Genomic DNA, 144,179 nt, shown 5'->3' with positions numbered 1-144,179 from the left:
CTGTATATTTGAAAAATGGTAAGCTTTTCGTACTAATTCATTAAAAAAGTATTTAGAGTCAGGGGATGCATGGTTAAAATTTACAAATCATTGATAGTGCTACAATTATAACAATATGGGGAGCAAGGATGCCTAGTTCTTTTAGTTCTGAAAGTTTTGATAGTTTTAACTATCATTTTCATGTTTATATTGTTGGAGAAAATGAAGATGAGGTGGATTACCTTGAACACAACGAAGCACATTGCAACATAATAAAATGTTTAAGTAAGGAATAGCGGTATATAAATATATAAATCATATGCTGCATGTACGTGTTAATTCTACACAAACATTGTATTTATATGTTTATGTCATTGTACGTTTTATATCTGAATATATGCTATTGTATTATATACCATCTAAACTGTCTTCCAATAAAAAAAACTCATGTTGAAAAAATGAAAAAAAAAAAAAAGGGAGGGACCCTTTAAACTATATAACATGTTTATGGGAAATCTCAATTGTCCCATTAAAGGGGTTGTCAAGTTTTTGGAAAGCATTCCCCCTATACCACTAACTGTGCTAAAATAACAAAAGCAGCAGTACTTACCTGTTCTCTGCCATTGTGATCCAGCAGTGTAGCCCCTCTGTCCTCATGGTGTTTGTTGTTTAAGATAATGTCACTGGATATCACATGACTGCTTCAACCATTGAGAAGCCACAGCATCATCCTTCTGAACACCTAGCATTATGTTGCCCAGTATGTGAGTGCTGTTACCATAAGAATGGACGGTGATGCTGCAGCCTCTGATTGGCTGCAGTAGTCACATGATATCCGGTGACATCATCTACAATACCAAACACCAAGAGGATGGCAGGGCTACAACACTGGATCAAGGCAGCAGAGGACAGGTAAGTACTACTGATTTTGTTATCTTAGCACAGTTCGTGTTATATGGAGAATGTTTTCCAGTAATGGAACAACTCCTTTAACTATCATATTAATCAACAGTGATCCTAAATAGTTAGCTAGTAAGATATGAGACATAGCCGTAAAAAATGCATACTTATTACTTCACCCCCCATAAATTATTAGTGTATACAATTATAATACAGCTGGTAGCATAATTTTTAAAGAAAGAATCCTCTTTTTTCACTTAGCAGACACATCTTTTCCGTATACTTTGAGGCCTTAGTCACACGGGCGTTTTTTCCCGCGATTTGCGGATCGCATGACGGATGCGCATCCGCAAATCGCGTGACCAGGGCCCAAAAATCGCCCGAAAATCTGCTCCTAGCCGCGTTTCATTAGAAATACAGCCGGCTCCATTGAAAGCAATGCGCTGCGGGCGAGCGCGGGATGAATTGTCGGAAAGGGCTTAAATATATAAGCCATTCCCTGCAATTCATCCAGAAATGTGTAAAAAAAAAATATATATATATATATATACTCACCTTGTCCCGGCAGACGGAGTTCAGCGCGGCCGGCCTGCAGTGGGTGTGAAGGGGGTGTGAGTCAGACCTGCCCCTGATTGGCTCAGCCTGAGCCAATCAGAGGCAGGTCTCACTCACACCCATTCATGAATGAATGGGTGTGAGTGAGACCTGCCTCTGATTGGCTGAACTCCGGCTGCCGGGACAAGGCGAGTATATATATATTTTTTATTTTAACACATTTCTGGATGAATTGCAGGGAAGGGCTTATATATTTAAGCCCTTCCCGACAATTCATCCCGCGCACGCCAGCAGCCCATTGCTTTTAATGGAGCTGGCTGTATTGCCGGCTCCATTGAATTCAATGGGAAAACATCGTTCTTCTCTGCCACAGCTGTTACAGCTGTGGCAGAGAAGAATGATTCGTCTTCTATATGTTCTCAATGGGGTCGGCGCTGCTGCCGCCGGCCCCATTGAGCGCATATAGAGAAGAGAACAGGAATCGCAGATCGCAGATAGGTACGATCTGCGATTTCTGTTCTATAATTTATCGGACGAGCGCATAAAAAGCGCTCATGTGTCCGATACCATTGCAAAGCAATGGTTTTAAAAAATCGCCGGACGCATGCGCAAATCGCGCGAAAAAACGTCCGTCTGACTGAGGCCTGATAATGAACTGTCTGTCTCTGTCTATATTGTAACCACTTAGAAACTGACACAAACTCTATATGCACTAGGCTAGCAATAGTTCTCTTCCACTACCTTACATGGCTATTTAGAAAGTCAAACCATTTATATGAACTAACATAGCATATGTCCCAAATTACACATTATAAAATAATATACATATGTCTTAATTAGTTTTTTTCTGGACTGTGGCAGAAATTATTTCAGTAGGAATCATAAAACCTTGTAAATGCTCCTGTTACAAATTGTTTCCAAAAAATTAAAAACCTAAATACATTGGGGCTTATTTATTATGCCATTGATGTCAGTAATCTGATGTCCAAAATTCAGAAATGTGGTGCACCAAAGTGCCACCAGATGAGATAAATGTATCAGGAGTCTTGTGCTTCTTAATACATTTTTCGTCCTTAGCTTGGTGCAGGGTTTACTTAGACTGGTGTGTCAAACAGTGTTCTAAGGGCCCATTTAGACTGAATGAATGTCGGGCAAATGATGCGACACTCGTCCCTGCACATACTCGCTTTAGTGCTGCTGCATGGGAGCTAGTATCGCTGGCTCACAGCAGGGTGGCTGGAGGAGATTTCTCTCCTCGCTCTCCCCCGCCCCTCTCCATTGACTTAACATAGTGGCCGTTCAGTACTGAACAGCTGCTATTTACTCTGAGCGATAAGTGATCAGCTCATCGTCCATCGTTTACACTGTATAAACGATTTACTCTGAGCTGATCAATCAGTGTAAATAGCAGCCATTCAGTACTGAACAGCCACTATGTTAAGTCAATGGAGAGCTGTGGGGGAGCACAAGGATAGAAATCTCCTGCAGCCTCCCCACCCCCCTGCTGGCCACTCATTGAGTGAGCCAGCATTACTAGCTTCCGTGCAACAGCGCATGAGTGAGGACACACATGGATGAGTGTCGGAAATCGTAAGAAAAAAAAGTGTAAATAGGTTAAAGATTGTGGCATGCTATCTGTTGTTTACCTAGACTGTAATTTGGATTGGGACATTGCTGAATAGAATGTTAAGAAGATTTACTGTGAATACTTATCTGCACAACACTGAAAGCAGTGTAATTCTGCAAAGGTGCTGACTGTCTTGTAATGTTGTATATGTGAACACAGTAAAAAAAAGTTCTACATATTAATAATTATAATACTTACATAAAAGCATTTTATAATCATTTACATGAAGTTCTTCATCTTAAAAAAAAAATCTTTATTGAAGTTATTTTAAAATAATTAACATAACAAAACAAACTTGAGAGTAAACAGCCAGAGTCTAAAAAAACAGATTCGGTAAACATATCACAATATGGAAACAGCAGGTATTAAACAGAGTGTGTACATAAAAATAATTGCATGAGGGTACAAAAAGATAATGAGTCAAGATTAAAAATAATAACAATAAGAGGGGTAGGAATAAAGTGTCCTCCATCACTGAGTACCATAGAAAAGAAAAAGAAACTGGAAGAAGTAGGGGATGAACAGATCAAAACATAACAGACTGTATTGTCTCCCATGGCATATAAGCCCGACACAAGCAATAAATCCCTAATAATAGAACAGTGTAGGTAGTGATATGTTATGAGGGATTTTTAGCCAATATCCTGCACAGGGTGCTCAGGAAGAAAATGAGGATGTTTTAGTAATATATCTATAAGAATATAACTCCTCCAAAAGATCAGTTTGTCATAAAAGATATACAGTAACAATACACTAACATGGAAGGGGTTCTTTACTGTAAGAGCAGTGAGACGATGGAATTCTGTGCCCGAGGATGTGGTGATGGCAAATTCAATAAAAGAGTTCAAGATGGGCCACCTGGACACCTTTCTTGAGCAATACAATATTATAATCATTAATAACTTCAAAAGAGTCGGTGATCCAGGGATTATTCCAATTGCCAAATTGAAGTCAGGAAATAATTTTTTCCCTTAAATGGGGAAAATTGGCTTGTACTTCATTCGTTTTTTTTTTTTTGCCCTCATCTAGGTCAACAAGCTAGTTAATAAGCTGAACTGGATGGTCATATGTCTTTTTTCAGCCTTGCCTACTATGTTAATTTGATTAGTCCACCCTGAGAAGATATATATGAATATACATCATAAAGAAAAACATCAAAGATATAAAATAAACATTTTATCCACAGCAAAACAAATCGTGTTTTATCTTGTACCAAAAATAATGCAGCTCTGAATTTTTGGCAAATCCAAATTAAAATTTCTGCCTTGAGTTTACAAGGAAAATCTTTCCTATGAATCTGTCCAGCAATAAAAGGTTCTTCTAGAAACATGTGGAAATGGTTCCTAGGTAGAGATGAGTCAGCATACTTGCTAAGGGCAATTGCTCGATTGAGCATTGCCCTTAGCGAGTACCTGCCCGCTCAGGAGCAAAGATTCGGCTGCCGGCCGCGGGCATGGAGCGGCGGGGGAGAGCGGGGAGGAACGGAGGGGAGATCTCTCTCTCCTTCTCTCCCCCCCCCCCCCCCCGCTCATGGTCGCAACTCACCTGTCACCCGCACCGGCAGCCGAACCTTTTCCTCCGAGCAGGGAGATACTTGCTAAGGACAATGCTCGATCGAGTAATTGTCCTTAGCGAGTATGCTCGCTCATCTCTATTCCTAGGCAATACACACTCAAGTGATCTTTAAATCTCCTAGTGTTTCCCTTAATCCTTCAGTCAGTATGTTATATCTGAGAGATAGAAATAATGAGCTATGAATAATTATTACTTCCTAGGATTTTTTATCAGTGTCTTTGTATGTTTTAAAGCGTACCCGAGTTTTCAAGTTTTTAAAAATATAACTGTTTCTCCTTATGCACTCATTTGCTGCTTTTTGTATTCTGTTTCATGTTTTGAAGTTCTGATTTTCAGATGGTCTTCCTATTTTCTGCTGTGTGCAATTCACTTTCTGGCAAGGGGCATGTATCAAGCCTACCATCCTGCCGGTAGTTCAGTGCCCTGCACTATCTCTCCCATACTTCCCATGCTGCATTGCTCTGTTTCTGGTTCAATCAGCAGGAAGCCAGTATCTGAATGCCCACCCCTCTGCTGTCCCAGGGCAGTTGTAGAAGTCAGGCATTCAAATACATTCTGTCCAAATGCTTAGTAAATGCAAAATGTGCACACACACAAACACTGTAACAGCAGGAGAGGCAGAGATTGTGGAGAATGCAGACACTGTGTCTGCATATTTGTCAGTTTGAGATCTTGCCACTCAGTGCAGGGAGGCAGCCTGTGAATATAGCCCTTTCCTTACAGCCTAACAAATTTCTTAGCATCCCTGTCACTACAGAAGCTCAATAACTAATGACAGGCAGTGGATTACAGAGGGGCTAGAAGACCTTTACAGGCAGCCATATTAAACTTGATTTATGGTGGTAGAACAGCAACATTTTTTATAGAAGTATATAACAAGATTGATGAGACAAACAGGCTATTATATAAACATAAGTTGTTTGAAAAGTTAATGCCCTTTTAAACTTCTATTCCCTCTAAGTAGAAAAGGGAATTAAGTTGTTAAACTGTGAGACAATCAATAAGTAAGAATTATTATTGTATGCACCATAGCAGGAAGGTGTGAAACTGTGTTGCTTTCTTCTATGGCCTGCTGCCTCAAGTAAAGCAAAACTTTCATTGGATCCAAAATTCCTCCAAAACAGACATAGTTGATTTAATAGGGTTGACACTTGTCAATATTGTTGCAATAATGGGCAAAATCATAAAACATAAATTAGGTCTGACCTTACCTCATCACATCTTGGGCAAGATATATTACTGTCTTGTTTATAGGCTGTAGGAAGGAGTGCGGGTGCATAAACGGCATGGTATAGGATTTTAAAGTAAATTTCCTTCTATTTTTCATTGGTAATGTCTTAGTGAACAAAAGGTCAATTAATCAGTTTATTACATGTTTGATAATCTAAGAGTTTCACAGAAACTTCTATCAGTATTTGGCAGTTCACTTTAGAAACATGATGATGAATTTGGAATTGAGAGTAGCTTACTGTATAAAAAAGAAATGGATCTCCTGTGCCCTCCCATAAAGATAAGATCAATGGGGCTGTCCATTATCATTTCTAATACTTTCCGAGAACAAACAGCAAAAAAGTTTTTTAATTTGGTAGTGATGTAAACCTTAGTGGGTCCTTATTCCAAAATTGTCCTGAATATTCTTTAAAGATAGCTGTATAGCTTTTTGAATGTCCAGTAGGTTATTTAATACTTTAAATTCTTTTTTTAGACAATTTATTAGACTGGCCTGCCCTAAACATCAGATTATCCGATTGTGATATGTACAGATTTAGCAATCATTATCTTTGAGATGGCATGCTATGCTACATAGATTACCATGGTGCTGCTATGCTAATAATGCAAAACATTTACTATTAGAATAGCATGCTAGATTAATAGCATAGCCACTCTGTGTTGCACAATGTTAATAGCCCAGAGCAGTGTTAGCAACTTCTGTTCTTTGAACATCGAAAGGTCACGATGTGACAATGAAGCTTCATAGAAGTGTAAAGCATTTAAAAAAGTGAAACATTCTTGTGGAGTCTACTGCTGTAAGAGCAGTAAGACTGTGGAACTCTCTGTCTGATGATGTTATATGGGAGGGAGATGAGGAAATAGGGGGTGGAATAAAAAAAAATGGAAAAGGGGGTGGAAAAATTATCAGTTAGAAAAGAGAGATGTTGCTGCGAGAGCAATGATTGACGTGTATCGCCTAAGAAGTTGTAAGAAGTTTAAGGTTAACAGAAAAGAAGAAACATTGGGGGGGAAGGGGTTTAATCTGCATCCTAGAACAAAGGACACAATATCCCTAATGGATGGCAGGCTTTCTACAGAAGAGACCTCCCCCCACACCGGGATGCCAGCCATAACTTACCATATACTTTTAGGGCAATAAGTTCAAAATTGAGGTTAACGTCCACAGAATTAAAACATTTTTTTAAACTTGAGGTGTCCCACATCCTATCTCTGTTGTACCTCCAGAGATGCAGACCCACTTTAACTAAGCATTTTCTGTGTTTTTTTCTTATTAACCCCAGCAACCCTCATTGGTGTCTGAAAAGACTTCTGTGGTTGAACTCACATGTTTGGAGCATGCCCCTAGATTACAAGAAGATCTGCTTTCTGTCCCCTGCATACTGCAGGCTCAATGGAACGCCAACTGTCCAAGCACATAAGCGTATTCCTCTCCCTATGCTGGAAAAGATACAAAAGGCCATGGGCTATTTTACTGCTAGGAAGTCTGCTGAATACAAAAAGAAAAGTGAGATCTTCATATGATCCTAAAAAGGAGTCTCTGCATGTGAATGTTTAGCGTGCTGATATAGCTGAGGGGTTGCTTGATGTGGGTGCCTAAAAATGCAGAATTTGTATGTTCAAGGGTCCCACGGGTACCCCAGCAGACAGCTTTATGCTGAGTGCCGAATACTGGACCTGTTTCCCCTGCGATGTCCTTCCAATCTCTGGAGTTGTGGGGTTCGCTCCCAAATGGAGCCATAAGCATAGACAGCCAATTGTGTATTGTTGTATTTGGAAGGCCTAATGCTGAGGTGAAAGTGGAGATGTCTCTGGGAGTCTGGAGCATGTGTAAGCAACCCTCGTGATGAACTTGTACGCGGCAAAGAAATCCCCATGTGTATGGCACAGAGATTCCAAGAGGGGTCGCAGGGCCCTTTTTTTTTGCAGCATAACCCTGGATAGATCTGGAAGCATTTGTATGTTCTGGGTTGACAGACCTAGGGCCTAGGAATCTGTGCGCAAGATCCAGCTCAAGGGGGAAATCCTGAGGGACCCCTAAGATGGAATTGAAGATGTGACGTAGAGCGTCCTCTAGATTTAGTTTTTCCACCTCTTCAGGAATACTGCGTATTCAAATATTATTTCTCCTTCTTCTGTTTTCTGCATCATTAATAGAATCTGCTAGATATTGGATTTGATATGCATGGGTTGATATTAGTGCCTCCTGTGCATTAATTTGGAATGAATGATAGATCAGCCAGAGAAGTGTCTACAGTAGTGACCCCTGTGTCAATTTGGCTAATCTCCGTATGAACAGAGGCCAGTTCTCTAATCTGGCTATATATGCCTCCATGTCTTCTTTAGTCGGTATGACTTTAATATGGGAACTGATAGCTCTGATTTCTGCTAATGATGCAATTACCTGCCTAGGTTCACACACTGTGGACGCTGTCATGTCTGCCCCTGTGTATGGGAGATCAATGCAGCTTACTATGTTGGGGGGATGATCCCTGTCTGTGGAGGGTAATGAGGTGTACATGTGGCCAGGAGCTGATTGTGTTAAGGGAGAGCAGGGAGATATGGTGCAGCCAGGTACCTGACATCTGGTATCTGTGTCCAGGAGTTGCTGTTGAGGACCTTCTCCCTGTAGCAGGCTTTCATTCTCCTCTGATGCTGCTCCATGTGAGATTAATGAACTCTTTCCTCCTCCATCTGCTTTGTCTCCCATTGCGAGAAGCACTGTGTGTGCTGGCGGCAGTGAGCAATGCCGTCACTCCGTGAGCTCCTCTCCCCACTGTGCCTGTGGTATAGAAGCTGTCACAGTAGTTCCTGCAGGCTGTGATCGCTCTAACAAGCATGCTGCTGTGGCTGCCATGTTGGCTGGAGCCTGCTCTGCCTCCGCTCTCCGGGATCCAACTAGGAAGCATTGGATGCTCTGACCTCCCATTGCACCCACTGGAGAAGGGGCGGAAAGAGATATCTTCCATCTCTTACTCCCCATGTGTGCCTTTTTAGTTTATATTGCTGTCAATTAGACCGGTGTAGAACAGGAGGAGAGGGTATGCACGTCCTCATTGTCCCATAGCCAAGCCACGCACCTAACTTTTGTGAATTATAAAAATTATCCCTATTTTTTGGCAGAGGAACCAAATATCTATAATTTGCTCATATGGCGATGTTTATTTCCCTCTAGATGCATATCATGTAGGAGATTAACCTCTGTGCGCAGTTTTGTAAGGTGATGAAGGACCATCTTCCATTCATTAAGGGGATGGAGCCCCTTTTACATTCCAAGTGGTTAACTTCATCGCAATACAATACTTAAGTCAATATGGTGACAAGTGGTGTATGAACATTATATATACACCACTTGTATGTATAATATAATATATATATGTTTTTCCTGATTGGCTGGAATCGGCACATGTGACGGAGGCGGAGCTACGTGATGACGCGTAGAAGGGGGCGGAGCCAGAACGCCGCTGCTGCCGAACCGAGCCGAAGGCAGAAGACCCTTCTGTGCAAGCGCGTCTAATCGGGCGATTAGACGCTGAAGTTAGACGGAGCCATGGAGACGGGGACGCCAGCGCAGGGAAGGTAAGTGAATAACTTCTGTATGGCTCATATTTAATGCACGATGTATATTACAAAGTGCATTAATATGGCCATACAGAAGTGCTTAACCCCACTTGCTTTCGCGAGACAACCCCTTTAAGTTCTCATGTGAGAGTCAATAAGATAACAGCAAAGACAATATGAGCTGAAGGTTTTTTGGTGGCTGAGAGTGGGCAACTTTGGATAATATGGTGTGATATAATGAGGTTTTCTGGTTGCTTGTCCCTGATTGTCCTATTTCTTTTTCTTCTAGCCTGATAGGAAATGTTAACCTCCTTGGTGAAGTTTCAATGGAAGAAGTATCAAGAGCATCTATTTCATTGGGACTGTGCTCAGCTAGAAATTATTTCTATCAGAAAGTATTGACCATGCTGAATTGATGAGTATTCCATAAAACCTCAGGCTACTGCATTTGAAATTTTACTTTCCTCTATAACAGGGAGGTAATGTCAAACTAATGGCTCATCTCTCACATATGAAGTTGTTGAATATTCAGCAAAAATGAGTATTCTGGATCCATAAATTTGCAATGGCAAGTTCCAGGCTTTAAAAATGTACAGTACCTCCTCCTTATTGTTGTAATCTAGATAAGACATGATGACTTGTCTATGTCTGGTTTGTTTAGCCTCTTGTCCCTGTTCTTTAATGGTAGGTGAATTGACCCGATGTGCCCTTTCTAACAAATATAGATAAGTCTAGAGCCTTCTGGAGCTCCACTTTACAAACTGCAATTGATTATTTTGTAGACCTTAGACATTGTCCCACACGAACACCTTGGAGGGAGTTGCTGTTGCTGAGTTTACATTGCTGGGTCATGTGGCGGATCTGCTACTATTATGGAGGAGGTAGCAATGCATACAATTGACCATTTGGGACAAAACAAGAATGAATACAAGTGGACAGAGCTTTCTTCTTTACGTCTACATTCCCAGAGCTGGAACCAGGCATCATCATTGTTTTTGTTCTATTGTAAGTTTTATGTTGTTTGTTCTATTTATTTAAAATATTATTTTGTTAAAAAAATTGTCTTGACTTAATAATAGTACGAATGGAAGGCTGCTTACACTTGCTTCATACCACTGGCATTCTATAGGTTGAATGTATCCACTTGAAATGTTTGATGTTGATTAGCAGCACATGGTGGAGGAAGCCTAGAGACTCCTCTCCTGCTCACACAGCTCTATCCTGGCACATATTTGCTGCAGTCACCGACTATTCAGAGTCTATTTCTCACTGCCTGCACTCCTCGTAGTGTCAACATGTGATTGCTTGCAGCCCTTTTTCTTTTCAGTAACATCCTTTTATCTGCAAGTCCCTCACATTTTGCAACTCATTACCAAGTTTTCTATTTGTGTAGTGCCCAGTGTTTTTGGTTATTCGGTGGCATCAGCTCGGGGCACGCCTTCTCTGCTCCTTGCTCTGGAGGCAAAGAAGGCATTTGACAGTGTTCACTGGGGCTACCTTAGGGAAGTTCTTCTGAAATGTGGCTTTAGGGGGTTCTTGTTGTCATCGATTATGGTCCTATATTCTTCCCCATCAGCTCAGGCTCAATCTCCATCCCATTTGCCATTTCTAACAAAACACGGCAGGTATGCTCATTATCGCCAATAATATTTGCCTTGCTAGTGGAACCCCTTGCTCAAATGATTCGCTCTTCCATTGGTATCTTTGGCATCACTGTGGGGTCCACTGAACACCATATTGGACTCTTTGCGGATGATGTGATTCTATGTCTAGAGTCCCCAGAATCCTCACTACAATTTCCCAGTACAATTCCCAATATCATTGAGAAATTTGGCTTGTTGAGCTATTATAAAGTAAACTCTTCCAAATCCCTAATTCTGAATATGGGAATCTCTGAGCCTACCCAAAATAAACTACAAACCCTCTCTCCATATAAATGGTCAGAGGGACAAATTCCCTAGCTGGGCATCACATTAACCTACTCTATACATCATTTAGAGCCAGCCAGCTTCAAATCCTTAATCTCAGTAATAAAAAAAGATGTTACGTCCCTTAGCAATCTAAAGATATCATGGCTAGGTCGTATCTCTATTACAAAAATAATACTGCACCCTAAAATTCTATACCTATTCTGCAGCCTCCCTATAGCCACGCCAATCACTACAATAAATAAAATACAAAACTTAGTACCGCAGTTTATTTGACGTAACCAAAAGGCAAGAATCTCAGTGGGGATTCTATACCTTCTCTTGAGTTCTCTATCTCACAACAGCAATCTTGGTTAAGCAATGCCCACTTCGTACTCCTCTTTTTCTGTGCTCTCTACTACAGGTTAAACAAACAGCCAATAACTATGACAGAAATATTGTTTTCTTATTACTGAACCACATTTTTTACTACATTTTTTGTCCCAACAACCAAACAATGTATATGGGAAATAATCACATTTTGGAACTCATAAAAATGTTTCACAAAAAGTTTTATTTATTTTTCTCTTATTTTTAAATTTTCATTCAGCATAAATATCTGTATATCCAGCACTTAAAAGAGACAGCATTTTGTCTTTCAGATCTCCTAATCTTTTATCATTACATATAATGTTTCATTGTAATTATCTAACTATTTCTGTCTTGTGCTCATGTGCTGAATAATAACATTTCATTTCAAGGAATTAAAGAGTCTTGAGGTGTGAGAGAAAAGAAAATTAACATAACTTCTTTAGCATGTATCTGCACGTTACATGGAGCTTCTTCCCAAAAGAAAAGCATAATTATTGCTAGGAGGAATGATCACTGCACAGTGCATAACTAGAACTATTTAACACTGCAAGGTGATTCTAATATCTTGTTTTTCTAAACAACAGTTATAGCTTCTCTCAAGCTGTTCTTCATTGTTTTAGCTAACATCCCCAACTGACATTGTTCTGAAATCCCAAATGTAGAGCCTATTGTTTTGAAGCTGATTGTTCTATAAGCTGATATATATGCCTTTCGTAGACCTGTCAAAAGTTGGCATTCTTATTACATAAAATAAACGAATATGAACACTTACTATATTTATCAACATTTAGTGATTACATCTCTATATCCTTTCCAGGTTCAGACTGGGCTATCGGAGAGCTGGTCTATTGCCTAATGGGCCCTGAGACACACTTGTATCTTTGCAACATTTTGGGCAATATTGTTGCATTTTTATGCGCTTTTGCACAAATCTAGGCTAAATGACAACTAGTGAAGATGCTTCAGACATAAGAGTTATGTGTTAGAAGTTCCTGATCATCAGACCAAAGAAAAGTAGGAGAAAAATTATAGAAAAGGAAAAAAGGAAAAAAGAAAGCAGTAGTTATATCCTCAAATAATGCAATATTGCATAATATCCAGGAGAAAAGATATAACTTAATTCTGAGGGGAAGTAGTGGAACAAAGTTCCCTACTATCCCCTTGCTCTAAATTGACTCTTAAGACATATCAGAAAATTTGGCAGGTGCCAACAGGAGCAGTCAAACCTTTTATTGTCAAGGTAATGCAAGTACATACATCAGGAGTCCAGTTTTTATATATACCTACACCTGACCAGATGCCATCAGGCACATCACTGGTGCCCTCCAAGTAGATGTCCTGAACTGGACAAGGATTTCTTCTGTTGCATGGTTCATTTAAAAGGCTTTGCTAAAGGTTGATGCGGCTTACAATTGTGATGCTTGCCTTCTGACCAGGGCAATACCACTATGCCAGGTGAGCTTATAGTATTCAGTTGTATGCACTTCCACTGAGAAATTTCTTTTGTGCGCTGTCCTGCTATTTTTTTTAACTTCCTTTGTAGGAGAAATAGGAGGGGCTGCAGTAAACTGCATACTGAAGCTTCTATGATGTCTAAGAGGGATCCTGCTTAAATATATTATACAAATATATTCAGGTGTATTTTAATTTAAAAGTGCTACTGTTGGTGGTCCTGGGAACCCATAAGCGCAACTTGTGAAGGTGCCATGTTGATTATGAAGTTGGGCTCTACAAGTGGTGAAGGCAGCTCATTGTGTGTAAAAGAGGGCTTCTGAACTGGTCTGTAGTTGAGTCCAGTACATCTCAATTGAAAGAGTATGTAGAAAAGAGTACCCAATTCACACTTTCGATTGTCACCACTGGGCCACCCGCCTTTTCCCAGTTGAATGGACTATTACATCCAGTTAATAAAAAGATTCTTGGCTGAAAGATGTGGAGGTTGAGTGAGAGTTCTTTGGTTTTCTGAGTTGTGCAGCTCTGTCTTTGCAGAGTGTGCATTTTCAGTACCATATACCTATGATATGAGCCCTGATTCTGGTAAGGAATGCAACTGCCTTATCTCAGGCAACCAAAAAGGAGGGGGGTCCAGATAATTCTACTGCAGGATGACACGGGTTGCCAAAGCTAACCAGGACAATTTTAGATTACAAGCCATTAGGATTTTGCACAATTCAGACATGGATATAGCGGACTGCAGTTCTATTAAAGATAAAAGGTAATGAGGAGAATCCTGGGGAGTAATATCTGAGAGAGGCCCTGGGAGCTTGAATCTCATGCTGTAGATATGTAACAAATTTGGTTCTGCTACTGCAGATATGTAACAAACATGGTTCTGGTGCTGCAGATATATAATTATCTTGCTATTTGAGCTATAACTTTGTAACAAGATTGGTTCTGGTTCCATGGGTATGTTATAAAGCTTGGTTCTGGTGCTATAGATATATAATGAACTTTGATCTGGTGATGTAGATATGAAATAAACTTATTTCTGGTGCTTATATTGGTTCTGGTGCTATTTTTATGTAATGAGCTTGGTTTTGGTACATTAAAGGCTTATTCTATTCTCAGACAATTATGGTTGAGATGGGAATACCCACCGGAGCCACCATGACTGTTTCCATACCTCTGGCCATGGCTTACAGTTTGTTATTCCCATCTTAGCATCAACTGTCTGAGATAGGAATAATGGTACTGGTAGGCCCAGGCACTCTAGTCTGACACTAATCCTTGCTATTAGGGCCTTAGTATAAGAAGCATGCACATCCGAGCACTGGGACTGAGTAGCCCAAGGTGGCTTTGTCACATAAGAAGACACCAACAGAATCAATTTCACATAATCAATGGGCCATTTGTAGAAGATTCGCAGTGAGGGTTAGGAGCTACAAATAAAGGCCCATTTACACTGGACAAATGTTGGGCAAACGATGTCCAACATTCGTCCCTGTGTGTACTTGCTCCTGTGCTGCTGGCTCGCTCAGAAGGGAGGCAGGGCAGCTAGAGGAGATTTCTCTCCTTGCTCTCCTCCTCCCCTCTCTATTCACTTTAGCAGCAGCCGTTTAGTACTGAACAGCTGCTGTTTACACTGAACGACCATTGTTCAGGATTTTAAACTGCATAAAATCCTGAACGTTGATCATTCAGTGTAAACAGCAGCCGTTCAGTACTGAACAGCCGCTGCTAAAGTGAATGGAGAGGGGCGGGGGAGAGCAAGGAGAGAAATCTCTTCCAGCTGCCCTGGTCCCCTGCTGGCCACTCTGTAAGCGAGCCAGCAATACTCGCTCATGTGCAGCGGCACGGGAGTGAGTACACACAGGGATGAGTGTCGGGTAGCGTTTGCTCGACATTCGTCCAGTGTAAATGGGCCTTTACATGTATTGAAAGTGTTACTGTATTTAAAGTGTTATCTTGCCCCCTGCTTATATTAAATTCCTTATCTACTGTAGATGGTACACAGTATGCAGACTTCTTCCTCATATTCCATAGATTACAAGTGGGTAGTCAACACAAAAGGTTTTATTGGTTGTACTTACCAGACCTGCTATCAGCCTTAATACATCTTAACTTAGTTTAATATTAGTGATAAGCAATTAGTGGAATAATTGGTTAGTCTCGGGATTGGGCTGATTTCACAAAAAACATCATGCATCGGGATGCTCAATTTTTACTCCCATTGGGTTTAAAAATTGGGTTCACTAATTTGCCTCCATAAGGCCCTCACTGCAGCTGCAAAGCCCCCCTAAATTGCATGGGAATACAGACACACATCAATATGTTTTTCTCAAAAATTGGTAAAAATAGTGTACAGTGGTGTGGGTAACATAGGAACTCCTAGATAAAAAACTATGCTAAGGAAGACAATATGTATTGTCATAAATGTTCAAAGGATTAATTCTACCAGGTAAACAGAACACCCAAGCACAAACCTTCTCGGTGGAACAGCTGTAGAGTGCCACCCAATAACGATACGATGTTTTGATGTAGGCCATGCAAGGGTTCTTTTGCAAGCACTGCAGGAAAAAGCACTCATATGCCTCAAAGTGCCTTAGGGTAATTGCCCAAATTCCTTGGGGTCAGGCCTAAGAGTCTCCTGGCTGGTCCCACCATCCAAGTAAAATAGCTGGGGTTAGTAATGGATGGAAGAAATGTTGCATAGGTGCTCCCCTGCCTCTGGACCTATTTATCCCCCTGCTGTTCACCTTTTCTTCCTCCTCCTGCTCTTCCTCCTTTATACTTCTCCTATGTTTGGAGAACTATGTTTGAGGTGACAAATCTCTTTCTTGCACAAAGCTACCCTCCCTGCAGTGTTGCATAATGGTGGATAGGCCAGACAATTGGGAGATTGGTATCCCTTCCTCCTCCTGTGACAACAACATGTTATTGTCCCTGAGGCCCTGTAGGGTCTGTTCCAACAAGCAGACAACAAGGATGGTCATACTAATTAGTGCATCATCACGGCTCACCATTTGGTCGCTGCTTCAAAGCAGGATCTTTGATCTACAGCTACTCCACAAGCATCATGTAACCAACCTCCATACCGTGCCTGCTAACAGCATGCACCATGTGGCACCCTGTGATTTCTCTCTGCTGCTGACTTAGCCTCTGTAACACATGCAATGTGGAATTCCACCATGTAGGCATATCCCAGATGAGGCAGTTGGGTAGGAGCCCAAACTGTAGCTGCACTTCTGTCAGACAAGAGGTAGCTGGATGTGAATGCCAAGAGTGTGAGCACAGTTTCCTGGCTTTTTTTTCCAGCAGGGAATGTAAATCCGGATAATGGTTTAGGAAGCACTGCACTACCAGATTCATCACATAGGCCAGGCAAGGTATGTATTTGAGAGTTCCAAAACAAAGGGCTACCCACAGGGTGGCCCAATTGTTACACATGAGTTTGCCTTGTTTCAGATTGTGTGGAGTCAGGCATGTGTCAGCCTGGACCTGCAGAGCCATCAACAGCTCTTCATATGAGTTTTAGGACAGCATGCTGTCATTTACTACATGCAGTGCTGAATGGAGGCCTGGTTTTGTCACATACCGATATCTGTGCTGATGTCAAGGGTCTTGAAAGGTGGTATGAAGAAGAAGAGAAGGAGGAGGGGACAGATATGGATGAATGTTCTGCAAATCTTGGGGGTACTATGAAACATGGACTACCACTTTTGATTTCATATCTCACATGCAGGGCAGTGACCCAGTGTGCTGCTAAGGATATGTAGTGATACTGGTTATTCTTACTGGACCTCTTGTCCGTGGTCAGGTGCACTCTGCCCCTTATAGGGTTCTGCAACGTTAGGGACATTTTATCACTCACATGGTGGTTCGTGGTAGGGATGGCTTTTAGGGAAAAGGAATGGCATCTGGACGGCTGGTACTGTGGGTTAGCATGAAGCATCATGTTGTGGAAGTCTTGTGTGTCCACAAGCCTGAAAGGCTTTGCAATGCTTGCGTTTGGGCTCTGTGCTCATGGATACTTGGAATCATATTTTTTTTATGTTTTCATAGCTGGGGGGTGGAGGGCTGACTGCTCACCTGGACATGCCTGAATATGGAGTAGATGTCGATGAATTTGGTGGTGATGATGACGGCCCAACTTCTGCTCTTTGTTTCCCATTCCTGGCTCTGAGGCCTGCAGCCCTATCATTATTTGCTGTGGAGAGCCCTAAAGTAGGTATGCTACTGCCCATACACAAAACTGCTTCTCTATGCTTAGAGGTGACTGCATGAACAGGGAGGGACATGAAAAAAGAGGCAGCTGCAGTAGTAGAAGAGTTAGCAGGATGAGGCTGACTCTTTGTCCTGTGGGATCTCCAAGGCAATGGGTGGTGAGAGTTCATGTGACTGTTCATGCATGTTGTATTGAGGTAGTTTAAAATTTTGCCACATTTTAAATGCTTACTACAGATCTTACAGATGACTGCTCTCCAGTCAACACCTGTTGTTTCAAAGAATGCTCAAGCTGCAGAAGGCCTGTGAACAGATGTGGATGTGGGCCTGATGTTAGAGCTGTTGTGACTAGTAGTAGCTGATGGTGATGGTTCAGCCATTATGTTTTTCTGTGACACCGTACTCCCTGTTTTTGCAGGGTGTTGCCCCGCAAAGTCCACTTCCTCCCCCTGCTGCTATGATGTCTTTCTGCCTGTCCATGTTGGGTCAAGTAGCTCATCATCTTCAACCTCCTCTCCCTCTTCATTGCCCTACTCCTGAGTGGACTCTATGTTACAATGAGCACAGGGAGTTGGCATCTCTGTTTCCACATCCCCTGAGTGCCTGTGGAGGACTGACCACATGCACTGACCCACCCTCATCTTCTTTGAAGGAGGAAAAAATGGTTGTGCATCAGTGCATTCAATGTCTTGGTCTTCTCTCACTGGTTATTTGGACTGCCCTGTTGAAATCCATGATACTAAATGATCAAACAGCTCCTCAGACCTTCATGTGGACTGCTTTGGATTATGTGGACGAATTTGAAACAGGGTGAAGAAGAGGGAGTATATGTTGGTGGCCAACTGGTGCAGAATGACTGCTGTTTGGTTTTGACTGGCAGAAAGAGGAAGTGGTGTTAGTTGATGCATTTTGTGTCATCCACTCTATGACCTTTTTTGGTTGCCACCTCACATCCGCTAAAAGAAAAACTTAAAGAATTAAAGTTTATAAAGCAGAAAAAAAAAAATAGGAGTTTATAGATGGGGAAAGAGTTGGTGCAAGTGTTGTCATCACATTACACATGGTAGAACAGCAGTTAAGATTAATGAAATGGAAGCTGCACCACTTAAACAATTCTTATCTTGTTATACAGACCACCTTATATACCTCATTGAATGTCCATGTGGGCTACTTTATGTAGGCAGAACACAGAATGCCCTGAGAGCGCGGATCAACAAACATAGGAGTAACATTAATAGGAACTTCTTACAACATAGTGTATCACGTCATGCCGGACAGTCGGCTCTAATGAAAGTCACTCCCCTCGAACATGTTCCAAATAGATCCTTAAACAGTCTCCATTCCAAGGAAATGTTTTGGATCTTCAAATGAAATACATTGGTCCCCAATGGGTTGAACGAAGTTCTAGAAAAAATATAGTATTCATTCAGGTATAGGTGTTTTCCTTTTTTTTATGGTATTTTTTAGAAATATGATATTGGTAGGAGAAAAAGCCCACTTTTACATGCATTAATAGGATTGTCCATAACCAGTGAGCGTCTTCATCATTAATTTATTATTTTTTATCATTGATTTTTTTGGGAGATGTATTATCATGGTTTTTGATATATATGTGTTTTATTTAGATTTTAAGAGGTTTTAGAATGTAAAAAAAGATTCATGTTAGTGAATTCATTTCATTATGGAATATCGTATTATTGTTTCGTGTATGCATATGCTTTTATACATTTGTTCATCGTTCCCCTTCCCAAGAGTTTTCAAAGAGAATTACACATGGACATATAAGTACAAGCTAGTGCATATATCCATATATACACATCTATTTAGTTATATAGATTGGGTCAAAAAGAAGATACATTGGAGAAGGAAGAAAATGAAGCTAAAATTAATATTATTTTAATTCTTTAGATAATAACTATCAGTATATCTCAGCCATACCTAATTGTAAGTGGTTTAAAAATTTTAGGTTTTTGTATTCAATGAAAGTTGTACTAATTGAATAGACAGAGGAGGAGATGAGGAACGTCTCCTCGGCAGGTGGAGCGCATAAGATACTATGCGCTCCATATTACATAATCGGGGTGTGCCCACCTTGTGGTCATGTGATGAGAAGGCCCTAAGGGCAGGAATATAACGTCTCTGCTTTTCTAGCTAGGATGCTCAGAGAATTTATCAGGGCTTCCATAGTTTCCACATGTGAGGACAGTTGATCCGCCCCCACTAGTCACATAAAGTTGGAAGGGGGAGGTGGGATTAATAAATGTAAGTGTATATATCAAGGCAGTGTGATTTTATATGTTTAAAGCTTGACAAAGACGCTATTTAGGGCTTTTAACCACTAGCGTTATTTTAACGCTGCGAAATCGCTGTTTTTTTTTTACTGCAAATGTCAATGGGACTTTCTAATGAAGCGCAAACTTGCAATTTTTATGCTATGCGATTTTAACATTAGAAAGACCCATTGACATTTGCAGTAAAAAAACGCAGCAATATTACAGCCTTAGGCCTCGGTCACACGGGTGTTTTTTGCCGCGATTTGCGGATCGCATGACGGATGCGCATCCTCAAATCGCGTGACCGGGGCCAAAAAATCACCCGCAAAATCTGCTCCTAGCCGTGTTTCATTAGAAACGGGCCGGAGCAATGCAGCGCTGTCCAGCGCATTGAATTCAATGGAGCCGGCAATACAGCCGGCTCCATTGAAAGCAATGGGCTGCCGGCGATCTCAGGATGAATTTTCGGGAAGGGCTTAAAAATATAAGCCCTTCCCTGAAAATCATCCAAAACTGTGTAAAAAGTAAAAAAAAATATATACTCACCTTGTCCCGGCAGACGGAGTTCAGCCATGGCCGGCCGGCAGTTCTCCTGAACTGCTGTGAGTAGTATTCAGCAGCCGGGGATTTAAAATCCCCGCCTGCTGAATGAGCTGCCTCTGATTGGTCACAGCCTCACCAATCAGAGGCAGCTCTCACTCACCCATTCATGAATTCATGAATGGGTGAGTGAGTGCTGCCTCTGATTGGCTCAGCGCAGGGACCAATCATGAGAGCTGCCCCTGATTGGTCCCTGCGCTGAGCCAATGCTGCCGCCGGCCCCATTGAACGATATAGAGAAGAACAGGAATCGCAGATCGCAGATAGGTGCGATCTGCAATTTCTGTTCTATAATTAATCGGATGAGCGCATAAAAAGCGCTCATGTGTCCGATACCATTGCAAAGCAATGGTTCTATAAAATCGCCGGACGCATGCGCATGCGCAAATCGCGCGAAAAAACGCCAGTCTGACCGAGGCCTCAAAAAAAAAGCTAATGGGTAAAAGCCCTTAAAGTGTTGAAACTCGTTGCATATGGTCTTATGACCTAATAAAAAAATTACATCCAGTCTTGTGAGTGGACATCTGAGCGTGGTCTGCTAGGAGCGCGGGGTCCCTTTTCTTCATCTATACATTTTAATGACATTTTTTGATACCTCTTTTACGCACAGGCAGAACCACCTCTAAGGGATTGTCAGCAGGCTTGCCTCACCTCCTGCAGAATGTGGATCTGTTGCTTCTGTAGGCATTGCTTGGAGTACCAACTTGGCCCATCCTCAACCATCTCCACCACCACTACTACCAACAAGTCCCCTACACCTTGCTTTCTTCATGTTTTTTTATTAAGTCTTGTTTTATGCAGCTTAGCTTTAGTGCTGTCTGAGGCTGCTAACACGCACTATATATTTTGCTATTTCCCTGTTTTTGTTTCTTCTTGTTTCATATTTATCACCAACTAACTATGCCACAATCCCAGGCCGGCAGAATATGTGAGAACAGAAGACCACACAGTATATATTGTAGATTCTGTACTGACCCTGTTTTGCGCAGCATAATTGAGTTTCCCTCACCCCACAAACAGCTGCAAATGGCCTGCAAATAATTTGCAGTAGCTAGACTTGTGACTTTGAACAACATATGAGGCCACAAGTAGATAACTGCAATATTTTCCACGTCAAAGCATAGTTTGTCTGTCTGCTTTGCTGCTATATATGGTGGCAGCAGCAGAAATATACGCTCTGTAGAATATATCTCCCAATGTACAGACCACGTTTTGTATAGGCATGTAAACATGATGCAGCTTCTTTCTCTGGTCTCTCCAATGCAAGCAACCCTGTTTAACTTCTCTGCTGGTATACAGGCTTTCACACCAGCAGCAATATATCTCCTGCAGAACATATGCCCCTAACAACATACCACATTTTATATATACATACAAATGTGATGTGGCTTTTTTGTTCCGTGAACAGCTGTAAAATCTCTGCTGGTTGAACTGTGACTATGTTATATATGGCTAGCTCATGTGATATGGGCGTCCAAATAAACTGTTGTCCAAATGCATGATGGAGGACATATTTGGAGAGATCATGAAGGAGCCCTGGCTGCTGATTGGCTGCACTCTGACATCTGTAGCAGGCATTTTGAAAAACCTGACTTTCCCACAATTTTTACCAAATTAGATTTGGCAAAAATTGGGCAATTTTACCACTAGCAACACTAATTAATATGACTAAAGTCAGTCAACTGACACAATCATAGCTGAGTTGAGTGGAAAGGATAAGAAAGTGGTAAGAGATTATTTTTGACAAAATTGGCCCAATTTGTCAATCTTACAAAACAAACAATGTTACCTTCTAGAGATTGAAACAAGTATACTTTAAATGGGTGAAAGGGTGACCCGTGTAGGAATTAATAGTTCTCACTATACTAATCCTCAAACCAATGTTTTTTTTTAAACATTAACTTTTTATTGTACTGCAAGGTTCAAATTGACAGTTTACAAGTCTTAGATCATTGTTAAATCTTTCAAGTTGTACAATCTCATTGAATTTTGCAAATTGTTCTCTTGTCAGAGCGCAGTATTTCATCAAACATAAAGAGAAACCCGATTTATTCAGCATTTTTCATAATAAGAAGTAGACATGAATTCTTAGATAATTCCTTATCATTCAAGGGACAGAAGCTGTCATTTATAGGGTTAGAAATGGTTCTCAGGGTTACCACCTATCGGATGTTGTTTCAGCAAGGGGTTCCACCTTTTTAAATATTTATACATGCTATTGTTGCGTATAGCAATAATTTTTTCAAAGACACTATGTTCAGATACCAGGTTAACTAACTCTTTGAGTGTGGGTGAATTGGACAATTGCCAGTGTCAGGCTATAATAAGTTTTGCCAAGAGAAGAATGTGGCCCACCAGGTTTCTATATAGCAATAGGATCCTTTCTATATCCATCAAGAGCAAACCCAGTCCCGTGTCTCTGGGAATGGAAACCTCAACATTAAAAACACTGCATTCCAGTATGGCATCAATTTTGGGCAGGACTAGAATGTATGTTTCAATGTTCCAGGGTGTCCACACATTCTCCAGCATATCTCATCTCGATTTGGATGCCTCCTCGTAAGCGCAGTAGTAAGAGTAAGATACCACCTCGTGATAAGTTTCAAATGAGATTTTCAAACCAATGTTTGAATTCATGTGTTGATCAATAAAATAAAGTACAGTATAATTTGCTGTATTCATAGGTTGGTCACATTTTAAACAAGCAATAGAAAGCCTTTAAACTGTAAAGGTGGTAATATAAATATATTATAGAATATACTATAATAACTACATTCTGTACAATTTATTATCATCATGGTTGGGTTAATGATGAATACTAGTTAAAGGTAATTTGCTTACATTTTAGGCACTTAAAATGTATTTATCTACTTGTTCTTCTGACATTGCAGATGGAATTACAGTATTCTTGCCAAAGCACATAATCAAGGGTGCAAAATCAATAATATTCTTTAACTTTGCATTCATTAGAATGTGCCTAAATTAAATAAATGAGTCTTTATTTGTCTGTAAATTGGAACACAGATGTTCTATTGCAACAAGCGACAGGGAATTGATCCCATCTCTTGTATATAGGGGCATTGTACCGCATTGTGTGTTTTTATGTCCTTAGCTAGTACATAATCTACATTAACTTTCCAAGTGTTATAGTTGGCTTTAGAAAGTGCATCAGGCTTACATTGCTATATTTGTTCTCTTGTGGATCTTATACATAAGCATTAGCTTTGTTCTGCATGCATGTTCATAATTAAAACAGTGAAATATAATGGTTGAACAATTTTTGCTCACAGCTTGTATAATTATGTAAAATATAATTTTGTTAAAGGAGGTAAAAGCAGTTTAGACTTAAGATTTTCACAAGTAACAACTCTGTATTGCTTCCAAAGCAGGATGACCTCTATTTTTAAAGATATATATTTATTATATACCCTTAAATATATACCTAGAGGAAGATCATTTGAATATTCCCTGTGCATTCTGGGAAAAGCAAAGAATCATTGTAAGTGAGAAGATTGCCAGGATTAGCTGCTCGCAGGACATCGCCAGACCCGAAATTGGAGCTGCAGGAAGATCATTTGCACTTAGTAGTATCATATAGGTTATGTATCTTCACTACAATTCTTGACTTTTAAAAGTTTGGAAGTAGACATCAACTGATAACATGGAAAAGGAGAGGAGCCATATGGTGAGCTGCAACGTATGCTATATGTTTACAGACCTACCAGAGGAAAAGCCAAACTTCACCTGTCAGAAATGCAAGCTTGTGTCTCTACTGCAGGAAAAGGTGCATAGTCTTCAGGAGAAAACAGCCACATTGAAACTTATTAAGGAAGGTAATGATTTCCTTAACAGAGTAGAAGAAAGTCTTCGAGATGTTGAAAAAAAAGAAATGTCCAGTATACTTGCAGAAGTAAAGGAAAGAAAGCAAGGGACCCAAAGAAGGAGAAGCATCAGGAGTCAGCCAGCACCCATACCGCTTTGGAACCAGTACCAGGTTCTCACACCGGGGGCCTGGTACTGGTTCCTGAGCAGAAGGAGAAAGAGGTACAGCAAGAAATGACTTTACCCACAAAGAACTGTTTAGTAAGCACACAGAGTCCTCTTGAATGGAGAAAAAGAAGTGCTGTTGTGAAGAAGAAAAGGAGAGTGGTGGTTGTGGGGATTCCCTATTGAGAAGAACAGAGGCCGCTGTCTTCAGACCTTCATATGCCTGAGAAAGATCACAGCGGATGATCGAAACGTCGCATTTTTTTGTATGTGGATCATGAATAAAAACCTCTTTATGGACATCTACTGGTAAGAGGATCTATTCCAGCGTGCTGCCTTTCTTATACTTATTGCATGCATTCATTTATGGACACTTGGAGTCCAGTGTCCGGATAGGCGTGCACTCATTGCGGTTTTTTTTCCCCGATTTTCCCTCAGCTGTTTTTTCAGCTGTTTTGGTAGTGCTGCAGTCCCTCCTCTACTATTGTGGCTGTCTTCAGACCTGACACCTCAGGAGAGGTGTGCTGTCTTCCCGGTGCACAAATCAGAGATGTGTCTGATAGGCTGTCAGGACTCTTTAGTCCTACGGAACACAACCCATTCCTACTAATACATGTAAGGAAAATGATACTGCAAAAAAGGACCTTGCAATTATCTGCAGAGACTTTGAAGACCTCGGAAAGAAGGTGAAGGAACTAGGAGCACAGATAGTATTCTCATCCATCCTCTCAGTGGATGGCCATGGAATAAGAAGATGAAACAGGATTTTAGAAGTGAATAACTGGCTACGTTGATGGTGCCGCCAGCAAAGATTTTGATTTTTATACCATGGAGTAATGGATGGACTGCTTGCTAAAGATGCGTTACACATTACAAAAACAGGTAAGCATATATTAGGTGGGCACCTTGTTTCACTCATTAGGAGAGCTTTAAACTAGAACAATATGGCAAGTGAAGTAAAAGGCCACGTAAAAAAAATACAGCTAATTAATGCATTTTACAACCTTCTTGCTATTAGCAAGAGACACTGATCACAACCTAAAATGTTTTTACGCAAATGTACAGAGCATGGGAAATAAACAAGAAGAATTGGAGCTCCTAACACAGGAAGAGAAATATGATGTCATAGGCATCGCGCAAACTTGGTGGAATGATACACATGATTGGAATACAAGGCTTGAAGGATACAACTTACTTATAAGAAACACCTAAAAAAGGGGGAGGAAGTATTGTGTTGTATGTTAGAAAAACATTCATCTCTACAGAGGTCAAGCTCCAGAGCATGGCAGTTCTGTAGAAATTGTTTGGGTAAGAATACAAGAAGAGAACAGAAAGGACACTATTGTAGGCATTTACTATAGGCCACCTGGACAAGTAGAAGATATTGATGAACTCTTTCTACATCAAATGGCCAAGCTTTCAAAAAAGCATGACATAGTGATTAGTGGAGATTTTAACCATCCAGACATTCGTTGGGAAACTCTCTCAGTAAAAGTAATGGATCCAACAAATTCTTATGCGCTCTTGCTGACAATTTTATCTTCCAAAAGGTAGAAGAGAAAACAAGGGGATCTGCTAGCTTGGACCTTATTATTACCAATAGGGACGAAATGCTTGAAGAAGTAAGGGTGGCTGGGACCTTAGGAGGCAGTGATCGTGCTATCCTTGAATTTTGGATAAAAAGGGGAGGAAGACCTGAGAAGACTCAGACCTCAAGGTTGGATTTCAGAAAGGCAGATTTTAATGAACTCAGAAAGAGGATAGGAAGCATCCACTGGCTGGATGTTCTTAAAGGGGTTGTCCCGCGAAAGCAAGTGGGTCTATACACTTCTGTATGGCCATATTAATGCACTTTGTAATGTACATTGTGCATTAATTATGAGCCATACAGAAGTTATAAGAAATTTTTCACTTACCTGTTCCGTTGCTGGCGTCCTCGTTTCCATGGAGCCGTCTAATTTTCACCGTCTAATCGCCAGATTAGACGCGCTTGCGCAGTCTGGGTCTTCTTCTTTTATGAATGGGATCGCTCGTGCCGGAGAGCGGCTCCGTGTAGCTCCGCCCCGTCACGTGCCGATTCCAGCCAATCAGGAGGCTGGAATCGGCAATGGACCGCACAGAAGCCCTGCGGTCCACCGAGAGAGAAGATCCCGGCGGCCATCTTCAGCAGGTAAGTAAGAAGTCACCGGAGCGCGGGGATTCAGGTAAGCACTCTCCGGTGTTCTTTTTTAACCCCTGCATCGGGGTTGTCTCGCGCCGAACGGGGGGGTGAAAAAAAAAAACCCGTTTCGGCGCGGGACAACCCCTTTAAGGACAGAAATGTCCAAGAAGATTGGGAAATATTGCAAAATAAGATTCTCAAAGCACAATAATAAACAAACCATAGAAGAAGAAAGAATGGGAAGCATTTAAAGAGACCAGAATGGATGAGCACAAAACTTGAAACATGTTAAAAATGTGTTTATCAAATTGAAACGGGGGGAATATCTAAAGAATAATATAACGCGGTCTGCAGAAACTATAGGGCAAGTGTTAGAAAAGCCAAAGCTAATAATGAATTGAGGCTTGCAACAGAGGCCAAAAGCAATAAAAAAGGATTTTGGGGGTATTTCAAAAGCAAAAGAAAAGTCAAAGATGCTATTGGATGCTTACAAGATGAAAATGGTGAATTGGTTAAGAATGATGTTGAGAAGGCCGAACTTTTAAATTCCTATTTTATATCTGTTTTCTCTCAGAAAGTAGATGGAACATCAACAAACTGCCCTGTGCTATTGGAGGAATAAATGAATGCAGGCTATATGAAGCAAAATAGGGGGAATTGGGTTAAGCAGCAGCACATGTGAAGAAGACTTGGGTATACTAATAGATCATAGACTGAACATGAGTCAACAATGTGATGCAGCAGCCAAAAAGGCAAACACAATTCTGGGATGTATTAAGAGAAGCAGAGAGTCTAGATCACGTGAGGTAGTTATCCCCCTCTACTCTTCCTTAGTCTAGACCTCATCTGGAATACTGTGTCCAGTTCTGGGCACCCCACTTTAAAAAAGACATAGACAAACTTGAACTAGTTCAGAGAAGAGTTACCAAGATGGTGAGCGGTCTGCTAGTCATGTCCTATGAGGAACGGTTAAAGAATTTTGGAATGTTTAGCTTGCAAAAAAGAAGGCTGAGAGGAGACTTGATATCTGTATACAAATATCTGAAGGGCAGTCACAATGCAGAGGGATCAGCCCTATTCTTATTTGCACCAGGAAAGACTAGAAGCAATGGGATGAGACTGAAAGGTAGGAGACACAAATTAAATATTAGAAAAAACTTTCTGACAGTGAGGTTGATCAATAAGTGAAACAGGTTGCCACAGTAGGTGGTGAGTTCTCTTGGACAAATATCTCTCTGGGATGATTTAGTGAATCCTGCACTGAGGAGGGGGTTGGACCAGATGACCCTGGAGGTCCCCTCCAACTCTACCATTATAGGATTCTATGATTCTATTTCATCCAAATGTAATGGGGAAAAATAGGTATATTACTATTTTTTTTTTTGATCCGTTGCCAGTCTTGGTTGTTGGCAGCCTCCCATTAATATGCATTTTCTTTTGGATGCAAGGCCATTTAAAAGACTTCATTAATTTGCCACTAATAGGGCTATCAACTATGCTGAGATTTTATCTCTTAAAACTAAGTGTTTCAGTGATATATGTAGCCTTTTGTTCCTGCAATAATCTGAACAGTCCATTTTTGAGTCTGATTAATGCACTCTTACTATCTGGCACTCCAGGTTCCAGTTTGCTACTTACTTTTGGTAATGATTTCATTTGCTGGCTATTATGTAAATGTTTTTATTAAATTCTTAACCACTTTACATAGGGTAAACTGGTTACATATTTATTGTTTTACAGAGACAGTAAAAAATATCAGATATTCCTGAGAATTGTTCAGTATAACTAATCTAATCTGAAATAGAGTCATTCAAAACATCTTTCCACATAGTTTTTATTAGGGTGGTATAGGGAAGGGGATAGGAGAAAAAGGTGGGAGAGATGCTTCTTTCTTTTTTTGAGGGGGTGAGTGGGGGATGAGGAGGGGGGAGGGGTAGTTGGGGGGTAATAACAAAGGCTTTTAACTAGGCCTCTGGTAACCAATAACAATTTACCTGTCTGATGCCAAAATGAACCTTAGTTATATTTAGAGTTTTGTCTTTTTACTATTATCTCCATTATGATGTACGGGAGGTCAAAGAACCGACCTCCACCCCATGATGCACGGGTCTCCCGTCCCACCCTTTAGAATGCTCCTGCGTGGTGGTGATTAACGGCTCCCCTCCTATCACTCTCTCCATGTACCAGCAAGTCAGTTTAAAGGACTCCTTAATAGCTTCTTTTACCCGTCAAGGCAATATCTCAATAAAACTTTCCCATATTTTAAAGAAATTTTTAACATATGATTCTTTTGCTAAGGTTGCTTCTACCCATTCCATTCTCATGAGAAAGGATATTTTTTCCATAAAAAGCCAAAAGTGAGGGCAGGATGTGTCAACCCACGTCTGCAGGATTGTTTTAACCCCAGCCATAGCGACCATGTGTAATAGCTTTTGGCTACCTGGTGTGCATCTGCTCTCATCTTGGTTAATGTGTCCAAATATTGCCCATATCTTGTTAAAAGGATAGGTTGATGTTAGGTATGTGGTAGTGAATCTATGTACTCTGGTCCAAAAGATCTAAACTATGGGGCAATCCCATAGACAATGGCATAGACCCACCCCTGCTTCCTGGCAGCAAAAGCAATTATCAGTTGTGAATACTACCACCCTGAATCCCCTGAGGAGAGTAATGAATGCCCTGTGATAAATCTGTAAGGTCATCTCTACGTATTGGCTTGAGGGGAAAGCATACAACCTATATTTCAAGGCCTTCAGTAACTGTGGTATTGTTAAATCTGGGACATCTATGGCCCATTTATTAATTGCCGTTGGAGAGGTAGTGTGATCTATGGGCGTATGAAGGAAATTGTATATTTTTGTTGAATGTAACCTCATGTTTGGGGGATTGGTCAAGTAAATGTTATCAGGCAATTATCCCTCCCATCACCAAATGTTAGCGAGCACTTTGTCAATAAAGCTTTTGGCTTGTAGGTATGGAAAGAAAGTTATATGGATTTTTGGATATTTTTCTTGTAGTTCTAGAAGGGTTAACATCTTTTGTTTTTTTGTAGTAAGCAGGAATGCTCCCCGAGATGCATTACTTTGAAAGTTTGGGTTATTTAGAAATGTTGGTGGAATAGTTTGGGTGTGACAAAGTCAGTTTTCGTACTTTTTGCCATGCCTTCCATGTTGATATCAATAAGGGATTATCTCTGCAATCTGTTGGGTTATTCTTATATGTGAGATGTAAAAAATAAGGGAGCGCAATCCCATAAAGGAATTTCTGCTTTGTGTCTGTGTCCATAAATAGGGAGGTATGTTGTACCCAATTAGAGATGAGCAAACGTACTCGTCCGAGCTTGATGCTCGCTCGAGTATTAGGTTACTCGAGATGCTTGTTACTCAAGACGAGCACCACGCGGTACTCAAGTCAATTCCATTTACTTTCCTGCATGTTTTGCGCCATTTTCTGGCCAATAGACATGCAGGGAAGGCATTACAACTTCCTCCTATGACGTTCCAGCCCTATCTCACCCCCCTGCAGTGAGTGGCTGGTGAGATCAAGTGACCGCCGAGTATTTAAAGCGGTCCCGCCTGCGGCTCGCCTCAGACACACGTTGGCAGAGATTAGGGAGAGTGCTGTTCCTGCTATAGGAAGAGTGTTAGGCTACTGTTAGTGTCTTCAAGAAACCCAACGGTCCTTCTTAGGGCCACATGTGACCGTGTGCATTACTGTTGTGGCTGCTGGGAGCAGTTTTGCACAATTCTTTTTTTTTCTCATCTTGGGCTATGCAGACTATTGCATTCTCAGTCTGCAGCCAATTATACAGAGTATAGGGGCAGTACTGGTCAGGCAGGGACAGTGGTAGTGTAGAATCCTGTCAACAAGTACCCCAACTAGCCAGCTAGGCCTTTCTGCAGCCCAGTGTATATTTTTTTCGGCCTACAGTGTGCGTTACATAACCGCTGTGACCCTCCAAGTGCAGTCCAATAATTGCATAATTATTTACACCGCTCTGTGCGTCCCGTCAACTTCACGCACAGCGCACGGCCACAGCCGCTAATAGAGGGAAAGACATATAGACGCTATCTAGGCTGATGTTTTTTTAAAAAAAATCTGAATAAAAACTCCTCCTTAGGGCTACCTGTGAGCGTGTGCATTACTGTTGTAGTGGCTCACTATTAGCCAGCTAGGCCTTTCTGCAGCCCAGCGTATAATTTTTTCAGCCTACAGTGCGCGTTACATAACCGCTGTGACCCTCCAAGCGCAGGCCAATAATTGTCTAATTTTTTACACCGCTCTGTGCGTCCCGTCAACTTCACGCACAGCGTACGCCCACAGCAGCTGATAGAGGAAAAAACATATACACGCTATCTAGGCTGCTGTTTTTTCCAAAAAAATCTGCAAAAAAGCTCCTCCTTAGGGCTACCTGTGAGCGTGTGCATTACTGTTGTAGTGGCTCACTATTAGCCAGCTAGGTCTTTCTGCAGCCCAGCGTATACTTTTTTCGGCCTACAGTGCGCGTTACATAACTGCTGTGACCCTCCAAGTGCAGGCCAATATTTGTCTAATTTTTTACACCGCTCTGTGCGTCCCGTCAACTTCACGCACAGCGTTCGCCCACAGCCGCTGATAGAGGGAAAGACATATGCACGCTATCTAGGCTGTTTGCTTTTTCAAAAAAATGTCTCCTTCTTAGGGCTACCTGTGACCGTATGCATTTTACTGCGTGGCCGCTGGGAGTTGTAGTGGCTCACTATTACCCAGCTAGGCCTTTTTGCAGCCTAGCATATAATTTTTTGCGGACTACAGTGTGCGTAACATAACCGCTGTCAGCCTCCAACTGCACGCCACTAATTGCATAATTATTCAGACCGCTCTGTCTATTCTATTGGTAATACACCATGCTGAGGGGTAGGGGTAGGCCTAGAGGACGTGGCCGTGGGCGCGGGCGAGGACACGGAGGTCCAAGTGAGAATGTGGGCACAGGCCGAGTTCCTGGTCCAGGTGAATCGTTGCAGGCTTATGCGGGATTTGGAGAGAGGCAAGTTTCTGGGGTCCCCAGCTTCATATCACAATTTTTGGGTCCACGTGGTAGACCTTTATTACAAAATGAGTAGTGTGAGCAGGTCCTGTCGTGGATGGCAGAAAATGCATCCAGCAATGTATCAACCACCCAGTCTTCTACGCTGTCCACTGCTGCAACTCTGAATCCTCTCGCTGCTGCTCCTCCTTCCTCCCAGCCTCCTCACTCCATGAAAATGACACATTCTGATGAGCAGACAGACTCCCATGAACTGTTCTTGGGCCCCTGCCTTGATTGGGAAAAAATGGTTCCTCTCTCAGCTGAGGAGTTTGTCGTGACCGATGCCCAACCTTTGGAAAGTTCCCGGGGTCCGGGTGATGATGCTGGGGACTTACGGCAACTGTCTCAAGAGCTTTCAGTGGGTGAGGAGGTCGATGATGATGAGACACAGTTGTCTATCAGTGAGGTAGTAGTAAGGATAGTAAGTCCAAGGGAGGAGCGCACAGAGGATTCGGAGGAAGAGCCGCTGGACGATGAGGTGACTGACCCCACCTGGTTCGCTAAGCCAACTAAGGAGAGGTCTTCAGAGGGGGAGGCAAGTGCAGCAGCAGGACAGGTTGGAAGAGGCAGTGGGGTGGCCAGGGGTAGAGGCAGGGCCAGAGCGAAGACTCCCCCAACTGTTTCCCAAAGCACCCCCTCATGCCAAGCCACCCTGTAGAGGCCTAGGTCTTCAAAGGTGTGGATGTTTTTCAGTGTGAGAGTGGATGACCGACGAACAGTGGTGTGCAACCTGTGTCACGCCAAGATCAGCCAGGGAGCCACCACTACCAGCCTCACCACCACAAGCATGCGCAGGCATATGATGGTCAAGCACCCCACAAGGTGGGACGAAGGCCGTTCACCACCTCCGGGTCGCACCACTGCCTCTTCCCCTGTTACCCAACCTGCCACTGAGATCCAACCCCCCTCTCAGGACACAGGCACGAGCGCCTCCCGGCCTGCACCCACACCCTCACCTCCGCTGTCCTCCGCCCCATCCAGCAATATCTCTCAGCGCAGCATCCAGCTGTCGCTAGCACAAGCCTTGGAGCGCAAGCGCAAATATGCCGCCACGCACCCGCACGCTCAAGCTTTAAACGTGCACATTGCCAAATTGATCAGCCTGGAGATCCTGCCATACAGGCTTGTAGAAACGGAGGCTTTCAAAAACATGATGGCGGCGGCTGTCCCACGCTACTCGGTCCCCAGTCGCCACTATTTTTCCCTGTGTGCCGTCCCAGCCCTACACCAGCACGTCTCCCGCAACATCAATCGTGCCCTCACCAACGCGGTTACTGGGAAGGTCCACTTAACCACGGACACGTGGACAAGTACTGGCGGGCAGGGCCACTATATCTCCCTGACGGCACATTGGGTGAATTTGGTGGAGGCTGGGACCAAGTCAGAGCCTGGGACCGCATACGTCCTACCCACAGCTGTGGCAGAGGATAGCGGGCAGTGCGGGGCGGTTTCACTGAAAACGCTGCTAGGTGCAGCTTTTTCAGCGAATCGTCGGCCCCAGTCACGCGATTTGTGGATGCGCATCTGTTATGCAATCCGCAAATCGCGGGAAAAAACGCCCGTGTGACCGAGGCCTTAAGCAACAGTGAGCTGCATTTAAAAAAAAAATGTTTATGGGTTTCACCTGCCCTCTCGGTTGATAAATTTTTCAGAGGTACACTTGTACTCTTGGTACACTAATTTTTGGGGCCAACGCCTACACTTTTATCCAACTAATTTTTTCGGCCTTCGCCGACGCTCATGGTATCCAAATGTTTCTGAGGTTGGCCAATACTATTGCTAAAGCAATTTTACTGGGGTCTGCCTGCCTGCCTATATTTCTGCTATGAGAAAGTTACAGGGGTCTGCCTGTACTGCTGCCATTTACATGTTACAGGGGTCTGCATATACTGCTGCCACTTGAATGTTACAGGGGTCTGCCTATACTTCTGGTACAGAAATGTTACAGGGGTCTGCCTATACTGCTGCTACAGAAATGATACTGGGGTCTGCCTATACTTCTGCAACGTAAATGTTACAGGGGTTTCCCTATACTTCTGCTACAAAAATTGTACTGGGTTCTGCTTATACTGCTGCTACAGAAATGCTACAGGGGTCTGCCTATACTGCTGCTACATAACTGTTACAGGGGTCTGCCTATACTTCTGCCACATAAATGTTACTGGGGTCTGCCTATACTACTGCCACTTAAATGTTACAGGAGTCTGCCTATACTTCTGCTACAATTATGTTACTGGGGTCTGCCTATACTTCTGCCACATAAATGTTACAGGGATTTTGCGTATACTTCTGCTACAAAAATGGTACAGGGGTCTGCCTATTCTTCTGCTACAGAAATGTTACAGGGGTCTGCTTATACTGCGGCGACAGACATGTTACTGGGGTATGCCTTTAGTTTTACAGAAATGGTACTGGGGTCTGCCTATACTGCTGCTACAAAATGTTACAGGGGTCTGCCTATGCTTCTGCTACATAAATGTTTCAGGGGTCTGCATATACTGCTGCTACTGAAATGTTACAGGGATCTGCCAATACTGCTGCTACATAAATGTTACAGGGGTCTGCCTCTACTGCTGCTACAGAAACGTTACTGGGGTCTGCCTATACTGTTACTACAGAAATGTTACTGGGGTCTGTCTATACTGTTACAACAGAAATGTTACTGGGGTCTGTCTATAACTGTTACTACTGAAATGTCACAAATACTGGGCTCTGCCTGTACTGCTGCTACTGAAATGTTACAGGGGTCTGCATATACTGCTGCTACTGAAATGTTACATGGGTCTGCCAATACTGCTGCTACATAAATGTTACAGGGGTCTGCCTATGCTGCTACTACAGAAACGGGTCTGCCTATACTGTTACTACAGAAATGTTACTCGGCTCTGTCTATACTGTTACAACAGAAATATTACTGAGGTCTGTCTATACTGTTACTACTGAAATGTTACAAATACTGGGCTCTGCCTGTACTGCTGCTACATAAATGTTACAGGGGTCTGCATATACTGCTGCTACTGAAATGTTACAGGGGTCTGGCAATACTGCTGCTACATAAATGTTACAGGGGTCTGCCTATACTGCTGCTACAGAAACATTACTGGAGTCTGCCTATACTGTTACTACAGAATTGTTACTCGGCTCTGTCTATACTGTTACAACAGAAATGTTACTTGGGTCTGCCTATACTTCTGCTAATGAAATGTTACTGGAGTCTGTCTATACTGTTACTACAGAAATGTTACTGGGGTTTCCCTAGACTTCTGCAACATAACTGTTACTGGGGTCAGCTTATACCTTTGCTACAGGAATATTACAGGGGTCTGTGTATACTATGGGTGCACTAAGTCTTCCCATCGCGGTGTTCTACCTACCTGGCCCAAAACAAAAAAACAGAATGTCTAGGGCATGGCGTGTGGGCCGCAGCCAACATGTATTTCCTCTCACGTAACCTCTGCTATCCGGAGCACTGCAATGGGATTTCTTTCTGTACCGTCTGTGTGTTCCTGCTAGCCACCCATGCTGCGGGTACACACAGACTTGCCATAGCGGAGTTGTACCTGCTTGGCACTTTTAAAAATAACCCAGAATGTCTAGGGCATGGCTTGTGGGCTGCAGCCAACATGTATTTCCTCTCACGTAACCTCAGCTATTCGGGGCACTGCAATGGGATTTCTTTCTGTACTGTCTGTGTGTTCCTGCTAGCCACCCATGCTGCAGGTGCACACAGACTTGCCATAGTGGAGTTGTACCTGTCTGTCCCCAAAACACTGACAGACTTGGATAGGGTGCAGAGTGCAGATGGTTTTACCCCTTGCATTGTCAACGAGGTATCCGACACCGAAACAGAATGAGTAGTGTGTGGACACATGGAGTCCACATTGCTATGTCACTCACAGCACCTTGGGCCACACAAGGTGTTTGCTGGGACAGAGGCTGTCACATACTTCCCACACCGAGTATTGCTGCATTGTGGAGATGTGTAGAAGTGCTGGGCTGGCAGTGGACTCCCCTTTATGCCCACGTTTGCAGATCCTGACGGAGGTGGCAAAGGATTGGAATGAAGATGGAACGTCAATCTATTATCAGTTCTCAACAGCATTGTGGGCTATCGCCCACACTTTCAAAGAGGGTCGCTGCCTGGCCCTGCCAACCCTCTGCAGTGTGTGCCTCCAGTTCCTCCTCATCGCAGACGCACTTATAAATAGACATGAGGGTGGTGTGGCTATGAGGCCAGTGTGTGGCATGAGGGCAGCTGAGGGCTGCGCAGGGGCACTTTTGTGTGCGCTGCGGACGCAGGGTCGTGTTGGGCAGCATGTAACCCAGGAGAAGAGGCAGCGGTGTGTCCCGCAGGCAGTGATTGTGCTTGGTTGGAGGTAGTGGGGTGCTTAGCTAAGGTGTGCCTTGCTAATGAGGGTTTGTCCGAAGTAAAAATTGTTAGTGGGGGGGGGGGCACTATGGCCTCTATTGTGGCTTAATAGTGAGACCTGGGAACCTTAGATGCAGCCCTGCATGTTGCCCCTCACCTGCCCTATCCGTTTGTGTCGTTTCCATCACTTTCATAGGTTTTGCAGATTTTCACAAATGAAAACCTTAGCAAGCATCAGTCATATACAAAAATGCTCGAGTCGCCCATTGAGTTCAATGGGGTTCGTTACTCGAAACGAACTCTTGAGCATCGCGGAAAGCTCGACTCCAGCAACGAGCACCTGAGCATTTTGGTGTTCGCTCATCTTTATACCCAATCAATGATTATGCGCGTTAGTGCAGCTACGTTGTATAACCTTATATTGAAAACGTTAAGCCTGCCGCTAAGTTTTGGCTGTCTCAGGATGTCAAACGGTATTCTATTTCTGCCCCCTTTCTAGATGATTGTGAGCATCATCTGGAAAGGGGGCAGAAATAGATTACTTAAGCATGGAGTAGGTATAGGAGGCAGGGGAATTCTACCATTTTTATTAGGTGAGCTCTACCTATATATGATAGTGGGAGCTTGGGTCACTTTAATAAAGTCTGTTGTAGGGCTGTGATATATGGTTTGATATTGAGCGCGCATATTTTGGGATAATATTTGGGTATATGAACACCCAGGTATGAGATGGAACTCTCTCGCCATTGAAAGGGGTATCTGTGAGTCCATCTCGGTCACGATGGGCCATTCAGCAACAAAGCCTCTGTTTTCTCTAGGTTAGGCGAGTATCCCAAAAGTTAGCCAAGTCCCTGAAGGATTGGTGGGAGAGATTCAGATGGGTTGTTGATGATTAGGAGTACGTCGTCCACGAACGTCGTGACGAAAACTTCGGGGTGTCTCGCTTGAGTTGTCTGTATTGGGGGCAGTAGTTGGAAATAATGCAGTAGGGAATCCAGTGAGAAATTACACAGTAGGAGTAAAAGGGGGCAGCCCTGTCTAGTTCCCCTAAATATATCTATAGGTTAGGTTATATGGCCATTTACCATGATGCTGGTGGTTACATCTGATTGGATATATTGTTTAAAATTGCAAAAGTTTGGGCCAAATTTCCTATGTTGTGGAGTAGAGTTTGGAAAAGGCCAAAACGCTTTGTCAAACAACTTTTCTGCATCTAGGGCCAGTAGTAACATCTGAGGGGCATGCGGCTTGTCAGCATCAGTTGTATACTTTTGGTGAATTGCCTGTGTGTTATGAATCGTCGTTGGGAAGGATGTATAAGAGTGGAAAGTAGGTTTTGGAGGCAGTTGACCAGTGCCTTTGTTAGGAATGTATTTTTGCAATTTAATAGGGAAATTGGGTGATAGGACAGGATTAGTGTGGGATCTTTATTGAGTTTGAGAATGAGAATGGTCCTGGAGTCTAGGAGCGTATCAACCCATGCATTTTGTATATATATGTCATTAAATAGTTTAATGGGGGTATCATCTCTATTAGTAGGATCTTGTAGTACTTTTTACTGAAACCGTCAGGGCCTGGGGTTTTGTTATTTGGTGCGGCCATGATCACTCCCCGTATTTCCTGTTCTAAAAACGGTGATTCCAGAAAGGCTGCCTAGTCCGGTGTGAGTGTGGGTACTGTAAGAGACTGTTGCCAGAAGTCTATCTTCTCCATGTCTGTGGGGGTCGCCCTGTGTCGGTCTTTTAATAATCACATATAGCCCCTTCCAAGTCTTTTTGCTGGAAGTGTTTAACCTCTGTCTGTGGCTTCGTGATTTATGTGATTGGTTTACGTTTTAATTGTGAGTTTGCTATACGAGCTAGCAATCTGCTAGGTTTTTTAGCTTGGTTGTAAAATTTATTCCGTTCGGGTTTCGTGAGCCAGACTGCGGGGAAGGACCAGATTCTAGTCTTTGTTGCTACGTTTCTACCGCAGAAGGACATTGTGATTGGAGCGTGATCCGCGACCGCTATGGGAAGTATTTCTGCAGCGGAGAGCCTTTCGAACCGGGAGAGTGGAATAAGAAAAAAGTCTTTCCTAAAGAAGCTCTGGTGGGCTGAGGAATAAAGGGTGTATTCTCTAAAAATGGTATTAATCATGTGCCAGGGGTCGTAAAGCAAGCCTAGCTCCATGAGGTATAATAGATCCTTAGAAGGCTGCGTGTGGGTTGCGTTTTTGAGGATTTGTCTACTGCTGGGCAAATAGTGGTGTTAAAGTCACTGCCTATAACCAGATGCATGTCCTGTCTCTAGAGTAGTAACTAGGTGATTTTGGTGAAAAAAATTTGTTTGGATGCTTTGGAGCATATAGGTTGAGGAAAGTATAGTGTTTGTTGAAAATATTTACTGTTATAGCAGTTTTGGATGCGCGATTGACTGTATAGCAGGAGTCTAAGCAGGAGGCTCTCAAGGAGGCTCCCAATCCAGACTTCCAATGCGTCTCTTGTACAAAAAAATTACATCTGGTCTAAGGCGCCTTAGGTGGGTGAGGACCTTTTTACGCTTGATCGGTGTGTTGAGGTCTGCCACATTCAAGAAAACCAATTTAATTTTAGTGGAGCTCGTATATTCTTGTTCTGGTGTATATCTGGTGCTAGTCATAGCGACAAGAGCAGATTGATGTGTGTCATGTTAGTATCTACTACTGTATTTCCCCTTGTTGTCCTAGCGAGTAGTGAGGGGTCAAATAAAATAAGGTCAGGAACCCACGCGCCAACCAGCTCAACCTGGGAGGAAATGGAGGGAAAAAACATCTTGGCATCAAGACAGTGCAACCATCAAAATTAAACATTAACCTACTTAGTTGAATAGTTTCTGGATCAATGTGAGTACTGGGCCTCATAACTTTAAATGTGAAAAAATAAGAAAAAAGAATATGTACTGCAACCCTGAAGAGTCGATGTGAACTCAGTTTCCAAGCCTCCCGCCTAATTAAGAATGCCAATTTTTTCCTGGTTCTTGTTTTACTGTGGGTGTCCATCCTTGTTGAGGTTGAAGTGTTGGTGTGCTGCCTTAGGGTCGTCAAGTATCAACTGTTGACCATTGTGTTGCGTTTTAAGCCTGGCCAGGAACAAGAGTTGGAACTTTATATTTTTCTTGTGAAGGTGGCGACAAATCGAGGTGAAGGCACTGTGTTTCTTGGGGACAAGCGTAAAGAAGCCCTGGAAAAATCAGCACCTTGAAATATCTGATCTTTAAGGTTGTTTGACAGCGGCAATCTTTCAGGATCCTTTCCTTAATCGCAATTACCTGTCTGGGGCATTGGTTTCCCCTATCTGAAGGTCTGGGGGGGCTATTTCTAGGGACTCTTTTTATGCAGGTATTATCAATGGGTATGTCTGGAAATAGAGTTTTAAGGAGGTCCTCCGTCAGAAGAGTAAGCAATTCGTGGCCTATGATGTTTTCTGGGATGCCTATGAAGCAAAAGTTGTTTCTGCGGTCCTTATTCTCCAAATCCTCGAGTTTCTCCATAAGTTCTTGCTCTGTTTCATGACATCTGGTGACAGATTGTTCTAAATTGGAGCTTTTGATCTCATGGGAGCTCACTCTTTTTTCTAGTTCTGTAATTTGTGGTAATGAGTGAAAGGGCAGAGTTGATTGAAGTGTGAAGCACTTCTAATCGTTTGTCAAATATCAGCATGAGGAATCTGAACACTTCTTGTGCCACCGTGGTGCCTTGTAATGTCTCAGGATGTTGATGAGTGAGATGGGCTGTGACTTGAAAAGAATCATATGGCGATGCCTATTCCGTATCTTGAATAAGATCTTATGAGAGATCATATTTTAGGGTTGGTTGTGTGAGATCTGAAGTGGATTTGACGGGCATTTTATCCTGTTTACCTTTAAAGGGGTTGTCCCGCGAAAGCAAGTGGGGGTATACACTTCTGTATGGCCATATTAATGCACTTTGTAATATACATCGTGCATTAAATATTAGCCATACAGAAGTTATTCACTTACCTGCTCCGTTGCTGGCGTCCCCGTCTCCATGGTGCTGTCTAATTTCAGCGTCTAATCTCCCGATTAGACGCGCTTGCGCAGTCCGGTCTTCTCCCTTCTGAATGGGGCCGCTCGTGCCGGAGAGCTGCTCCTCGTAGCTCCGCCCCGTCACGTGTGCCGATTCCAGCCAATCAGGAGGCTGGAATCGGCAATGGAACACACAGAGCCCACGGTGCACCATGGGAGAAGACCTGCGGTCCACCGTGGGTGAAGATCCCGGCGGCCATCTTAGCAAGGTAAGTAAGAAGTCGCCGCAGCGCGGGGATTCGGGTAAGTATTATCCGGTTTTTTTTTTTACCCCTGCATCGGGTTTGTCTCGCGCCGAACGGGAGGAGACCCAAGGGTTGTGGAGAAGGTTGGGGAGTATTATTTGGGTCAGATTTTGTTAAAAATATCTGTCCATGACCCTGCACTCCGAGCTTCGGGAGTGAATCAAAGGAGGCCTCTATGTGATGGGAGGGCATAGGATTAGTCGCTTCAAGGGCCACCTATGAGTCAGCGTGAGATAACTGTGGTCAGAGCGGCTAGGAGCTTAGTATATATTTGCATGGGCTGCAGAATTAAGACAAGTTAAATTAAGGATCATTGCTGGCAAGTGGTTCAGTGCATGCTTCATTGCACCAGTGAGTATTGAGAGAAAGATTTTCATATTAATTGTTCTGTCTATTAGTACGTTGTTATTGCGAAGGGTTTTACACCCCTAAACCTTCAGGTTTATTTGTAATTTTCCCTATAGCCTGGGTTAAAATGTGATCATACTTGATGTCTCACTCTTGAAGGTTATGCAGATTGTTATCATTCTTTACTGCATGTTATTTATGTGCGCCAACCTTCCTCTGCTGCCAGGTGGTATGCAGCTAGTTTTGGTCAGCAGTCCTTGACTGGCAGAGCAGGGGGGTGGGCACCACCGCTAGATGGTATTCAGCTAGTTGTGATTGGCAGTCCTGGATCAGCAGAGCAGGGGGTTGAGCACTGCTGCCAGCTGGTATGCAGCTAGTTCTGATTGGCAGAGCAGAGGGGTTGGGGGATTGGCACCACTGTCAGGTGTTATGTGGTTAGTTGTGCTCTGCTGTGATCATTTTATTTTATTTATTTACTTATTTTCCATTTCCACTTTATAGAGCTGTTCATGGGTTAAAGTGTAGCTGCTTCCCCTACAAAATTATAATGAAGCTGCAGAGGGCTCCTCCTGCCTCTGTCCAGCACAGAAGCAGTGCTGTCAGTCTCACACGCTGCTACGCCGCCCCCCCTCTTGTTGTTGATTGTAGCAGGGGGGGGGCTTTAAATATAAAGCCCAGCAGCCTCAAGATGGCTGCTTCCAGGGCCACAGGCCTGTGACTGCACTTCCTGATGTGTGGAGGGTAACTACTCACCCTCCGCTCCCAGCAGGTGACACGGCCTGTGGAGTGCTATGCTGTGTTGTGGAGATCCAGTGGAGGGATTCGCTCTCTTCAGTGCCGCAGCCAGCAAGGAAGGGAATAATGACCAGCCACCGGGCCTCAGATGTGAATATAGCTCTGCAGGCAGCTGGCCTGGTCCCCACCCCGGGCCATCGTTCAGTAATGGCGTTCTCCGCAGTCCCGTGAGAAGAGGAGTGCCTGGGTACCGTTTGACTGTGCCGTCCCAGGTCGCAAGTCAGTGCCACAGCTCAACAGCGAGTCTTGTCCCCTCAGCTCTCACCCAAGCTGGAGGAAGCTTGGAAGTCAGAGCGTGTAGCTTTGGGGTACCTTAGGGTGCTAAGGTGAGCAGGTGGTCCCTGGTTTTCCGTGATTTCTTTCCAGTAACAATGGTGCCTTGTGACCTCTCTCTCTGCGCTAAGCCAAGCCCCAATGTGCTATTACTTCAACTTCTGTATGCATTCTCTTTTCTTGCATGCTAATTCCAATCTGAATCCCTCTAATTCCTAGGTCACCGTTTTGGATACACTTTCACTTGTTTTTAGGTCTGCTGTTCTCATATCCTGGCAGTATCCATTAATCAGAAACGAGGTACCTGTAATTCTCATGCAGCAAAGACATTTCTGGTTGAGAAAGCAGAGTGCTTAGCATTGGCCAAACTGTAGTAGCAGTATTTAGGTGCAGGAAAGATCAATACAGCAAGATAGTCAAGCTCAGAGAGCAGAATTAGTCATAAAACCACATGTTCCAGACAAGTTATCAGAAGGATTAGGCAGGTGAAAAGTCAGAGGCAGGCTAATGGTCAGAATATAGAATGGTCTAGATATAAGAACACGTGTCAGCAAACAAATCTTCAGACCCGAGCACAGCGATACTCGGATAAAGCAAATTACTCGAGCGAGTAGTGCTTTTCCGAGTACGCTCGCTCATCTCTAGTGCTCAACTCATGCACTTGGTTAGGTTCCAAATTCTCAGAGTATGCATTTTGTACTTGATTCATGCACTTGGTTTACTAATGGGTTCACTATGTTTGACATGTTTCCCTGTATTATAAAACAGCTCATCAGGAACCATATGGACTAAGTCTTAGTAGAATAGGAGAGCTTGAAATGGATCTCTGACTATATCTGGATCAAATCATTATATAAGACTCTAGATCTCATGAGGCAGCTTAACAGAAAAGAGAAAGAGAAAAAGAGATCCTCTTGATATCAGCCAAACTTTTCACTGCTGTTTTCATATTGCTCATGTTCTGGTTTCAAATCGGTGGTTGAAACTGTTCCACCAGAACTTGAAGAATGGCAGACGAGTTTAGACAGATTCAGTGGTTAGAATGCATACTTTTCTAACTACTCAGATAATAGTTAAAAATAGCACAGCTGTGCTGTTGGAGAAGTTCTCCAGTACAAATGGACAAAGCCCACACTTATTGCTCTGATCCCTGAATAAAAATCTGTCTAGAGCTCTCTGCAGGTACAGTGGTTCAATCACTCTGCCTAGGTTCTACCTATAACTCTCTGAGGATATAGCAGTTCAATCTCCCTGCCTACAGAGTTTAGAAGAATAGATGCAAAATAATAAATCAGTGTAAAGTGGCCTGTAGCCCTGATGGTGGACTACAGGTAGACAGAGGGCTTGCTTCTACTCTTTGTTACAGAATTTTTGGCCCAACTCTGTCTCCCACTCTTTTAGAGGGTATGTATTTTGGAATTTGGCACGATCATGTAGTAGTGCATATATATGTAAGGGGTGGACAAAAATATGGAAACACCATGCAAAATGCATGCTTCAAAATCGGTCTCTACATATGTTTTTGAAATATGATTTATAATCCCCTGTAACTTCAGTGGAGGTAATATGACACAGATGCTGCCAGGTAGAAGGAAACATGGCTTATGTCATGCACATACAAGGTAATAAAGACTTAACACTAGTAACACACACAGTATGCTCCTAAGCAACTCATAGACCTAACTTTGAACTCTTGCGTGACCTTTTATCACTTCCCTTGGAAGGTACAAAGGCTCCAGCAGAGATCCATGGTTAGAGGCTGCATTGAGTGGTTTTTATTGAGTGTCACGAACAGCATTTCAACCCTCAATACTCATTTCTACCACATTATACACAGTGGGACAGGCGACAATAGTTAGACAAATGACCACAGTTAGGTGTTTGTAGTCTCTAATCTTCACCTTGGGAAATGAGCACAGTGTCCTACACAGGCTGCATACATGTTTCCAACATAGTGCTCTTGCTGTTTGACTTGTCTTAGCATCTGAAAAGCTAGTTAAGGGGTCACAAACATTCGGGCTACTAGGAACACATTTGCAGCCTCAGCCCCGTCCCCCCAACAAAGAAAAAAAAAGGTTAAGGGGTTCCCTTGGCTAAGGGCCCCAAACGAGGTATGGGTTTACTACATTCACAACTTGAGCTAACCGTTTTAAAGAGTGCCTCAGTTTGAAAGGGCGTTTCCTATATGGAGCTGAAGGTGGGCAAGTTAGTACAAGCTCGCAATCCACGTCAAGGATCCTCGTTACTTGCGAGTCCCTAACTATGAGAATGTGCCAATAAGAATCTAACTACAAAAAAGGGGGCACAGCCAGCTTAAAAAGTAATATACAAACTTGAGAAACCAGCTCATCGGCCTCCTCGAGCATGTTCCAACTGCCACGGAAGTGCTCCCTGTGGAGATAGGAAATACTCCGTGAAGAGGTCCCTGACGAGGACAGCAGATTGTGCTGGCCTACCATGCTGCACAGCCTCCTCCAAAACTTCGCCCCCAAAAGCAGTGGGTAAAGGATGCGCAACATTCAAAACTGTATCATGTTGCCGGCAGAAATTATCTAGAACCACACAGGCCGTAATTACCGCAGACACGTTCTCAGGAGCCAGCTGAATGGTACTTAGTAAGACTCACCAACGATTAGCGAGAATACCAAATGCACACTCCACATAACGCCGTGCACGTGTGAGGCGGTAATTGAAGACCTGCCTCCTTGTGTCAATGTTCCTACGAGCAAAGGGCCGCATGACATTATTAAACAGGCCAAATGCCTCATACGCCACAAAGACAAATGGGGCTGCTGTACTTGATGAGCCAGGAAGGGCCTGGGGTGCAGGAATAGAAAGCTGCTGTTCCCTCAGCTGCCTACCCATTCTGGATGTGCTGAAAATGCGAGCATCAGCAGCACTTCCAAAGGCCCCAATATCAGGAATACCAGCAGGAATCGATATTTACTGTCAGCAACAGCAAGGAAGACCACTGAAAAGAACTGCCGATAGTTGAAATATTGAGACCCCGAGTTAGGTGGCTTCTGGACACGAATATGCTTCCTGTCCAATGCCCCAATGCAGTTTGGGAACTGTGCAGCGCTTATAAGTCCCTCGGCGATGTCCAGCCAATGTTGACGAGAGGGAGGAGCCATCACCAAAGGTACAAGACACTGCCAAAGGACGTCACAGGTCTCCCTGATGATTCCCCCAATGGTAGAGTGGCCAATCAAGAAATGCACATGCTGCGAAGCATAGGCATTCCCAGTAGCCAGAAATCTGTGGAAGAAGAGGAAAAAATTTAAAAAAAGGTAAGAACTTTGCAACATGACTTGAACTTTCTATATATAGAAATGCATCATTAACAAACATACTACAAACATATTGTTACCATGCAGCGCGGCACGGGGTCCCGTGGTCGGCGTGCGTCGCTCCGGTGTCGGCTCCGGCGGCCTGGAGCCCTGTGTCGGTGTTATCCCAGCGGCTTGGGGCGGCCGGTGGGCGGCGGCGTGGGCGTGTCCGCCCGTAGGGTGCCGCCCGCACTCCTCTGTTCTTCTTATACAGCAGTGGGTGGAGTTGCCTCCTCCCACTCTCCGCCCCTGGGCGGAACCTGGTGGTTAAAAGACTGGCAGTGAATTGAGCTCACTGCCAGTTATTGGTTCTGCTTTCATCTAGTCAGTCTGTCTGCAGTTTACCTCAGCCAGTCCCTACTTGTCTGTCAGCTCCTTCTTGCTATCCTTTGCTCAGTCTGTTTCTGTTGGTTCTGTTAGCCTCTAGTCGGGTCTGTCTCAGTCAGCACTAGTTGCTATTCAGTGTCCTGTCAGTTTGCCTGTGAGCTCCATCTCCAGCCCTGCTTGTACTTGTAAGTTCTGTTGGTTTGTTCCACCTGCCTCTTCTGTCGGCACTCTGTCCCCCGTTAGTGAGTTTCCATCTAGGTAGTCGCCAGGTCCCTAGCCAGAGCAGGGACCGCCGCCCAGTTGTCCGCCTGGGGTTAGCCAGGGCCGAGGCAAGTAGGCAGGGACAGTGGGGTGTGGGAAGATCAGGGCACCCCACCTGGCGCTCGGGGGGGGGGGGGGGCAGAGTGCCGTAACACATATACTCAGACCAATGACAAACATGGTACATTGGCGCGCTGGCTTTTCGTCTATCTCTTCGCTTGTTCGAAAAAGATGTTCGCAATATTAACCGTCTGGCCAATGTAAGCTCATGCTCTGACCAAACAACGTAGGCACTACATAAAGTATTTACCCAACACAAGGAGGCTTGCCCCCCCTCCCAAACCCCCACACCCACACCAAAAAAAAGGCGACTGAACAATGGTTGCACAGAAATGGCCAAAAAAAAGGAAACAATACACGCCTGTATTACTGCTGTAAGATCATGCAATTATTTTGAAGCCGTCAAAGCACTATTAATATTTGAAGAATGGTGATAGATCCACAATCACTTTATGAGGAGCTCACCGCGGAACACAGGTGAGACTAATTATTCTGCTGCATCAACGGTCCCTTGATACAGACTACTCAAGTGCTGTCAAACACATCGCAGCAAGATGTGGCAAACAAAGGACACCAATAATAAAAAAGGGATTAGGAAGGGGTGGGGCCGCTGCAATGACCAAGGGCCCACGCTAATAAAGGTGGCTTATAATTGGAATTTCAGGGCTTATAATTGGAATTTCAAACAAAGATGAAAGCAGGTAGACATTGTGCATTGGTAATGAAAGAAAGGCCATACCAGATGTGCTCTCGCCATGGAGCTTATAATGGTGTCTCAGCTGTAGGTACTAAGGTTTGCTAATTTGCAGGGAAATGAAACATGCAGACTAAGGGCTTATTCAGACGACCGTATATCGGCTTGTGTTTTCACGGCGAGCCGATATACGGTGTCCTTGTCTGCAGGGGGAGGAGGATGAAAGAGAGAGGAGGAGGAACTGAGCTCGCCCCTTTCCTGCCCCTCACCACTATTTGCAATATAAGGGGGCGAGACGGGGGCGGAGCTAAGTACCACCACTTAGCTCCGCCCTGTCCCGCCCTTTCAATTGCAAATAGTGGTGAGGGGCGGGGAAGGGGCAGGAGCTCAGTTTCTGCTTCTGGCTCTTCCATACTCCTCCCCCTGCAGACAAGGACACCTTATATTGGCTCGGCGTGAACACACGAGCCGATATACGGTCGTCTAAATAAGCCCTAAAGCAGACATGTATAGACAAAGGTACAAACACTACACAGGGAAGGGGTGAAAGATAATGACAGATGATGTGACCTAGAGACAGATGAGAACTTACTGCAGAGTGACCAGGAGTCTTTCCTCAGCAGAGATACTGTCTCGCATGTTGATATCTCTCTGTGTAATCCCGGCACGCACCACCTCCAGAAGTTCATCGAACATGGTGACCGACAAACGACAAAAGGCAATGAACTTGTCCGGGTACTGCCTCAGGTACGCGTACAGGGAGTGAAACAGCTCAATACGTTCCCGCTGCTCCACCATCGGATGCACCCAGTACCTCCTAGTCCTTCTCCTCCTCCTGACTGGCCCAGGACTATCGCTAGCCCTAGGTTGGTCACTAGCAAGGTAGCCAAACACATCCTCTGGCAGGCGAGCAGAAAGCCTAGATAGACGCATCATCAACCAGGTAAAGAAAATATCATCTCGCGACGACATCTCTCCAACTCCAGTAATGTCACGCACATCCAGGTCGAACCACAAGCAGAATGAAGAACAGGCCTCATTAGCAGCTATTTATAACACCTGGTAGTGGGCTGCAGCATGATTACATGCACGACGAAAAAGTTCCGGCCGATCCAAGATTCATGCGCATTTTGATACGCACTGCGATTTTACTCAGGTCAGACGGCCGTTTTGCTTCGACGATAAACCTGGCTAGGTGCAGATTTTTCGGCGAATCGTCGGCCTCGGTCACGCGATTTTTTGGAGCGCATCCGTTATGCGATCCGCAAATCGAGCGAAAAAACGCCCGTGTGACTGAGGCCTTAGGGTGGTAAAGATAAAAGATATTAAATGAAGTTTAATAGGGAGTGTTTTGGATATCCGAAAGGGGCTAGTTGAGATGTCTTGGATGTCTGGAAGGCTAAGGCTTCCTTCCCATCTATCCTTACTGACTATAATGCTGGTCATCCGAGGTTTGTATTACGCTCAGATAAATTGAGATAGAATTCTGTTCATTTTTGTGAAAAAATGATGTGGCAGATAACTAGGGAAGGTACAGAGTAATTACAGCAGTTTTGACAATAAAAGCATATTGAAGGTAGCAACTCTTCCCATTGATGACATCTCAAATTTAAAGTCTTCCTAAAATGTTTTTAACATGGAATCAAAATTATATTGAAAAGCTTTTTATGTAAAGCAGTTATTGTTATGCCCAGGTATTTTATACCTTCATTTTGCCAATCAAAAGAATGTTTATGTTGTATATAGTATAGCAAATCATTGAGGATATTCATAGGCAAGATTTGAGATTTTTGTGTGCTTATTTTATAGTAAGATACCAGTCCAAATTCCTTTATGATCTCTAAAGCATTATCAAGAGATGGTATGGGGTCTGTTAACCCCTTCCCGCTCCTGGACGTACCTGGTACGTCATGGTAGCGGGATACTTCCCGCAACATGACGTACCTGGTACGTCATGCCATTAAAGTGTCGCCGCGGTGACAATCGCGGCGACACAGCAGTGATGTCTGCTGACATAGTCAGCAGACAAGTGCTGCGTCCGGGCTGGGGACCAATCAGAGCGGTCCCTCCCCCACGATCGCTGTGATTGGTCAGGGAAAAACTCCCTGACCAATCACAGCGCAGCAGCGGACTTCGCGCTGTTTACAGTAGGGGCTCCATGTGCAAGCATCCGGTGCTTGTAGATAGAGCACCTACTGTGATAAAAAAGAGCGATTAGTGTGTAGATTAGGCAGGGAGTGAGTGTAGTGTAGTGGAGTGTAGTGTAGTGTAGTGGAGTGTAGTGTAGTGTAGTGGAGTGGAGTGTAGCAGAGTGGAGTTAGTGATCAGTGTAGTGGAGAGGAGTTAGTCATCAGTGTGGTGTAGTGGAGTGAGTGTTAGTGATCAGTGTGGTGTAGTGTAGTGAGTGTAGTGAGTGATTGATCAGGCAGTGTAGTGTAGTGAGTGTAGTGAGTGATTGATCAGGCAGTGTAGTGTAGCAGAGTGGAGTGAGTGATCAGAAGTGCAGTGTAGTGTAGTGAGTGAGGGATCTGTAGTGTGTGATCAGAAGTGTAGTGAGTGAGCTGTAGCGTGCGATCAGCAGTGTAGTGTAGCGCAGCGTGTAGTCAGTGTATCCCTTGGTGTAAAAAAAATAAAAATAAAAAAATTAAAAAAAAGTTCCTGTTGTTCCCATTTCGTTACCTGTCCCGTCACCCGTTATTAGTTAGTGTAGCGTGTCGTTAGTCCGTCTAGTGTGTAGCGTGTCGTTAGTCCGTGTACTGTCAGTGTATTCGTCTGTGTAAAAAAAACAACAAAAAAACAAAAAAAGTTCCTGTTGTTCCCATTTCGTTACCTGTCCCGTCACCCGTCATTAGTTAGTGTAGTGTGTCGTTAGTCCGTCTAGTGTGTAGTGTGTCGTTAGTCCGTGTTGTGTCAGTGTATTCGTCTGTGTTAAAAAAAAAAAAAAAAAAAAAAAACACTTACGTGAATACACCACATAAGTTTCCGCGTTCTTTCCGACCCCCGTCCCGTGGTCACCCCATCCCGCAGTGTCCCATCTAATAAAACTTTTTCCCCGTGTGCCCCATTTTATATAAATATGGCCCGCAGGAGGTACACTTCAGAGGAACTGTATGCAATCATTGCATCAGACTCGGACTCAGGTAGTGGTTATGACGACCCCACTTTTTTGGCATTCTCCGACTCCTCATCCTCATCCTCATCCAGCGAGTCTGAGCTCCCTGCACCCCCGAGAAGGCGTCCAAGGACCGCCACTGACCCCAATGCATCAGATGCTCACTGGAGTACCCCGGAAGATTACAGACCCCAGATCCCTGATTTTATTGGGAACCCAGGGATTCAATTTGACACGGAAGGGCTCAGAGGGAAGGACTTCTTCAAGTTTCTTTTTTCTGAAGAGTTCATTGCCCATATTGCTACCCAGACGAATTTGTACGCCCAGAATTTTATAGAAGAAAATCCCACCTCCAGCTATGCCAGACCCGATAAGTGGACCCCTGTGGATGCACCAGAGATAAAAAAATGTTGGGGGCTTATACTAACCATGGGGCTAATAAAGAAGCCAACAATCAGGGCGTACTGGTCTACCGATATTTTGTACCACACCCCAATGTTCCGCATGGCGATGTCGAGGACGCGCTTTGAGTGTATTTTAAAATTTCTGCACTACAATGACAACCAGCTGTGCCCCCCCAGCGATCACCCCAATTACGATCGGTTGTATAAGATCAGGCCCGTAATAAACCATTTTAACGCCAAGTTTGCCCAGGCGTATGCCCCACAGATAAACATTGCAGTAGACGAGTCCCTGGTACACTTCAAGGGAAGGCTAAAATTCCGCCAGTACCTGCCCAGTAAGCGGGCACGGTATGGTGTGAAGTTGTACAAGCTGTGCGAAAGTACATCAGGGTACACCCACAAGTTCCGTATTTACGAGGGGAAGGACACTAAAATTGAGCCCCCAGAATGCCCCCCCGTGCTGGGAGTAACAGGGAAAATAGTGTGGGAACTGGTGCACCCACTATTAGACCAGGGTTACCATCTGTACCTGGATAACTTTTATACCAGTGTCCCCCTGTTTCAGTGCCTCGCTTCCAGAGAAACAGTGGCATGTGGCACTGTTCGGAAAAATCAAAAAAGCCTCCCTAAGACGCTGCTTGGGCAACTGCTCAGAAGGGGTGAGAGCCGGGCCCAATGCAGCGACAATGTATTGTGCGTTAAATATAAGGACAAGAGGGATGTCCTTATGTTGACGACAATACACGGCCACAGCAGTACCCCCTGCCCAGTACGAGGTACCAGTGCAGAGACCCCCAAACCAGACTGCGTCCTCGACTATAATAAGTACATGGGAGGGGTCGATCTATCAGACCAGGTACTGGAGCCCTATAGAGCCATGCGGAAAACACGGGTGTGGTACAAAAAACTGGCCGTGCACCTCGTACAGATGGCACTGTATAATGCCTACGTGCTGTTCCGAGGTGCAGGCCACAGGGGGACATTCCTTGAATTTCAAGAGGAAGTTATCAAGGACCTAATATTTGGGGACCAGGAGGTGGGGGAGAGGCCCAGTACTTCTGGAAGCGAGGCCACAAGAATTGTACCAGGGCAGCATTTTCTCAGTGAAATTCCCTCCACTGCGACGAAGGGAAGGACCCAAAAGAGGTGCAGAGTGTGCTACAAACAGGGGATAAGAAAAGACACCATATACCAGTGTGAAACGTGCCCCACACAACCCGGCCTCTGTATAAATGAGTGTTTTAAGATCTACCACACGTCCCTGAAATTTTAATTTTTTTATTGCCCTGACGTTTTACCCTGATGTACTTCGCACAGCTTATACATAAAGCCACATGCTAAGTCCTTCCCTTCTGAGCCCTGCGCCCTAAAAACAGTTTAGATTCACATATGGGGCATTTCCCTGTTGGGTAACATCATGGGTTACGTTTTCTCCTTCTGCCCCTGGTAAAAAATAAAAATCTGGGCCTAAACTGAGCATTATTGGAAAAATGTGAATTTTTCGCTCTCAACTCAAATTGTTAAAAAAAATTCCTCAAATACCTGTGGGTTCAAACCGCTCACTACACCCCTTAAAAAATTCCCTGAGGGGTGTAGTTTCCAAAATGGGGTCAGTTGTTGGGGGTCTCAAATGCACTGGTACCTCAGGGGCACTGCAAACACTACATGGGGTCTGAAAATTATTCCAGCAAAATCTGCATTCAAAAAAAGCGCTCCTTTCTTTCTGAGCCCTGCCATGTGCCCAAATAACAGTTTACATCCACATATGGGGCATTTCCGTGCTCGAGAGTAATTGGGTAATGCATTATGGACTATGTTTTCTCCTTCTGCCCCTGGTGAAAAATGAAAATCTGGGCCTAAAGCTGAACATTATTGGAAAAATGTGAATTTTTCGTTCTCAACTCAAATTGTTAAAAAAAATTCCTCAAATACCTGTGGGTTCAAAACGCTCACTACACCCCTTAAAAAATTCCCTGAGGAGTGTAGTTTCCAAAATGGGGTCAGTTGTTGGGGGTTTCAAATGCACTGGTACCTCAGGGGCACTGTAAACACTACATGGGGTCTGAAAATTATTCCAGCAAAATCTGCATTCAAAAAGCCAAGAAGCGCTCCTATGCTTCTGAGTCCTGCCATGTGCCCATACAACAGGCTACGTCCACATATGGGGCATTTCCGTGTTCGAGAGCAACTGGGTAACGCATCATGGGGTACGTTTTTTCCTTCTGCCACTGGTAAAAAATATAAATCTGGGCCTAAAGCTGAACATTCTGTGAAAAATGTGATTTTTTTGTATTGAACTCAAACTGTTAAAAAAATTCCTCAAATACCTGTGGGTTCAAACCGCTCACTACACCCCTTAAAAAATTCCCTGAGGGGTCTAGTTTCCAAAATGGGGTCAGTTGTTGGGGGTTTCAAATGCACTGGTACCTCAGGGGCACTGTAAACACTACATGGGGTCTGAAAATTATTCCTGCCAAATCTGCATTCAAAAAGACAAGAAGCGCTCCTTTCCTTCTGAGACCTACCATGTGCCCATACAACAGGCTACGTCCACATATGGGGCATTTCTAAAAACTGCGGAATCTGGGTAATACATTCCAAGTTTTGTTTCTTTGCTAACTCCTACTGTTTTATATTAAAAAAAAGGTTTTATATTGAAAATCAGTAGAAAAAAGGAACTGCTCTAATTTTTGATGCACTTTCCTTTAATTCCTGTAAAACATCTAAAGGGTTAATAAACTTTCTAAACGCCATTTTGAATACTTTGAAGGGTGCTGATTTTAAAATGGGGCAATTCATGGGGGATTCTGATATACAGGCTCGGCAAAACTATGTCTGAACTGCATTGGTCCTTAAAAAATTTAGATTTTGAAATTTGCTAGTAAATGTGAAAAATTACTGCTAAATTTATATACTTTGTGGAGTCTGCAAAAAGTAAAATAACACTTAAAAAATGATTGCTGTGTAAAGTAGGCCTATGGGAAATGTTAATTAATAACTATGTTGTGGTGTTTGACTTTCTATCTTACAAAGAAAACAATTCAAAGTTTGAAAATTGTGAATTTTTCCAAATTTTCAGTAAATTTGGATTTTTTTTCCTAATAAGGACAAAATTTATTGATGAAATTTTTACACTAACATAAAGTACAATATGTCACGAAAAAACAATCTCAGAATCACCTTGATAAGTAAAAGCATTCAAAAGTTATTAGCACAGAAAGTGACAGATGTCAGATTTGAAAAATAAGGTTTGGTCCTTAAAGGAGATGTCCCGCGCCGAAACGGGTTTTTTTTTTTTTTAACCCCCCCCCCGTTCGGCGCGAGACAACCCCGATGCAGGGGTTAAAAAAACCACCCGCACAGCGCTTACCTGAATCCCGGCGGTCCGGCGTCTTCATACTCACCTGCTGAAGATGGCCGCCGGGATCTTCTACCTTCGTGGACCGCAGCTCTTCTGTGCGGTCCACTGCCGATTCCAGCCTCCTGATTGGCTGGAATCGGCACGTGACGGGGCGGAGCTACACGGAGCCGCTCTCTGGCACGAGCGGCTCCATAGAAGACTGCTGAAGACCCGGACTGCGCAAGCGCGGCTAATTTGGCCATCGGAGGCCAAAAATTAGTCGGCTCCATGGAGACGAGGACGCCAGCAACGGAGCAGGTAAGTATAAAACTTTTTATAACTTCTGTATGGCTCATAATTAATGCACAATGTACATTACAAAGTGCATTATTATGGCCATGCAGAAGTGTATAGACCCACTTGCTGCCTCGGGACATCTCCTTTAAGCTCAAAATAGGCCATGTCATTAAGGGGTTAAAGTCCACCATTAGTGAATATTTGTCTAGAGGGTTTTAAATACAGCGCAGATATAACTTTGAGAAAAGGGCCACCAAAGCTCATTTTGTCTAGAGCCACAAGAGCATATGGCCAATTTCTATGGTTAAATGCCAAGAAAAACTGCAGGTACTTTTGTGGACTCAAGTTGTGCAAGGTTTAAGACCCTTCTGGTATTGTCTCAAGGCTGTCGACTAGAGATGAGCAAGCATACTCGCTAAGGGCAATTACTCTAGTGAGCATTGCCCTTAGCGAGTACCTACCCGCTCGGAAGAAAAGATTTGGCTGCCAGCGGCGGACGGGGAGAGCGGGGAGGAACGGAGGGGAGATCTCTCTCCCTCTCTCCCCCCACTCCCGCCAGCTCACTGCCGCAACTCACCTGTCAGCCGCGCCGGCAGCCGAACCTTTTCTTCCGAGCAGGGAGATACTCGCTAAGGACAATGCTCGCTCGACCCATCACAAAGCCAATTTTATCTTCCTTGATCAAAGATGGTAATATAACTGTCAATCTAGATGCTAGGATTTTTCCATAAATTTTTATGTCAGTATTTAGTAGTAGCGATATATAGACCTGAACTTTTGAGGGCTAGTTCCCTGGTTTAGAAAAGGTAACTATTAAGGCTTGTTGATTTTCTTTAGTAAAGGAGCCTTCCATAACTGCTAGTTGAAAGGTTTGGCACAAATACAGGGATAAAATGTTCTTTAAAGTCTTAAAATAGGCATTGGTAATATCATTTACCACTTGTGATTGGTAAGTCAAGAGTCTCCTTTTGAATTCCAGAGAGAGTGGGTAGGATAATCTGCAAAAATGTTTGAATTTGATGCGTGGCACTTGGAAACGTAAAAGGGTCGTCTTTTTAAATTATATAAAGCCTAGTAGTAGTCTTGAAAAGTATTTGCTATATCTATAGGACTTGTGAGTTTTTCTTTGTTGTTTTGGTCAATTAGATATGGGATCCATGAGCTTTCAAGCTTTTTTATTTTGTGAATAATATTGGGTTTTACTCTTTTTGAGTTTTCTTTCATAATTTTGTAGTAGGGGACTTTGAATCTTGTCGATATTGAAAGAGAACTTCTGCCTATTGGGGTGTCTAATACCGTTTGTTTTTCATTTTGAGAGACTTAATTTTATTGAGTAAGTCACTTGGGGTTTTAGTGCTTTCTTTTTTCACGTAGTGACCTATTCTAATAAAGGAACCTCTTATGTATGCTTTATGGGCGTTCCATAAAATATGCAGATTCACATTGGGGGATGTGACTCCCTAATTGCATTTATGTGCTATCTGTAATAATAAAGAGTCATTACTACACCAAATATATGTTGGTGGTTGATTGTACTGTTCAGTTAAGGTCAAAGAGATAGTAGCATGATCAGATCACGTGATCGATTCGATTGTTGAATCTTGAGAGAATAGTAGTAGTTTTCTATCTAGTATGAACATATCAATCCTTGAATAAATATTATGTACATTTGAGCAGAAGAATCAATCTCTCTTAGAGCTGTGCATTAGTCACTGAATGTCAATGAGTTCTTCCCTCCACCATATGTCCCTTAAACAGTGTGACTAGTTGTGCAACTTTGCTGGGCTACCTCTATTATCACATAATGCATTGAAATCACTGCAAATGAGTAGTTTGCCTTGTTTACATTTAGAAATGATACATAAAATTTTATGTGTGAAGCTTTTTGTTTATTATTAGGGGCATAGATTGAAGCTAACATGAATATTGTGTTGTTTATAGAGCAGAGTAATATAACAAATCTGCCTTACCTGGTATGTAATAATGGAGAGAAAAAAAATAACAAGACGACACAACAATAACAGTAAACATTATTTCACAGGCTTACGAATGATAAAGGAGGATGTAGCATCTCTTCTGCAGTTAAGCACCATATGTGGGAGTAAAAGTTCTCTACTACAGCTGAATTTTGAATGAGTTGTTAAGTCACATCAACAGGGCAGATTTAACAGTTAACAATTAACTTATTTGCGAGACTTCACGACATGCCATTCCTCTTTCAGGTGTTGATTGCTTTGTCTAGGGTCTCTGGTGGGCAGGAAAATGTCTAATTTCCACTGTTGCAAAAGGTCAATTCCTTCATCCAGTACTTCAATAACCAAAGTGATGCTGTGGGCTATCAGTAGACGCACAGGGAATCCCCATTTTTATATATATTTTTATTGGCTGTAATCATTATGGCGTTAGGGAGCAATTGACGTCTTTGTCCCAGAGTTTCTGCAGACAAATCTGTGAACAGAGATAGTGCTTGATAGGGTTCAGGTAATGAAACAATTTTCCTGGCTGTCTACAGGAGCTTATACTTAACATGGAAAAAGTGAATACTGGCAAAAAGATATCTGAATATGTATTCTTCCAGATCTTTGGGATGGAGTAGTCTGTGTGCTCTGTTAATTATGAGATCCTGCAAGGACCAGTCTATAAGCAATGATTTATTGAGGCTTTGCAAATAATACATCAGTTCTGAGTCAGAGGCTGTTTCTGGAATCCCTCTAAACTTGATATTATTGTGGTATGACCTGTCCTCCATGTCCACCACTTTATTGCAAAGTTTCTCAAGTTCTGATTCTAAGTCGTAGTGTGATTCTACCAAATTGTTGTGGGATGATGTAAATTCCGCCATTTTATTCTATTTTCCACTTCAGCGATTGCTGAGTTAAGGGATCAAATAAGTTAGGCAAAATTAGATTGCAGGGAGTTGTAAAGTTTTCAGCATCACATTCATGGTATCAGTCACTGATATGTCATTAACAGGAATATTATCAAAATCATCCATGATGGTGGGTAATATAGCTTTATGTTACATCTTCCATACCCATGAACAGGTGAATTCAGAGTGAACAGCAGAACTGCAAAACCGACTTCATACTCACCGACAGGCGAACGCAGATGGAACTGCAGAACTGCAAAACGGACTTCATACTTGTGAACAAACATAAACCAATGACTGGCAAGCGCTCAAAATACTCACTTGCACACATAGCCAGATGGAATAATCATAGCATGTACGAGGTACCCGTTCGTATTTTGGCCAAGATACTTAAGCCTGTGAGCCCACTTCAAAGGTGTTCCTCATTGTCTCTCAGGTCCCTACTCTAACAAGACAACTAACCCCCAGAAACCTGCCTACACATCCCCTACAGTGAAAACCTGCGCTGGAACCTACCTAATCCTAGATGTTAAACGATCACCAGCAAGACACAGTTCACACTGCACATACTGAAAACTGCACAGACACATAGGAACATGACACTGTTCACACTAAACATGCCGGCTCACACTTCATGTCTGGCCACATGCACAAACATGCAGGAACATGACGCTGTTCACACTTGTAGCAACCCAGGGATCATTCACTCACATCACAGGTAGACACCAATGGGTTACACTCCAAATTCCTTTTTATTTTCACTTTCACAGCAATATCATCTTTCTTCAGCACAGCACTTCAGTAAATAAACTTAAATGTCCTTTTGTTTTATAAAGTTCAATAAACAGTCCAACCGTGGTTCTCACTGACTCTCCAGGGTAGCTTCACCTAGTTATGTTTAGCTAAGGACTCACTCTGCTTTCCTCAGGAAGATTTCACCCCAACTTTCCTAAGGCACACGAATAGTCTCTTTAGTGTTCAGGTCTCTCTCCAGACCTCTTGCTTTCAGTCCAGGTCTCCCCCTGGATCTGTCTTGGGCTCTCACAGCCCAGGTCCCTCTCACTGGACCTTTCTCTGACTCACAAGCCAGGTCCCTCTCTGTCTCTGGCTGGCAGACCACTTCACCTCTGACTGTAGCAGGAACAAACACCTTTATCCTATTTACTGACCACACCTGTGGGTGTTTTCCCCTTGTCTTAGGCACCAGAATGCCTGTCTGTTGCCCCCTACAGGCCATTCTCTGTAGTGCACCTCTACACACTGAACACACTGAAAGCTGCCCAGACACACAGGAACATAACACTGTTCACACAAACATACTGAATAGAGATGAGCGAACGTACTCGTCCGAGCTTGATGCTCGGGCGAATATTAGGGTGTTCGGGATGCTCGTTACTCGTAATGAGTACCACGCGATGTTCGGGTTACTTTCATTTTCATCTCTGAGACGTTAGCGCGCTTTTCTGGCCAATTGAAAGACAGGGAAGGCATTACAACTTCCCCCTGTGATGTTCCAGCCCTATACCACCCCCCTGCTATGAGTGGCTGGGGAGATCAGGTGTCACCTGAGTATAAAAGTCGGCCCCTCCCGCGGCTCGCCTCAGATGCGTTGTGACAGAGATCAGGGACAGTGGTATCGTGTTGGAGCTGCTGTAGGGAGAGTGTTAGGAGTTAATGTAGGCTTCAAGAACCCCAACGGTCCTTCTTAGGGCCACATCTAACTGTGTGCAGTACTGTGGAGGCTGCCTTTTGCAGTGGTGCACATTTTTTTTTCTCCAAATCGGCCGTGCAGAGCATTGCGCCCTGCAGTAATACTACAGGGACAGAAGTGGTGGTTAGGCAGGGAGAGTGTTAGGAGTTAGTGTAGACTTCAAGAACCCCAACGGTCCTTCTTAGGGCCACATCTAACCGTGTGCAGTACTGTGGAGGCTGCTGTTAGCAGTGTTGCACTTTTTTTTTTTTTCCAAATCGGCCGTGCAGAGCATTGCGCCCTGCAGTAATACTCCAGGGACAAAATTGTGTAGGCAGGGCCAGAAGACATATTTTATTGATTGAATATAGGCAGTGGGCCTTTCCTTTAAAAAAAAAGGGCAAAAATTCTATTTGGCCTGCCTCTGACAGTCCTCAGCGTTCTGGGTACGTGTGTGCTGGGTGGAGAACGTAAAAAAAATCATACGCAGCCAGCTAAGTTTAACAGCAGGCTTGCGCCAATTTATTTTCTGGCTTGGAAATCACCGCTCTGCTGCAGTTAATAAAAGTGCAACACTGCAGTTCTGTAACACACAGCAGGGCCACAACACATTTATTATTGATTGAATATACGCAGTGGGCCTTTCCTTTTAAAAAAAAAAGGGCAAAAATTCTATTTGGCCTGCAGGCTTGCGCCAATTTATTTTCTGGCTGGGAAATCACCGCTCTGCTGCAGTTAATAACAGTGCAACACTGCAGTTCTGTGACACACAGCAGGGCCACAACACATTTATTATTGATTGAATATACGCAGTGGGCCTTTCCTTTAAAAAAAAAGGGCAAAAATTCTATTTGGCCTTCAGGCTTGCGCCAATTTATTTCCTGGCTGGGAAATCACCGCTCTGCTGCAGTTAATAACAGTGCAACACTGCAGTTCTGTGACACACTGCAGGGCCACAACACATTTATAATTGATTGAATATAGGCAGTGGGCCTTTCCTTTAAAAAAAAAAGGGCAACTATTCTATTTGGCCTGCCTCTGACAGTCCTCAGCGTTCTGGGTACGTGTGTGCTGGGTGGAGAACTTGAACAAAAATCATACGCAGCCAGCTAAGTTTAACAGCAGGCTTGCGCCAATTTATTTCCTGGCTGGGAAATCAAATCACTGGTAATACAGCATGCTGAGGGGTAGGGGTAGGCCTAGAGGACTTGAACGCGGCCGAGGACGCGTAGGCCCAAGTGAGGGTGTGGGCACAGGCCGAACTCCTGATCCAGGTGTATCGCAGCCGACTGCTGTGCGATTAGGAGAGAGGCACGTTTCTGGCGTCCCCACATTCATCGCACAATTAATGGGTCCACGCGGGAGACCTTTATTAGAAAATGAGCAGTGTGAGCAGGTCCTGTCGTGGATGGCAGAAAGTGCTTCGAGCAACCTATCGTCCACCCACAGTTCTGCGCCGTCCACTGCTGCAAATCCGAATCCTCTGTCTGCTGCTCCTCCTTCCTCCCAGCCTCCTCACTCCACTACAATGACACATGCTCAGGAGCGGGAAGACTCCCAGGAACTGTTCTCGGGCCCCAGCTCAGATTGGGCAGCAGTGGTTCCTCTCCCACCAGAGGAGTTTATCATCACTGATGCCCAACAATTGGAAAGTTCCCGGGGTCCGGGGGATGAGGCTGGGGACTTCCGGCAACTGTCTCAAGACCTTTCAGTGGGTGAGGAGGACGATGACCATGAGACACAGTTCTCTATCGGTGAGGTAGTAGTAAGGGCAGTAAGTCCGAGGGAGCAGCGCACAGAGGATTCTGAGGAAGAGCAGGAGGACGATGAGGTGACTGACCCCACCTGGTTTGCAACGCCTACTCAGGACAGGTCTTCAGAGGGGGAGGCAAGGGCAGCAGCAGGGCAGGTTGCAAGAGGCAGTGCGGTGTCCAGGGGTAGAGGCAGGGCCAGACCGAATAATCCACCAACTGTTTCCCAAAGCGCACCCTCGCGCCATGCCACCCTGCAGAGGCCAAGGTGCTCTAAGGTGTGGCAGTTTTTCACAGAGACACCTGACGACCAACGAACAGTGGTGTGCAACCTTTGTCACGCCAAGATCAGCCGGGGAGCCACCACCAACAGCCTCACCACCACTAGCATGCGCAGACATATGATGGCCAAGCACCCCACAAGGTGGGACGAAGGTTTGCACCGCTGCCTCTCCCCCTGTGCCCCAACCTGCCACTGAGATCCAACCCCCCTCTCAGGACACAGGCACTACCGTCTCCTGGCCTGCACCCACACCCTCACCTCCGCTGTCCTCGGCCCCATCCACCAATGTCTCGCACCGCACCGTCCAGCCGTCGCTAGCGCAAGTGTTTGAGCGCAAGCGCAAGTACGCCGCCACGCACCCGCACGCTCAAGCGTTAACCGTCCACATAGCCAAATTTATCAGCCTTGAGATGCTGCCGTATAGGGTTGTGGAAACGGAGTCCTTCAAAAGTATGATGGCGGCGGCGGCCCCGCGCTACTCAGTTCCCAGTCGCCACTACTTTTCCCGATGTGCCGTCCCAGCCCTGCACGACCACGTCGCCCGCAACATTGTACGCGCCCTCACCAACGCGGTTACTGCCAAGGTCCACTTAACAACGGACACGTGGACAAGCACAGGCGGGCAGGGCCACTACATCTCCCTGACGGCACATTGGGTGAATTTAGTGGAGGCTGGGACAGAGTCAGAGCCTGGGACCGCTCACGTCCTACCCACCCCCAGAATTGCGGGCCCCAGCTCGGTGGTGGTATCTTCGGCGGTGTATGCTTTCTCCACTAAAGCACCCTCCTCCTCCTCCTCCGCAACCTCTGTCTCGCAATCTAGATGTGTCAGCAGCAGCAGGACGTCGCCAGCAGTCGGTGTCGCGCGGTGTGGCAGCACAGCGGTGGGCAAGCGTCAGCAGGCAGTGCTGAAACTACTCAGCTTAGGAGATAAGAGGCACACGGCCCACGAACTGCTGCGGGGTCTAACAGAGCAGACCGACCGTTGGCTTGCGCCGCTGAGCCTCCAACCGGGCATGGTCGTGTGTGACAACGGGCGTAACCTGGTGGCGGCTCTGCAGCTCGGCAGCCTCACGCACGTGCCATGCCTGGCCCACTTCTTTAATTTGGTGGTTCAGCGCTTTCTGAAAAGCTACCCATGCTTGTCAGACCTGCTCGTAAAGGTGCGCCGGCTCTGCGCACATTTCCGCAAGTCCCACACGGACGCTGCCACCCTGCGCACCCTGCAACATCGGTTTAATCTGCCAGTGCACCGACTGCTGTGCGACGTGCCCACACGGTGGAACTCTACGCTCCACATGTTGGCCAGGATCTATGAGCAGCGTAGAGCTATAGTGGAATACCAACTCCAACATGGGCGGCGCAGTGGGAGTCAGCCTCCTCAATTATTTTCAGAAGAGTGGGCCTGGTTGGCAGACATCTGCCAGGTTCTTGGAAAGTTCGAGGAGTCTACCCAGGTGGTGAGCGGCGATGCTGCAATCATTAGCGTCACCATTCCTCTGCTATGCCTCTTGAGAAGTTCCCTGCAAAGCATAAAGGCAGATGCTTTGCGCTCGGAAACGGAGGCGGGGGAAGATAGTATGTCGCTGGATAGTCAGAGCACCCTCCTGTCTATATCTCAGCGCGTTGAGGAGGAGGAGGAGGAGCATGAGGAGGATGAGGAGGAGGGGGAAGAGACAGCTTGGCCCGCTGCTGACGGTACCCATGCTGCTTGCCTGTCATCCTTTCAGCGTGTATGGCCTGAGGAGGAGGAGGAGGAGGATCCTGAAAGTGATCTTCCTAGTGAAGACAGCCATGTGTTGCGTACAGGTACCCTGGCACACATGGCTGACTTCATGTTAGGATGCCTTTCTCGTGACCCTCGCGTTGCACGCATTCTGGCCACTACGGATAACTGGGTGTACACACTGCTCGACCCACGGTATAAGGAGAACCTTTCCACTCTCATTCCCGAAGAGGAAAGGGGTTCGAGAGTGTTGCTATACCACAGGACCCTGGCGGACAAGCTGATGGTAAAATTCCCATCCGACAGCGCTAGTGGCAGAAGGCGCACTTCCGAGGGCCAGGTAGCAGGGGAGGAGATCGAGCAGCATGTACAGCACAGGCAGTGCAACACTCTTTAAGGCCCTGGACAGCTTTATGGCTCCCCACCAAGACTGTGTCACCGCTCCCCAGTCAAGGCTGAGTCGGCGGGAGCACTGTAAAAGGATGGTGAGGGAGTACGTAGCCGATCGCACGACCGTCCTCCGTGACGCCTCTGCCACCTACAACTACTGGGTGTCGAAGCTGGACACGTGGCCTGAACTCGCGCTGTATGCCCTGGAGGTGCTTGCTTGTCCTGCGGCTAGCGTCTTGTCAGAGAGGGTGTTTAGTGCGGCTGGGGGAATCATCACAGATAAGCGTACATGCCTGTCAACCGACAGTGCCGACAGGCTTACACTCATCAAGATGAACAAAGCCTGGATTTCCCCAGACTTCTCTTCTCCACCAGCGGACAGCAGCGATACCTAAGCAATACGTAGGCTGCACCCGCGGATAGAAGCATCGTTCTCTATCACCATCCAAAACGGGGACATTTCTGCTTCATCAATCTGTGTATAATATTCCTCCTCCTCCTCCTGCTCCTCCTCCTGAAACCTCACGTAATCACGCCGAACGGGCAATTTTTCTTAGGGCCACAAGGCTCACTCATATAATTTTTCTAAACAATTTTTATACGTTTCAATGCTCTTAAAAGCGTTGAAACTTTAACTTGAACCAAGTTTTCGTTAAACTGGGCTGCCTCCAGGCCTAGTTACCACTTAAGCCACATTAACCAAAGCGATTAATGGGTTTCACCTGCCATCTTGGTTGGGCATGGCCAATTTTTTCTGAGGTACATTAGTACTGTTGGTACACCAATTTTTTTGGGCCCTCACCTACAGTGTAATCATAGTAATTTCTATGTTCTTCGCCTGCACTCATGGTACAGAAAGGTGTGTGGGGTTGGCCTACACTTTAGCTACATAAATGTAACTGGGGCCTTGTCTATACTGCTACTGAAATGTGAAAGAGACTGTTATCTCCCTAAACTGCGGCAATGGGAATGTTACTGGGGCCTGTCTTGAGTGCTACTATTACTGAAATGGAACTAAGACTGCGCTCCCCCTATACTGCTGCTAGTGATATGTTAGTGGGGCCTGTCTCTAATGCTACCGCTGAAATGTTAATAATTCTGGGCTCTGCCTATACCGCTGCTAATGGTATGTCACTGGGGTGTGGAAACAGAGGCTTCACAAAGACATGATGGCGGCGAGGCCATTTCCCACCAACGCTGTTACTGTTAAGGTGCATATAACCACGGACACGTGTAGAGGACACATAGTGCCTCCAAAACATCCCCCTCCTCCTCCAACAATGAAAACATTCTTGGCAAATAACTTTGCATTGGTCCGTCTGGTGGCAGTCCAAGAATTTCACCTTTAACGACACAACAAGAGAGCACCACCACCATCCCCCCGCCACGGCCCACTTAATCCTGGCCACATTCCGAAAACCAACTACATAAAACCGCGCTACCAGGTCCGCAGTCACCACCACATTACCACCAACGAGGTTACTGTTAAGGTACATATTACCAGTCTGACTGGGGCATGCAGTGTGGGCCGAAGCCCACCTGTATTGTATCTGACGTTAGTTCTGCTGAGTAGGGCACTGCAATGGGATATATTTATGTACCGCCGGTGGGTTCCAGGGAGCCACCCATGCTGTGGGTCCACACGGAGTTGTAACTGCATCTGTCCACTTGTAAAGAACCCCAGTCTGACTGGGGCATGCAGTGTGGGCCGAAGCCCACCTGCATTAACCACGACATTACCTCAGCTATGATGGGCAATGCAATGGGATTTATTTATGTACCGCCGGTGGCTTCCTGGCACCCGACCATGCTGTGGGTCCACAGAGAGTTGTTACTACATCTGTCCACTTGTAAAGAACCCCAGTCTGACTGGGGCATGCAGTGTGGGCCGAAGCCCACCTGCATTAACCACGACATTACCTCAGCTGTGATGGGCAATGCAATGGGATTTATTTATGTAACGCCGGTGGCTTCCTGGCACCCACCCATGCTGTGGGTCCACAGGGAGTTGTTACTACATCTGTCCACTTGTAAAGAACCCCAGTCTGACAGGGGCATGCAGTGTGGGCCGAAGCCCATCTGCATTAACCACGACATTACCTCAGCTGTGATGGGCAATGCAATGGGATTTATTTATGTACCACCGGTGGGTTCCAGGGAGCCACCCATGCTGTAGGTGCGCACGGAGTTTAACCTACATCTGTCCACTTGTAAAGAACCCCAGTCAGACTGGGGCATGCAGTGTGGGCCGAAGCCCACCTGCATTAAGCACGACATTACCTCAGCTGTGATGGGCAATGCAATGGGATATTTTTATGTACCGCCGGTGGGTTCCAGGGAGCCACCCATGCTGTGGGTGCACACGGAATTCCCATTGCGGAGTTGGACCTGGCTGTGACTATTTATAAAAAACCGCGGTCTGACTGGGGCATGCAGACACCTTGACAGAATGAATAGTGTGTGGCACATAGGTTCCCCATTGCTATGCCCACGTGTGCAGCTCCAGATGGAGGTGGCACAGGATTGGATTTCTTATTGCTTCTGTACAGCATTGTGGACTATCGGCCCGCCCCTTTTATGGGGGGGTCGCTGCCTAGCCATACCAACCCTCTGCAGTGTGTGCCTGCTTTTCCTCTGGCAGGCGCACTTCTAAATAGACATGAGGGTGGCGTGCCATGAGGGCAGCTGAAGGCTGGGCAGGGACAATTTGGTGTACGCTGTGGACACTGTCGTGCGGGGGGGGGGGGGGGGGTTGGGCAGCATGTAACCCAGGAGAAGTGGCAGCGGAGTGTCATGCAGGCAGTGATTGTGCTTTGTTGGAGGTAGTGTGGTGCTTAGCTGAGGTATGCCATGCTAATGAGGGCTTTTCAGAAGTAAAAGTTGTTGGGAGGGGGGGGGGCCACTCTTGCCGGTATTGTGGCTTAATAGTGGGACCTGGGAACTTGAGATGCAGCCCAACATGTAGCCCCTCGCCTGCCCTATCCGTTGCTGTGTCGTTCCCATCACTTTCTTGAATTGCCCAGATTTTCACACATGAAAACCTTAGCGAGCATCGGCGAAATACAAAAATGATCGGGTCGCCCATTGACTTCAATGTGGTTCGTTACTCGAAACGAACCCTCGAGCATCGCGATAATTTCGTCCCGAGTAACGAGCACCCGAGCATTTTGGTGCTCGCTCATCTCTAATACTGAATAAACAGGGAAGGGTGAGCAACCACAGCAGAGGAGCTGGTATATATGAGCAGCAGACCTGGGTGATTGGCTAGAGCAATCCAAACCCAGCCAACACAATCAACCCCACCTGTGGAGCATTGCTGCTGGAAACCCACGTAGATCAACAGATCCCATCAGAATGCTCTAACATTTTAGAAAAAGTCTGGTCAAGCTCCACAACATCTGGTTGTCTTCTTGGAGAGCTCATCTTTCGCCTGTCTTGCTGGACTGCCCAAATGAGCGAAGGCTTCTTTGGCCATGTGATTGGACAGTTGATAATGATGACTGAGTTATTTCTGAAACTCTCGCCTTTTTGTGTGGGATTTTTCTTTGGGTTATCAAGCAAATTTTCAAGGTTTTGTTAAAAGACCTCATCAGCCAATGGTTCAGAGCTAGATTCTCACCTCAAACTCTTGGATTTTGTACCTTTGGGTGAGCGCTTAGTAGGTTCAGATGAAGGGGAGCTTTCATCTGAGCTTCCAGCCATGCCATCTTGGTCCTGCACTGGGGACTGAGAACAGATGAAAATAATCAGCTTTTTTGGCTTTTATAAAGGTCACTTCCCTCTCTGCAAAATCCTGGATAGACAGATGATAGGTGATGTCTGTTTAGCTGATGGTAAAGCACTTCAAAGCCCTGAAGATTCAAAAGCTCTGCAGTCAGTCATCCATACACATCGGCAGCCAAGCCACACCCCTGTAGCTTTCATCTGAGCTTCCAGCCATGCCATCTTGGTCCTGCACTGGGGACTGAGAACAGATGAAAATAATCAGCTTTTTTGGCTTTTATAAAGGTCACTTCCCTCTCTGCAAAATCCTGGATAGACAGATGATAGGTGATGTCTGTTTAGCTGATGGTAAAGCACTTCAAAGCCCTGAAGATTCAAAAGCTCTGCAGTCAGTCATCCATACACATCGGCAGCCAAGCCACACCCCTGATGGTTCATCATTTTTACCCTTACTGGAGGCATTAAATAAATGTTATTTTCTAGTCTTGATTTCCTCAATGGAACGAGCCTGAGCTATAAGTTTTCCCAAAGAACTACACTGGTCATAAATTTTGTTTCCTACTGGCTCTTACAGTCATTCAAATTGGCAACACATGTTTAATACACTCTGAGCTGAACAGTCCGAGGGGCGGTCATATCGGTAATTGACAACAATCTGTTTATTACTGTGCATACAAAGATCTGGTATTGTGTCATGGTATACTTGGTGGTCTAATCATTGTGTCTAATAAATATATTATTATTAGTGCCTCTTTAGATTTCATGCCAGATATTTGCGAGCTACCAACAGTCATATTCACTCTGTTGTTCTGAGTTATCATCTACTTTTAAGCATTTTTAAGGATTCTTCTGCAAGGTTTTATTTTTCGTCATGTGATTTTAAATAAAATTGTTCTGAAATATCTTATCTATTTTTGGGTGTGTTGATAGTGTTTTGATTTTGTGGTTCTGTTATACGGACACATCTTGCTACACTCTCTCATATTATTGGTAGTGGTGCTATTATGTTTTATTTCCCTGACTGTATCTCACTTATCTTTCTCTGTTGACTATCACCGCAGGTTGTGGCTTCTAAAATAACAGTGATTGAGGAACCATCCTTCATGTCCAGCTCAAACCCTTAAGGATAGATTATTTTGTGAGTACAGTTTGCCTGATCCAATGATTCACAATCTGTGAGGGCTATTTCTGTAATCCTATATGTAGCTAGGTCTACTAGTTAACTGTACCATGCATAATAGACCCAATGGGACCATTCCAGCTGAATCTGATATTTAAGAAATTGAATAGTTACTAGAGATGAGCGAGCACCAAAATGCTCGGGTGCTCGTTATTCGGGATGAACTTTTCGCGATGCTCGAGGGTTCGTTTCGAGTAACGAACCCCATTGAAGTCAATGGGCGACCCGAGCATTTTTGTATTTCGCCGATGCTCGCTAAGGTTTCCTTGTGTGAAAATCTGGGCAATTCAAGAAAGTGATGGGAACGACACAGCAACAGATAGGGCAGGCGAGGGGCTACATGTTGGGCTGCATCTCAAGTTCACAGGTCCCACTATTAAGCCACAATAGCGGCAAGAGTGGGCCCCCCCCCTCCCAAAAACTTTTACTTCTGAAAAGCCCTCATTAGCATGGCATACCTTAGCTAAGCACCACACTACCTCCAACAAAGCACAATCACTGCCTGCATGACACTCCACTGCCACTTCTCCTGGGTTACATGCTGCCCAACCGCCCCCCTCCCCCCCACAGCGCACACCAAAGTGTCCCTGCGCAGCCTTCAGCTGCCCTAATGGCTCACCACCCTCATGTCTATTTAGAAGTGCGTCTGCCATGAGGAGGAACCGCAGGCACACACTGCAGAGGTTGGCACGGCTAGGCAGCGACCCTCTTTAAAAGTGGCGGGGCGATAGCCCACAATGCTGTACAGAAGCAATGAGAAATAGAATCCTGTGCCACCGCCATCAGGAGCTGCACACGTGGGCATAGCAATGGGGAACCTATGTGCCACACACTATTCATTCTGTCAAGCTGTCTCTGCATGCCCCAGTCAGACCGGGCTTTTTAATTCATAGACACAGGCAGGTACAACTCCCTATTGTGAAGACCCTGTCGACCGACAGCATGGGTGGCTTCCTGGAACCCACCGGCGGTACATAAAAATATCCCATTGCAGTGCCCAACACAGCTGAGGTAGTAATGTCGTGCTTAATGCAGGTGGGCTTCGGCCCACACTGCATGCCCCAGTCTGACTGGGGTTCTTTACAAGTGGACAGATGTAGTAAAAACTCTGTGTGCACCTACAGCATGGGTGGCTCCCTGGAACCCACCGGCGGTACATAGAAATATCCCATTGCATTGCCCAACACAGCTGAGGTAGTAATGTCGTGCTTAATGCAGGTGGGCTTCGGCCCACACTGCATGCCCCAGTCTGACTGGGGTTCTTTACAAGTGGACAGATGTAGTAAAAACTCCGTGTGCACCTACAGCATGGGTGGCTCCCTGGAACCCACCGGCGGTACATAGAAATATCCCATTGCATTGCCCAACACAGCTGAGGTAGTAATGTCGTGCTTAATGCAGGTGGGCTTCGGCCCACACTGCATGCCCCAGTCTGACTGGGGTTCTTTATAAGTGGAAACAGATGCATTTATAATTCCCTGTGGACCCACAGCAGGGGTGGGTGCCAGGAAGCCACCGGCGGTACATAGAAATATCCCATTGCATTGCCCAACACAGCTGAGGTAGTAATGTCGTGCTTAATACAGGTGGGCTAAAAATTTATTTGATTACACTGTAGGCGAGGGCCCACAAAAATTGCTGTATCAACAGTACTAATGTACCTGAAAAAAATTGGCCATGGCCAACCAAGAGGGCAGGTGAAACCCATTAATCGCTTTGGTTAATGTAATGTGGCTAAAGTGGTAACTAGGCCTGGAGGCAGCCCAGTTTAACGAAAAATTGGTTCAAGTTAAAGTTCCAACGCTTTTAAGAGCATTGAAACATCTAAAAATAGTTTAGAAAAATTATGAGTGAGCCTTGTGGCCCTAAGAAAAATTGCCCGTTCAGCGTGATTACGTGAGGTTTCAGGAGGAGGAGCAGGAGGAGGAGGAGGAGGAGGAATATTAGACACAGATTGATGAAGCAGAAATGTCCCCGTTTTGGATGGTGAGAGAGAACGTAGCTTCCATCCGCGGGTGCAGCCTACATATTGCTTACGTATCGCTGTTGTCCGCTGGTGGAGAAGAGAAGTCTGGGGAAATCCAGGCTTTGTTCATCTTGATGAGTGTAAGCCTGTCGGCACTGTCGGTTGACAGGCGGGTACGCTTATCTGTGATGATTCCCCCAGCCGCACTAAACACCCTCTCCGACAAGATGCTAGCCGCAGGACAAGCAAGAACTCCAGGGCATACAGCGCTAGTTCAGGCCACGTGTCCAGCTTCGACACCCAGTAGTTGTAGGGGGCAGAGGCATCACCGAGGATGGTCGTGCGATCGGCTACGTACTCCCTCACCATCCTTTTACAGTGCTCCCGCCGACTCAGCCTTGACTGGGGAGCGGTGACACAGTCTTGCTGGGGAGCCATAAAGCTGGCCAGGCCCTTAAAGACTGTTGCACTGTCTGGGCTGTACATGCTGCTCGATCTACGCACCTCCCCTGCTACATGGCCCTCGGAACTGCGCCTTCTGCCACTAGCGCTGTCGGATGGGAATTTTACCATCAGCTTGTCCGCCAGGGTCCTGTGGTATAGCAACACTCTCGAACCCCTTTCCTCTTCGGGAATGAGACTGGGAAGGTTCTCCTTATACCGTGGGTCGAGCAGTGTGTACACCCAGTAATCCGTAGTGGCCAGAATGCGTTGAATGCGAGGGTCACGAGAAAGGCATCCTAACATGAAGTCAGCCATGTGTGCCAGGGTACCTGTACGCAACACATGGCTGTCCGCACTAGGAAGATCACTTTCAGGATCCTCCTCCTCCTCCTCCTCCTCCTCCTCCTCAGGCCATACACGCTGAAATGATGACAGGCAACCAGCATGGGTACCGTCAGCAGTGGGCCAAGCTGTCTCTTCCCCCTCCTCCTCATCCTCCTCCTCCTCCTCCTGAACGCGCTGAGATATAGACAGGAGGGTGCTCTGACTATCCAGCGACATACTGTCTTCCCCCGGCTCTGTTTCCGAGCGCAAAGCGGCTGCCTTTATGGTTTGCAGGGAACTTCTCAAGATGCATAGCAGAGGAATGGTGACGCTAATGATTGCAGCATCACCGCTCACCACCTGGGTAGACTGATCAAAGTTTCGAAGGACCTGGCAGATGTCTGCCAACCAGGCCCACTCTTCTGAAAAGAATTGAGGAGGCTGACTCCCACTGCGCCGCCCATGTTGGAGTTGGTATTCCACTATAGCTCTACGCTGCTCATAGAGCCTAGCCAACATGTGGAGCGTAGAGTTCCATCGTGTGGGCACGTCGCACAGCAGTCGGTGCACTGGCAGATTAAAGCGATGTTGCAGGGTGCGCAGGGTGGCAGCGTCCGTGTGGGACTTGCGGAAATGTGCGCAGAGCCGGCGCACCTTTACGAGCAGGTCTGACAAGCGTGGGTAGCTTTTCAGAAAGCGCTGAACCACGAAATTAAAGACTTGGGCCAGGCATGTCACGTGCGTGAGGCTGCCGAGCTGCAGAGCCGCCACCAGGTTACGGCCGTTGTCACACACGACCATGCCCGGTTGGAGGCTCAGCGGCGCAAGCCAACGGTCGGTCTGCTCTGTCAGACCCCGCAGCAGTTCGTGGGCCGTGTGCCTCCTATCTCCTAAGCTGAGTAGTTTCAGCACGGCCTGCTGACGCTTGCCCACCGCTGTGCTGCCACGCCGCGCGACACCGACTGCTGGCGACGTCCTGCTGCTGCTGACACATCTAGATTGCGAGACAGAGGTTGAGGAGGAGGAGGAGGAGGGTGGTTTAGTGGACGAGGCATACACCGCCGCAGATACCACCACCGAGCTGGGGCCCGCAATTCTGGGGGTGGGTAGGACGTGAGCGGTCCCGGGCTCTGACTCTGTCCCAGCCTCCACTAAATTCACCCAATGTGCCGTCAGGGAGATGTAGTGGCCCTGCCCGCCTGTGCTTGTCCACGTGTCCGTAGTTAAGTGGACCTTGCCACTAACCACATTGGTGAGGGCGCGTACAATGTTGCGGGAGACGTGGTCGTGCAGGGCTGGGACGGCACATTGGGAAAAGTAGTGGCGACTGGGAACTGAGTAGCGCGGGGCCGCCGCCGCCATCATAGCTTTGAAGGACTCTGTTTCCACAACCCTATACGGCAGCATCTCAAGGCTGATAAATTTGGCTATGTGGACGGTTAACGATTGAGCGTGCGGGTGCGTGGCGGCATACTTGCGCTTGCACTCCAACTGTTGCGCTAGCGACGGCTGGACTGTGCGGTGCGAGACATTGGTGGATGGGGCCGAGGACAGCGGAGGTGAGGGTGTGGGTGCAGGCCATGAGACGGTTGTGCCTGTGTCCTGAGAGGGAGGTTGTATCTCAGTGGCAGGTTGGGGCACAGGGGGAGAGACAGCGGTGCAAACTGGAGGCGGTGAACGGCCTTCGTCCCACCTTGTGGGGTGCTTGGCCATCATATGTCTGCGCATGCTGGTGGTGGTGAGGCTGTTGGTGGTGGCTCCCCGGCTGATCTTGGCGCGACAAAGGTTGCACACCACTGTTCGTCGGTCGTCAGGCGTCTCTGTGAAAAACTGCCAGACCTTAGAGCACCTTGGCCTCTGCAGGGTGGCATGGCGCGAGGGTGTGCTTTGGGAAACACTTGGTGGATTATTCGGTCTGGCCCTGCCTCTACCCCTGGCCACCACACTGCCTCTTGCAACCTGCCCTGCTGATGCCCTTGCCTCCCCCTCTGAAGACCTGTCCTGAGTAGGCGTTGCACACCAGGTGAGGTCAGTCACCTCATCGTCCTGCTGCTCTTCCTCCGAATCCTCTGTGCGCTGCTCCCTTGGACTTACTGCCCTTACTACAACCTCACTGCAAGACAACTGTGTCTCATCGTCATCGTCCTCCTCACCCACAGAAACTTCTTGAGACAGTTGGCGTAAGGACCCAGCCTCTTCCCCCGGACCCCGGGAACTTTCGAATGGTTGGGCATCAGTGACGATAAACTCCTCTGGTGGGAGAGGAACCGCTGCTGCCCAATCTAAGCAGGGGCCCGAGAACAGTTCCTGGGAGTGTTCCCGCTCCTGAGCAGGTGTCATTGTAGTGGAGTGAGGAGGCTGGGAGGAAGGAGGAGCAGCAGACAGAGGATTCGGATTTGCAGCACTGGACGGCGCAGAACTGTGGGTGGATGATAGCTTGCTCGAAGCACTTTCTGCCATCCAGGACAGGACCTGCTCACACTGCTCATTTTCTAATAAAGGTCTCCCGCGTGGACCCATTAATTGGGCGATGAATGTGGGGACGCCAGAAACGTGCCTCTCTCCTAATCGCGCAGCAGTCGGCTGCGACACACCTGGATCAGGAGCTCGGCCTGTGCCCACACCCTCACTTGGCCCTCCGCGTCCTCGTCCACGTCCACGTCCACGTCCTCTAGGCTTACCCCTACCCCTCAGCATGCTGTATTACCAGTGATTTGATTTCCCAGGCAGGAAATAAATTGGCGCAAGCCTGCAGGCCAAATATAATGTTTTCGCTTTTTTGCAAACGGAAGACCCCACTGCGTGTATTCAATGAACAAGAAGTTTAATATCTGTGGTGTGGCCCTCAAAAAGTGTCACACAAGTATAGTGTAGCAGAGTTATTAACTCTAGCAGAGCAGGTATTTGCCAGTCAGGATACACAATGGCGCTAGGCTGCAGTAAAGCGTAGCTGGTTGCGTCAGATTTTTGTACGTTGTACACGCAGCACACACGTACACGCAGACCTTAGGACTGACACAGGCAGGCCAAATATAATTTCTTTTCCTTTTTAGCTTAGGGAAGACCCCACTGCGTATATTCAATGAACAAGAAGTTTAATATCTGTGGTGTGGCCCTCAAAAAGTGTCACACAAGTATAGTGTAGCAGAGTTATTAACTCTAGCAGAGCAGGTATTTGCCAGTCAGGATACACAATGGCGCTAGGCTGCAGTAAAGCGTAGCTGGTTGCGTCAGATTTTTGTACGTTGTACACGCAGCACACACGTACACGCAGACCTTAGGACTGACACAGGCAGGCCAAATATAATTTCTTTTCCTTTTTAGCTTAGGGAAGACCCCACTGCGTATATTCAATGAACAAGAAGTTTAATATCTGTGGTGTGGCCCTCAAAAAGTGTCACACAAGTATAGTGTAGCAGAGTTATTAACTCTAGCAGAGCAGGTATTTGCCAGTCAGGATACACAATGGCGCTAGGCTGCAGTAAAGCGTAGCTGGTTGCGTCAGATTTTTGTACGTTGTACACGCAGCACACACGTACACGCAGACCTTAGGACTGACACAGGCAGGCCAAATATAATTTCTTTTCCTTTTTAGCTTAGGGAAGACCCCACTGCGTATATTCAATGAACAAGAAGTTTAATATCTGTGGTGTGGCCCTCAAAAAGTGTCACACAAGTATAGTGTAGCAGAGTTATTAACTCTAGCAGAGCAGGTATTTGCCAGTCAGGATACACAATGGCGCTAGGCTGCAGTAAAGCGTAGCTGGTTGCGTCAGATTTTTGTACGTTGTACACGCAGCACACACGTACACGCAGACCTTAGGACTGACACAGGCAGGCCAAATATAATTTATTTTCCTTTTTAGCTTAGGGAAGACCCCACTGCGTATATTCAATGAACAAGAAGTTTAATATCTGTGGTGTGGCCCTCAAAAAGTGTCACACAAGTATAGTGTAGCAGAGTTATTAACTCTAGCAGAGCAGGTATTTGCCAGTCAGGATACACAATGGCGCTAGGCTGCAGTAAAGCGTAGCTGGTTGCGTCAGATTTTTGTACGTTGTACACGCAGCACACACGTACACGCAGACCTTAGGACTGACACAGGCAGGCCAAATATAATTTCTTTTCCTTTTTAGCTTAGGGAAGACCCCACTGCGTATATTCAATGAACAAGAAGTTTAATATCTGTGGTGTGGCCCTCAAAAAGTGTCACACAAGTATAGTGTAGCAGAGTTATTAACTCTAGCAGAGCAGGTATTTGCCAGTCAGGATACACAATGGCGCTAGGCTGCAGTAAAGCGTAGCTGGTTGCGTCAGATTTTTGTACGTTGTACACGCAGCACACACGTACACGCAGACCTTAGGACTGACACAGGCAGGCCAAATATAATTTATTTTCCTTTTTAGCTTAGGGAAGACCCCACTGCGTATATTCAATGAACAAGAAGTTTAATATCTGTGGTGTGGCCCTCAAAAAGTGTCACACAAGTATAGTGTAGCAGAGTTATTAACTCTAGCAGAGCAGGTATTTGCCAGTCAGGATACACAATGGCGCTAGGCTGCAGTAAAGCGTAGCTGGTTGCGTCAGATTTTTGTACGTTGTACACGCAGCACACACGTACACGCAGACCTTAGGACTGACACAGGCAGGCCAAATATAATTTCTTTTCCTTTTTAGCTTAGGGAAGACCCCACTGCGTATATTCAATGAACAAGAAGTTTAATATCTGTGGTGTGGCCCTCAAAAAGTGTCACACAAGTATAGTGTAGCAGAGTTATTAACTCTAGCAGAGCAGGTATTTGCCAGTCAGGATACACAATGGCGCTAGGCTGCAGTAAAGCGTAGCTGGTTGCGTCAGATTTTTGTACGTTGTACACGCAGCACACACGTACACGCAGACCTTAGGACTGACACAGGCAGGCCAAATATAATTTATTTTCCTTTTTAGCTTAGGGAAGACCCCACTGCGTATATTCAATGAACAAGAAGTTTAATATCTGTGGTGTGGCCCTCAAAAAGTGTCACACAAGTATAGTGTAGCAGAGTTATTAACTCTAGCAGAGCAGGTATTTGCCAGTCAGGATACACAATGGCGCTAGGCTGCAGTAAAGCGTAGCTGGTTGCGTCAGATTTTTGTACGTTGTACACGCAGCACACACGTACACGCAGACCTTAGGACTGACACAGGCAGGCCAAATATAATTTCTTTTCCTTTTTAGCTTAGGGAAGACCCCACTGCGTATATTCAATGAACAAGAAGTTTAATATCTGTGGTGTGGCCCTCAAAAAGTGTCACACAAGTATAGTGTAGCAGAGTTATTAACTCTAGCAGAGCAGGTATTTGCCAGTCAGGATACACAATGGCGCTAGGCTGCAGTAAAGCGTAGCTGGTTGCGTCAGATTTTTGTACGTTGTAAACGCAGCACACACGTACATGCAGACCTTAGGACTGACACAGGCAGGCCAAATATAATTTCTTTTCCTTTTTAGCTTAGGGAAGACCCCACTGCGTATATTCAATGAACAAGAAGTTTAATATCTGTGGTGTGGCCCTCAAAAAGTGTCACACAAGTATAGTGTAGCAGAGTTATTAACTCTAGCAGAGCAGGTATTTGCCAGTCAGGATACACAATGGCGCTAGGCTGCAGTAAAGCGTAGCTGGTTGCGTCAGATTTTTGTACGTTGTACACGCAGCACACACGTACACGCAGACCTTAGGACTGACACAGGCAGGCCAAATATAATTTCTTTTCCTTTTTAGCTTAGGGAAGACCCCACTGCGTATATTCAATGAACAAGAAGTTTAATATCTGTGGTGTGGCCCTCAAAAAGTGTCACACAAGTATAGTGTAGCAGAGTTATTAACTCTAGCAGAGCAGGTATTTGCCAGTCAGGATACACAATGGCGCTAGGCTGCAGTAAAGCGTAGCTGGTTGCGTCAGATTTTTGTACGTTGTACACGCAGCACACACGTACACGCAGACCTTAGGACTGACACAGGCAGGCCAAATATAATTTATTTTCCTTTTTAGCTTAGGGAAGACCCCACTGCGTATATTCAATGAACAAGAAGTTTAATATCTGTGGTGTGGCCCTCAAAAAGTGTCACACAAGTATAGTGTAGCAGAGTTATTAACTCTAGCAGAGCAGGTATTTGCCAGTCAGGATACACAATGGCGCTAGGCTGCAGTAAAGCGTAGCTGGTTGCGTCAGATTTTTGTACGTTGTACACGCAGCACACACGTACACGCAGACCTTAGGACTGACACAGGCAGGCCAAATATAATTTATTTTCCTTTTTAGCTTAGGGAAGACCCCACTGCGTATATTCAATGAACAAGAAGTTTAATATCTGTGGTGTGGCCCTCAAAAAGTGTCACACAAGTATAGTGTAGCAGAGTTATTAACTCTAGCAGAGCAGGTATTTGCCAGTCAGGATACACAATGGCGCTAGGCTGCAGTAAAGCGTAGCTGGTTGCGTCAGATTTTTGTACGTTGTACACGCAGCACACACGTACACGCAGACCTTAGGACTGACACAGGCAGGCCAAATATAATTTCTTTTCCTTTTTAGCTTAGGGAAGACCCCACTGCGTATATTCAATGAACAAGAAGTTTAATATCTGTGGTGTGGCCCTCAAAAAGTGTCACACAAGTATAGTGTAGCAGAGTTATTAACTCTAGCAGAGCAGGTATTTGCCAGTCAGGATACACAATGGCGCTAGGCTGCAGTAAAGCGTAGCTGGTTGCGTCAGATTTTTGTACGTTGTAAACGCAGCACACACGTACATGCAGACCTTAGGAGTGACACAGGCAGGCCAAATATAATTTCTTTTCCTTTTTAGCTTAGGGAAGACCCCACTGCGTATATTCAATGAACAAGAAGTTTAATATCTGTGGTGTGGCCCTTAAAAAGTGTCACACAAGTATAGTGTAGCAGAGTTATTAACTCTAGCAGAGCAGGTATTTGCCAGTCAGGAAAGACAATGGCGCTAGGCTGCAGTAAAGCGTAGCTGGTTGCGTCTGATTTTTGTACGTAGTACACGCAGCACACACGTACACGCAGACCTTAGGACTGACACAGGCAGGCCAAATATAATTTTTTTCCTTTTTAGCAAAGGGAAGACCCCACTGTGTGTATTCAATGAATAATAAATGTCTTCTGGCCCTGCCTACACAATTCTATCCCTGTAGTATTAATGCCGGGTGCAATGCTCTGCACAGCCGGTTTTGAGAAAAAAAAAAAAATATGCAACACTGCTAACAGCAGCCTGGACAGTACTGCACACGGATAGAAGTGGCCCTAGAAAGGACCGTTGGGGTTCTTGACGCCTATACTAACTCCTAACACTCTCCCTGCCTAACCCCCACTTCTGTCCCTATTGCTGGGCGCAATGCTCTGCAGATCCAATTTTGGACAAAAAAAAAAAAAATACTGTGCTAACACAGTACTGCACACTAGTAGATGTGGCCCTGAGAAGGGCCGTTGGGGTTCTTGAAGCCTACACTGACTCCTAACGCTCTCCCTACAGCAGCACCAGCAGCAGCACTTTCCCTCAGCTAAGTCACAAGGCATGTGTGGCGAGCCGCGGGAGGGGCCGATTTTTATACTCGGGTGACACCTAATCTCGCCAGCCACTCACTGCAGGGGGGTGGTATAGGGCTTGAACGTCACAGGGGGAAGTTGTAATGCCTTCCCTGTCTTTCAATTGGCCAGAAAAGCGCGCTAACGTCTCAGAGAGGAAACTGTAAGTAACCAGAACACCGCGTGGTGCTCGTTACGAGTAACGAGCATCCCGAACACCCTAATATTCGCACGAATATCAAGCTCGAACGAGTACGTTCGCTCATCTCTAATAGTTACATATGTAGCAATTGCTAACATGACTCCCACATTGTGATTACTTAGTTTACAGCATTATAGTACATTGTAGTTAAGTTATCATAACTCCTTAAATGTCAAGTTAATGTTTGCTATATCTGTAAAATGCTACTATAATATACACATATTAGGTGCCACTTGCTATGAAGATTGTTTTGCTTCATTGTTGTAAAAAAGTGAGGTTCAGTGGAGCGTAGTTGGAAGTACAAAAATCTTTAGCCATAAAAAAAACCCAATTAGCCCCTTTTGTCTTACTGTGTGTGAATAATTGGGTCATTAAATAAAGTTCTTTTGTGGGAGGCAGGAAAGGGATTCTAGATGTCTCAATGTAACTGGGATATATTTTTGAGCTTATATTTATCAGGGATCTTTTTAGGTGAGTAGTTACCTAGAACATTAAGGGGCGATGTTCCCCTTATAAACATAATATGACAACTTAGGCATGCAATGTAAAGGTCCAAAAACACCCAACTCACCATCCTGTTTTTCTAGACCGTGTAGGAAAATGCTCGATACTACAGCCATATTAAATCAAAAAGAAGAAATCCAGCACCAGACTTCAGAACACAGTAAAATCAACTTTATTCTATATAATAAAAGCTATTCATATGCAGGAACATTGCTTTCAGTATTTCAGCTTTATGCTTTACCTATAGGCTCTGCTACAGATGTCTACCTTCTATCTGTCTGAGGAATTGTTTTTTTTACCTCAAAACTTGTCATTGCTGAGCATAATAAAAATAGAAGTCCAGTTTTAATATTGGATACATTTATTGCATCTTGCAAAGTTGAACCAATACCCAGAGCTTTTGTTTTTCACATGTGCATAGTCTTAGATGCCTCTTTGGCACAACTAGTCACTCAACAAGAAGACCATCATTATTACACTGGGGATCAATTTTGAACAAAATTTTTGTTGACTTCACTTTTATTTAAATAGGCATGCTAATTTCAAAAATGTAGTTAGTTTTCTTCTATCACGTCAGGTTTTCTTCTGCAGCTTATCTTAATGTGATTACTCAAACCTGGGTCCAGTGGAGCACTAGTGTTGTCATATTGGCCGAGAGTGAACCTCCCTCAAGTTGGGAGTGGTGGAGGATGACCTTGGAGACCAGCAATATGTTAAATGTCTATTCAATTACACATGAGAAGTTGTGTTCTGCTCTATGTAGTGAATTAGCTAAATGTATTTTTTTATTTACAGTTATTTCCTTTCTTTCAAATCATGTCTGCATCTGCTATTTCTCGTCGTAAGTGCCTAAACAGCCCTGATTCCTTTTGTTATTTCTGTGGCAATTTCACCAGTCCTAGTCAAAAGACGATCAGAGCATTTGTCAAGCAAACCTACCTTGCATATTTCAAAGTTAAACTAGGTGATCACGATAATTCTTGGCCCCTCACAAGGTGTGCAAACAGTGTGTTGAGAGTTTGTGAATGTGGACAAAGGGAACATGGGATAAGTTGCCATTTGGTATACCTATGGTTTCCCAAGAGCCAAGAGATCATTCCAGTGACTTACTTTTCTATAGTAAAAACCTCAGGATATAACAAGAAAGATAAATGGAAAATAGGGTATCCTAGTCTACCATCAGCAATATGTCCAGTGTCTTATTCAGCTGAAATCCCAATACCAGTTTTCGTTGAACTACCCTATCTTGAAGAACACGATTATGGTGAAGAACTAAGTGACAGCAATGATGAAGTTTTGGGAATTGAAGATGACTTAGTAAATAAAGAATTTGATCAGCATGAGCTGAATAATTTTGCGTGAGATTTGGGACTATGCAAAAAGGCTTCAGAACTCCTGGCATCAAGACTGCCTGAGAAAAACTTGCTTGAAAAAGAGTGAAGGTATCCTAGTTTCAATCCAGAGAAATTGCATATTTGCAATACTTAAGAAATGACAGTGGCTTTGTGTAATACCATAATATACTTGGTTTAATGGAAGAATTGGGAAATCCAATCTATAATTCAATAAAAATGGCCCAAAGAAAAGCTTAACGTGTGTCCTCCTACACAATGGCATTTTATTTGTTGCAGTCCCAATTGACCATTCTGTTTCTCTCTATGAAGAATGAAACCTAAATAGATCATCTGTATTTACCTTAAAATGGTATGCTTCCTTCTTGGTCAGCAATGCAGATATACCAAGTATCCCTGTTATCTGTGCGCATAGGACCTCAGAGCTCGTGAGAAACACTGGGTGGAAAGGAATTGGCCTCCAAGATCTGATCTCAAACCTGGTAATCAAAACATTTTACATGAGCCCCTTGTTGACAGAAAGAACATTCTATTCCCACCTTTGCACATAAAACTGGGTCTCATGAAACAACTCGTTAAAACTCTGCCAACTGAAGGAGACTGTTTCAAGTACCTCCTTTTGGCATTTCCTAGCCTGTCATTTAAAAAAATTAAAGCTGGTGGTTTTGATGGTCCTCAAATTTGGCAACTCTTCAAAGATGATTTATCTTGACAATGTCAGAAATCCAAAAGAATGCTTGGTTATCATTCAAAGACATTATCAAGGACTTTCTTGGAAATAAGGAAGCAAAGAATCATACCAAAATTGTCCATAAACTCTTAGAGAGCTACGAAATGCTTGGTTGCAACATGAGCATCAAGTTGCATTTTCTGCATAGCCATCTTGATAACTTCTCCGAAAAGCTTGGTGCAGTCAGTGATGATCAGGGTGAATGATTCCATCAAAATTAGAAGGTCAAGGAGGGACAGTATCAGGGTTAATAGGATGTACATATGATGGCAGACTATTGTTGAAGCATCAGGGAGACATTGTCCACAAATTGAACACTCCAGGAAAAGCTATAAGCGTAAATTTTTACATTAAACTGCTATTACTTGCCTACAATTTGACATATAAAAACAATATATTCTTTGTATGGACCAGATAACTTTAAATAAATATTAAATTAAGGTCATTTTTAATTTTCCATTGTATGTACATTTTGCATGTTTTTTTATTTAAAAAAATGAAGAGTATTCCTTATTAGAGATGAGCGAGCACCAAAATGCTCGGGTGCTTGTTACTCGGGACAAAATTTTCGCGATGCTCGAGGGTTCGTTTCGAGTAACGAACCCCATTGAAGTCAATGGGCAACCCGAGCATTTTTGTATATCGCCGATGCTCGCTAAGGTTTCCATTTGTGAAAATCTGGGCAATTCAAGAAAGTGATGGGAACGACACAGCAACGGACAGGGCAGGCGAGGGGCTACATGTTGGGCTGCATCTCAAGTTCCCAGGTCCCACTATTAAGCCACAATAGCGGCAAGAGTGGGCCCCCCCTCCCAACAACTTTTACTTCTGAAAAGCCCTCATTAGCAATGCATACCTTAGCTAAGCACCACACTACCTCCAACAAAGCACAATCACTGCCTGCATGACACTCCGCTGCCACTTCTCCTGGGTTACATGCTGCCCAACCCCCCCCCCCCCCCCGCACGACCCAGTGTCCACAGCGCACACCAAACTGTCCCTGCGCAGCCTTCAGCTGCACTTATGCCACACGCTGGCCTCATAGCCACACCACCCTCATGTCTATTTATAAGTGTGTCTGCCATGAGGAGGAACCGCAGGCACACACTGCAGTGGGTTGGCACGGCTAGGCAGCGACCCTCTTTAAAAGGGGCGGGGCGATAGCCCACAATGCTGTACAGAAGCAATGAGAAATATAATCCTGTGGCACCGCCATCAGGAGCTGCACACGTGGGCATAGCAATGGGGAACCTATGTGCCACACACTATTCATTCTGTCAAGGTGTCTGCATGCCCCAGTCAGACCGCGGTTTTTTATAAATAGTCACAGGCAGGTACAACTCCGCAATGGGAATTCCGTGTGCACCCACAGCATGGGGGGCTCCCTGGAACCCACCGGCTGTACATAAATGTATCCCATTGCAGTGCCCATCACAGCTGAGGTAACGTCCGATTAAATGCAGGTGGGCTTCGGCCCACACTGCATGCCCCAGTCAGACTGGGGTTCTTTAGAAGTGGACACATGCAGTTACAACTCCGTGTGGACCGACAGCATGGGTGGGTGCCAGGAAGCCACCGGCGGTACATAAATATATCCCATTGCATTGCCCATCACAGCTGAGGTAATATGTTTAATGCAGGTGGCCTTCGGCCCACACTGCATGCCCCAGTCAGACTGGGGTTCTTTAGAAGTGGACACATGCAGTTAGAACTCCGTGTGGACCGACAGCATGGGTGGCTCCCTGGAACCCAACGGCTGTACATAAATGTATCCCATTGCAGTGCCCATCACAGCTGATGTAACGTCAGCTTTAATACAGGTGGGCAAAAAATTAATTGGATTACACTGTAGGCGAGGGCCCCAAAAAATTGGTGTACCAACAGTACTAATGTGCGTCAGAAAAATTGCCCATGCCCAACCAAGAGGGCAGGTGAAACCCATCAAATCGCTTTGGTTAATGTGGCTTAATTTGTAACTAGGCCTGGAGGCAGCCCAGTTAAAATAAAAATTGGTTCAGGTGGAAGTTTCAACGCTTTAATGAGCATTGAAACGTATAAAAATTGTTTACAAAAATTATATGACTGAGCCTTGTGGGCCTAAGAAAAATTGCCCGTTCGGCGTGATTACGTCAGGTTTCAGGAGGAGGAGCAGGAGGAGGAGGATGAATAGTATACACAGATTGATGAAGCTAAAAGGTCCACGTTTTTGATGGTGATAGAGAACAATGCTTCCATCCGCGGGTGCAGCCTTCGTATTGTTTAGGTATCGCTGCTGTCCGTTGGTGGAGAAGAGAAGTCTGGGGAAATCCAGGCTTTGTTCATCTTGATGAGTGTAAGCCTGTCGGCACTGTCGGTTCACAGGCGGGTACGCTTATCTGTGATGATTCCCCCAGCCGCACTAAACACCCTCTCTGACAAGACGCTAGCCGCAGGACAAGCAAGCACCTCCAGGGCAAACAGCTCGAGTTCAGGCCACGTGTTCAGCTTCGACACCCAGTAGTTGTAGGGGGCAGAGGCGTCACCGAGGATGGTCGTGCGATCGGCTACGTACTCCCTCACCATCCTTTTACAGTGCTCCTGCCGACTCAGCCTTGACTGGGGAGCGGTGACACAGTCTTGCTTGGGAGCCAGAAAGCTGTCAAAGGCCTTAGAGAGTGTTCCCCTGCCTGTGCTGTACATGCTGCCTGATCTCTGCGCCTCTCCTGCTACCTGGCCCTCGGAACTGCGCCTTCGGCCACTAGCGCTGTCGGATGGGAATTTTACCATCAGTTTGTCCGCCAGGGTCCTGTGGTATAGCATCACTCTCGAACCCCTTTCCTTTTCGGGTATGAGAGTGGAAAGGTTCTCCTTATACCGTGGGTCGAGCAGTGTGTACACCCAGTAATCCGTAGTGGCCAGAATGCGTGTAACGCGAGGGTCACGAGAAAGGCATCCTAACATGAAGTCAGCCATGTGTGCCAGGGTACCTGTATGCAACACATGGCTGTCCTCACTAGGAAGATCACTTTCAGGATCCTCCTCCTCCTCCTCAGGCCATACACGCTGAAAGGATGACAGGCAAGCAGCATGGGTACCCTCAGCAGTGGGCCAAGCTGTCCCTTCCCCCTCCTCCTCATCCTCCTCATGCTCCTCCTCCTCCTGAACGCGCTGAGATATAGACATGAGGGTGCTCTGACTATCCAGCGACATACTGTCTTCCCCACCTCTGTTTCCGAGCGCAAAGCGTCTGCCTTTATGCTTTGCAGGGAACTTCTCAAGAGGCATAGCAGAGGAATGGTGACGCTAAGGATTGCAGCATGGCCGCTCACCATCTGGGTAGACTCCTCAAAGTTTCCAAGGACCTGGCAGATGTCTGCCAACCAGGCCCACTCTTCTGTAAAGAATTGAGGAGGCTGACTCCCACTGCGCCGCCCATGTTGGAGTTGGTATTCCACTATAGCTCTACGCTGCTCATAGAGCCTGGCCAACATGTGGAGCGTAGAGTTCCACCGTGTGGGCACGTCGCACAGCAGTCGGTGCACTGGCAGATGAAACCGATGTTGCAGGGTGCGCAGGGTGGCAGCGTCCGTGTGGGACTTGCGGAAATGTGCGCAGAGCCGGCGCACCTTTCCGAGCAGGTCTGACAAGCATGGGTAGCTTTTCAGAAAGTGCTGAACCACCAAATTAAAGACATGTGCCAGGCATGGCACGTGCGTGAGGCTGCCGAACTGCAGAGCCGCCACCAGGTTACGGCCGTTGTTACACACGACCATGCCCGGTTGGAGGCTCAGCGGCGCAAGCCAGCGGTCGGTCTGCTCTGTCAGACCCCACAGCAGTTCGTGGGCCGTGTGCCTCTTCTCTCCTAAGCTGAGTAGTTTCAGCACTGCCTGCTGACGCTTGCCCACCGCTGTGCTGCCACGACGCGCGACACCGACTGCTGCCGACGTGCTGCTGCTGACACATCTTGATTGCGAGACAGAGGTTGCATAGGAGGAGGAGGAGGGTGGTTTAGTGGAGGAAGCATACACCGCCGCAGATACCACCACCGAGCTGGGGCCCGCAATTCTGGGGTTGGGTAGGACGTGAGCGGTCCCAGGCTCTGACTCTGTCCCAGCCTCCACTAAATTCACCCAATGTGCCGTCAGGGAGATATAGTGGCCCTGCCCGCCTGTGCTTGTCCATGTGTCCGTTGTTAAGTGGACCTTGCCAGTAACCGTGTTGGTGAGGGCGCGTACAATGTTGCGGGAGACGTGGTCGTGCAGGGCTGGGACGGCACATCGGGAAAAGTAGTGGCGACTGGGAACTGAGTAGCGCGGGGCCGCGGCCGCCATCATACCTTTGAAAGCCTCCGTTTCCACAACCCTGTACGGCAGCATCTCCAGGCTGATAAATTTGGCTATGTGCACGTTTAACACTTGTGCGTGCGGGTGCGTGGCGGCGTACTTGCGCTCCAACACTTGCGCTAGCGACGGCTGGACGGTGCGCTGAGAGACATTGCTGGATGGGGCCGAGCACAGTGGAGGTGAGGGTGTGGGTGCAGGCCAGGAGACGGTAGTGCCTGTGTCCTGAGAGGGGGGTTGGATCTCAGTGGCAGGTTGGGGCACAGGGGGAGAGGCAGCGGTGCAAACCGGAGGCGGTGAACGGCCTTCGTCCCACCTTGTGGGGTGCTTGGCCATCATATGTCTGCACATGCTGGTGGTGGTGGCTCCCCGGCTGATCTTGGCACGACAAAGGTTGCACACCACTGTTCGTCGGTCATCCGCGCTCTTACTGAAGAACATCTACACCTTTGAACACCTTGGCCTCTGCACGATGGCTTGGCGCGAGGGGGTGCTTTGGGAAACAGTTGGGGGATTCTTCGCTCTGGCCCTGCCTCTACCCCTGGCCACCCCACTACCTCTTCCAACCTGTCCTGCTGCTGCGCTTGCCTCCCCCTCTGAAGACCTGTCCTCAGTTGGCTTAGCAAACCAGGTGGGGTCAGTCACCTCATCGTCCAGCGGCTCTTCCTCCGAATCCTCTGTGCGCTCCTCCCTCGGAATTACTGCCCTTACTACTACCTCACTGATAGACAACTGTGTCTCATCATCATTGTCCTCCTCACCCACTGAAAGGTCTTGAGACAGTTGCCGTAAGTCCCCAGCCTCATCCCCCGGACCCCGGGAACTTTCCAAAGGTTGGGCATTGGTCACAACAAACTCCTCCAGTGGGAGAGGATTCGGAACCATTGCTGCCCATTCTGGGCAGGGGCCCGAGAACAGTTCCTGGGAGTCTGCCTGCTCCTCAGAATGTGTCATTGTAGTGGAGTGAGGAGGCTGGGAGGAAGGAGGAGCAGCAGACAGAGGATTCGGATTTGCAGCAGTGGACGGCGCAGAACTGTGGGTGGACGATAGGTTGCTCGAACCACTTTCTGCCATCCACGACAGGACCTGCTCACACTGCTCATTTTCTAATAAAGGTCTCCCGCGTGGACCCATTAATTGTGAGATGAATGTGGGGACGCCAGAAACGTGCCTCTCTCCTAATCCCGCAGCAGTCGGCTGCGATACACCTGGATCAGGAGCTCGGCCTGTGCCCACACCCTGACTTGGGCCTCCGCATCCTCGCCCGCGTCCACGTCCTCTAGGCCTACCCCTACCCCTCAGCATGCTGTATTACCAGTAGTGCAGAAACAGAACGCTGTAATTAAATGTGCCGCTTATTGGCCTGTGGTTGGAGGCTGACTTCCCTTACGGAACGCACAGCAGATCCACGAAACAATTTTGCGCAAGCCTGCTGTAACGCTTAGCTGCGTATTAATTAGGACTACTACCCCCAGCAGATAGATACTGTAGGCAGCGTATAATGTTATGTATACTGTTTCCCTCTGGCGGGATGACGGCGCTGATGTAACAGAGACAGCAGATCTAGGAAACAATTTTGCGCCAGCCTGCTGTAACGCTTAGCTGCGTATTAATTAGGACTACTACCCCCAGCAGATAGATACTGTAGGCAGCGTATAATATTATGTATACTGTTTCCCTCTGGCGGGATGACGGCGCTAATGTAACAGAGACAGCAGATCCAGGAAAAATTTTGCGCCAGCCTGCTGTAACACTTAGCTGCGTATTAATTAGGACTACTACCCCCAGCAGATAGATACTGTAGGCAGCGTATAATATTATGTATACTGTTTCCCTCTGGCGGGATGACGGCGCTGATGTAACAGAGACAGCAGATCTAGGAAACAATTTTGCGCCAGCCTGCTGTAACGCTTAGCTGCGTATTAATTAGGACTACTACCCCCAGCAGATAGATACTGTAGGCAGCGTATAATATTATGTATACTGTTTCCCTCTGGCGGGATGACGGCGCTGATGTAACAGAGACAGCAGATCCAGGAAACAATTTTGTGCAAGCCTGCTGTAACGCTTAGCTGCGTATTAATTAGGACTACTACCCCCAGCAGATAGATACTGTAGGCAGCGTATAATATTATGTATACTGTTTCCCTCTGGCGGGATGACGGCGCTGATGTAACAGAGACAGCAGATCCAGGAAACAATTTTGCGCAAGCCTGCTGTAACGCTTAGCTGCGTATTAATTAGGACTACTACCCCCAGCAGACACGCAGTAAACTGAAGATGGTCACAGGCAGCCCAAATATAGTTTTTTCCCCCAATTTTTTGGCCTGAATATCTCTTTCCCTGCCTCACCAGTACTGGCCCTATACTCTGTAAAATGACTGCAGACTGAGGACGCAATGCTCTGCATGGCTGATATACAAAAAAAAAAAGTGCAACACTGCAAAAAGCAGCCTCAACAGTACTGCACACGGTCAGATGTGGCCCTAAGAAGGACCGTTGGGGTTCTTGAAGCCTAAAATCACTCCTAACGCTCTCCCTATAGCAGCTCCGGCATCAGCAGCACTTTCCCTGATCTCTGTCAGAATGCATCTGTGGCGAGCCGCGGGAGGGGCCGATTTATATACTCGGGCGACACCTGATCTCCCCAGCCACTCACTGCAGGGGGGTGGTATAGGGCTTGAACGTCGCAGGGGTAAGTTGTAATGCCTTCCCTGTCTTTCTATTGGCCAGAAAAGTGCGCTAACGTCTCAGAGATGAAAGTGAAAGTAACTCGAACATCGCGTGGTGCTCGCCTCTAGTAACGAGCATCTCGAACACGCTAATACTCGAACGAGTATCAAGCTCGGACGAGTACGTTCACTCATCTCTATTCCTTATCTTAAAAATGTAATAAAAAACCAGTGTAAGATCTGAAGGTCCATTTACACGGGATGACTATCAGGCAAACAAAGCCCGACACTCTTCCCTGTGTTTCCTCATTCCCGTGCTCCTGCACAAGAGCTAACAGAGCTGGCTCACTCACGGAGCGGCCAGCAGGAGTGCGGGGCAGTGCAGGAGATTTCTCTCCTCTCACTCCCCCACCCCTCCCAATCAAGATAACACAGCGGCCGTTCACTACCGAATGGCTGCTATTTAAACTGAACGATAAGCGATGAACTCATCGCTGATCATTTATGCTGCATAAAAGATCAGCAATGAGCTCATCGTTGAGTTTAAATAGTGGCTGTTCAGTAGTGAATGGCAGCTGTGTTATCTCAATGAAGAGGGGCGGGGGAGCGAGAGGAGAGAAATCTGCACTGCCCTGCCCCCCTGCTGCATGCTCTGTGAGCGAAACAGCTCTGCTAGCTCCCGTATGACAGCATGGGAGCGCGGAAACACAGGGACGAGTGTCAGGCATCGTTTGTCCGACCGTCGTCCCATGTAAATGGACCTTAAGTCATCGAAAATTGTATTACCCAGTGTTACCTAAAGTGTCATTATACGAGCTCTGTCCTTATCTTTTGCTTCACTATCACACGCCTAATGCCTGAAAGAATGAACTATTAGAAGTAACCCCAGTTAAAAATAGCCCTGAATCATTTTAACACCGGTTACCAGTGACAATACTCCAAACATTTCTTACCTATCTAGTTATTAAAATAAGCCACTCTTTGTAATAAATTTACCATCTAAATTATCCTCTTCTGATTTAGAAAATAGTGATGTGAGGGAACTTAAAAAATAGCATCACCTGTCTTTTTCAATTTCGGATAAGTGCCAGTTAATTACATGTGCATTTTCTCAAAATTGCTATATCCCCTGCAGACTATCCCTCTACTGCTACAGCATAAAGATACCAGTGTGTCTTACTCTGTCTTTAGGTATTTTTATTTGTAAGTGCAGACAGCCTAGAATTTATTTACGTAAGCTCATGTTACCAAATGATAAAGGAGGTATAAATTTGGCAGGAATCAGAGGCTATAACCTGGCTAGTCTTATGAAATGTAGATGAGCTTTTGAGTCCAATCGCTATTCAAACTATGGAGAAACAATTTGCAGGTACTGTATCTGGACTTTAAGTATGGTACTTTACACCTGTTATGCTGTCCTACCCTAACATTGGCTTAAAGGGGTTGTCTCGAGGAAGCAGTGAACTTTTTTTTTTGCCCAGTCCCCCTAATTAAGCATACATTACTAAGCCCCCCCTGTAAATGACTTTTGTAGCTGGTTTGTACTTACAGTTCCAGCGTTTCAGCAACTTATAAAAAGTTTCCCCAAGATGGCCGCCGCCTCTTTTCCCGTCGCTTGCTGTAGCCCGACGTGCGCGCTCCCGAGACGCTACCAACTGTGTCTCCCTGACAACTAGATGCCCCGCAGCCGCCGACCGGACCCCGGGATTGAATGCGGCCGACCAGTCACCCACCGCCAGGCAGCAGGTAACCGGCGCTAGACCCCGGCTCCCCCGCGCTAGCCCCCGGCTCCCCCACGCTAGCCCCCGGCTCCCCCGTGCTAGCCCCGGCTCCCCAGCGGTAGGCCCCGACTCCCCAGCGGTAGGCCCCGGCTCCCCAGTGGTAGGCCCCGGGGCCCAGCGGTAGGCCCCGGCTCCCCAGCGGTAGGCCCCGGGGCCCAGCAGTAGGCTCCGGGGCCCAGCGGTAGGCTCCGGGGCCCAGCGGTAGGCCCCGGCTCCCCAGCGGTAGGCCCCGGGGTCCAGCGGTAGGCTCCGGGGCCACAGCGGTAGGCTCCGGGGCCACAGCGGCAGTCAGTCACGCGTCACCCCCGTCAGTCCGTCACCCATCACTTACCTGGGCGGCTGGGCTGGGCTGGGCTGGGCGGCTTCTCGGCTGGGCTGCTGGGCTGGGCTTCTCGGCTGGGTGGCTCCAGTTTCTGCACCTTCCTCTAACAGAGGATGGTAGCAGAATGGCCGCTCCAGCGCGCTCCCGAGAAGATACAGCTCGTCTGCGCATGCGCAGAAGAGCTGTAGCGGCGAGCACACTGAAGCGGCTCATGCTCAGAGCAGAAGACCGGACTGCGCAAGCGCGTCTAAAAAAGCAAGCCGCCAGCGAATTTAGACGGAACCATGGAGACGAGGACGCCAGCAACGGAGCAGGTAAGTGAATAACTTCTGTATGGCTCATATTTAATGCACGATGTATATTACAAAGTGCATTAATATGGCCATACAGAAGTGTATAACCCCACTTGATTTCGCGAGACAACCCCTTTAATTCGAGTTACAGGATATCACAATTGTGTGGAAAGACATTTGGAAAGCATTTGGTCTCCCCTTTCTTATTACCAAGTATTTATCCCTAAGGGAAAAAACAGAATTCCAGCAGTGAACATCCAATTGCCTTTTCAGAAGTGGTGTGTTAGACATGTACGAACTTTCCAATCTGTCTTACATTATGTGAAGTATCCTTCACTAACATTCCAAGAATGCATTGTGGAATGTAACCCCCAAATTCACAATATCGTCATTACTGTCAAGTCACTCATTTTTGCAAGCAGAGGCTTAATGATGTGAAATGTTAAGAATAACCTCTTTGAATAGAGATCTGGCACTGTGCTGGACTGACAGTTTAAGTTTCCATTTGCTTTGTCTTCTCCTGAATGCTCCTATCACAGTTAATTTATATCCACAGCAAAATTTATTGTTGATGTGGCCATAAATTAGCTAATAAAAGGTGCACGAGAGAAGAGATTAGGGCTGAAAATGAAGCCACCAGTCTAGCCTCACTGATGAATCTCCTACTAAGACTAAGGCAGCTTTCACACCCGCCGCTTTTTACTGCAATCGGCGTGGCGTCATGAGCGTAGTGCCAAACCTGGTACAACGCTCCCATCGATTTCAATGGAGCCTTGAGGACCTACAGTTGAACATGGTGCGGTTTTCAAGCACTGTCTGTTCTATTTATCTATGTTTTCACATTTTTTAATGCACCTCATCACCCATCACAATGAAGGGGTGTGCTAAAAAGCACTGTCAAACGCTGTACCATGGCTTCAAAAATGCCACTCCAAGTCGCTGTAAAATGCCGTGATTTTGAACAGCGTTTAACTAAATGCACGTGTGAAAGTGGCTTTAAAAATACAGTGTTCATATACAGTGATATGTAAAAGCTGCAAAAGACAGTGCAACATTTTTAATGAAGGCCTATTGCAAAAATGATTTTCAGCGCAAATTACATGCAAGTGAAAAAAAGATTGCCTTTCCAAAGCCATTAAAATTATAGTTAATCTTCTCAAGGTCTCTGCATGGTATATTGGTCCTTTTCCACACTTTCTTGAACTTTTTTCTGATATGTTATTGTATATATTTTGACTGAAGTCTGACAAAGATCAATGTAGGAATGAAACGTCATTTCATTTTGCATTGCTAAGAAGATTATCATTCTGAGGCCTTAGTCAGACGGGCGTTTTTTCGCGCGATTTGCGCATGCTTCCGGCGATTTTATAAAACCATTGCTTTGCAATGGTATCGGACACATGAGCGCTTTTTATGCGCTCGTCCGATAAATTATAGAACAGAAATCGCAGATCGCACCTATCTGCGATTCCTGTTCTCTTCTCTATATGCGCTCAATGGGGCCGGCGGCAGCAGCGCCGACCCCATTGAGAACATATAGAAGACAAATAATTCTTCTCTGCCACAGCTGTAACAGCTGTGGCAGAGAAGAACGATGTTTGCCCATTGAATTCAATGGAGCCGGCAATACAGCCGGCTCCATTGAAAGCAGTGGGCTGCCGGCGATCGTGGGATGAATTGTCGGGAAGGGCTTAAATATATAAGCCCTTCCCTGCAATTCATCCAGAAATGTGTAAAAAAATATATATATATATACTCACCTTGTCCCGGCAGACAGAGTTCAGCACGGCCGGCTGGCAGTGGGTGTGAGTGGGTGTGAGTGAGAGCTGTCCCTGATTGGTCCCTGCGCTGAGCCAATCAGAGGCAGCTCCGGCCCGTTTCTATTGAAACGCGGCTAGGAGCAGTTTTTTCGGGCGATTTTTCGGCCCCGGTCACGCGATTTGCGGATGTGCATCCGTCATGCGATCCGCAAATCGCGGCAAAAAACGCCCGTGTGACTAAGGCCTCAATGTGTAGTTTTGGGTGCTGAAATCTTTTACATTATCTGCAGGATATATAAGGATTGGGATCCTATCTCTGTACCATCCAAGTTGTACCATTTTCTTTTTCACTCCATGTTATATGCGTCCTTTTACTTTGAAAAAAGTTGGGTACCGCGTTTGCCAGTATAGCAAAATGTGATTGTTCTCAGTAAGAGAAGCCAAGTAATCTTGTAAATATGATACCTTTTAATGGCTAACAAAAATACATGATGTTATAGCGAGCTTTCAAACCTACTCGGGGTTCTTGCTCAGGTCTGAGGAAGAACCCCGAGTGGTTCGAAAGCTCGCTATAACATCATGTACTTTTGTTAGCCATTCAAAGATATCATATCTACAAGATTACTTGGTTTCTCTTACTGAGAACAATCACATTTTCCTTTTTCTTCGAAACACTAGGTAAGTTAGAGCTGCTTAGAGATAAGATTTATATTACACTTTGCAATCAAGCCATCCAATTTTGCTGGTAACCACATAGAGCACAAAGCCTGACAACACTCATCAATTACGTTTCACTTTAAACAAAATTAAATGCCCAAAAATTTCTATTTTTGTAGCTTGCTTTCCAGCCGTACTCCATTTCCCTGTCCAGTCAAATATTAGCCAGCCTCTCACTGTAGGCATTTTTATATTAAGTCTGCTTGTTTCAACATTACAAATTTTACATGTATGCATTTATTTCAAGGCACTGAAAAAAACATATTATAGTCTGATATTGTCTGGAAAAAATGCTATAATATTGTTAGCTTATTCATTGCCTGATAGCTTATTCATTGCCTGACCTATTTAGAAGACTAAGATTCTTCCTTGTTGTAGACTACATAATTAAATTTTAAATGGAACATGATAAAGAAATTATACTTGAGATCTCCAGAGATTCAAATACCCTATTTGGCTCTTTACAACAGTATAGCAAAGGCATACTTTAAAATTTAATAATGTCCTGGCCTAAATTTTTTCACTGCCTAGATTTTCTGCAGCTGCAGTGCAATCATATTCGACTGAAGACTTTGGCACTTTACACTACTACAGGCTTTACCTCTAATAAATGGACCAAATTTATTTTAAAAGTACATTTAGTTTGACTTAAGAAATCCATTAATCAAATAGATATTACTGTCTACTGGATCTGCAGGAAAGCGGTTACTAAAATTGTGATTGGATATACAGCATTTATGAAAATGATTTACCACAACTTTGCTGTTCCAACTCTATAAGGGCCAAAATTCTCATAGAGAAAAATGACCTAAAGAGTATCTGCACTTTCAGAAAACTTTGGCATGTCATAGAGAGATGTCAAAAGTATTTCAGGGGAGGTCCCACTGCTGAGTTCCCCACTGATCGCTAGAATGAGGGGGCTGCAGATGGTGGTAGCTGAAAACAAGCTAACATAGCCAGGCAGTCACAGCTGGGGTCTCAGCAACAAGACCCCTCCCCCCAACCCCCCCGTCCCACCCCGTCCCAGTTAAACAGAAATTGGGATATGTCTCTATGACATCTCAAATGTTTTCTGAAAATGTTAATACTCTTTAAAGAGGTTGTCCAACTATTTTCAGCAGTAAGCAGACAGCTCCATACCTTGTGCAGTGGCCCAGGTTGGTACTGCAGGCTCAGACCTATTGAGGTGACCAAAAACAGCAAGAAGTGGGTTGTCCCCTTTTAATTTAAGCATATATTTCATAGTGTTCAATACTATTAAAGGTTTTTTTTGGCATGAACTATCCTCAGGATAAGGTCGGCTGCACATGGGCATTTTTGCATTGCAGAATCCAGAGCAGGCTTCCGCCTCCGGATTCCGCAGCAAATACCGCCCATAACATGCTATTGAAAACCTATTTTTCCTACGCACATGAATATCAATTACAATTTTCTGCTTGTGGAGGAAAAATCGCAGGATGTTCTATCTTTGCAAGGATTCTACGTAGACAATTTCCATTGAAGTCAGAGGAAGCTGTCCGGCCCGCGGCCCTTCTGTAATTGACATTGCGGAAAGGTCACAGATTTTGCATCATCACTAGGCGATGATGCGGAAAAAGTAGGAGTTTAAAAAAACTTCTTTACTGCACATGTCTGACAGCTCACTGTGCACACCATCCGCAGTACAGAAAAGAAGAAGAAAAGACAGGTACGTGCAGCTGCCGGCTGGGCACATGGTCAGATTCTGCTGCGGGCTCCTGCATACGGAATCCAACTCGGTCATGTGCAGCTGGCCTAAATTATCAATATCAGATTGTTGGAAGTCTGACACCTGGCATCTCCACAAATTAGCAGTTTGCAGAAACTGCTGGATTCTGAAACTAGAATAGCTTCATAAACTGTACAGTGGCCTGGAATGGTACTGCAGCTCTCACCTATTTACTTGAATTGGACTGAGCTTGAAGCTACATTTTTTTCTTAATTAACCCCTTCCCGCTGCAGGGCGTAAGTTTACGTCCTGGCAGCCTGGTACTTCCCGCAACAGGACGTAAACTTACGTCCTGGGGATAGCGCGGGATCACATATGATCCCGCGCTATCCCGCAGCAGGAGCCGGCTATCAGTCAGAGCCGGCGTCCCGCTGCAACAGTGGGGGGGCAACAGAGATGCGCCCCCCGCTGTTAACCCCTTCCCTACCGCGATCTAAGTAGATCGCGGCAGGGAAAGAGTTCACAGAGGGAGCGGACTCCCTCTGTGTCTCCGGCCGGCTCTCGCGATAACATTTTTTTATGCTTTTTGTCAGATTAGCATAAAAAAAGCTAAAACAAAAATAAAACCCCACATATTTGGTATTGTTGCATCCGTAACGACACGTAGAATAAGATGCACATGCTTTTGACTGTGCACGGAAAAAACTGTAAAAATAACGCTTAACAAACCGAGGCAAAATGCTAATTTTTAGCATTTTGCCTCACTAAAAACGCAATAAAAGTGATCAAAAAAGCCATATGTACCCCAAAATGGTACCAGTAAAAACTACAGCTCGTCTTGCAAAAAATAAGCCCTCATAGAGCTCCGTACATCGAAAAATAAAAAAGTTACAGGACTTTGAATGCAGCAATTTAAAATAGAAAAAAGATTTCCAAAAAAAAAGGTTTTTATTGCAGAAAAGTGGGAAAACTTAAAAAAAAATGTAAGAATTTTGGTATCATTGTAACCATACCGGTCCGCAGAAAAAATGGAATGTCTCATTTATGCTGCATGATTAACGCTGTAAAAAAGAAATAAAAAAATCTATGGCAGAATTGATGCGTTTTCTCTCCCTGCTATCATAAAAAAAAAAAAAAAGTTTTACAATATAGTCAAATGTACCCAAAAGTGGCACCGATAAAAACTACAGTTCGCCACACAAAAAACAAGCCCTCATACGGCCGCGTCGACGCAAAAATAAAAAAGTTATGACTTTTGATATACAGAGAAGAAAATCCGCCAAAAATTGTTGCGTCCTTAAGCCCAAAATAGGCCATGTCATGAAGGGGTTAAAGGGGTTGTCCCGCACCGAAACGTTTTTTTTTTTATTCAATAGGCCCCCTGTTCGGCGCGAGACAAACCCAAGGGATGGGTTAAAAAAAAAAAAGGTTTAGTACTTACCCGAATCCCCGCGCTGCGGCGACTTCTTACTTACCTTACCAAGATGGTCACCGGGATGCACGGCGGGTCTTCTCCCATGGTGCACCGTGGGCTCTGCGCGGTCCATTGCCGATTCCAGCCTCCTGATTGGCTGGAATCGGCACACATGACGGGGCGGAGCTACGAGGACCAGCTCTCTGGCACGAGCGGCCCCATTCACCAGGGAGAAGACCGGACTGCGCAAGCGCATCTAATCGGGCGATTAGACGCTGAAATTAGATGGCACCATGGCGACGGGGACGCTAGCAACGGAGCAGGTAAGTGAATAACTTCTGTATGGCTCATAATTAATGCACGATGTACATTACAAAGTGCATTAATATGGCCATACAGAAGTGCTGAACCCCACTTGCTTTCGTGGGACAACCCCTTTAATGATAGTACACTGATTGCTGTATTGTGTATATCAGTATAGAGTTGGACACATGGCATGTAACAAATAAAATCAGCATAGCCGCTTGATGAATAGTATAGTTATCAAAGCTCTGTCTTGTAATAACTCATGTACCTTTTATGTTCATCACATAAGCCAGACAGATTTCCATTCACTGGAAGTAAACAATGGAGATTTCTTTTAAATAACAGCAAGCAGGTATCTTGAAAAGAAGAATGGATACAAAAAGAATATTGGGAAATTGTACAACTCGATTATAAAATAAAAAGCTTTTATGTGCTGAAACCAAAAGACTTGAGGATAATAAAGACAATGTTCTCAATAATATGTATTTCAGATTTTGGCTTGTTACATAATCATCTTTCTAAATGGGACTGCCTTCTCTCTGTTATATACAGGCCAGTGGAGCTTGTCTTTAGACTTCTCCAACTATGTACACAAAATGCTCTCTCGTTGCAATTTTAAAAATAGTTTTATGATCATGCAGAGATATCAATTAGTTATCTAGAAATCTGGAAAATAGATACAAATTGATATTTTTCTAAAATAAAAAATTATAATTTCTGTCAGACTTTGGGAGCATAATGTACTGTGGCAAGTTTTGGTCACTCGCCTCTTGGCATCACACATGTAGAAACACTCTAGAAAATTCTTTCTAGAGATTTCTTTTAGCCGGCTACTAAATTATGTAATTCAATGAATGGCTGTGATTGGTTAATGAGCTTCAGCTCTCATTGGCTGACATGGTGTTCGATTAACCAATCAGAGCATTAGCTTGCTGGAGGCGGGGTATTCAACCCCCGCTACCAGGAAGAACTGCTCTGTTGGCATGCCGGAGGACACGGAAGCCTACAGCAGCGACAGAGACCAGCACGAGGGACCTGAACACCAGCTACTAGTTAAGTATTATAAGACACCACCAAAAATAAGATGCTGGGCCTTTTTGAGGCAAAAAATTATATAAGACAGTGTCTTATTTTGGGGGGAAACATGGTATAATCAGTGTCCTTGGTCCTTCCCAGCAGAAACACCCTTACACCATAACAGAATCTCATCCAAACTTCACTTTTGGGACAATGCAGTCATGTAGAAATTGCTCTCTAGGCAAGCACCATACCTGAGTGCAGCCATCTGATCAGAGGATGGGGAACTGTTTTTCAGCTGTAGAAAACTTGCTTCCACTCATTTACAGTCCAAAAACAATGTGCCAAGCAACTGCACAGGCACCTCAGTGCAATCACTGTGGTGATGTTTGATTTGGGGGGAAACATGGTATAATCAGTGTCCTTGATCCTTCCCAGCAGAAACACCCTTACACCATAACAGAATCTCATCCAAACTTCACTTTTGGGACAATGCAGTCATGTAGAAATTGCTCTCTAGGCAAGCACCATACCTGAGTGCAGCCATCTGATCAGAGGATGGGGAACTGTTTTTCAGCTGTAGAAAACTTGCTTCCACTCATTTACAGTCCAAAAACAATGTGCCAAGCAACTGCACAGGCACCTCAGTGCAATCACTGTGGTGATGTTTGATTTGTGTATAGCCCTTGTTCATAGTAACCCTTTGCATGCAGTTCCCTACAAATGGTTCTGGTGCTAATGGATGTTCTAATGGCTTGTGAGGCCTCCTGAGTGAGTGTTTCAGCTGGCAATTTGCATGGTCCCTTCATAACTCGTACAAGGCTTTGTTGTCCATGTTCTGTCAGTTTATAAGGTCTTCCCTAACGTGGTTGCACTGCATACATACCAGATGTTTTCCATTTTCCAATAATATTGCCAAAAGTGGACTTTGGAAAGTCTAATAGCTCTATGATGTCTTCTACTGATTGGTTGCTCGGGTGACATCCCACTACCATACCCTATTGAAAAATATTTCATAATTAAAACTTCCATTGTAGTCTTAGAAAGTGGATGTATTAATTTTACTAACTTTGATGGTCTAGAGAGTAATGGCTCCTTTCTTGGTATTATAGGATAGGTGAGTGGTTAATAACTAATAGAGATGAGCGAGCACCAAAATGCTCGGGTGCTCGTTACTCGGGACGAACTTTTCGCGATGCTCGAGGGTTCGTTTCGAATAACGAACCCCATTGAAGTCAATGGGCGACCCGAGCATTTTTGTATTTCGCCGATGCTCGCTAAGGTTTTCATGTGTGAAAATCTGGGCAATTCAAGAAAGTGATGGGAACGACACAGCAACGGATAGGGCAGGCGAGGGGCTACATGTTGGGCTGCATCTCAAGTTCACAGGTCCCACTATTAAGCCACAATAGCGGCAAGAGTGGGTGCCCCCCCCCCTCCCAACAACTTTTACTTCTGAAAAGCCCTCATTAGCATGGCATACCTTAGCTAAGCACCACACTACCTCCAACAAAGCACAATCACTGCCTGCATGACACTCCGCTGCCACTTCTCCTGTGTTACATGCTGCCCAACCCCCCCACCCCCCACGACCCAGTGTCCACAGCGCACACCAAACTGTCCCTGCCCAGCCTTCAGCTGCCCTCATGCCACGCCATCCTCATGTCTATTTATAAGTGCGTCTGCCACAGGAAAAGCAGGCACACACTGCAGAGGGTTGGCATGGCTAGGCAGCGACCCCCCCATAAAAGGGGCGGGCCGATAGTCCACAATTCTGTACAGAAGCAATGAGAAATCCAATCCTGTGCCACCTCCATCTGGAGCTGCACACATGGGCATAGCAATGGGGAACCTATGTGCCACACACTATTCATTCTGTCAAGGTGTCTGCACGCCCCAGTCAGACCGCGGTTTTTTATAAATAGTCACAGGCAGGTACAACTCCGCAATGGGAATTCCGTGTGCACCCACAGCATGGGTGGCTCCCTGCAACCCACCGGCGGTACATAAAAATATCCCATTGCAGTGCCCATCACAGCTGAGGTAGTAATGTCATGTTTAATGCAGGTGGGCTTCGGCCCACACTGCATGCCCCAGTCAGACTGGGGTTCTTTAGAAGTGGACACATGTAGGTTAAACTCCGTGTGCACCTACAGCATGGGTGGCTCCCTGGAACCCACCGGCGGTACATAAAAATAGCCCATTGCATTGCCCAACACAGCTGAGGTAGTAATGTCGTGCTTAATGCAGGTGGGCTTCGGCCCACACTGCATGCCCCAGTCAGACTGGGGTTCTTTAGAAGTGGAAACAGATGCATTTACAACTCCCTGTGGACCGACAGCATGGGTGGGTGCCAGGAAGCCACCGGCGGTACATAAAAATATCCCATTGCAGTGCCCATCACAGCTGAGGTAGTAATGTCATGTTTAATGCAGGTGGGCTTCGGCCCACACTGCATGCCCCAATCAGACTGGGGTTCTTTAGAAGTGGACACATGTAAGTTAAACTCCGTGTGCACCTACAGCATGGGTGGCTCCCTGGAACCCACCGGCGGTACATAAAAATATCCCATTGCATTGCCCAACACAGCTGAGGTAGTAATGTCGTGCTTAATGCAGGTGGGCTTCGGCCCACACTGCATGCCCCAGTCAGACTGGGGTTCTTTAGAAGTGGAAACAGATGCATTTACAACTCCCTGTGGACCGACAGCATGGGTGGGTGCCAGGAAGCCACCGGCGGTACATAAAAATATCCCATTGCAGTGCCCATCACAGCTGAGGTAGTAATGTCATGTTTAATGCAGGTGGGCTTCGGCCCACACTGCATGCCCCAGTCAGACTGGGGTTCTTTAGAAGTGGACAGATGTAAGTTAAACTCCGTGTGCACCTACAGCATGGGTGGCTCCCTGGAACCCACCGGCGGTACATAAAAATATCCCATTGCATTGCCCAACACAGCTGAGGTAGTAATGTCGTGCTTAATGCAGGTGGGCTTCGGCCCACACTGCATGCCCCAGTCAGACTGGGGTTCTTTAGAAGTTGAAACAAATGCATTTACAACTCCCTGTGGACCGACAGCATGGGTGGGTGCCAGGAAGCCACCGGCGGTACATAAAAATATCCCATTGCAGTGCCCATCACAGCTGAGGTAGTAATGTCATGTTTAATGCAGGTGGGCTTCGGCCCACACTGCATGCCCCAGTCAGACTGGGGTTCTTTAGAAGTGGACAGATGTGGGTTAAACTCCGTGTGCACCTACAGCATGGGTGGCTCCCTGGAACCCACCGGTGGTACATAAATATATCCCATTGCAGTGCCCTACTCAGCAGAGCTAACGTCAGATACAATACAGGTGGGCTTCGGCCCACACTGCATGCCCCAGTCAGACTGCGGTTCTTTACAAGTGGACAGATGTAGGTTAAACTCCGTGTGCACCTACAGCATGGGTGGGTGCCAGGAAGCCACCGGCGGTACATAAATATATCCCATTGCATTGCCCAACACAGCTGAGGTAATGTCGTGCTTAATGCAGGTGGGCTTCGGCCCACACTGCATGCCCCAGTCAGACTGGGGTTCTTTAGAAGTGGACAGATGTAGGTTAAACTCCGTGTGCACCTACAGCATGGGTGGCTCCCTGGAACCCACCGGTGGTACATAAATATATCCCATTGCAGTGCCCTACTCAGCAGAGCTAACGTCAGATACAATACAGGTGGGCTTCGGCCCACACTGCATGCCCCAGTCAGACTGGTAATATGTACCTTAACAGTAACCTCGTTGGTGGTAATGTGGTGGTGACTGCGGACCTAGTAGCGCGGTTTTATGTAGTTGGTTTTCGGAATGTGGCCATGATTAAGTGGGCCGTGGCGGGGGGATGGTGGTGGTGCTCTCCTGTAGTGTCGTTAAAGGTGAAATTCTTGGACTGCCACCAGACGGACCAATGAAAAGGTATTTGCCAAGAATGTTTTCATTGTTGGAGGAGGAGGGGGATGTTTTGGAGGCACTATGTGTCCTCTCCACATATCCGTGGTTATATGCACCTTAACAGTAGCAGCGTTGGTGGGAAATGGCCTCGCCGCCATCATGTCTTTGTGAAGCCTCTGTTTCCACACCCCAGTGACATACCATTAGCTGCGGTATAGGCAGAGCGCCGAATTATTAACATTTCAGCGGTAGTATTAGAGACAGGCCCCACTAACATATCACTAGCAGCAGTATAGGGGGAGCGCAGTCTTAGTTCCATTTCAGTAATAGTAGCACTCAAGACAGGCCCCAGTAACAATTCCGAAGCAGCAGTATAGGAGGAGCGCAGTCTTAGTTCCATTTCAGTAATAGTAGCACTCAAGACAAGCCCCAGTAACAATTCCGAAGCAGCAGTATAGGAGGAGCACAGTCTTAGTTCCATTTCAGTAATAGTAGCACTCAAGACAAGCCCCAGTAACAATTCCGAAGCAGCAGTATAGGAGGAGCGCAGTCTTAGTTCCATTTCAGTAATAGTAGCACTCAAGACAAGCCCCAGTAACAATTCCGAAGCAGCAGTATAGGAGGAGAGCAGTCTTAGTTCCATTTCAGTAATAGTAGCACTCAAGACAAGCCCCAGTAGCAATTCCCATTGCAGCAGTTTAGGGAGATAACAGTCTCTTTCACATTTCAGTAGCTGCAGTATAGACAAGGCCCCAGTTACATTTATGTAGCAAAAGTGTTGGCCAACCCCACACACCTTTCTGTACCATGAGTGCAGGCGAAGGACATAGAAATTACAATGATTACACTGTAGGTGAGGGCCCAAAAAAATTGGTGTAGCAACAGTACTAATGTACCTCAGAAAAAATTGGCCATGCCCAACCAAGATGGCAGGTGAAACGCATTAATCGCTTTGGTTAATGTGGCTTAAGTGGTAACTAGGCCTGGAGGCAGCCCAGTTTAACGAAAAATTGGTTCAAGTTAAAGTTTCATCACTTGTAAGAGCATTAAAACGTATAAAAATTGTTTGGAAAAATTATATGAGTGAGCCTTGTGGCCCAAAGAAAAATTGCCCGTTCGGCGTGATTACGTGAGGTTTCAGGAGGAGGAGCAGGAGGAGGAATATTATACACAGATTGATGAAGCAGAAATGTCCCCGTTTTGGATGGTGATACAGAACGATGCTTCCATCCGCGGGTGCAGCCTACGTATTGCTTAGGTATCGCTGCTGTCCGCTGGTGGAGAAGAGAAGTCTGGGGAAATCCAGGCTTTGTTCATCTTGATGAGTGTAAGCCTGTCGGCACTGTCGGTTGACAGGTGTGTACGCTTATCTGTGATGATTCCCCCAGCCGCACTAAACACCCTCTCTGACAAGACGCTAGCCGCAGGACAAGCAAGCACCTCCAGGGCATACAGCGCGAGTTCAGGCCACGTGTCCAGCTTCGACACCCAGTAGTTGTAGGGGGCAGAGGCGTCACGGAGGACGGTCGTGCGATCGGCTATGTACTCCCTCACCATCCTTTTACAGTGCTCCCGCCGACTCAGCCTTAACTGGGGAACGGTGACACAGTCTTGCTGGGGAGCCATAAAGCTGTCCAGGGCCTTAAAGAGTGTTGCACTGCCTGTGCTGAACATGCTGCTCGATCTCCGCAACTCCCCTGCTACCTGGCCCTCGGAACTGCGCCTTCTGCCACTAGCGCTGTCGGAGGGGAATTTTACCATCAGCTTGTCCGCCAGGGTCCTGTGGTATAGCAACACTCTCGAACCCCTTTCCTCTTCGGGAATGAGAGTGGAAAGGTTCTCCTTATACCGTGGGTCGAGCAGTGTGTACACCCAGTAATCCGTAGTGGCCAGAATGCGTGCAACACGAGGGTCACGAGAAAGGCATCCTAACATGAAGTCAGCCATGTGTGCCAGGGTACCTGTACGCAACACATGGCTGTCTTCACTAGGAAGATCACTTTCAGGATCCTCCTCCTCCTCCTCCGCCTCCTCCTCCTCAGGCCATACACGCTGAAAGGATGACAGGCAAGCAGCATGGGTACCCTCAGCAGTGGGCCAAGCTGTCTCTTCCCCCTCCTCCTCATCCTCCTCATGCTCCTCCTCCTCCTCCTCAACGCGCTGAGATATAGACAGGAGGGTGCTCTGACTATCCAGCGACATACTGTCTTCCCCCGCCTCCGTTTCCGAGCGCAAAGCATTTGCCTTTATGCTTTGCAGGGAACTTCTCTAGAGGCATAGCAGAGGAATGGTGACGCTAATGATTGCAGCATCGCCGCTTACCACCTGGGTAGACTCCTCAAACTTTCCAAGGACCTGGCAGATGTCTGCCAACCAGGCCCACTCTTCTGAAAATAATTGAGGAGGCTGACTCCCACTGCGCCGCCCATGTTGGGGTTGGTATTCCACTATAGCTCTACGCTGCTCATAGAGCCTGGCCAACATGTGGAGCGTAGAGTTCCACCGTGTGGGCACGTCGCACAGCAGTCGGTGCACTGGCAGATTAAACCGATGTTGCAGTGTCCGCAGGGTGGCAGCGTCCGTGTGGGACTTGCGGAAATGTGCGCAGAGCCGGCGCACCTTTACGAGCAGGTCTGACAAGCGTGGGTAGCTTTTCAGAAAGCGCTGAACCACCAAATTAAAGACGTGGGCCAGGCATGGCACGTGCGTCAGGCTGCCGAGCTGCAGAGCCGCCACCAGGTTACGGCCGTTGTCACACACGACCATGCCCGGTTGGAGGCTCAGCGGCGCAAGCCAACGGTCGGTCTGCTCTATTAGACCCCGCAGCAGTTCGTGGGCCGTGTGCCTCTTCTCTCCTAAGCTGAGTAGTTTCAGCACGGCCTGCTGATGCTTGCCCACCGCTGTGCTACCACGTCGCGCGACACCGACTGCTGGCGACGTCCTGCTGCTGCTGACACATCTAGATTGCGAGACAGAGGTTGAGGAGGAGGAGGAGGAGGAGGAGGGTGCTTTAGTGGAGGAAGCATACACCACCGAACATACCACCACCGAGCTGGGGGCCGCAATTCTGGGGGTGGGTAGGACGTGAGCGGTCCCAGGCTCTGACTCTGTCCCAGCCTCCACTAAATTCACCCAATGTGCCGTCAGGGAGATGTAGTGGCCCTGCCCGCCTGTGCTTGTCCACGTGTCCGTTGTTAAGTGGACCTTGCCACTAACCTCATTGGTGAGGGCGCGTACAATGTTGCGGGAGACGTGGTCGTGCAGGGCTGGGATGGCACATCGGGAAAAGTAGTGGCGACTGGGAACTGAGTAGTGCGGGGCCGCCGCCGCCATCATACTTTTGAAGGACTCCGTTTCCACAACCCTATACGGCAGCATCTCAAGGCTGATAAATTTCGCTATGTGGACGGTTAACGCTTGAGCATGCAGGTGCGTGGAGACGTACTTGCGCTTGCGCTCAAAGACTTGCGCTAGCGATGGCTGGACGGTGCGGTGCGAGACATTGCTGGATGGGGCCGAGGACACCGGAGGTGAGGGTGTGGGTGCAGGCCATGAGACGGTAGTGCCTGTGTCCTGAGAGGGGGGTTGGATCTCAGTGGCAGGTTGGGGCACAGGGGGAGAGGCAGCGGTGCAAACCGGAGGCGGTGAACGGCCTTCGTCCCACCTTGTGGGGTGCTTGGCCATCATATGTCTGCGCATGCTGGTGGTGGTGAGGCTGTTGGTGGTGGCTCCCCGGCTGATCTTGGCGCGACAAAGGTTGCACACCACTGTTCATCGGTCGTTAGGCGTCTCTGTGAAAAACTGCCAGACCCTAGAGCACCTCGGCCTTTGCAGGGTGGCATGGCGCGAGGTAGCGCTTTGGGAAACAGTTGGTGGATTATTCGGTCTGGCCCTGCCTCTACCCCTGGACACCGCACTGCCTCTTGCAACCTGCCCTGCTGCTGCCCTTGCCTCCCCCTCTGAAGACCTGTCCTGAGTAGGCGTTGCACACCAGGTGGAGTCAGTCACCTCATCGTCCTGCTGCACTTCCTCCGAATCCTCTGTGCGCTCCTCCCTCACACTTACTGCCCTTACTACTACCTCACTGCAAGACAACTGTGTCTCATCGTCATCGTCCTCCTCACCCACTGAAAGGTCTTGAGACAGTTGCCGGAAGTCCCCAGCCTCATCCCCCGGACCCCGGGAACTTTCCAATGGTTGGGCATCAGTGATGATAAACTCCTCTGGTGGGAGAGGAACCACTGCTGCCCAATCTGAGCAGGGGCCCGAGAACAGTTCCTGGGAGTCTTCCCGCTCCTGAGCATGTGTCATTGTAGTGGAGTGAGGAGGCTGGGAGGAAGGAGGAGCAACAGCCAGAGGATTCGGATTTGCAGCAGTGGACGGCGCAGAACTGCGGGTTGACGATAGGTTGCTCGAAGCACTTTCTGCCATCCAGGACAGGACCTGCTCACACTGCTCATTTTCTAATAACCGTCTCCCGCGTGGACCCATTAATTGGGCGATGAATGTGGGGACGCCAGAAAGGTGCCTCTCTCCTAATCGCGCAGCAGTCGGCTGCGACACACCTGGATCAGGAGCTCGGCCTGTGCCCACACCCTGACTTGGCCCTCCGCGTCCTCGGCCGCGTCCACGTCCTCTAGGCCTGCCCCTACCCCTCAGCATGCTGTATTACCAGTGATTTGATTTCACAGGCAGCTAATAAATTGGCGCAAGCCTGCAGGCCAAATAGAATGTTTCCCTTTTTTTTTTAAAGGGAAGGCCCACTGACTATATTCAATCAGATAAGATTAGAAATGTGTTCCACAGAACTGCAGTGTTATATGAAGTGCAGCAGAGCGGTGATTTTTCCCAGGCAGGAAATAAATTGGCGCAAGCCTGCTGTTAAACGTAGCTGGCTGCGTATGATTTCTTTACGTTCTCCACCCACCACACACGTACCCAGAACGCTGAGGACTGTCAGAGGCAGGCCAAATAGAATGTGTCCCTTTTTTTTTTAAAGGGAAGGCCCACTGACTATATTCAATCAGATTAGAAATGTGTTCCACAGAACTGCAGTGTTATATGAAGTGCAGCAGAGCGGTGATTTTTCCCAGGCAGGAAATAAATTGGCGCAAGCCTGCTGTTAAACGTAGCTGGCTGCGTATGATTTCTTTACGTTCTCCACCCACCACACACATACCCAGAACGCTGAGGACTGTCAGAGGCAGGCCAAATAGAATGTTTCCCTTTTTTTTTTTTAAAGGGAAGGCCCACTGACTATATTCAATCAGATAAGATTAGAAATGTGTTCCACAGAACTGCAGTGTTATATGAAGTGCAGCAGAGCGGTGATTTTTCCCAGGCAGGAAATAAATTGGCGCAAGCCTGCTGTTAAACGTAGCTGGCTGCGTATGATTTCTTTACGTTCTCCACCCACCACATACGTACCCAGAACGCTGAGGACTGTCAGAGGCAGGCCAAATAGAATGTTTCCCTTTTTTTTTAAAGGGAAGGCCCACTGACTATATTCAATCAGATTAGAAATGTGTTCCACAGAACTGCAGTGTTATATTAACTGCAGCAGAGCGGTGATTTCCCAGGCAGGAAATAAATTGGCGCAAGCCTGCTGTTAAACTTAGCTGGCTGCGTATGATTTTTTTACGTTCTCCACCCACCACACACGTACCCAGAACGCTGAGGACTGTCAGAGGCAGGCCAAATAGAATTTTTCCCTTTCTTTTTTTAAAGGGAAGGCCCACTGACTATATTCAATCAATAACAAATGTGTTCTGTGGCCCTGCTGTGTGTCACAGAACTGCAGTGTTATATTAACTGCAGCAGAGCGGTGATTTCCCAGACAGGAAATAAATTGGCGCAAGCCTGCTGTTAAACTTAGCTGGCTGCGTATGATTTTTTTATGTTCTCCATCCACCACACACGTACCCAGAACGCTGAGGACTGTCAGAGGCAGGCCAAATAGAATTTTTCCCTTTTTTTTTTAAAGGGAAGGCCCACTGACTATATTCAATCAATAATATATGTCTTCTGGCCCTGCCTACACAATTCTGTCCCTGTAGTATTACTGCAGGGCGCAATGCTCTGCACAGACGATTTTGAAAAAAAAAAATTGTGCAACACTGCTAACAGCAGCCTCCACACTACTGCACACGGATAGATGTGGCCCTAAGAAGGACCGTTGGGGTTCTTGAAGCCTACACTCACTCCTAAAACTCTCCCTACAGCAGCTCCAACACAACAGCACTTTCCCTCAGCTAACTCACAACGCATCTGAGGCGAGCCGCGGGAGGGGACGATTTTTATACTCGGGTGACATCTGATCTCGCCAGCCACTCACAGCAGGGGGGTGGTATAGGGCTTGAACGTCACAGGGGGAAGTTGTAATGCCTTCCCTGTCTTTCAATTGGCCAGAAAAGCGCGCTAACGTCTCAGAGATGAAAGTGAAAGTAACCCGAACACCGCGTGGTGCTCGTTAAGAGTAACGAGCATCCCGAACACCCTAATATTCGCCCGAGCATCAAGCTGGGACGAGTATGTTCGCTCATCTCTAATAACTAACAGTCCGCTGCTCTCTCAGTGATCAGTAGAGTGCACTCTGCCTAATCAGTAAGGCACTGCCAGACACTCCTGATTTTGGATCATAAGATCCAGGCACTTTTTTGTAAAAAATTTTCTTACCCTTTCTAAAAGTACATTTTATAATCCTAAAAATGTTATATGTTTTCTCTGAAATGCCACAGTGCTGCAGAGTAAAATGTTACTGTTTGTAGCAACGGAGGCTGTCGCTATTTCATGTTGCCCATGGTTTGGACATGATGAATCTCCTGAAAGATTCCCTTAAAGAGCGTCAAGTTCCTCTTAAGAGGTTTCTGTTCTATGAAGCTCCACTTGTTGATTTTTTTTTATTTATAGAAGATTCTAATACAATATTTGAAAATGTTTTATTTTCAAGCAGACAACCCGTTTAGTTTTGATTTCTTTAATGCTTTCCCACTTAAAAATGGGGTGAATATTATGCTATGTATGCAGTATGTTATGGAATTTCTGTTTACTAGTTTAATATTCAATTACAAAAAACAGTTTATAGATAAAAATATTATTCTAAACATTACTTTAGGTCCATATGCAGCCTTCAGAATTATGTACAGATAAAAATGTGTTTTATTTTTATGCCTATGTGACTCATGCTTTTGCTTATTACATACAATGTTGTCATTTAAGACACTGTATAATAATTTGAAATATATGCGAAGAACAATTACTGACCAAGTCAGAATGAACAGAGCATGGCTATTCATCATTTCTGAAAAGCTCCATTGTGTTTTCCTCAAAGTTTTAGGCATGGTTGAAGCTAATGTAGTCCAGTGACATTTTCACAGTTTTGCTATGCAAGTCAAAATATGAATTACATTATCAACATATTCTTACCATTCAAAGAAAGCATTTGCATGGTTAAATGAGGTACAAGGTAGATAATTTGAAAAAAAAAAATCCATGCTACAGAACACATTTCTGTATGAATAATAATTAGTAGTAGTACTAACCTTATCCCACCGCAACCATTTGTTTTTAGTTTTTTCATCCCTACTTTCAAATAGTCATAACTTTTTTTCCCTTCAAAACAGCCACAAGAGGGCATGTTATTTTTAGGAGGATTTGTATTTTTTAGTGGTACCATGTAGTGCATTGCAAAACGTTTCAAAATTTCTAACTGATAACATTAAAAAAATGGAATTTTATAATTTTTGGAGGAGTTTTGTGTTCACGAAAATATGTTACATTTATTATGTTGTTGTGTATGATTATAGTTATACCAAATTTATATGCAACCTTTTAAAAAAATTGTTTTTGCCATATTTATACCCTTTTTTGTTTTTCCATGAATGGGCTTTCTGTGGCTCGTTTTTTGTAGAGCAAGCTATACTTTATATTGGTACCATTTTTCGGTGGATATGACTTTTTAAATGCCACCGTTACTTACAGAAATATCTAAAGGGCTAAACTGCTGGGATTTGAATGATGTCCAATTCTGTTCACTGTGGCCAGGTATATTTTATAGCCAGCACTCGCTGCATATGAAACTCTTAAAGGGGTTGTCCTGCGCCGAAACGTTTTTTTTTTTTTTTCAATAGCCCCCCCGTTCGGCGCGAGACAAACCCGATGCAGGGGTTTAAAAAAAAAACGCATAGTACTTACCCGAATCCCCGCGCTCCGGTGACTTCTTACTTACCTTGCGAAGATGGCCGCCGGGATCTTCACCCACGGTGGACCGCAGGTCTTCTCCCATGGTGCACCGTGGGCTCTGTGTGTTCCATTGCCAATTCCAGCCTCCTGATTGGCTGGAATCGGCACACGTGACGGGGCGGAGCTACGAGGAGCAGCTCTCCAGCACGAGCGGCCCCATTCAGAAGGGAGAAGACCGGACTGCGCAAGCGCGTCTAATCGGGAGATTAGACGCTGGAATTAGACGGCACCATGGAGACGTGGACGCTAGCAACGGAACAGGTAAGTGAATAACTTCTGTATGGCTCATATTTAATGCACGATGTATATTACAAAGTGCATTAATATGGCCATACAGAAGTGTATACCCCCACTTGATTTCGCGGGACAACCCCTTTAAGCTTGCTGCATAAAGTGGCACCCGACATCCACTGTACATCCACAGTAAATGCCAAGAAGAAGTTAAATAAAAGATACTGCTCTAAATACTGCATATCTAAGACAATACATTAAATACATTTAAAAGAGACATTTTCCAGATTTTGTGATTGTGACTAATCATAGTATACATCTGAATAACCAGCTTTATTTTCCCAGTTAGATGCATTGCAGCACAAGGGTGTTAAGGAATTTCCTCATAATTAGAGATGAGCGAACTTACTCGTTTAGGGCGTTTTTGCACTCGAGCACCGCTTTTTCCAAGTAACTGACTACTCGGGCGAAAACATTCGGGGGGCGCCTTGGGTGAGTGGGGGGTTGCAGAGGGGAGTGGGGGGAGAGAGAGAGCTCCTCCCTGTTCCCCACTGCTACCCCCCGCTCCACCACGCCGCCCCCCGTCGCCCCCCAAATCTTTTCGTCCGAGTAGTCAGTTACTCGGAAAAAGCGGTGCTCGAGTGCAAAACCGCCCTAAACGAGTAAGTTCGCTCATCTCTACTCATAATGAATAAATTGGAACACTTTATTGAATCAACATAGGATTCACTCTATCCTACTAAAAACAATACTGAAATATGGTCACAATACATAAAAAAATGGTAAATGTTCATAGGCAGCAGATAAATGTACCTCAACCACATATGCCATGACCTATGGAATTAAACAAATAAGTTATTAAATTGATCTCATATATCTTATAAACTGCATAAAATGCAACCTGCCCCTAAAAGTGTACATATGTAAACAACTTTGTGATAGTATGAATAATGAAATCAATAATGCATCTAAGGTTTTATGTATTTTTCTCAATATCATGGAGGAAGCCTAGCCTAGTTCGACTTTATATATAAAGATTAGGTGAATATGATTTGCAGGGATGGAGATGGGAAAAAAAGTAGTTCTTTAAACTGAGAGGGTTATTTGTGGGTATTTTCATTGACCTTACGTTATCCCATGGGTCTAAATAATAGAAAAAAAACATTATTATGAATATCCATTCATAAATACTTCTATCATCCATATCTGGATACTCTGTACACTTTGATGTACAGAGAAGTATAGTCTTAAATGGATCATTGATTTTGACTTGTATTAACTCAGCAGAGGCAGCATGGAGCGGAGGTATCAAATTTCTCCTTTTGTGCTTGTTAGGGATTAGTTTATACTAAACTAGAGGAACATGAAGTGTAAAGATGTTACCTGACCCCTGAAGAGCTAGCTATATTGAAAAGCAGGTGATACATTCTGCAGAAATGGAAAATTCTGTGCTATTTTATGGTATGGTTGAAATGCACAACAAATTGTTGTGGTTATCTCCGGAGCATTGTTTCCCTCACCAGTAACTATTAGTCTTTCTCTGTGACCCTTAGTCTTTCTCCTGACTTCCTCCTTAGAATTCCCTGCTTTAATGGAATAAAACTGTATGGAATGAAAAAAACTATTTTATAAATGCATTAGGATTTTTGTCAAATTGTTGAAATCAGAGTAAGACATAACATTGGTGTAACAGGAGCGCAGTAGGACAAGGGGTCACTGCCACCTTAAAAGCAAGCAACATTCTACTATTATTTATTAGATTGCATTGGCTTAAACTATTGAATTTCATAGATCACACTTAGGCTTCATTCAAACGAGCATATATGAGGATATACAGTGCCTCGTTTGCAATGCATCAGTTCAGATGGGCGTATTTCCGCGGCGTAAAAACGGCCGGCCGGCCAAGATAGCACATAGGAGCGCATTTCAGCCAGGCACTTTTACGTCTGCCAGAAAAGATAGTTCAGGAAGTATCTTTCTGGCCGGAATACAGTGACAGCTCTCATAGACTTCTATAGGAGCCAATGGGAGCTGCCGGAAAAGAGAGGTGAGAGGGAGTTAGCAGCTTGTCTGCTAAACTCCCACCCCCTTCCCTCCTTCTCTCCACCCCTTGCCGGCTGTTTGCAATGGTAGGGGGCGGGACAGGGCAGGAGCTAGATTCTAAGCTCCTGCCCCATCCCACCCCCTCCCATTGCTGGCAGCTTACAAGGGGCAGGAAAGGGGGAGGCAGTTTAGCAGAGATAACTGGCTTCCCCCACCCGATGGCAATCTGCCGGATCCAGGCTGTCTGAATGGGCGCACACAAACGGCAGATTTGTGCGCCCATTTACGCTACTTTCAGCTGTTTGCAAAAAACAGTCTAAAAAGAACAATTTAAATAGTTTAACACAACTAATATAACAAGTGGTTTCTAGAAATTCAACACAAAATGGCGCTTTTAATGATAACTATAGTTTCAGAATTATTCAACCCCCTGAATAGAGTCCGTCATACCTGGACTGAATAGAATTTTTTTGACTATGATGTTTGTCTACATGTTTGCTAAGCTAATATTGCTAAGGGCTCAGTCAGACGAGCATTTTTTTGCGCATAAATAGGTGCGCGGAAAAAATCGCACATCACGTGTAAAAAACGCGTAATCAAAGTGAAAAAAAATTGCACATAAATAGTGCAATCGCTATCCTCTACTGCGGCTGTGACAACTGCAGTAGGGGATTCCTTGGATGTGAAACCCCTGGATGCTGTCATATCCAGGGGTTTCACCTAGTTGTCAATGGGGCCTACAATGAAATGTGGTGGTGGCTTACTGATGCTCTGGGTCTGCTTTGCTTTCTCTGACACTGGAATCTTGCAATGTATGGAGGGCAAGCTGGATTTAATCAAGGAATTTCTAGAAGAAAACATCAGGTCTTCTGAGGAAGCTAAAACTTGAGTGTCAATGAACCTTCTAACAAGACAATAATTTCACACATACCTCATAATCCACCAAGAATTATTTTCAGGAAAAATCCTGGAAGATTCTGGAGTGGCCATTGTGGTCGCCTGACTTGAACCCCATGGAGAATCTCTACAGAGATTTGAAAAAGGCAGTTGCAGCATGTAAATAAAAAAATATTGTAAAGTGTCAGCAAGAGTGCATAAGAATTTGTTGGATCCATTACTTTTGCCTGAGAGATTCCCAACAAATGTCTGGATAGTTAAAATCTCCCATGATCACTATGTCATGCTTTTTTGAGAGCTTGGTCATCTGATGTAGAAAGAGTTCATCAATATCTTCTGCTTGTCCAGGTGGCCTATAGTAAATGCCTACAATAGTGTCTTTTCTGTTATTCTCTCCTTGCATTCTTACCCAAACAGTCTCTACCGAACTACCATGCTCTGAAGTTTGAATCTCCGTGGAGATTAATGTTTTTCTAACATACAATGCCATACCTCTTCCCATATTTTTAAGTGTTTCTTATAAATAAGTTGTATCCTTCAAGCCTTGTATTCCAATCATGTGTATCATTCCACCAAGTTTTCATGATGCCGATGACATTATATTTCTCTTCCTGTGTTAGGAGCTACAATTCTCCTTGTTTGTTTCCCATGCTCTGTGCATTTGTGTAGAAACATTTTAGTTTGTGATTGGTGTCTCTTGCTCCTCTACTTTCCTTCAGAATTTTTTATCTTTGTTCTTTCTTTCCACTTCTAATAGCGAGGTTGTCAAATGTGTTAATTAACTGTATATTTTTAACTGGCCTTTCACTTCACTTCCCATTAGTGGTGCTAATGTGGTACTAATGGAAAAACTGCTGGAGGGTCAATTTAAACAAAAGTCACATGACTATGTATAAAAAGAGCATGTAAAAGAGGCACAGTCTCTCGGAAGCAAAGATGGTCAGAGGTTCACCAATCTGTGAAAAACTGTGTCTAGAAATTGTAGTACAATTTCAGAAAAATATCTCTCAGTGTAACAATGTGAAGATTTTAAATATTCCACCATCTACAGGACAAATTATCATCAAAAGATTCAGAGAATCTAGAGAAATCCATGTGCAAAAAGCCGACAGTCAATATTGCATGCTCAAGATCTATGGGCCATCAGCCGTGACTGCATGAAAAACAGACATGATTCTGTAAAGCAAATCGTTGCATGGGCTCAGGAATACTTGCAGAAATCATTGTCTGTTAACATAGTTCGCTATGCAATACACAAATGCAAGTTAAAGCTGTATCATGCAAAAAAGAAGCTATATATCAACACAATCCAGAAACATGGCAATCTTTTCTGGGCCAAATCTCAAAATGGAGGCAAAATGGTTAACTATTCTGTGGTCAGATGAATCAAAATTTGAAACCATGGATGCTGTATACTGCAGACTCAAGAGGAGAGGGACCATTCAGTTTGTTATCAGTGCACAACTCAAAAGCCTGCATTTCTGATGGTATAAGGCTGCATTAGTGCCTATGGCATGCACATCTTGAAAGGCACTGTCAATGCTGAGCAGTATATAGAGGCTTTAGAACAACATATGCTCCCATCCAAACAATTTCTCTGTCAGAGAAGGCCTTGCAAATTTCAGCAAGACAATGCTAAACTGCATAAATCACCACACCTTTGCAGAAGGAGAGCCCAGTTGTTAAATTGACCTTTCTGCAGTCAAGACTTTTCACCAATAGAAAACATTTGGTACGTTATGAAACCAAAAATCCCACAAGGAAGACCCAGGACTACTGAGCATCTAGAATCCTACATTAGACAAGAAAGGGACAACATTCCTCTCTCATAACTCCAGCAACTAGTCTCCTCATTTCCCAGACTTTTACAGTAAAAAGTCTGTATGTTTAAATATGGATACTGCGCTCCTTAGGACATACACACCCCGGTCAGTGATTATTATCTTCCACTCTGTTTATTGTACAACGCGTTTCGTCTTTACCAGACTTCCTCAAGTACATCTGTGTACTCCTGGGCACTCCTGGGAAGATTAAAGGCATAGTAAAACTATCCTATGATAAATGGCGCGCGTGCGAGCGTCGTCGACAGTTGCGCCCCCCCACGTAGATCGTTTGATTTCCATCACTGCCACTAATTCTCTCACTTCGCGATGTCGTAGAAACATGAAATTTGGCATGAGCATTGATTATGTCATAAATAGAAAAAGTTAATGGGTCCAAACTCAATAATTCAATTCTAAGCGCAAAAAAATTAGTGTCCAAATTTTATGTACAGAATCTAATTCTCTCACTTTCCAATGTCATAGAAACTTGAAATTTGGCACGAGCATTGATTGTGTCATAAATAGGAAAAGTTAATGGGTCCCAACTTTATTATTCAATTCTAAGCGCCAAAGAATTAGCATCCAAATCTTACGTACGGAATCTAATTTTCTCACTTCCCAATGTCATAGAAACTTGAAATTTGGCACGAGCATTGATTATGACATAAATAGGAAACGTTAATGGGTCCCAACTCGATTATTCAATTCTAAGCGCAAAAGAATTAGCGTCCAAATTTTATGTATGGAATCTAATTCTCTCACTTCCCGATGTAGTTTGGCACGAGCATTGATTATGTCATAAATAGGAAAAGTTAAAGGGTCCCAACTCGATTATTCAATTCTAAGCGCAAAAAAATTAGCGTCCAAATTTTATGTACGAAATCTAATTCTCTCACTTCCCAATGTAATAGAAACTTGAAATTTGGCACGAGCATTGATTATGTCATAAATAGGAAAAGTTAATAGGTCCCAACTCGATTATTCAATTCTAAACGCTAAAGAATTAGCGTCCAAATTTTACGTATGGAATCTAATTCTCTTACTTCCTGATGTCTGGTTGTTATATATTATACCGCTGAGGTAACTTGAAAGCTGCGCTGTGATTGGTTGTTATCTAGATATATAAAAACGAATGTATATATGTATGTCTGTCTTCGCAGCAACGCGCGACGGGTAAGCTAGTTGTGAATAAAATACATGGGTTATATCATTGCTTCTTTTTTATTCTTTACATTTATTTACATTGTACACAGTGTTCCGTCTTTTTTGGAATTGGAGTTGCATCTCATAACCTTGGTCCTGCTGCTGTAAACAGTATATCTACTGAGCTTAGTACTGCATATATGCTATGCTTATTTCTGCTGCAGCTACCATATTTATGTGATGTGCTTAATTCTATTTTATACTTAGTTTAATTACTGTGGATATGCACTGTGCCTAGTTAGGCCGCCTGCACATGGATGGATTTCCATTGTGGAATCCGAAGCGGGCATCCACCTCTGGATTTCACAGAAAATACCTTCCATAACACGCTATGGAGAAGCGCTTTTTCCTGCACGCGAATGGAAATTAATTGCAATTTTTTACTCGCAGAGGAAAAATCGCAGCATGCTCTATGTTTGAGCACATTCCACAAGGATGGCTTCCATTGAAGTCAATGGAAGCCATCTGGTCGGCGGCCCTTCCACAATTGACATTGCAGAAAGGTTGCGTATTCCATGTCATCACTAGGCGATGATGCAGGAAGAGCAGGGGTTTAAAGAAAAGAATCTGAACCTACCACTCCGATCTCCAAGAGTTTTTCTGAGTTGCACCAGCTCATTGGAATGCATTACCTCAGATGATCAGGTAAATTCTCAAAACTCAGTTTTAAGTCTTTTTAAGGAGGTATACCACATTCTCTAATCTATCTCTTTTCCATTTATCATGCTTCTGTTTCCCCCTCACCCCCCTTGGTAACCTGTACCCCTTCATCCTACTGCCCTAATGCCCTTTATATCTGTATATGCGGAGATACTGTCTGGTGACTGGCTCATACATCCTTATGTATACTCCCTATTAATTTAAATTTGTATTAATCAAAAAATAAGCAGCATCAGAGGTGTAATCAGACTTTCCAAAAAGCAGCAGAAAAAAGTTTCTTTTAAAAGTGAAAAAATACCTTTATTTCCATGGTCATGTAACAGCGACGTTTCGACCCAATTGTCAGGGTCTTTCTCAAGCTGATATAACACACACCCTTTCCCATAGTTTATATAGAATTAAGTAGCCAATCACCAAACCAACATTAATTAAAATCTCTCTTACATTTGTTTATGTGTATGAATTTACCAGTGGTTGGCACGCACATGACACTCCGGGAAGACCACTCCCAGCATCCATGCTAGTTAGTAGTAATACTAGCACCGCCATTGCCGATCGGTTTGTACAATCAGGGACTGCGCATGCGCGGGAACTCGCGTTCCCGCGAGACTACGGCAGCCATCTTACTCAAATCTCCACCTGGTATCTGATAGAGTGAGGACTCCACAGTGGGACTATCGGCGGCCATCTTGCTACACCCACAGTAGTTCACAGGTTTACACCAAGATCCCATCAGTATCGCACCACCATGGCATTCGGTATACTTAGACCAATGTTTGCAAGAGATAAGCCATTATATCGATAGTGCTGTCACCATCATTGTCCATCCATTTATTTATATACATCAATACAATTAACCCTGGCGCTGTTGGAGTTTATTTTGCATAATAATTATTTTTTGTTTGAGGAGAGTTTTTACCAACAGCGCCAGGGTACCGCGATGGGGTCCAACGTGGCCCCCACGTACGACAACATCTTTATGGATAGTATTGAGAGGAATGATGTTTATACCCATCCGATGTGGCCCAAAGTTTCCTTTTGGGGCCGCTATATAGATGATGTTTTCTTTCTGTGGAGCAGCACCATAGAGGAACTAATATCGTTTCATGGGTCATTGAATTGCATCTTACCAGAATTAGAATTTACCATGACATATTCTGAAGAGAGGATTCAATTCCTCGATGTCATGATCATTAAAGAAAGAGACTACTTTGGAAACAGATCTATTCTGTAAAGAGACGGATCGTAACAATTTACTCTTATTTGGTAGCTGCCATCCTAGAAATACTCTCTAATCATTACCTTGGAGTCAGATGTTACGCGTACGTCGAATTGTGAGGGAAGTAGATGTGGACATGAGACTTAGACAGATGTGTCAAAAATTTATAGAGAGAGGATATCCATCTGACCTGGTACACAATGCGTCGGAGAGAGCTAGGGCCCAGGATCGTGCCGAGCTCTTAATCACCCTAAATAAACAGAGGGAATCAGGATGAATGATGTTTGTTTCCACTTATAATTCTTTAAGTGGATGGATATCAAATATCGTGAATAGAGATGAGCGAGCACCAAAATGCTCAGGTGCTCGTTACTCGGGACGAACTTTTCGCGATGCTCGAGGGTTCGTTTCGAGTAACGAACCCCATTGAAGTCAATGGGCGACCCGAGCATTTTTGTATTTCGCCGATGCTCGCTAAGGTTTCCTTGTGTGAAAAGCTGGGCAATTCAAGAAAGTGATGGGAACGACACAGCAACGGATAGGGCAGGCGAGGGGCTACATGTTGGGCTGCATCTCAAGTTCACAGGTCCCACTATTAAGCCACAATAGCGGCAAGAGTGCCCCCCCCCTCCCAAAAACTTTTACTTCTGAAAAGCCCTCATTAGCATGGCATACCTTAGCTAAGCACCACACTACCTACAACAAAGCACAATCACTGCCTGCATGACACTCCACTGCCACTTCTCCTGGGTTACATGCTGCCCAACCGCCCCCCCTCCCCCCCCACAGCGCACACCAAAGTGTCCCTGCGCAGCCTTCAGCTGCCCTCATGCCACACCACCCTCATGTCTATTTAGAAGTGCGTCTGCCATGACGAGGAACCGCAGGCACACACTGCAGAGGGTTGGCACGGCTAGGCAGTGACCCTCTTTAAAAGGGGCGGGGCGATAGCCCACAATGCTGTACAGAAGCAATGAGAAATAGAATCCTGTGCCACCGCCATCAGGAGCTGCACACGTGGGCATAGCAATGGGGAACCTATGTGCCACACACTATTCATTCTGTCAAGGTGTCTCTGCATGCCCCAGTCAGACCGGGTTTTTTAATTCATAGACACAGGCAGGTACAACTCCCTATTGTGAAGTCCCTGTCGACCGACAGCATGGGTGGCTCCCTGGAATCCACCGGCGATACACAAAAATATCCCATTGCATTGCCCAACACAGCTGAGGTAGTAATGTCGTGCTTAATGCAGGTGGGCTTCGGCCCACACTGCATGCCCCAGTCAGACTGGGGTTCTTTACAAGTGGAAACAGATGCATTTATAATTCCCTGTGGACCCACAGCATGGGTGGCTCCCTGGAACCCACCGGCGGTACATAGAAATATCCCATTGCATTGCCCAACACAGCTGAAGTAGTAATGTCGTGTTTAATGCAGGTGGGCTTCGGCCCACACTGCATGCCCCAGTCTGACTGGGGTTCTTTAGATGTGGAAACAGATGCATTTATAATTCTCTGTGGACCCACAGCATGGGTGGGTGCCAGGAAGCCACCGGCGGTACATAAATATATCCCATTGCATTGCCCAACACAGCGGATGTAACATCAGCTGTAATGCAGGTGGGCTAAAAATTCATTTGATTACACTGTAGGCGAGGGCCCACAAAAATTGCTGTATCAACTGTACTAATGTACATCAGAAAAATTGGCCCTGGCCAACCAAGAGGGCAGGTGAAACCCATTAATCGCTTTGGTTAATGTGGCTTAAGTGGTAACTAGGCCTGGAGGCAGCCCAGTTTAACGAAAAATTGGTTCAAGTTAAAGTTTCAACGCTTTTAATAGCATTGAAACATATAAAAATTGTTTAGAAAAATTAGATGAGTGAGCCTTGTGGCCCTAAGAAAAATTGCCCGTTCAGTGTGATTACGTGAGGTTTCAGGAGGAGGAGCAGGAGGAGGAATATTAGACACAGATTGATGAAGCAGAAATGTCCCCGTTTTGGATGGTGAGAGAGAATGTAGCTTCCATCCGCGGGTGCAGCCTACGTATTGCTTACGTATCGCTGCTGTCCGCTGGTGGAGAAGAGAAGTCTGGGGAAATCCAGGCTTTGTTTATCTTGATGAGTGTTAGCCTGTCGGCACTGTCGGTTGACAGGCGGGTATGCTTATCTGTGATGATTCCCCCAGCCGCACTAAACACCCTCTCCGACAAGACGCTAGCCGCAGGACAAGCAAGCACCTCCAGGGCATACAGCGCTAGTTCAGGCCACGTGTCCAGCTTCGACACCCAGTAGTTGTAGGTGGCAGAGGCGTCACGGAGGACGGTCGTGCGATCGGCTACGTACTCCCTCACCATCCTTTTACAGTGCTCCCGCCGACTCAGCCTTGACTGGGGAGCGGTGACACAGTCTTGGTGGGGAGCCATAAAGCTGTCCAGGCCCTTAAAGACTGTTGCACTGTCTGGGCTGTACATGCTGCTCGATCTCCGCACCTCCCCTGCTACCTGGCCCTCGGAACTGCGCCTTCTGCCACTAGCGCTGTCGGAGGGGAATTTTACCATCAGCTTGTCCGCCAGGGTCCTGTGGTATAGCAACACTCTCGAACCCCTTTCCTCTTCGGGAATGAGAGTGGGAAGGTTCTCCTTATAGCGTGGGTCGAGCAGTGTGTACACCCAGTAATCCGTAGTGGCCAGAATGCGTGTAACGCGAGGGTCACGAGAAAGGCATCCTAACGTGAAGTCAGCCATGTGTGCCAGGGTACCTGTACGCAACACATGGCTGTCCGCACTAGGAAGATCACTTTCAGGATCCTCCTCCTCCTCCTCCTCCTCCTCAGGCCATACACGCTGAAATGATGACAGGCAAGCAGCATGGGTACCGTCAGCAGTGGCCCAAGCTGTCTCTTCCCCCTCCTCCTCATCCTCCTCATGCTCCTCCTCCTCCTACTGAACGCGCTGAGATATAGACAGGAGGGTGCTCTGACTATCCAGCGACATACTGTCTTCCCCCGGCTCTGTTTCCGAGCGCAAAGCGGCTGCCTTTATGGTTTGCAGGGAACTTCTCAAGATGCATAGCAGAGGAATGGTGACGCTAATGATTGCAGCATCGCCGCTCACCACCTGGGTAGACTGCTCAAAGTTTCGAAGGACCTGGCAGATGTCTGCCAACCAGGCCCACTCTTCTGAAAAGAATTGAGGAGGCTGACTCCCACTGCGCCGCCCATGTTGGAGTTGGTATTCCACTATAGCTCTACACTGCTCATAGAGCCTGGCCAACATGTGGAGCGTAGAGTTCCACCGTGTGGGCACGTCGCACAGCAGTCGGTGCACTGGCAGATTAAACCGATGTTGCAGGGTGCGCAGGGTGGCAGCGTCCGTGTGGGACTTGCGGAAATGTGCGCAGAGCCGGCGCACCTTTACGAGCAGGTCTGACAAGCGTGGGTAGCTTTTCAGAAAGCGCTGAACCACCAAATTAAAGACGTGGGCCAGGCATGGCACGTGCGTGAGGCTGCCGAGCTGCAGAGCCGCCACCAGGTTACGGCCGTTGTCACACACGACCATGCCCGGTTGGAGGCTCAGCGGCGCAAGCCAACGGTCGGTCTGCTCTGTCAGACCCTGCAGCAGTTCGTGGGCCGTGTGCCTCTTCTCTCCTAAGCTGAGTAGTTTCAGCACGGCCTGCTGACGCTTGCCCACCGCTGTGCTGCCACGCCGCGCGACACCGACTGCTGGCGACGTCCTGCTGCTGCTGACACATCTAGATTGCGAGACATAGGTTGAGGAGGAGGAGGAGGGTGCTTTAGTGGACGAAGCATACACCGCCGAACATACCACCACCGAGCTGGGGCCCGCAATTCTGGGGGTGGGTAGGACGTGAGCGGTCCCAGGCTCTGACTCTGTCCCAGCCTCCACTAAATTCACCCAATGTGCCGTCAGGGAGATGTAGTGGCCCTGCCCGCCTGTGCTTGTCCACGTGTCCGTAGTTAAGTGGACCTTGCCACTAACCGCATTGGTGAGGGCGCGTACAATGTTGCGGGAGACGTGGTCATGCAGGGCTGGGACGGCACATCCGGAAAAGTAGTGGCGACTGGGAACTGAGTAGCGCGGGGCCGCCGCCGCCATCATAGCTTTGAAAGCCTCCGTTTCCACAACCCTATACGGCAGCATCTCAAGGCTGATAAATTTGGCGATGTGGACGGTTAACGATTGAGCGTGCGGGTGCGTGGCGGCGTACTTGCGCTTGCGCTCCAACACTTGTGCTAGCGACGGCTGGACTGTGCGGTGTGAGACATTGGTGGATGGGGCCGAGGACAGCGGAGGTGAGGGTGTGGGTGCAGGCCATGAGACGGTTGTGCCTGTGTCCTGAGAGGGGGGTTGTATCTCAGTGGCAGGTTGGGGCACAGGGGGAGAGGCAGCGGTGCAAACCGGAGGCGGTGAACGGCCTTCGTCCCACCTTGTGGGGTGCTTGGCCATCATATATCTGCGCATGCTGGTGGTGGTCAGGCTGTTGGTGGTGGCTCCCCGGCTGATCTTGGCGCGACAAAGGTTGCACACCACTGTTCGTCGGTCCTCAGGCGTCTCTGTGAAAAACTGCCAGACCTTTGAGCACCTCGGCCTCTGCAGGGTGGCATGGCGTGAGGGGGCGCTTTGGGAAACAGTTGGTGGATTATTCAGTCTGGCCCTGCCTCTACCCCTGGACACCGCACTGCCTCTTGCAACCTGCCCTGCTGCTGCCTCCCCCTCTGAAGACCTGTCCTGAGTAGGCGTTGCACACCAGGTGGGGTCAGTCACCTCATCGTCCAGCTGCTCTTCCTCCGAATCCTCTGTGCGCTCCTCCCTCGCACTTACTGCCCTTACTACTACCTCACTGCAAGACAACTGTGTCTCATCGTCATCGTCCTCCTCACCCACTGAAAGGTCTTGAGACAGTTGGCAGAAGTCCCCAGCCTCATCCCCCGGACCCCGGGAACTTTCCAATGGTTGGGCATCAGTGACGATAAACTCCTCTGGTGGGAGAGGAACCACTGCTGCCCAATCTGAGCAGGGGCCCGAGAACAGTTCCTGAGAGTCTTCCCGCTCCTGAGCATGTGTCATTGTAGTGGAGTGAGGAGGCTGGGAGGAAGGAGGAGCAGCAGATAGAGGATTCGGATTTGCAGCACTGGACGGCGCAGAACTCTGGGTGGATGATAGCTTGCTGGAAGCACTTTCTGCCATCCAGGACAGGACCTGCTCACACTGCTCATTTTCTAATAAAGGTCTCCCGCGTGGACCCATTAATTGTGCGATGAATGTGGGGACGCCAGAAACGTGCCTCTCTCCTAATCGCGCAGCAGTCGGCTGCGACACACCTGGATCAGGAGCTCGGCCTGTGCCCACACCCTCACTTGGGCCTATGCGTCCTCGGCCGCGTCCACGTCCTCTAGCCCTAGCCCTACCCCTCAGCATGCTGTATTACCAGTGATTTCACAGCCAGGAAATAAATAGGCGCAAGCCTGCAGGCCAAATAGAATTTTTTCCCTGCTTTTTACAAGGAACACCCACACTGCGTGTATTCAATGAATACTAAGTTTAATAACTGTGTTGTGGCCCTGCCAATTTGTCCCACAACTGCAGTGATGCAAAGTAATTCGCTACCTACAGCAGATCAGGGATTTCCCATGCAGGAAAAAAATTGCCGCACGCCTGCGGTAAAACGTAGCTGACTGCGTCTGATTTTTTCTGAACGTTCAGCGCACAGCACACACATACACAGAGCCCTGAGTACTGTCAGAGGCAGGCCAAATAGAATTTTTTCCCTGCTTTTTACAAGGAACACCCACACTGCGTGTATTCAATGAATAATGTATGTCTTCTGGCCCTGCCTACACACTTCTATCCCTGTAGTATTAATGCCGGGTGCAATGCTCTGCACAGCGGGTTTTGAGGAAAAAAAAATGCAACACTGCTAACAGCAGCCTGGACAGTACTGCACACGGATAGATGTGGCCCTAGAAAGGACCGTTGGGGTTCTTGAAGCCTACACTAACTCCTAACACTCTCCCTGCCTAACCCCCACTTCTGTCCCTATTGCAGGGCGCAATGCTCTGCAGATCCAATTTTGGAAAAAAAAAAAAATACTGTGCTAACACAGTACTGCACACTAGTAGATGTGGCCCTAAGAAGGACCGTTGGGGTTCTTGAAGCCTACACTAACTACTAACCTCTCCCTACAGCAGCTCCAGCACGATAGTACTTTCCCTCAGCTAAGTCACAAGGCATGTGTGGCGAGCCGCGGGAGGGGCCGATTTTTATACTCGGGTGACATCTGATCTTTCCAGCCACTCACAGCAGGGGGGTGGTATAGGGCTTGAACGTCACAGGGGGAAGTTGTAATGCCTTCCCTGTCTTTCAATTGGCCAGAAAAGCGCGCTAACGTCTCAGAGAGGAAACTGAAAGTAACCGGAACACCGCGTGGTACTCGTTACGAGTAACGAGCATCCCGAACACCCTAATATTCGCACGAATATCAAGCTCGGACGAGTACGTTCGCTCATCTCTAATCGTGAAATGATACTGGTGAATTTTTTTTTTTTAAAGGAATTTTATTTAGCCAGGAATTAACAAACATACACTACCGTTCAAAAGTTTGGGGTCACCCAAACAATTTTGTGTTTTCCATGAAAAGTCACACTTATTCACCACCATGCGTTGTGAAATGAATAGAAAATAGAGTCAAGACATTGACAAGGTTAGAAATAATGATTTGTATTTGAAATAACATTGTTTTTACATCAAACTTTGCTTTCGTCAAAGAATCCTCCTTTTGCAGCAATTACAGCATTGCACACCTTTGACATTCTAGCTGTTAATTTGTTGAGGTAAGCTTGTGAAATTGCACCCCACGCTTCTAGAAGCATCTCCCACAAGTTGGATTGGTTTGATGGGCACTTCTGGCGTACCATACGGTCAAGCTGCTCCCACATCAGCTCAATGGGGTTCAGATCTGGTGACTGCGCTGGCCACTCCATTACCGATAGAATACCAGCTGCCTGCTTCTGCTGTAAATAGTTCTTGCACAATTTGGAGGTGTGTTTAGGGTCATTGTCCTGTTGTAGGATGAAATTGGTTCCAATCAAGCGCTGTCCACTGGGTATGGCATGGCGTTGCAAAATGGAGTGATAGCCTTCCTTATTCAGAATCCCTTTTACCCTGTACAAATCTCCCACCTTACCAGCACCAAAGCAACCCCAGACCATCACATTACCTCCACCATGCTTAACAGATGGCGTCAGGCATTCTTCCAGCATCTTTTCATTTGTTCTGCGTCTCACAAACGTTCTTCTTTGTGATCCAAACACCTCAAACTTGGACTCATCCGTCCACAACACTTTTTTCCAGTCTTCCTCTGTCCAATGTCTGTGTTCTTTTGCCCATCTTAATCTTTTTCTTTTATTGGCCAGTCTCAGATATGGCTTTTTCTTTGCCACTCTGCCCTGAAGCCCAAAATCCTGCAGCCGCCTCTTCACTGTAGATGTTGACACTGGTGTTTTGCGGGTACTATTTAATGAAGATGCCAGTTGGGTACCTGTGAGGCGTCTGTTTCTCAAACTAGAGACTCTAATGTGCTTATCTTCTTGCTTAGTTGTGCAACGCGGCCTCCCACTTCTTTTTCTACTCTGGTTAGAGCCTGTTTGTGCTGTCCTCTGAAGGGAGTAGTACACACCGTTGTAGGAAATCTTCAATTTCTTAGCAATTTCTCGCATGGAATAGCCTTCATTTCTAAGAACAAGAATAGACTGTCGAGTTTCAGATGAAAGTTCTCTTTTTCTGGCCATTTTGAGCGTTTAATTGACCCCACAAATGTGATGCTCCAGAAACTCAATCTGCTCACAGGAAAGTCAGTTTTGTAGCTTCTGTAACGAGCTAGACTGTTTTCAGATGTGTGAACATGATTGCACAAGGGTTTTCTAATCATCAATTAGCCTTCTGAGCCAATGAGCAAACACATTGTACCATTAGAACACTGGAGTGATAGTTGCTGGAAATGGGCCTCTATACACCTTTGTAGATATTGCACAAAAAACCAGACATTTGCAGCTAGAATAGTCATTTACCACATTAGCAATGTATAGAGTGCATTTGTTTAAAGTTAGGACTAGTTTAAAGTTATCTTCATTGAAAAGTACAGTGCTTTTCCTTCAAAAATAAGGACATTTCAATGTGACCCCAAACTTTTGAACGGTAGTGTATAAACACAAATAGCTGGCACCGCAGGTGTCAGGTTCAGCAGACAGTACATTGCATAAAAAACAGGGTAGAGGCAATCTTCGCCTGCGTACATACGTATATTTCTTCTTGGCATGCTATACCTGGCTAGTACTTTTTAATTCTTTCGTCCGTCCCCCCCCCCCCCTTTAAACTCTAACTTTATCAGTTATTACTGAACAACAGTTTAACCTTTGAATAGATCAATTGTGGTCAATCAGGAAAAAAAAGCAAAAACTTAAACTTAGACCCCCCCCCCAACCCCCTGACGCGACTCTCTTTAAGAAAATTTGTGGGAATAGAGGAGCAAAAAAGAATAGTTTTCTGAGCATTGGGTTTTAACGTAGAAAGCAGATTGAGCAGGTGTCTCTCTTTTTATCCTTCTCTCTCCCTCACTCCTCCCCTACCACCTGGTTTGGCTCTCCCGACGCCGTCGCGGGGCAACTTACCCAGCTACCCCAAATCGTGTCGAATTTTTCAGGGCACTCCCTGGCCATGTACGTCAGTTTGTATGGATTTCGGCGTTAACGACCCGGACCCATGCGCTCCTAGTCGGCCTCCCGGGGTGTTTCCAATTAAGTAGAATCACTTTTTTTGCATAAAAGAGAAGCAGCTTGTACAGTATACGTGTTGCTGCGGACACCGGCAGGTCTCCCACGAGCACAAAGAGGCACGTTCCAGGATGCATGATCCTCGGTGCCCCTAAATGAGTTTCCATGAAGACAAGCACTTCTCTCCAGTATTCCTGTAGGACCGCGCACTCCCAAAACACATGCATGACAGTCCCATCCGCCACCAAACATCGCGGGCACATTGCAGTTGGGAGCAGGCCCATTGTGCACAACCTGGAAGGGGTATAATATATGCGGTGCAGAAACCTAACTTGGATGAGCTTGTCTCTAGCGCTAACCAGGGGGGGACCAGATCCACCCAATATATCCTCATCCTCCCCTGAAGTCAGGTCAGGGATGTCCTCCTCCCATCTCTGTACGGCCCTCTTGCCTAGTGGGGCCAGGTGTTGCGCTGTATGGGCATAAAAACTCGACAGCGGTTTGACAAGATTGCACATCTGCGCCAGGCTCTCCAGTCGCGTCATGGATAGCGGGACAGACAAACCTCCAAACTGAGCCCTGGCTACATCTCGCAATTGGTAGTACCTAAAGTAGGGGTTTTCGGGCAGGCCATGGGCTATCCGTAGCTGCATAAAGGTGCAGAACTTGCCCTCGCTGACTATGTCAGAGAGGACATTGACGCCCCGGCATCTCCAGAAGGCGGACTCCGGGAAGCTCTGGAAGTGTGGCAGTTTGGGGTTATTCCAGAGGGGAGTGTGTGGAGATTGCGCAGTCTCCTCTGCAGTGGACAGTCTCGTGACCTGTTGCCAGACCTCCAGCGTCACCAGCATGGGAATGGGTAGAGGGCCGACCGAGGATGAGGCGCCGCTCAGTAGCAGCCCCCGTAGGTTCTGTGTAGGGTCCACCATTCTACGTTCCACGCCCACTGCTGGGTTGTAATTTGACGAACATAGCCACCATCCCGCGTATACCAGTTGGCTGGCCAAAAGTAGTAATAGAAGTGCGGTAGGGCCAGTCCCCCTCCGTTCGACGGGAGGCACAGGGTCTCCAATTTAATCCTGGGTGTAGTGCCCCTCCACAGTATGCGCAGCACAATCCCGCGGAACTTAGTAAAGAATTTTTTTGGGACTAACATAGGGGAATTATGCAGTATGTACAGGAATTTTGGTAGTAGTTTCATTTTTAGCAGGTTTTTTGTTCTGCCCACCAGCGTGAGTGGGAGAGAGGCCCAGCGTGTTGCTGCCTCCCCGGCCCAGCCCAGGAGAGGGACCAGGTTGGAGTTGTAAAAGGCAGATAGTTCCGCTGAGACCTTTACTCCCAAGTAGGTGGTCTGGGTTGTAAAACTCAGCGGGGCGGGCTGAGGGAGCTCGGCGGTCGCAGGGTCCACCGCCAGTAAATGGGTCTTGTCCCAGTTAACCTTAATGCCAGAGTGTGCGCCGAATGTGCCGAATATAGCCAGAGCTGCGTCTAGAGACGCCTCTGGGTCTTGAAGGAAGAGGAGGGTGTCATCTGCACAGAGAGCTATGCGCTCTTCGTAGTTGTTCAGTTTAAATCCCTTCACTGTTGGTGACGTTCGGATTTGGATCGCAAGGGGCTCTATGGCGAGGGCAAACAAGGCAGGGGACAGAGGGCAGCCCTGTCTTGTGCTTCTGCTCAAGGAAAACTGGGCAGAAACATGTATATTAGTTTTAATGTTGGCCACCGGGGAGTCGTATAGGATCTCGATCCATTTAATAAAGGTTGGCCCGAATCCGAACCGCCGCATCACCGCCCATAAGTACTTCCACTCTACTGAGTCGAAGGCTTTTGCCTGATCTTTAAATACCAAAGTGCGCTTCCCGCAATTAGTGTGCTTGTATGACAAGTGATTAAAGAGCCTCCTCAGGTTCATGTCCGTGCTCTTGCCAGGCATGAAGCCGGACTGGTCCGCGTGTATGATCTCTTTCAGTACTGAGTTTATATGCGTCGCCAGAATTTTTGCAATTATTTTTACGTCGTTGTTGAGAAGGGAAATGGGGCGGTAAGAGCCACAGTCCGTGGGGTCTTTCCCGGTTTTGGGGATCATTATTATAAGGGCTTTACGCATTGTGTCCGGTAATGTCCCCTCTCGCAAAATAGAATTATATAGTGTGAGGAGTCGTGGGGCCAGGGTTTCCACATTTTTTTTCTCCCCGGGGAGCCCATCCACACCTGGTGATTTCCTATTGGGAAGTGCCTTAATGGCCTCCGTTATTTCTTCTACACTTAGATCGCTATCCAGGTGGGCTGCGCTGTCTCCACTCAGTGTGGGGAAGGGAATGTCCTCTAGGTACGCCAGGAGCTGCGTTTCAGTGCAGCTCAGTCTGGAGGTATACAAGTCACCATAAAATTGGGCAAACGTTTGGTTGATTAGTTTGGGATCGTTTACCAGGGTACCCGTGCCATCCCGTACCGCCGTAATCGGTGGCAGTGTCTGATCCTCTCTAGCCAGGTAGGCCAGTAAGTGGCCATTCTTGTCTCCCTGATCAAAGTTCCGGTGACGGGAATACAGGAGTTTCTTCTTGGTGTATTCAATAAGCAGTAGTCTATACTCCCGTCTCAGGGCACCCAGAGTTGTAGTAGTTTCCGGGGAGGGGTCTGCTATGTGTCTAGTCTCTACTAAGTCAAGGCGCCGTTCCAAGTCCAAGCGGCGGGCTCCTAGGGATCTTCTATGCTTGGCAATAGCCGAGGTAAAGGATCCCCTGGTGAAGGCTTTAAATGCGTCCCATACCACTAGCTCCGAGGCCGTCCCTTCATTGACATCCCAGTACATTTCAGCCTCTTGTTCTGCGTACTCGTGCACTTCTCTCTGTCCCAACCACAGCGGGCTCAGTCTCCATGTAGGGCGGCTGCCCTCAACTCCAAGGTCAAGCACTAGTTGGAGTGGGGAGTGATCTGAAATGCCTCTGGGTAGATAGGATATATCACGAACCATACAGAGGCAGTCCGGGGAGCCAAAACAGAGATCTATGCGCGAGAAGGCATTGTAGGTCGGGGTGTGACATGAGTAAGCTCTGTCATGTGGGTGTCTCACACGCCATATTTCCTGCAGTGAGTAGGAGTCGGCCCACCCAGGCAGCCGAGTCTGTGTGAAGGCGGCTGGAGTGAGGAGATCCCGCACCGGGTCCAAAATCAGGTTAAAGTCTCCCATGATTACTATCGGGGCCGCCTCCATGAGGACCACTTGTGCCATCACCTCGTGAAGTATTTCAATGTTAGCAGGTGGTGGTAGGTAAACAGTTATTATCGTGAGGAGGCGGCCATGGAAGATTCCCTGTAGGATCAGGTAGCGCCCCCCAGGCTCTATGTGTATTCGGCGGAAGGCAAACTGGGCCGATTTGGCCACCAGTATGCTGACTCCTCGAGCGTAGTTAGAGTAAGTCGCGTGATATGCTGAGCCTATTGTTGCCCGTTTAAGCGCCAGCGTCTTTGAGCCCCTAAGGTGTGTTTCTTGGAGTAGTATCATGTGGGGAGAGTGAGTTTTAAGGAAGTCAAAAACCAATGCTCTTTTAATTTTAGAGTTTAGGCCCCTGACATTCCAGGAGACCAGCTTTAAGTATGTGCTAGCCATTTTCAAGGGGCTGGCCATTATTCCCACGGGTTCCTTGTAAAGCATCCGAAAGAGAGTCGCGCCAAAGATAACAACATGTAAGAATTACAAAGCAAACCAAAATCTGTTCACATTTACCAACCTCAAACCAATCCCTCCCCTCCCACCCTACCCATCCCTCCGAACTTTGGACAGGTTTCGATCCCATAACTCACGACTTTGTAGGGGGCGTGAGGCCTAGCCCCAGGAAAAAGTCACTAACAGACTATAACAGAAAAATGTAGAACAGTAACAGCAGTTACAGGCATGAAAATAAAGTCCCCCTGTGAAGAAACAGAGACAAGGTTATGTGGGTGTGGGCTGCGCTAGTGTAGGCTATAGGTACCCGACACAGGCCGCGGGCGCTGTATAGGCCCCCAGTCCATTCGGGCCCCCACAGTCCAAGTAGAAAAAAGTAGCTTTATCGCAGCCCACACCGTTTTGCATCTTCATTATCTTCGGCTGCCGGCCTTCTTATCTGGAGTGGAGGGAGGGGGGGGTGAAATTGGGGGAAGAGAAGAGGGAAAGGGAGTGGAAGGAAAGGAAGAGAGAAAAGAAAAGGGGGGGGGGAAGGGGGGGGGCACCCTCCACTATTATGCTGCAATAATTCTAGGAAAGCAACGACCGGCCAGCCGCATCAGATGCGCATTTATGAAAGTCTCACGGCGTAGGTTAATTTTGTTCGAGCCAGTTTAGGACATCCTCCGGGTTTTCAAAGAAATGGGAACGGTTATTCTTGATCACCTTTAGTCTGGCCGGATATAGCATGGCGTAGACCAGTTGTTTTGAACGCAGCATTTTCTTAGCCTCTACAAATTTTTGTCGCCTTTGCTGCACCTCTAAGGAGAAGTCCGGAAAGATACAGATTGTTTGTCCGTCGACCCTTATCGGGTCTCTCTCGTGGTTGAGTGCCAGAATTTTGTCTCTGTCCCTATAATTAAGTAATTTTGCAATGATGGTGCGTGGAGGGCCTCCAGTCGGCGGGGCTCTTGATGGAATGTGGTGTGCTCTCTCGACGCAGAATAGGGGTGACAGAGAGTTGGGGCCATACTTCTGTTTGAGGAGCGATTCCAGGTAGTTACAAGGATCTCTGCCCTCAGCGCCCTCCGGCAATCCTATGAATCTAAGGTTGCATCTGCGCAGGCGGTTCTCCATATCATCCAGTTTTTTCCGCTGCGCTGTGAGGTTAGAGCCGAGGGTGCGCACTTGATCTGAGAGTGGTGTAACAGTGTCCTCTAAGTTAGAGACTTGCGTCTCAACTTCTGTTGTGCGCTCTCTCAGCGTTTGGATGTCCGCTCGCAGCAGACCAAAGTCCGACTGTAGTGCGTCAATTTTTTCTGTGAGGGCAGAGCGCGATTCTGTAATCGCTTTCAGTACATCGGCGATAGTCGGGCCGGATGTGGAGGGCGAAACTGGTGCTGTTGCCTCAAGGGGCGCACTCTGCGGGCTGGAGGGTGCATTAGATTGGGGGTCCATGGAGGTGCTGGGCCGAGAATATTGCTGCAGCTTGCTGGTTATTTTGGCTTGCTTGGTGGGCGCCATCTTGTTGGAGGATAGTAGTAGGGAATGTCCGTAGGCTCAAACTTATAAGATGTCACAGGGGGGGATTCATGCGCAATTTAAGCTTTAATGCATGGCTGTTGGGGTGCAATCATAGTGTAGTAGTCTACGTGCACCTTTAGCGCGTCCCTTTCAGGCGGAAGCTCAGATCTTAGCCTCTGGGTGCGCATACAGCAGTGGGTTACAGTCCTGGGGTGCCACGTTATTGAGGGGCGAGACACACAGGAATGGGGGGGCAGTCAGTTGCCTCTGCACCTCTCTGTTTGGGAGTAGAGTGCTCCCTTAGGGAAGGGGGGGGGGGCTCCGTGTCCGGTGCTCCTCTCTATGTGCGTTGTTCTCCGCAGCGTCCCCCCTCTACTTCTCACACTGCCCCCAATTCTTTTCCTCTGCACCCCTTGTCTCCCTCTGCCTAGGTGGTGTCCGACTGGGGGGAGGGGTGGAGGGGCCCCCTCAATGTGTCTGCCGGTCTAGGGTGTTTGCTGCGCAGCAGGGGATTTCCAGTGCCCCGGGGGTGGTATCACAGTCCAACAGGGGTAGGTGAGCGTAGGGGGGGCCGCAGGGTCCGGTGGCCGCAGCCGCGGCATCACTCACCCAAGCTGCAGTCCTGTGGGTCTGCCGCTCTCTCTCCTGCTTCTTCTGCCCGCTCCCGGGCTCTCTATAGGTCTCAGCAGCTGCCCCCACCGCCTCCGCTGCTCCTCGGCAGGTGTTTGCTGTGGCTTTCCGTGGCCGGCCCTCACTTCCGGTCGGCCGCGTCTGTAAATCTAGGCCAGGGATGCACCCAGTTCCGTAGGCCGCGGAAGGTCTCTTTCTGTGCGTCTCAGTCCGGGAGTGCCCGCGGTAGCAGTTTCGGCCCCGTAGGGGCTTCCAGACGCGGCCGAAACCCGCCGGTATGTTCCTGCAGCCAGGAGCTCCGGCCCGTGCGTGCGCTCCTGTTGCTGGCTAGCCACGCCCCTTTATACTGGTGAATTTTGACGAAAAGTTGTCCTCAGATATCGGAGTTCTCGTGTCCACCAATGATGGCATACAGGAGATGTCCAAATATTAAGGACAAATTGGTAAGTTCCTATAAAAAAGCTCAGGGCCAACAATTTTTGACACAACCCAGGAATTTTCCGTGCCTGGGTTGCTCATGTTGCAGTAACATACTAAAAGGAGATAAGTTGTACCATCCTCATACAGGGGAGGTGTTCCAAATATGAGGACATTTTACGTGTCGTTCCTCCTACGTAATTTATGTAATCACATGACCTTGTGGGCTGTTTTACTTGGGGGAAACGACAACTGAGATTAAAAAAAGAATCAAAAACCATAAAAGTACAATTCGTACAAAGAAAGGTGATCTTCCAGTTCCGTGTCACTTTATCGAAAAGAATCACACAATAAGTCAACTTCGCTTTAGAGTCATTGACTGGGTACCTAAGTACATAAGAGGAGGAGATAGGGAAAAGAATAAGATCCTTAAACGTAAGGAACTTGAATGGATTTTCAAATTAGACACTCTATCCCCCCTGGGTCTAAACATAGAATTTAATACCGCTATGCATCGTAAGAGGGGAATGGTCGGGTCAGCAGTTGGCTGCTTTCAGCCATTTAGAAACATCAATTTTTTATGTATATGTGTTTTAATCTGTATGTTTTTTCTCTCTTTTCCTTTTTAGATTGTACACCAGTTGGTGGGCACGTAATGGCACCGGGACCTCCAATTTCCGCAAAATAATTATCATTATTAATCTGAACCATGTTGAGAAATTTTTTTTTTTCCATGTAATTAATTATTGATAAATTAAAATATACATTTAAATGCACAACTCTGCGTAGTATGACATATATGTGGATACTTGAAGTTGGAGGTATATCGTATATACGATTAATTATATTGATAGTAATATGTGGATTATATGTGGTTATTAGTTACAGGCGGACGTTATCACGTCGCCATGGCAACTTAACACATGCCTAAGATTGAATGGAACGATTATAATTATTTGAATTAGAGATAGCATCAGATGTAAAGATAATGCATATATTGTGCTGAATTATAATCAGACTGCTGGGATTATAGGCGTTTTTTAGAAAATAGCAGTAATCCCCATATAGATATCTCTAATCCGGTATTGAGGTTTGTGCTGGTATTGGTGTAACAAGATGGCCACCGCTAATCTTAGTAGGGAATTCTTGTTTGATTCATCCTAACTTGAGGGTTTACTAAGATGGCCACTACAATCTCGCAGGAGCATCAAATTCCGGCGCATGCGCAATTCCTCATTAAATAAATGCAATTCAGCATTAAATAAATGGATGGACAATGATGGTGACAACACTATCGATATAATGGCTTATCTCTTGCAAACATTGGTTTAAGTATACCGAATGCCATGGTGGTGCGATACTGATGGGATCTTGGTGTAAACCTGTGAACTACTGTGGGTGTAGCAAGATGGCCACTGATAGTCCCACTGGGGAGTCCTTACTCTAGCAGATACCAGGTGGAGAGTTGAATAAGATGGCTGCCGTAGTCTCATGGGAACACGAGCTCCCGCACATGCGCAGTCCCTGATTGTACAAACCGATCGGCAATGGCGGTGCTAGTATTACTACTAACTAGCATGGATGCTGGGAGTGGTCTTCCCGGAGTGTCATGTGTGTGCCAACCACTGGTAAGTTCATACACATACACAGATGTAAGAGAGATTTTAATTAATGTTGGTTTGGTGATTGGCTACTTAATTCTATATAAACTATGGGAAAGGGTGTGTGTTATATCAGCTTGAGAAAGACCCTGACAATTGGGTCGAAACGTCGCTGTTACATGACCATGGAAATAAAGGTATTTTTTCACTTTTAAAAGAAACTTTTTCTGCTGCTTTTGGGAAAGTCTGATTACACCTCTGATGCTGCTTATTTTTGATTAATACAAATTTGGATCTTGGAGGGACGTGGGTCCAGTCTCATTTAGAAGCTGGCATCCTCTCACCCCACCAGATTTGGGTTATTCGTGAGTGCCGCTGTCTACATTGGCTTTGTGAATACCCTATTAATTTAAAATATGACTGGACCATTGTACAAAACAAGCCCTTGTATCTCTTGTGTCACCCTTATTTTCTCCTGATCTGTAATTTCTTGTGAGCAAGGCCTTCATTCCTATTGTTCAAATTGTCTATTGGTTTAATGTTGTATATCTTATTTTGCCCATGCTCCCTCTGACAAGTAAAGTGCTACAGAATAAGTTGCCGCTATATAAATAAATCTGATATTATTATTATTATTATTCAGCAGATACTTAAAGGGGTTGTCCCGCGCCGAAACGGTTTTTTTTTTTTCAATAGCCCTCCTGTTCGGCGCGAGACAAACCCGATGCAGGGGTTTAAAAAAAAAAACGGATAGTACTTACCCGAATCCCCGCGCTCCGGTGACTTCTTACTTACCTTGCGAAGATGGCCGCCGGGATCTTCACCCTCGGTGAACCGCAGGTCTTCTGTGCGGTCCATTGCCGATTCCAGCCTCCTGATTGGCTGGAATCGGCACACGTGACGGGGCGGAGCTACGAGGCGCAGCTCTCTGGCACGAGCGGCCCCATTCACCAGGGAGAAGACCGGACTGCGCAAGCGCGTCTAATCGGGCGATTAGACGCTGAAAATTAGACGGCACCATGGAGACGAGGACGCTAGCAACGGAACAGGTAAGTGAATAACTTCTGTATGGCTCATAATTAATGCACAATGTACATTACAAAGTGCATTAATATGGCCATACAGAAGTGTATACCCCAACTTTGTTTCGCGGGACAACCCCTTTAAGGACAGGCTACAGCTGCTGTTCTGTGTCTTATGCACAGTATATGTGGATGGTCTAGGTGTTGTTAGGCTACTTATACTAGCATTTAATAATAAAACTTGCCTCCTTTATCTGTATATATGATGGCCTCCTACCCATTGGCGACCTGATTCTGGCATGGCCTGACTCTTTAAACTGCCTACTAGAGATGAGCGAACGCGTTCGTCCGAGCTTGATATTCGTGCGAATATTAGGGTGTTCGGGATGTTCGTTATTCGTGACGAACACCATGCGGTGTTCTGGTTACTTTCACTTCCTTCCCTGAGACGTTAGCGCGCTTTTCTGGCCAATTGAAAGACAGGGAAGGCATTACAACTTCCCCCTGCAACGTTTAAGCCCTATACCACCCCCCTGCTGTGAGTGGCTGGCGAGATCAGGTGTTCGCCTAATATAAAAGTCGGCCCCTCCCGCGGCTCGCCTCAGATGCGGTGTGAGTTAGATGAGGGACAGTGCTGTTTATACCGGAGCTGCTGTAGGGAAAGAATTGGTAGTTAGTGTAGGCTTCAAGACCCCCCAAAGGTCCTTATTAGGGCCACTGATAGCTGTGTGTTGGCTGCTGTTAGCAGTGGGATTTTTTTTTTTCTCAAAGTCGCCTCTGCAGACCGTTGCACCTGGCATTAGGGACAGAAGTGCTGCATAGGCAGGGAGAGTGTTAGGAGTGAGTGTAGCCTTCAAGAACCTCAACGGTCCTTTCTAGGGCCATATTTATCCGTGTGCAGTACTGTCCAGGCTGCTGTTGGCTGTGCTGCATTTTTTTTGGGCTTCTCAAAATCGCCTCTGCAGAGCATTCCACCCTCCATTGATACTGCAGGGAAAGAATTGTATAGGCAGGGCCACAACACAGTTATTATTCATAGAATATACGCAGTGCTGCCTGTTGGTGGGAAAAACCTGAAAACAAATCTATTTGTCCAGCCTCTGTCCGTCCTAACGCCTGTGGACACGTGTGAGCTGCGTGAAAAACATTGCTAAATCATACGCACCCAGCTACGCTTTACTGCTGGCTTCGCCATTTGCTTTCCTTAATTGGGAAAAAAAATACCTGCTCTGCCACAGTTAATAACTCTGCTACCCTCACGTTCTGTGACACATAAGCAGGGACACAGCGCAGTTATTAAACTTCTCAGGTTCATTGAATATACGCAGTGCTGCCTGTTGGTGGGAAAAAACTGAAAAGAAATCTATTTGTCCAGCCTGTGTCCGTCCTTACGCCTGTGGAGACGTGTGAGCTGCGTGAAAAACATTGCTAAATCATACGCAGCCAGCTACGGTTTACTGCTGGGTTCGCCATTTGCTTTCCTTAATTGGGAAAAAAAATACCTGCTCTCCAAGAGTTATAATAACTCTGCTACCCTCACGTTCTGTGACACATAAGCAGGGACACAGCGCAGTTATTAAACTTCGCAGGTTCATTGAATATACGCAGTGCTGCCTGTTGGTGGGAAAAAACTGAAAAGAAATCTATTTGTCCAGCCTGTGTCCGTCCTTACGCCTGTGGAGACGTGTGAGCTGCGTGAAAAACATTGCTAAATCATACGCAGCCAGCTACGCTTTACTGCTGGCTTCGCCATTTGCTTTCCTTAATTGGGAAAAAAAATACCTGCTCTGCCACAGTTAATAACTCTGCTACCCTCACGTTCTGTGACACATAAGCAGGGACACAGCGCAGTTATTAAACTTCGCAGGTTCATTGAATATACGCAGTGCTGCCTGTTGGTGGGAAAAAACTGAAAAGAAATCTATTTGTCCAGCCTGTGTCCGTCCTTACGCCTGTGGAGACGTGTGAGCTGCGTGAAAAACATTGCTAAATCATACGCAGCCAGCTACGCTTTACTGCTGGCTTCGCCATTTGCTTTCCTTAATTGGGAAAAAAAATACCTGCTCTGCCACAGTTAATAACTCTGCTACCCTCACGTTCTGTGACACATAAGCAGGGACACAGCGCAGTTATTAAACTTAGATAATTCATTCACTAGAGGCAGTGGGGCCTTTCGTTTTCCAAAAAGGGCAAAAATTATATTTGGCCTGCAGTCTTGCGCCAATTTATTTCCTGCCTGGGAAATCTAATCACTGGTAATACAGCATGCTGAGGGGTAGGGGTAAGCCTAGAGGACGTGGACGTGGACGTGGCCGAGGACGCGGAGGGCCAAGTGAGGGTGTGGGCACAGGCCAAGCTCCTGATCCAGGTGTGTCGCAGCTGTCTGCTGCGCGATTAGGAGAGAGGCACGTTTCTGGCGTCCCCACATTCATCGCCCAATTAATGGGTCCACGCGGGAGACGGTTATTAGAAAATGAGCAGTGTGAGCAGGTCCTGTCCTGGATGGCAGAAAGTGCTTCGAGCAACCTATCGTCTACCCGCAGTTCTGCGCCGTCCACTGCTGCCAATCCGAATCCTCTGTCTGCTGCTCCTCCTTCCTCCCAGCCTCCTCACTCCACTACAATGACACCTGCTCAGGAGCGGGAACACTCCCAGGAACTGTTCTCGGGCCCCTGCTTAGATTGGGCAGCAGCGGTTCCTCTCCCACCAGAGGAGTTTATCGTCACTGATGCCCAACCATTCGAAAGTTCCCGGGGTCCGGGGGAAGAGGCTGGGGACTTCCGCCAACTGTCTCAACAACTTTCTGTGGGTGAGGAGGACGATGACGATCAGACACAGTTGTCTTGCAGTGAGGTAGTAGTAAGGGCAGTAAGTCCCAGGGAGCAGCGCACAGAGGATTCGGAGGAAGAGCAGCAGGACGATGAGGTGACTGACCCCACCTGGTGTGCAACGCTTACTCAGGAGGACAGGTCTTCAGAGGGGGAGTCAAGGGCATCAGCAGGGCAGGTTGCAAGAGGCAGTGCGGTGGCCAGGGCCAGGGGTAGAGGCAGGGCCAGACCGAATAATCCACCAAGTGTTTCCCAAAGCGCCCCCCCGCGCCATGCCACCCTGCAGAGGCCGAGGTGCTCTAAGGTCTGGCAGTTTTTCACAGAGACGCCTGACGACCGACGAACAGTGGTGTGCAACCTTTGTTGCGCAAAGCTCAGCCGGGGAGCCAACACCAACAGCCTCACCACCACCACCATGCGCAGACATATGATGGCCAAGCACCCCACAAGGTGGGACGAAGGCCGTTCACCGCCTCCGGTTTGCACCCCTGCCTCTCCCCCTGTGCCCCAACCTGCCACTGAGATGCAACCCCCCTCTCAGGACACAGGCACTACCGCCTCATGGCCTGCACCCACACCCTCATCTCCGCTGTCCTCGGCCCCATCCAGCAGTGTAGTTCAGCGCACCGTTCAGCCGTCGCTTGCGCAAGTGTTCGAGCGCAAGCGCAAGTACGCCGCCACGCACCCGCACGCTCAAACGTTAACCGTCCGCATCGCAAAATTCATCAGCCTTGAGATGCTGCCGTATAGGGTTGTGGAAACGGAGTCCTTCAAAAGTATCATGGAGGCGGCGGCCCCGCGCTACTCAGTTCCCAGTCGCCACTACTTTTCCCGATGTGCCGTCCCAGCCCTGCACGACCACGTCTCCCGCAACATTGTGCGCGCCCTCACCAACGCGGTTACTGCCACGGTCCACTTAACTACGGACACGTGGACAAGCACAGGCGGGCAGGGCCACTACATCTCCCTGACGGCACATTGGGTGAATTTAGTGGAGGCTGGGACAGAGTCAGAGCCTGGGACCGCTCACGTCCTACCCACCCCCAGAATTGCGGGCCCCAGCTCGGTGGTGGTATCTGCGGAGGTGTATGCTTCCTCCACTAAAGCACCCTCCTCCTCCTCCTCCTCCTCTGTCTCACAATCAAGATGTGTTAGCAGCAGCATGTCGCCAGCAGTCGGTGTCGCGCGGTGTGGCAGCACAGCGGTGGGCAAGCGTCAGCAGGCCGTGCTGAAACTACTCAGCTTAGGCGATAAGAGGCACACGGCCCACGAACTGCTGCAGGGTCTGACACAGCAGACCGACCGCTGGCTTGCGCCGCTGAGCCTCCAACCGGGCATGGTCGTGTGTGACAACGGCCGTAACCTGGTGGCGGCTCTGCAGCTCGGCAGCCTCACGCACGTGCCATGCCTGGCCCACGTCTTTAATTTGGTGGTTCAGCGGTTTCTGAAAAGCTACCCACGCTTGTCAGACCTGCTCGTAAAGGCGCGCCGGCTCTGCGCACATTTCCGCAAGTCCCACACGGACGCTGCCACCCTGCGCACCCTGCAACATCACTTTAAGCTGCCAGTGCACCGACTGCTGTGCGACGTGCCCACACGGTGGAACTCTACGCTCCACATGTTGGCCAGGCTCTATGAACAGCGTAGAGCTATAGTCGAATACCAACTCCAACATGGGCGGCGCAGTGGGAGTCAGCCTCCTCAATTCCTTTCAGAAGAGTGGGCCTGGTTGGCAGACATCTGCCATGTCCTTGGTAATTTTGAGGAGTCTACCCAGGTGGTGAGCGGCGATGCTACAATCATTAGCGTCACCATTCCTCTGCTATGCATCTTGAGAAATTCCCTGCAAACCATAAAGGCAGCTGCTTTGCGCTCGGAAACGGGGGCGGGGGAAGACAGTATGCCGCTGGATAGTCAGGGCACCCTCCTGTCTATTTCACAGCGCGTACAGGAGGAGGAGGAGGATGAGGAGGAGGGGGAAGAGACAGCTTGGCCCGCTGCTGACGGTACACCGGCTGATTGCCTGTCATCCTTTCAGCGTGTATGGCCTGAGGAGGAGGAGGAGGAGGAGGATCCTGAAAGTGATCTTCCTAGTGAAGACAGCCATGTGTTGCGTACAGGTACCCTGGCACACATGGCTGACTTCATGTTAGGATGCCTTTCTCGTGACCCTCGCGTTGCACGCATTCTGGCCACTACGGATTACTGGGTGTACACACTGCTCGATCCACGGTATAAGGAGAACCTGCCCACTCTGATTCCCGAAGAGGAAAGGGGTTCGAGAGTGTTGCTATACCACAGGACCCTTGCGGACAAGCTGATGGTAAAATTCCCAGCCGACAGCGCTAGTGGCAGAAGGCGCAGTTCCGAGGGCCATGTTGCAGGGGATGTGCGTAGATCGAGCAGCATGTACATCCCAGGCAGTGCAACAGTCTTTAAGGGCCTGGCCAGCTTTATGGCTCCCCACCAAGACTGTGTCACCGCTCCCCAGTCACGGCTGAGTCGGCGGGAGCACTGCAAAAGGATGGTGAGGGAGTACGTAGCGGATCGCACGACCATCCTTGGTGACGCCTCTGCCCCCTACAACTACTGGGTGTCGAAGCTGGACACGTGGCCTGAACTAGCCCTGTATGCCCTTGAGGTGCTTGCTTGTCCTGCGGCTAGCGTGTTGTCGGAGAGGGTGTTTAGTGCGGCTGGGGGAATCATCACCGATAAGCGTAGCCGCTTGTCAACCGACAGTGCCGACAGGCTAACACTCATCAAGATGAACAAAGGCTGGATTTCGCCAGACTTCTGTTCTCCACCAGCGGACAGCAGCGATACGTAAGCAATACGTAGGCTGCACCCGCGGATGGAAGCTACGTTCTCTCTCACCATCCAAAACGGGGACATTTGTGCTTCATCAATCTGTGTCTAATATTCCTCCTCCTCCTCCTCCTGCTCCTCCTCCTGAAACCTCACGTAATCACGCTGAACGGGCAATTTTTCTTAGGGCCACAAGGCTCACTCAAATAATTTTTCAGAACAATTTTTATAAGTTTCAATTAGCTTAAAAGCGTTGGAACTTTAACTTGAACCAATTTTTCGTTACACTGGGCTGCCTCCAGGCCTAGTTACCACTTAAGCCACATTAACCAAAGCGATTAATGGGTTTCACCTGCCCTCTTGGCTGGCCATGGCCAATTTTTGGGATGTACATTAGTACTGTTGATACAGCAATTTTTGTGGGCCCTCGCCTACAGTGTAATCAAATTAATTTTTAGCCCACCTGCATTACAGCTGACGTTACCTCAGCTGTGTTGGGCAATGCAATGGGATATTTCTATGTACCGCCGGTGGCTTCCTGGCACCCACCCAGGCAGTGGGTCCACAGGGAGTTAAACCTACATGTGTCCACTTGTAAAGAACCCCAGTCTGACTGGGGCATGCAGTGTGGGCCGAAGCCCACCTGTATTACGCACGACATTACTACCTCAGCTGTGTTGGGCAATGCAATGGGATATTTTTGTGTACCGCCGGTGGGTTCCAGGGAGCCACCCATGCTGTAGGTGCACACTGAGTTTTTAATACATCTGTACACTTCTAAAGAACCCGTCTGACTGGGGCATGCAGTGTGGGCCGAAGCCCACCTGTATTACGCACGACATTACTACCTCAGCTGTGTTGGGCAATGCAATGGGATATTTCTATGTACCGCCGGTGGCTTCCTGGCACCCACCCAGGCAGTGGGTCCACAGGGAGTTAAACCTACATGTGTCCACTTGTAAAGAACCCCAGTCTGACTGGGGCATGCAGTGTGGGCCGAAGCCCACCTGCATTAAGCACGACATTACTACCTCAGCTGTGTTGGGCAATGCAATGGGATATTTCTGTGTACCGCCGGTGGGTTCCAGGGAGCCACCCATGCTGTGGGTCGACAGGGACTTCACAATAGGGAGTTGTACCTGCCTGTGTCTATGAATTAAAAAGCCCGGTCTGACTGGGGCATGCAGACACCTTGACAGAATGAATAGTGTGTGGCACATAGGTTCCCCATTGCTATGCCCACGTGTGCAGCTCCTGATGGCGGTGGCACAGGATTCTATTTCTCATTGCTTCTGTACAGCATTGTGGGCTATCGCTCCGCCACTTTTAAAGAGGGTCGCTGCCTAGCCGTGCCAACCTCTGCAGTGTATGCCTGAGGTCCCTCGTCATGGCAGACGCAATTCTAAATAGACATGAGCGTGGTGTGGCATGAGGGCAGCTGAAGGCTGCGCAGGGACACTTTGGTGTGCGCTGTGGGGGGGAGGGGGTGCGGTTGGGCAGCATGTAACTCAGGAGAAGTGGCAGTGGAGTGTCATGCAGGCAGTGATTGTGCTTTGTTGGAGGTAGTGTGGTGCTTAGCAAAGGTATGCCATGCTAATGAGGGCTTTTCAGAAGTAAAAGTTGTTGGGAGGGGGGGGGGCCCACTCTTGCCGCTATTGTGGCTTAATAGTGGGACCTGTGAACTTAGGATGCAGCCCAACATGTAGCCCCTCGCCTGCCCTATCCGTCACTGTGTCATTCCCATCACTTTCCTGAATTGCCCAGATTTTCACACATGAAAACCTTAGCGAGCATCGGCGAAATACAAAAATGTTCTGGTCGCCCATTGACTTCAATGGGGTTCGTTGTTCGAAACGAACCCTCGAGCATCACGGGAAGTTCGTTACGAATAACGAACACCCGAACATTTTGGTGTTCGCTCATCTCTACTGCCTACCCCTTGCTTAATGGTCTACCACCTTTCTGTCTATTCCTATAGTATAACAGAACAAGACCTGATATTTCAGTCTGACCTAAAACTACCTATCTTTCTATTTATTAGCTGCTTCATTCTTCTCTTTGTTGATCACCCACCTTACCAAATGATGTTTTCTCATTTTTTCCATTGCTCATTATTTTGTATCCTTTGATCTTTAATATGACCAGGAAAGACCACCTAGTGTCACATTTCTGTGCTGTCTCCCTGATCACAAGGAGTAATTCAGAGAACATTGCAATTGTACTTATTTTAATAGTATAAACATAGCTCAACCAGTATCTATTTTTCAGGAAATATTTTTTGAGCTTTCATATGCACCATTCTACAGTATGTTAGTTTCTGTACCCAACAGCAATTCAAAATACAGACCTGTGTTACATATTCAGAAAGTACTGTTATTATTCAGATTCCAAACAAATGAATTGAGTCTCCAGATGTTCTTCATCTATATCAGTGATTGGGGACAATATGATTGTAGATGGACTGTGACAGTCTGTGTTTATTTCTTTTTCCTTTAACCTGAGAATTGGTGGCATTATATGGATGATTACGGTGGACTGACATTACAGTCTTTGCAGCTGTTTAAAGTGTATTTTCATTTCAATCAGAATAAATAATATTACCAAGGTAGTTTTTTTTTGTTTTTTTCCTGATGAAATAACACAGAGGTGCTTTGAATATAACAATCTCATTTAGAATGACTCTCAAGAGGAAAAGACATTTCCAGTTCAACCTGAATATTTCAAATTGAATAGTAATAAAAAATAATCTCTTTAGCGAGGGGGCCAGCTGTTGAGTTTCCATGAGGTTGAATGTTGATTACAATAGAAAACAGTAGAGAATCAATTCTGTATAGTTATAGATTTACAATGCACCCTGATATATTCACCTAGAAGTTGAGCATAAAATTTACAATAACATTTAGAAATGCTTTGCAAAGAAATAAATGCTCTTTTCCATGTGTTTTATTTATTATGAAATGGTCAAAAGTTTGGAAACAAAAGGACACAACTTGATTGACTATAAGAAGAATGCACATCTCTTGTGCTGCACACTTTTAATCTTGGTGAATCCACTATGTAATCCCGAGTAAAACTTTTATTAAGCTACAATTCAGCTGGCAGGGTATCTTGGGAAAACCTATACAGTCAATACTTGACTGCTTTGACTGCTCACCTGCACCCACTGAAATCCACAATCTAGATGCAAGAAAGGCAGTGACCTCCATCCTGCAACTGCCACTGTAAACTTCAAAGCTCAGAATATTTGTCTGTTTCTATGTAAGCTCCAGTTGCTGCAGTCTCATCCAAAACAAGGATATGTCCAGCTGCAAGCAAGTAGACACTCTTACCACTTATACTCTAAACAAGGAAGACTTCTTAGGCCGCGGTTAGATGACAGATTTTTTTTTAGCGCCTATACATGCGCTAAAAAATTGCTCGGCTCACCGAGCCCTAAAATGGCAAAGCCTTGGATTACAGTTCTTTCAGATGGCACAATTTTTTATAAAAATGATCATAAAAAAGATTGGATGGTGCAAATTTAAACAATAATAATGCAGTGTAAACACAGTCACTGATTGAATTAATTTGCTTCTCATTCGGGGTTCATTTTATGCAAGCATAAAAATAATTCTTTGCTCATTTAGGCCTTAGTCAGACGGGCGTTTTTTCGCGCGATTTGCGGATCGCATGACTGATGCGCATCCGCAAATCGCGTGACCGGTGCCAAAAAATCGCCCGAAAATCTGCTCCTAGCCGCGTTTCATTAGAAACGGGCCAGAGCTGTCCAGCGCATTGCATTCAATGGAGCCGGCAATACAGCCGACTCCATTGAAAGCAATGCGCTGCGGGCGAGTGTGGGATAAATTGTTGGGAAGGGCTTAAATATATAAGCCCTTCCCTGCAATTCATCCAGAAATGTGTTAAAATAAAAAATATATATATACTCACCTTGTCCCGGCAGCCGGAGTTCAGCACGGCCGTCCTGCAGTGGGTGTGAAGGGGGTGTGACTCAAAGCTGTGACTCAGCCTAAGCCAATCAGTGGCAGGTCTGACTAACACCCCCTTCACACCCACTGCAGGCCGGCCACGCTGAACTCCAGCTGCCGGGACAAGGTAAGTATATATTTTTTTTTTATTTTAACACTTTTCTGGATGAATTGCAGGGAAGGGCTTATATATTTAAGCCCTTCCCGACAATTCATCCAGCGCTGTCCAGCAGCCCATTGCTTTCAATGGAGCCGGCTGTATTTCCGGCTCCATTGAATTCAATGGGCAAACATCGTTCTTCTCTGCCACAGCTGTTACAG

This window comes from Eleutherodactylus coqui, chromosome 2 (genome assembly GCF_035609145.1).
Source record: "Eleutherodactylus coqui strain aEleCoq1 chromosome 2, aEleCoq1.hap1, whole genome shotgun sequence".
NCBI classification, from domain to species: domain Eukaryota; kingdom Metazoa; phylum Chordata; class Amphibia; order Anura; family Eleutherodactylidae; genus Eleutherodactylus; species Eleutherodactylus coqui.
Note: the sequence above shows the minus strand (reverse complement) of the source record.